This window comes from Ostrinia nubilalis, chromosome 8 (assembly GCF_963855985.1).
Source record: "Ostrinia nubilalis chromosome 8, ilOstNubi1.1, whole genome shotgun sequence".
NCBI lineage: Eukaryota > Metazoa > Arthropoda > Insecta > Lepidoptera > Crambidae > Ostrinia > Ostrinia nubilalis.
The window spans coordinates 10,446,592-10,590,770 of record NC_087095.1 but is presented as its reverse complement, the minus strand read 5'-3'; the positions used below and the strand labels follow the sequence as shown (position 1 = coordinate 10,590,770).

The window sequence follows — 144,179 nt, the reverse complement described above, 5'->3', positions numbered from 1 at the left end:
GGAATACATCTGATGAAGAAGGAAGTGTTATACTACCTTCAAGGCAAGAAGGCGTACGACATGCTACTTGTAAGGGGAGAACAAACCGATCTTCACGACCAGTATTGCGGAGACGGCGCTATACTACTTCGTCGGAAACTGAAGGAGAGCCACTCTCTCCGCCACCAAGGGAGAAAAGAAGCTCTAGGAAGAGGCGCGGAACTGGTGACTCAAGGAAAAGGGCACGGGTCATTTATTCATCTTCAGAATCAAGAAATCAGTCGCCATCTCCGAAAAGAAAAAGACCATCGGAGAACAGAGAAGAGGAACGGGATACCAAGTTAGTAGATAAATTTCTGTCTATTTTAGAAAAAGTTAAGATTTCGGATAAGCCGAAAATTACTTTTAATTCGAGTGTGATACCGGAGTTCGACCCTTTATCTAGAGATCAAACTGTCTCGACATGGATCACTAAAGTAGAGGAATGTGCCGAGGTTTATGGATGGGAAGAAAGGGAGATTATCCACTATTCCCTACCAAAATTAAGCGGCGTTGCTAGAACATGGTATCAGGGTCTAACTTCGATATTACATACGTGGTCAGAATGGAAAAGGAAACTAATTGAATCCTTTCCATGTAGAGAAGATTATGCCGAACTCTTAACCGAAATGTTATCTAAGAAGGCTAAATATGGTGTGATTCTTTAGAGCATTACTATTATGCAAAAATTAATTTGATAAATAGATGTAAAATCACCGGCAAACAAGCAGTAGATTGTCTTTTGTACAGTATAGAGGATCGGGCAGTAAAAGTTGGTGCCCAGGCAGCTCAATTTCGAGAGCCAGAACAGGTGCTTAAATATTTCAAAACAGTTAAAATAGGGCAGAGCAGAGACAACCAAGATACGATGAGGAGACGTTCTGAAAACAACGTGGATTGCGCAGATTCTTCGAAATCAGGTAACACCAACCCCATGATTAGGTGCTTCAACTGCAACGAGATCGGGCATCCAAGTTTCAAGTGTGAAAAGACGGCATCTTCCGTGAAATGTCACAACTGTAATGAGGTGGGTCACCGTAGTTATAAGTGCGATAAAGCTCCTTCTAAATGCATGACATGTGATCGGGTTGGTCATCTTACTTCCAACTGTTATAAAAACATAGGAAAGTCAGTTTCTAATGAGTCCGAAAATAATTCAAAGCAGAAACTTGTATCTTAAGTAATGACAGAGGTTACTGGTATCAAAAAAATGTGTGTTACGGCATGTAATGGATTTAAAAGTAAATGGGTCTATAATTTCTTGTCGCATCGATCTAGGGAGTAAATGCTCTTTAATTCAGATTCCAATTCTCTGAACCTAAAAATGGTTTATCGAAATGATGACGCAATCTTGCCAACCCTCAGTGGTGTAGGAGCTAATATGGTCATTACGCTTGGAGTAGTAGTTGCCACGGTACCTAGAAGATCAATATATATCAGATAATATCATCTCGTACTTAGTGGAAGACGTTCTGGCGCGTCCTGTCTTGTAAGGTCTTCTTCCTTCTTCTTCTTTTATTAATGGCGATGAACTTGACATGATGAACTGAAAAACTAGACATCCTTATAATTCCCTAACGATATTAAGTTTGACTCTTGACGTTCTCATGTATGTATACAATGCGCGCAATCCAAGTTTCTGCTGATTGCGAATTGCTAGATTTTAAAATTGATGTAAAGGTCACGTTACGTGGTTTGAGAGGTCAGGAATATTATCTTACAATTATAAAAATATTATAGATGTCTCACAGAAACCGATATGTATTATAAAGTATTTCAAGACTTTGTCGTGTCCTACGATATAAAGCATATTCAAAAGACCCAGGACTAGTGGGCAGGTTAAATATTTTAGATTATCGCACTATTTTAGATGCATTATCCACATTCATCCATGGCGGCGACGACAAATGATAGGACGAGCACCTACAAACATACAGGTTGGTATTAACATTACTAACATAAAACGATACCGAAGAGCCCTTCAGAATTGTAAAAGTGGAACAGAAGGTAAAGTATGCCATTAATTTTTAAGCACTGGCCACACAGTACCTCACGATGGTAAATAAAAAGATGGAAACCTGTAGTAAAGTATCAAGATCCCTACCGCATAGTCCTCGATACTGACAGGTTTGTTATTAAGGACACACCTTTTACTCGAAAAAGTGGGTAGATTTGGATGAATTTCAATAAAAATTTTGAGTCTGAATCATCTGAAAATGACATTGCAAAAGATGAGTAAATAGTAAATTTAAATTGGGTAATGTCCTCTCTCAGAAACACTTGTAACATGTTGATTGTCTGTTGTAATAATAAATAGTATGATGTCGGTGACTTTATATCCACTTTATTATATGCTTTTAATATATCTAAATGAAATAGGTAATTATAATTTACACCAACTCTTTATGATTAGTTTTGTAGATAAAACCAATTTGAATTAGTTCTAATATTTATTTTAAGTCTATTAGGATGTTTTTTTTCCATGAAATGTCAATTATGTTATATTGCATGTTATATTTTTTGTTTAAATGAAATAATAAGCGATGGGACTCGCTTTAAGTAGGATGGCCGAGCTGTTAGCGTCATATTTATATTTATACAATAACTATTGTTATTTTAGTAATTTTTAAATTGATTGTAACAATGAAGTAATAATTAACCTATTTTATTTAATGTATTTTATTTGATTTCCGTTTATGTTGGTTCAATTAACTAGGATTGCAACAAATATTATTTTAATAACTACTGGTAATTTTATTAATATTTATTGTCGATTATAATGGTAAAATATAAAACTATTTTTAGAAATATTTTATTATTATACACTTTCTTTAGTTTTCAATCAATTTCTGTTACGAGTTGTTAATTTGACTACAATTACAAAAGCCAATCAGAGACGTCAGCCAATCGGAAGCGTCGACCAATCACAGCACACCGACTTGTGGTGGGGGTGATTGAGCGGGGCATTCGATAGCAGAGCGAGAGTCAGTCTTGATCGAGCGCTGAGCGGAGTAACAGTTAAGGACGAAATATTAATATTGTAAAAGTGTTGTGTGAAATATACTGTGAAAGTGCTGAAAAGTTATACGGAGTTTAATTTCCACTGACCTGACCCAATAGGTCAGAAGTGGGATTACCAAGAAAATTTTGCATTTTCTTACGCCCACGAGCCAGAAAACAAACGTAAGTACGTTAGTAAATTTGTAATGGTTAACCTAATGTACGAGTATTTTTTTTTTCTTCTTTCACTCCCTTCTTGTTCTTTTATTATTTGACTTGATCAACAAATATGAAAAGGTTTTTCACTTATTTTTAAGCTATTTATGGGCAAACTTTTTTTTAATTCCTCTGATAAATTGTGAAGTGATAGAGAAGTAAAAAAAAAATATATATTGTCTTGCAATTGGGAAATATTTGACTTATTACGCCGCTAGGTGATTAAATTTATCCTGGCATTTGCTAATTTTATGAAGGTTACATTGCTCTAATTACTATGAGGTTTAAATGTAATTTTAAAATACAATATTCGATTTATAATACGCATAGATGTTCCTATTAGGCAGTGGTATCTACTTTAAAGTATAAAATTGAGATGGTACTGATGTGACATATATTAAGCTGGTCTCTGTAAGTTTCAGATAATTGAAAAATGATGGAGGATAGCGATGATGCCCTAGGTGGAGGGTTTGATAGAAGGGATGCCCTAGGTGGAGGGTTTGAAAGGAGGGATGCCCTAGGTGGAGGGTTTGAAAGGAGGGATGCCCTAGGTGGAGGGTTTGAAAGGAGGGATGCCCTAGGTGGAGGGTTTGAAAGGAGGGATGCCCTAGGTGGAGGGTTTGAAAGGAGGGATGCCCTAGGTGGAGGGTCTAAAAGGAGGACAGCCCTAGGTGGAGGGTTGAGGATGAGGTACAAAGGGGTACCTGAGGAAAGGGATAAGGAAGGGAATACATCTGATGAAGAAGGAAGTGTTATACTACCTTCAAGGCAAGAAGGCGTACGACATGCTACTTGTAAGGGGAGAACAAACCGATCTTCACGACCAGTATTGCGGAGACGGCGCTATACTACTTCGTCGTCGGAAACTGAAGGAGAGCCACTCTCTCCACCACCAAGGGAGAAAAGAAGCTCTAGGAAGAGGCGCGGAACTGGTGACTCAAGGAAAAGGGCACGGGTCATTTATTCATCTTCAGAATCAAGAAATCAGTCGCCATCTCCGAAAAGAAAAAGACCATTGGAGAACAGAGAAGAGGAACGGGATACCAAGTTAGTAGATAAATTTCTGTGTATTTTAGAAAAAGTTAAGAGTTCGGATAAGCCGAAAATTACTTTTAATTCGAGTGTGATACCGGAGTTCGACCCTTTATCTAGAGATCAAACTGTCTCGACATGGATCACTAAAGTAGAGGAATGTGCCGAGGTTTATCATATGGATGGGAAGAAAGGGAGATTATCCACTATTCCCTACCAAAATTAAGCGGCGTTGCTAGAACATGGTATCAGGGTCTAACTTCGATATTACATACGTGGTCAGAATGGAAAAGGAAACTAATTGAATCCTTTCCATGTAGAGAAGATTATGCCGAACTCTTAACCGAAATGTTATCTAAGAAGGCTAAATATGGTGATTCTTTAGAGCATTACTATTATGCAAAAATTAATTTGATAAATAGATGTAAAATCACCGGCAAACAAGCAGTAGATTGTCTTTTGTACAGTATAGAGGATCGGGCAGTAAAAGTTGGTGCCCAGGCAGCACAATTTCGAGAGCCAGAACAGGTGCTTAAATATTTCAAAACAGTTAAAATAGGGCAGAGCAGAGACAACCAAGATACGATGAGGAGACGTTCTGAAAACAACGTGGATTGCGCAGATTCTTCGAAATCAGGTAACACCAACCCCATAATTAGGTGCTTCAACTGCAACGAGATCGGGCATCCAAGTTTCAAGTGTGAAAAGACGGCATCTTCCGTGAAATGTCACAACTGTAATGAGGTGGGTCACCGTAGTTATAAGTGCGATAAAGCTCCTTCTAAATGCATGACATGTGATCGGGTTGGTCATCTTACTTCCAACTGTTATAAAAACATAGGAAAGTCAGTTTCTAATGAGTCCGAAAATACTTCAAAACAGAAACTTGTATCTTAAGTAATGACAGAGGTTACTGGTATCAAAAAAATGTGTGTAACGGTATGTAATGGATTTAAAAGTAAATGGGTCTATAATTTCTTGTCGCATCAATCTAGGGAGTAAATGCTCTTTAATTCAGATTCCAATTCTCTGAACCTAAAAATGGTTTATCTAAATGATGACGCAACCTTGCCAACCCTCAGTGGTGTAGGAGCTAATATGGTCATTACGCTTGGAGTAGTAGTTGCCACGGTACCTAGAAGATCAATATAATATCAGATAATATCATCTCGTACTTAGTGGAAGACGTTCTGGCGCGTCCTGTCTTGTAAGGTCTTCCTTCTTCTTCTTCTCTTATTAATGGCGATGAACTTGTGTTCTTTTTCGCCACGTCTTGTAAGGTCATCCCTTTACTGAAAAACTAGACATCCTTATAATTCCCTAACGATATTAAGTTTGACTCTTGAGGTTCTCATGTATGTATACAATGCGCGCAATCCAAGTTTCTGCTGATTGCGAATTGCTAGATTTTAAAATTGATGTAAAGGTCACGTTACGTGGTTTGAGAGGTCAGGAATATTATCTTACAATTATAAAAATACTAGCTGACCCGGCGAACTTTGTTCCGCCTTAATGGCAATAAATAAGCAGACTTTTTTTTATTTCGAACGGGATAAAAAGTATCCTATGTCCTTCTCCTGGCTCTAAACTACCTCCCTGACAATTTTCAGCTAAATCGGTTCAGCCGTTCTTGAGTTATAAGTGGAGTAATTAACACGACTTTCTTTTATATATATAGATTATAGATGTCTCACAGAAACCGATATGTACCTATTATAAAGTATTTCAAGACTTTGTCGTGTCCTACGATATAAAGCATATTCAAAAGGCCCAGGACTAGTGGGCAGGTTAAATATTTTAGATTATCGCACTATTTTAGATGCATTATCCACATCCATCCATCCATGGCGGCGACGACAAATGATAGGATAAGCACCTACAAACATACAGGTTGGTATTGGTACATTACTAACATAAGACGACACCGAAGAGCCCTTCAGAATTGTAAAAGTGGAACAGAAGGTAAAGTATGAAATTAATTTTTAAGCACTGGCCACACAGTACAATGATAGAGACCTGGTACGCGTGGAGAGGCAAGTACCTACCTCACGATGGTAAATAAAAAGATGGAAACCTGTAGTAAACTATCAAGATCCCTACCGTATAGTCCTCGATACTGACAGGTTTGTTATTAAGGACACACCTTTTACTCGAAAAAGTGGGTAGATTTGGATGAATTTCAATAAAAATTTTGAGTCTGAATCATCTGAAAATGACATTGCAAAAGATGAGTAAATAGTAAATTTAAATTGGGTAATGTCCTCTCTCAGAAACACTTGTAACATGTTGATTGTCTGTTGTAATAATAAATAGTATGATGTCGGTGACTTTATATCCACTTTATTATATGCTTTTAATATATCTAAATGAAATAGGTAATTATAATTTACACCAACTCTTTATGATTAGTTTTGTAGATAAAACCAATTTGAATTAGTTCTAATATTTATTTTAAGTCTATTAGGATGTTTTTTTTCCATGAAATGTCAATTATGTTATATTGCATGTTATATTTTTTGTTTAAATGAAATAATAAGCGATGGGACTCGCTTTAAGTAGGATGGCCGAGCTGTTAGCGTCATATTTATATTTATACAATAACTATTGTTATTTTAGTAATTTTTAAATTGATTGTAACAATGAAGTAATAATTAACCTATTTTATTTAATGTATTTTATTTGATTTCCGTTTATGTTGGTTCAATTAACTAGGATTGCAACAAATATTATTTTAATAACTACTGGTAATTTTATTAATATTTATTGTCGATTATAATGGTAAAATATAAAACTATTTTTAGAAATATTTTATTATTATACACTTTCTTTAGTTTTCAATCAATTTCTGTTACGAGTTGTTAATTTGACTACAATTACAAAAGCCAATCAGAGACGTCAGCCAATCGGAAGCGTCGACCAATCACAGCACACCGACTTGTGGTGGGGGTGATTGAGCGGGGCATTCGATAGCAGAGCGAGAGTCAGTCTTGATCGAGCGCTGAGCGGAGTAACAGTTAAGGACGAAATATTAATATTGTAAAAGTGTTGTGTGAAATATACTGTGAAAGTGCTGAAAAGTTATACGGAGTTTAATTTCCACTGACCTGACCCAATAGGTCAGAAGTGGGATTACCAAGAAAATTTTGCATTTTCTTACGCCCACGAGCCAGAAAACAAACGTAAGTACGTTAGTAAATTTGTAATGGTTAACCTAATGTACGAGTATTTTTTTTTTCTTCTTTCACTCCCTTCTTGTTCTTTTATTATTTGACTTGATCAACAAATATGAAAAGGTTTTTCACTTATTTTTAAGCTATTTATGGGCAAACTTTTTTTTAATTCCTCTGATAAATTGTGAAGTGATAGAGAAGTAAAAAAAAAATATATATTGTCTTGCAATTGGGAAATATTTGACTTATTACGCCGCTAGGTGATTAAATTTATCCTGGCATTTGCTAATTTTATGAAGGTTACATTGCTCTAATTACTATGAGGTTTAAATGTAATTTTAAAATACAATATTCGATTTATAATACGCATAGATGTTCCTATTAGGCAGTGGTATCTACTTTAAAGTATAAAATTGAGATGGTACTGATGTGACATATATTAAGCTGGTCTCTGTAAGTTTCAGATAATTGAAAAATGATGGAGGATAGCGATGATGCCCCAGGTGGAGGGTTTGATAGAAGGGATGCCCTAGGTGGAGGGTTTGAAAGGAGGGATGCCCTAGGTGGAGGGTTTGAAAGGAGGGATGCCCTAGGTGGAGGGTTTGAAAGGAGGGATGCCCTAGGTGGAGGGTTTGAAAGGAGGGATGCCCTAGGTGGAGGGTTTGAAAGGAGGGATGCCCTAGGTGGAGGGTCTAAAAGGAGGACAGCCCTAGGTGGAGGGTTGAGGATGAGGTACAAAGGGGTACCTGAGGAAAGGGATAAGGAAGGGAATACATCTGATGAAGAAGGAAGTGTTATACTACCTTCAAGGCAAGAAGGCGTACGACATGCTACTTGTAAGGGGAGAACAAACCGATCTTCACGACCAGTATTGCGGAGACGGCGCTATACTACTTCGTCGTCGGAAACTGAAGGAGAGCCACTCTCTCCACCACCAAGGGAGAAAAGAAGCTCTAGGAAGAGGCGCGGAACTGGTGACTCAAGGAAAAGGGCACGGGTCATTTATTCATCTTCAGAATCAAGAAATCAGTCGCCATCTCCGAAAAGAAAAAGACCATTGGAGAACAGAGAAGAGGAACGGGATACCAAGTTAGTAGATAAATTTCTGTGTATTTTAGAAAAAGTTAAGAGTTCGGATAAGCCGAAAATTACTTTTAATTCGAGTGTGATACCGGAGTTCGACCCTTTATCTAGAGATCAAACTGTCTCGACATGGATCACTAAAGTAGAGGAATGTGCCGAGGTTTATCATATGGATGGGAAGAAAGGGAGATTATCCACTATTCCCTACCAAAATTAAGCGGCGTTGCTAGAACATGGTATCAGGGTCTAACTTCGATATTACATACGTGGTCAGAATGGAAAAGGAAACTAATTGAATCCTTTCCATGTAGAGAAGATTATGCCGAACTCTTAACCGAAATGTTATCTAAGAAGGCTAAATATGGTGATTCTTTAGAGCATTACTATTATGCAAAAATTAATTTGATAAATAGATGTAAAATCACCGGCAAACAAGCAGTAGATTGTCTTTTGTACAGTATAGAGGATCGGGCAGTAAAAGTTGGTGCCCAGGCAGCACAATTTCGAGAGCCAGAACAGGTGCTTAAATATTTCAAAACAGTTAAAATAGGGCAGAGCAGAGACAACCAAGATACGATGAGGAGACGTTCTGAAAACAACGTGGATTGCGCAGATTCTTCGAAATCAGGTAACACCAACCCCATAATTAGGTGCTTCAACTGCAACGAGATCGGGCATCCAAGTTTCAAGTGTGAAAAGACGGCATCTTCCGTGAAATGTCACAACTGTAATGAGGTGGGTCACCGTAGTTATAAGTGCGATAAAGCTCCTTCTAAATGCATGACATGTGATCGGGTTGGTCATCTTACTTCCAACTGTTATAAAAACATAGGAAAGTCAGTTTCTAATGAGTCCGAAAATACTTCAAAACAGAAACTTGTATCTTAAGTAATGACAGAGGTTACTGGTATCAAAAAAATGTGTGTAACGGTATGTAATGGATTTAAAAGTAAATGGGTCTATAATTTCTTGTCGCATCAATCTAGGGAGTAAATGCTCTTTAATTCAGATTCCAATTCTCTGAACCTAAAAATGGTTTATCTAAATGATGACGCAACCTTGCCAACCCTCAGTGGTGTAGGAGCTAATATGGTCATTACGCTTGGAGTAGTAGTTGCCACGGTACCTAGAAGATCAATATAATATCAGATAATATCATCTCGTACTTAGTGGAAGACGTTCTGGCGCGTCCTGTCTTGTAAGGTCTTCCTTCTTCTTCTTCTCTTATTAATGGCGATGAACTTGTGTTCTTTTTCGCCACGTCTTGTAAGGTCATCCCTTTACTGAAAAACTAGACATCCTTATAATTCCCTAACGATATTAAGTTTGACTCTTGAGGTTCTCATGTATGTATACAATGCGCGCAATCCAAGTTTCTGCTGATTGCGAATTGCTAGATTTTAAAATTGATGTAAAGGTCACGTTACGTGGTTTGAGAGGTCAGGAATATTATCTTACAATTATAAAAATATTATAGATGTCTCACAGAAACCGATATGTACCTATTATAAAGTATTTCAAGACTTTGTCGTGTCCTACGATATAAAGCATATTCAAAAGGCCCAGGACTAGTGGGCAGGTTAAATATTTTAGATTATCGCACTATTCTAGATGCATTATCCACATCCATCCATCCATGGCGGCGACGACAAATGATAGGATAAGCACCTACAAACATACAGGTTGGTATTGGTACATTACTAACATAAGACGACACCGAAGAGCCCTTCAGAATTGTAAAAGTGGAACAGAAGGTAAAGTATGCCATTAATTTTTAAGCACTGGCCACACAGTACAATGATAGAGACCTGGTACGTGTGGAGAGGCAAGTACCTACCTCACGATGGTAAATAAAAAGATGGAAACCTGTAGTAAACTATCAAGATCCCTACCGTATAGTCCTCGATACTGACAGGTTTGTTATTAAGGACACACCTTTTACTCGAAAAAGTGGGTAGATTTGGATGAATTTCAATAAAAATTTTGAGTCTGAATCATCTGAAAATGACATTGCAAAAGATGAGTAAATAGTAAATTTAAATTGGGTAATGTCCTCTCTCAGAAACACTTGTAACATGTTGATTGTCTGTTGTAATAATAAATAGTATGATGTCGGTGACTTTATATCCACTTTATTATATGCTTTTAATATATCTAAATGAAATAGGTAATTATAATTTACACCAACTCTTTATGATTAGTTTTGTAGATAAAACCAATTTGAATTAGTTCTAATATTTATTTTAAGTCTATTAGGATGTTTTTTTCCATGAAATGTCAATTACAACTGTCTACAGCATTTTTGCGCACGGGATATGCATAGCTTATTTTTATTGCTTTAATACCTAGAAATAAGAATAACAACAAAAAATTGTTCTGAATTTGCTTTTATGTGTAAAAAATAGAAAAATTCATATCAATGAATGTATGAAACATGAACATTGAACATAGAGATGATTTAATTTGTTGCCAAATATTTTTTTTTCTTTCTTTCTTTCATTCTTTCTCATTATTAAAACATACCAAACATCCATTTAAGATTCATTCTCACAGTAGAAAATTTAAAATAGAGTCCAAATATTTATTAAAAATGAAAAGTTCTAATTTCCTGTCATGTTCCATAGAAGATTTTTCTCATAAAAATCTAACCCTATCATGCTTTCACTTTACTGGCCTTGGTAACGTCGTCTCTCAAATCCCACTATATTTTGATGAAAGCGTGCCCCTTGTTCTTGCGAATAAGCCCCCATAATTATCTATAAATATATCCCAATGAGAATGTGACGTGCATCTTTAGAGACATTCTACTATGAAGATGGAAAATTCAAATCGCTATAACTCTTTAAAAAGCAAATATTTTCGATTTGTAATCACACTTTTTTTATATAAATTTGCTTATATAATCAGAATATAATAAGTAAAATCCACGCGCAAAAAAAAAAATTTTTTTTTGTCGACCGGTGTTATGTTATATTGCATGTTATATTTTTTCTTTAAATGAAATAATAAGCGATGGGACTCGCTTTAAGTAGGATCACAGAATAAGTAATAGTACAGGTACAGAAGGATTACTCCGCAAAACGATTTAAATAAATGCGAGTCTTGCTACGACGCGATACAGTGGAATTCAGCTCGCACAGCACTACGTACCTACAATTTTATTCACCTACAAGTTTTGTCTCTTTCTATCGCGTGCCTCTGAACTCTTCTTACGCTGTTAGGGTTGCTGTCTAGTGAAAAAATAATTAATCTACTTATTTGTAATGAGGTACGTATGTAGGTAAGTATGCATTCATTATGGAAAACCTTGGGACAGGCTTTTGTCCAGCAGTGGACGTCATTTGGCTGAAACGAACGAACGAATTCTGAGCAGTAGTCATGGTAGGTTAGGTTCCTATACTATCCTAAGAATTATTGATTACCTACATGGCCAACATAATTTTGAATCTTTGGGAAGCGAATTTATATTTTTTGTTTAGCATGTTATATTTTTTGTTTAAATGAAATAATAAGCGATGGGACTCGCTTTAAGTAGGATGGCCGAGCTGTTAGCGTCATATTTATATTTATACAATAACTATTGTTATTTTAGTAATTTTTAAATTGATTGTAACAATGAAGTAATAATTAACCTATTTTATTTAATGTATTTTATTTGATTTCCGTTTATGTTGGTTCAATTAACTAGGATTGCAACAAATATTATTTTAATAACTACTGGTAATTTTATTAATATTTATTGTCGATTATAATGGTAAAATATAAAACTATTTTTAGAAATATTTTATTATTATACACTTTCTTTAGTTTTCAATCAATTTCTGTTACGAGTTGTTAATTTGACTACAATTACAAAAGCCAATCAGAGACGTCAGCCAATCGGAAGCGTCGACCAATCACAGCACACCGACTTGTGGTGGGGGTGATTGAGCGGGGCATTCGATAGCAGAGCGAGAGTCAGTCTTGATCGAGCGCTGAGCGGAGTAACAGTTAAGGACGAAATATTAATATTGTAAAAGTGTTGTGTGAAATATACTGTGAAAGTGCTGAAAAGTTATACGGAGTTTAATTTCCACTGACCTGACCCAATAGGTGTTAGCGTCATATTTATATTTATACAATAACTATTGTTATTTTAGTAATTTTTAAATTGATTGTAACAATGAAGTAATAATTAACCTATTTTATTTAATGTATTTTATTTGATTTCCGTTTATGTTGGTTCAATTAACTAGGATTGCAACAAATATTATTTTAATAACTACTGGTAATTTTATTAATATTTATTGTCGATTATAATGGTAAAATATAAAACTATTTTTAGAAATATTTTATTATTATACACTTTCTTTAGTTTTCAATCAATTTCTGTTACGAGTTGTTAATTTGACTACAATTACAAAAGCCAATCAGAGACGTCAGCCAATCGGAAGCGTCGACCAATCACAGCACACCGACTTGTGGTGGGGGTGATTGAGCGGGGCATTCGATAGCAGAGCGAGAGTCAGTCTTGATCGAGCGCTGAGCGGAGTAACAGTTAAGGACGAAATATTAATATTGTAAAAGTGTTGTGTGAAATATACTGTGAAAGTGCTGAAAAGTTATACGGAGTTTAATTTCCACTGACCTGACCCAATAGGTCAGAAGTGGGATTACCAAGAAAATTTTGCATTTTCTTACGCCCACGAGCCAGAAAACAAACGTAAGTACGTTAGTAAATTTGTAATGGTTAACCTAATGTACGAGTATTTTTTTTTTCTTCTTTCACTCCCTTCTTGTTCTTTTATTATTTGACTTGATCAACAAATATGAAAAGGTTTTTCACTTATTTTTAAGCTATTTATGGGCAAACTTTTTTTTAATTCCTCTGATAAATTGTGAAGTGATAGAGAAGTAAAAAAAAAATATATATTGTCTTGCAATTGGGAAATATTTGACTTATTACGCCGCTAGGTGATTAAATTTATCCTGGCATTTGCTAATTTTATGAAGGTTACATTGCTCTAATTACTATGAGGTTTAAATGTAATTTTAAAATACAATATTCGATTTATAATACGCATAGATGTTCCTATTAGGCAGTGGTATCTACTTTAAAGTATAAAATTGAGATGGTACTGATGTGACATATATTAAGCTGGTCTCTGTAAGTTTCAGATAATTGAAAAATGATGGAGGATAGCGATGATGCCCTAGGTGGAGGGTTTGATAGAAGGGATGCCCTAGGTGGAGGGTTTGAAAGGAGGGATGCCCTAGGTGGAGGGTTTGAAAGGAGGGATGCCCTAGGTGGAGGGTTTGAAAGGAGGGATGCCCTAGGTGGAGGGTTTGAAAGGAGGGATGCCCTAGGTGGAGGGTTTGAAAGGAGGGATGCCCTAGGTGGAGGGTCTAAAAGGAGGACAGCCCTAGGTGGAGGGTTGAGGATGAGGTACAAAGGGGTACCTGAGGAAAGGGATAAGGAAGGGAATACATCTGATGAAGAAGGAAGTGTTATACTACCTTCAAGGCAAGAAGGCGTACGACATGCTACTTGTAAGGGGAGAACAAACCGATCTTCACGACCAGTATTGCGGAGACGGCGCTATACTACTTCGTCGTCGGAAACTGAAGGAGAGCCACTCTCTCCACCACCAAGGGAGAAAAGAAGCTCTAGGAAGAGGCGCGGAACTGGTGACTCAAGGAAAAGGGCACGGGTCATTTATTCATCTTCAGAATCAAGAAATCAGTCGCCATCTCCGAAAAGAAAAAGACCATTGGAGAACAGAGAAGAGGAACGGGATACCAAGTTAGTAGATAAATTTCTGTGTATTTTAGAAAAAGTTAAGAGTTCGGATAAGCCGAAAATTACTTTTAATTCGAGTGTGATACCGGAGTTCGACCCTTTATCTAGAGATCAAACTGTCTCGACATGGATCACTAAAGTAGAGGAATGTGCCGAGGTTTATCATATGGATGGGAAGAAAGGGAGATTATCCACTATTCCCTACCAAAATTAAGCGGCGTTGCTAGAACATGGTATCAGGGTCTAACTTCGATATTACATACGTGGTCAGAATGGAAAAGGAAACTAATTGAATCCTTTCCATGTAGAGAAGATTATGCCGAACTCTTAACCGAAATGTTATCTAAGAAGGCTAAATATGGTGATTCTTTAGAGCATTACTATTATGCAAAAATTAATTTGATAAATAGATGTAAAATCACCGGCAAACAAGCAGTAGATTGTCTTTTGTACAGTATAGAGGATCGGGCAGTAAAAGTTGGTGCCCAGGCAGCACAATTTCGAGAGCCAGAACAGGTGCTTAAATATTTCAAAACAGTTAAAATAGGGCAGAGCAGAGACAACCAAGATACGATGAGGAGACGTTCTGAAAACAACGTGGATTGCGCAGATTCTTCGAAATCAGGTAACACCAACCCCATAATTAGGTGCTTCAACTGCAACGAGATCGGGCATCCAAGTTTCAAGTGTGAAAAGACGGCATCTTCCGTGAAATGTCACAACTGTAATGAGGTGGGTCACCGTAGTTATAAGTGCGATAAAGCTCCTTCTAAATGCATGACATGTGATCGGGTTGGTCATCTTACTTCCAACTGTTATAAAAACATAGGAAAGTCAGTTTCTAATGAGTCCGAAAATACTTCAAAACAGAAACTTGTATCTTAAGTAATGACAGAGGTTACTGGTATCAAAAAAATGTGTGTAACGGTATGTAATGGATTTAAAAGTAAATGGGTCTATAATTTCTTGTCGCATCAATCTAGGGAGTAAATGCTCTTTAATTCAGATTCCAATTCTCTGAACCTAAAAATGGTTTATCTAAATGATGACGCAACCTTGCCAACCCTCAGTGGTGTAGGAGCTAATATGGTCATTACGCTTGGAGTAGTAGTTGCCACGGTACCTAGAAGATCAATATAATATCAGATAATATCATCTCGTACTTAGTGGAAGACGTTCTGGCGCGTCCTGTCTTGTAAGGTCTTCCTTCTTCTTCTTCTCTTATTAATGGCGATGAACTTGTGTTCTTTTTCGCCACGTCTTGTAAGGTCATCCCTTTACTGAAAAACTAGACATCCTTATAATTCCCTAACGATATTAAGTTTGACTCTTGAGGTTCTCATGTATGTATACAATGCGCGCAATCCAAGTTTCTGCTGATTGCGAATTGCTAGATTTTAAAATTGATGTAAAGGTCACGTTACGTGGTTTGAGAGGTCAGGAATATTATCTTACAATTATAAAAATACTAGCTGACCCGGCGAACTTTGTTCCGCCTTAATGGCAATAAATAAGCAGACTTTTTTTTATTTCGAACGGGATAAAAAGTATCCTATGTCCTTCTCCTGGCTCTAAACTACCTCCCTGACAATTTTCAGCTAAATCGGTTCAGCCGTTCTTGAGTTATAAGTGGAGTAATTAACACGACTTTCTTTTATATATATAGATTATAGATGTCTCACAGAAACCGATATGTACCTATTATAAAGTATTTCAAGACTTTGTCGTGTCCTACGATATAAAGCATATTCAAAAGGCCCAGGACTAGTGGGCAGGTTAAATATTTTAGATTATCGCACTATTTTAGATGCATTATCCACATCCATCCATCCATGGCGGCGACGACAAATGATAGGATAAGCACCTACAAACATACAGGTTGGTATTGGTACATTACTAACATAAGACGACACCGAAGAGCCCTTCAGAATTGTAAAAGTGGAACAGAAGGTAAAGTATGAAATTAATTTTTAAGCACTGGCCACACAGTACAATGATAGAGACCTGGTACGCGTGGAGAGGCAAGTACCTACCTCACGATGGTAAATAAAAAGATGGAAACCTGTAGTAAACTATCAAGATCCCTACCGTATAGTCCTCGATACTGACAGGTTTGTTATTAAGGACACACCTTTTACTCGAAAAAGTGGGTAGATTTGGATGAATTTCAATAAAAATTTTGAGTCTGAATCATCTGAAAATGACATTGCAAAAGATGAGTAAATAGTAAATTTAAATTGGGTAATGTCCTCTCTCAGAAACACTTGTAACATGTTGATTGTCTGTTGTAATAATAAATAGTATGATGTCGGTGACTTTATATCCACTTTATTATATGCTTTTAATATATCTAAATGAAATAGGTAATTATAATTTACACCAACTCTTTATGATTAGTTTTGTAGATAAAACCAATTTGAATTAGTTCTAATATTTATTTTAAGTCTATTAGGATGTTTTTTTTCCATGAAATGTCAATTATGTTATATTGCATGTTATATTTTTTGTTTAAATGAAATAATAAGCGATGGGACTCGCTTTAAGTAGGATGGCCGAGCTGTTAGCGTCATATTTATATTTATACAATAACTATTGTTATTTTAGTAATTTTTAAATTGATTGTAACAATGAAGTAATAATTAACCTATTTTATTTAATGTATTTTATTTGATTTCCGTTTATGTTGGTTCAATTAACTAGGATTGCAACAAATATTATTTTAATAACTACTGGTAATTTTATTAATATTTATTGTCGATTATAATGGTAAAATATAAAACTATTTTTAGAAATATTTTATTATTATACACTTTCTTTAGTTTTCAATCAATTTCTGTTACGAGTTGTTAATTTGACTACAATTACAAAAGCCAATCAGAGACGTCAGCCAATCGGAAGCGTCGACCAATCACAGCACACCGACTTGTGGTGGGGGTGATTGAGCGGGGCATTCGATAGCAGAGCGAGAGTCAGTCTTGATCGAGCGCTGAGCGGAGTAACAGTTAAGGACGAAATATTAATATTGTAAAAGTGTTGTGTGAAATATACTGTGAAAGTGCTGAAAAGTTATACGGAGTTTAATTTCCACTGACCTGACCCAATATAAATAAGTAAGATTAGGTACTCGTAGGTGTGACAAATCATAATTTAAATCTCCGATCTCTATTTTTGTATAGTAGTGTCAGTCAAGTAAGCAAAAGCGAAAAGCTAAATAAATGTGGATCGATATCATATTTAATTTTCAGCCACAGACCGCCATTTGTTTTACATTTAAAATATAAAGATACCTACCTAATAAAATATTGGTTAGTAGACTAGACATACGTATATACATCCTCCTCTTAAATATATCATAGCAATTAACATTGTCAGAGAATAATGTTACCTATTGCGTAGTCATTTTCTTTAAAAAAATCTTGCTTCCCCTTTACGGCTTTATTGGTCCGTTCCCTTTTACGGGGCCCCAGTTATCTAAATAATTCACCAGGTTGGGGTTAAGAATTAATCCCTAGAAGTCCTTCAGGGACTCTCCATTGTGATGCGAGACACGCGAACTTTCCGCAGAGTTCATTATCTGTCGCTGACTTATATTTCAAAGAAAAAACTGGACAGACAGGTTACTTTAATTTTGGTCTCGACGAATTAATTTTCCAATCCCTTAACGCAGGTTAGCTTGTCTCTGCGGACTCCTTATAATGACATTCTTAAATACAACTTTACTTACAATAAAATAAATAAGTTTTCCTGATTTGTCAGTCAAGCGTTCTAATCAGCTTTTAGTTAATGAGATAATTAGGTAATTATCCGCCTAAAGTAGGTCACCGTGCAAATAAGGAAAAAACAGGAGCAAACAATTTTGTTCCGGCGTTGCTTCTCAGCACTTGCTGTGTGTTTGTCTTAAAGCACTGGTATGACCATAAAGAAACATTTCTTCTTTTTCCATATCTTGGTTAATGTGAATTAATAAAAAATATTTTTTTATTAATTTAAAAAGAATAGGTTATAGAATGTATGGAATAGCTACATTTGTTTTCTCATCGTCATTGTTGAATGTAATTGATTTGAAGTGCAAAAATTAATTTACTGTTTATACGGAACTCCGTGGATAGCTTCCATAGAGCATACTTTTCTTCTTTATGTTTTGATGACCGTCATCTTATTGTCAACTGATTCTATAGACGGGCGTAATAGCTTCTAGTGTTATAATTGATGAAATATAATTCAGTTTAAAAAGGAAGAAATATATTTTATTACTATATTATACTAAGCACATAGTAAAATATAATCGTGACTTATTAAGGTAATAACATGTTCCAACTTTACGAAAAAGTCGATTTCGGCAATCTTTGTACAGTAATTACAGTAATTAAGCTAATAAAACCGAATTAGATTGGCAATCGCACGGTGACTCTAAATTGGCAGTATCGGAGTAATAGGATCAAATGCGGTAATCAATTGGGGGAATAATTTATTATTAGTGCGGCCGATAATTTGTAGGTACCTTACCTACCGCATGTTGCAAATCAGGATGCGTGTTCTGTTTGCTTGTCTATAATTAATGCATATGCTGCGTTAACACTGGTTAATAACTTGTGATATACGGATACTGGATTAAAACAAGTCCGAACATCTTTTTGAACTTCAGTATCATTCTTAATCTTCCTGTCACTACAATCCTTTCCTAATTATAAATACTATGAGCTAGTAGTTAGGTTCTTCATAACTCTGATTTTTCAAAGAATAATTAATTAGTATACATTCTTAATTCCCTTGACTTTATAGAATCTTGACTTGCTATTAGGGAAGTAACATCTATTTGAAGACTCCTAAAAGCTTCTGTAGACAATTAATCAAGGGCTTTCGAAATATTTGAGAGTTTATCTCATAAAAGACACCTTTTAAGAGGTAACCCCTCACTATAAGACGCGACTTCGTTTGAAGATACGGCGTCATACATTATTAATCAGGTAGCCGAACAGGTAATATTTTATTTTAGGACATATTCAAAGAAGTAAAGATTGCGAAAATCCCAAGTTATACAGAAATGGATCTGTAAATTGAAAATAATTAGAATTTCATCTGTCCCTTGTGGAAATTGTAGAAAGCATAAATATTAGAGCTACTTATGTATATCATTTGAATTACCAAGCAATCCCAAGATGCTACTAGACTCTGAGCTATTTTTATTTTTTTGGAAATATTAAAACAGGTAACGGCTTTTAGTAACTTTACCTAAATACATATAAGGACCTACGGTAAATTACAATTGTCAATCAGCCTCCCAGTCAAATTGACGGAGATCGAACCAGCAACCTCACCAATCGCCAGTCCCATGCCCAAATCTATGGCCGCCTGGAATACTATTATATTACCTGTGATATTACTAAATAAATACTTTTAAAACTGAGAACTGACTGAGTTTCTTGCGCTGCTTCTTCTCAGCACTGGCCTATTTATTGTCCCGAAGCAGTGATAGGGTTAAACGCAAAAAATTTTAAAAAGCCCATTTGTAAAAAATAAATGACTTTTCACGACTTAAAAGGTGCTTCGCAACTTCCTACTCGTCTTTGCCTCTATCTAGAGCACCCATTACGCTTAAAATTATATTGCACCTATAAGTATGTACCTATTCATGTTACCATAGCTCTCTGTAGCTCAATGGCCACCTTATGTTAATGAAGAAAAATATTATTGCCAGCTTTCTTTTTCTCATGTAAAGTAGCCGTGGACATTTGCATTGCATAACAACATTACTTCACCGAGTAGGAAACAATTCACTGTTGGCAGAAGATAAGTACCGGCAAAATTCCCAGTAGGTAAACAACAAAGCAAACTGTAGTAGGTATTATTTGCCAATATTGAATTACCAACATAAATTTTCGAGGTCTCATAATCAATCTAATAAGATTTAGATTACCCTGAAGGTAACTCATATACCTAATCAATTTTAATCTACTTAAGTATGAAATTCAAAGAGGTCCCCAGGGGCAGCGCCGTTTAGGTCCAATGATTCGAAGTCACTCACGGGCCGAATACACCTTATAAAACATTCTCAGAATTCTTGCGGATAGCACGTTGATCGCTGTAGCAAAATAAAATTATATTACTTACCTTTTCCTAACATGAACGTTATTTTGTTTATAAGCCTGTCCTTTGCTGTCGTCTTAAGCATTTTATGCAGCAATGAATTCAAAGATCATCTCGAAGGAAAACCGGGCAAAAGGAACGAAGGAACAAGAAACAATTTGATAAGCGACTTAAGAGACATGTGGATACGTGAATCCTATTATCGAATAAGAATAAAAAGAAACAGTGAAGAAATAAACGTTACATCCTCCGCTGAAATGGATTCAGCAGGGTCGGATGAAATGAAGAATTCGTCAGAGTTTACCAACAGTTCGGGTGTCGACAAGCACGCTTTATTAGTTGCGAACTTCAAGCGGTTATGGCCCGTGGGGAGATGGCGAGAAAACGGATTTTTTTCCGATGATTACTTGGATCTGATCAACGAGCACTGGCTAAAGTTCCCTCCGCCCTCCGAGTCATTGCAGAAGTTTTTGGGCGGCTTGTATTTAGTGTTCGCGACTGTCGGTTGTTGGGGAAACATCACGGTTCTCTTCATGTATTTCAAGTGAGTTTATTTTTTGTTACAAATAAATAAATATTATCGAGAATAAAACGCTTAAATAATTTAATTAATAGAACAATCTCAGCTTGTAGTAGTCGTTGTTAACAGGTCATCAATGCTTCAAATAATTGTAACTACTCGTATTACTCATTCTTCAATTTTCCTGCCAAACATTAAAGTAGGTAAGTTTCTTGTAAATATCTACCTTGGTGTGATTAGTAACATCTGTGTTCTCTCAAACATTTGTTGTGGCTTAAAATAAGACGTGAAGAAGGAGTGAACATATAAAATATTTTGGCTTCAAGATACACGTGTAACCATTACATTGAATTTCTGACCTATTTCCCAAGAATCACTTCACTTATAGGTTTTTTTAACTATATAGGTCAACTTTGTAGGTCAAAGTTAAATTCCTATTTTTGTAAAAGTACCAACTAAGCGTCTTACTGGTAGCTACCTAAGTAGAGCTAGATTCCATTTTACATTTCCTACTAAGTGTATTTTAAACGAGAGTCGAGAATGCTTAGGTCGTGTCTTAAGTTAATTTAAAACTTAAGTAAAAGGAAAGTAGTTTAAATAAGGCTGGCAGAAGAGCATAAAATAAAACAACGTTTGCTTTGTACATTTAGATAGCGATTATACTATGTCTCTTTTTACAGATGGTTGTATTGCGATTATAATAATAGATAATATATTTTGTATTTCTTATTCCTACGAAAAAGGGTGAGAATTTGTGCAATGATGCCACAAATTCTCACGCTTTTTTCAGATAAAATTAAAATGTCTGATTTTAGAAAAAGATAGTAGATAGAAGGTCTTCTAAGTTAAAGTATTACTTTAATGCCGTCCGTATTTTGGAATTCAACTAATTAAATGTTTGAATTGAGTTTTGAGCTTCGTTTCACGGTCACGGTTTCATATAAAGACCACACGAAACCATTGTTATGCGAGAAATTGAACAAATATTTTGTACGTACGAGTAAATCACTGCCTCAAGTGTTATTCTGTTTCTTCAAGCACGGATTTTGTTTAATTACAACTAATTATTTACTGCAAATAATGAAGTCATTTTTATTTCTTAACCAATAATGATCGGTAATTAACTTTTTTAATTATTGTTTTAGATTAAATTATTTAAAATAACTGTACTTATTTATTAATCAAGACTACCTAAGTATGATAATTATAATCACTTTATCTTTAATTGGTTTAAAGAAAATTACTTAATAATCTACTAACTAGCTCATTAATATCTACGATTAGTAGTCGCTCTTAACAATAAACCCGTCATTTAGGGTGGGTAGTCGAACAGTGAACCAACCAGATACGCTGAACCACGGCCATATTTCAAAAAGTATGACGCACTATGGAGCGAAATTGAGATTTATGGACATAGCGATTTTTTTCACAATTTCTATTTGAAAAAAATACCTATCGATAGGTTACGTTATTCTGATGAATAAATGCTGCACAAGTTTTTCTCTAAAACCAATAGTTTGACTGGAAAAAAATATTTTCCATTTTCGTTGTATGGAATGAAACATAAAGTGGTCGATTTCGACTAAGCCTTGACAGATCTTGCTTTGAAACTACTTGAGCCTTGTTCTATGGCTTGTTGACTGTAATCCTACGCTATCAGCGCGCATCCAAAGTTGCCCGTTCACAAGTTATGAGGTTCTGAAAAATTAAAAAAAAGTAAGTAAAAGTGACTTTTTTTTGGAATATCTTTAAAGATTTAACAAAAATATAAAGATTTTATACGTTAATAATGTAAATTAACCTTAAATTACTGCTAAAAACACATTTTAATAAACTTAAAAGGAATTAAATCAGCGATTTTTTTTCACAATTTCTGTTTAAAAAAAGTACCTGTCGATAGGGTATGTTATTCTGATGAATAAATATTATGAACGTTTTTCTCTAAAACCAATAGTTTGGCTGGAAAAAAATATTTTCCATTTTCGTTGTATGGAATGAAACATAAAGTGGTCGATTTCGACTAAGCCTTGACAGATTTTGCTTTGAAACTACTTGAGCCTTATTCTATGGCTTGTTGACTATAATCCTAGACTAACAACGCGCGCACAAAGTTGCCCGTTCAGAAGTTATGAGGTTCCGAAAAATGAAAAGTAAAGTAAGTAAAATTGACTTTTCTTTAGATAAGACGACAAAAGAAAGGTTAATTACATTACTAAAGTATATAATTTTCATGTTTTAGTTGAATCTTTAGAGATTTATACCCAAAAAAAGATACTTTTACTTACTTTAATTTTCATTTTTTGGAACCTCATAACTTCTGAACGGGCAACTTTGGGCGCGCGCTGTTTTTGCAGGATTATAGTCAACAAGCCATAGAACAAGGCTCAAGTAGTTTCAAAGCAAAATCTGTTAAGGCTTAGTCGAAATCGACCACTTTATGTTTCATTCCATACAACGAAAATGGAAAATATTTTTTTCCAGCCAAACTATTGGTTTTAGAGAAAAAAAAAACGTTCGTAATATTTATTCATCAGAATAACATACCCTATCGATAGGTATTTTTTTTAAACAGAAATTGTGAAAAAAAAATCGCTGATTTAATTCCTTTTAAGTTTATTAAAATGTGTTTTTAGCAGTAATTTAAGGTTAATTTACATTATTAACGTATAAAATCTTTATATTTTTGTTAAATCTTTAAAGATATTCCAAAAAAAAAGTAACTTTTACTTACTTTTTTTTAATTTTTCAGAACCTCATAACTTGTGAACGGGCAACTTTGGATACGCGCTGATAGCGTAGGATTACAGTCAACAAGCCATAAAACAAGGCTCAAGTAGTTTCAAAGCAAGATCTGTCAAGGCTTAGTCGAAATCGACCACTTTATGTTTCATTCCATACAGCGAAAATGGAAAATATTTTTTTCCAGTCAAACTATTGGTTTTAGAGAAAAACTTGTGCAGCATTTATTCATCAGAATAACGTAACCTATCGATAGGTATTTTTTTCAAATAGAAATTGTGAAAAAAATCGCTATGTCCATAAATCGCAATTTCGCTCCATAGTGTGACGTTGCCAGTTCCACCGAACGAGTCACTACGTGTCTCGTGGATGCCCTTACCCTCTCCCGTAGTGCGCCGGCGACTGTGGCTAAGGTGTGAAGTATGGCTGCGAATTCTTTGTTTCTCGACGACAAAAGATAGTTTTTTTAGTTATGCTTTACGATTTTTGTATATTTTACTATTTATATTAAGTACGAAATCTATTTGGTATCAACATTATTGTAGTTTTATCTGTATAATGAGCACATTCCGTGATGACCATTCCGCGTACTTCTTATTGTTTGTGAACTCATAAGTTGAATAGTGTATGTTTTGAACAGTGAACCAGGTTTTCAAAGTACACAGTGAACCGGTTGACTGTTTTTTTATTTAACCACCAAACGGTTGATTAATTACCTAAAGGCTTTAAGTGGCAATTTTCAGTTATTTTTGTTTAAAGAAGGATTTTTCTTTTCAATTGTGTCTTGTGTTATTTTTGTTTTCTGTGATTTTTTAAATGAAGACTGTTTGTTTACCACCAAAAAGGTTGATTATTGATTACTTGAAGGCTTTACTAGACAATGTTTAGTTATTTTTGTTAAAAGAAGCATTTTTCTTTTCATTTGGGTTTTGTGTGAGTTTCGTTGTTATTTTTGGATTCTGTGATTTTTTATGAAGACTGTTTGTTGAAATAATCATTTTTATTTCCATTTGATTTTTGTGTTGTAAAAATAAAAGCTGATTCTCTAAAATGATGTTGTTTATTTTCCAAAATCATAATTTTTACTCGTAATGAACTTCATGGTTCACTGTTGAAATATGGGTGGTTCAGTGAAAACTACCCGTAGTACACAGTGAGCCAAATTTCATTTTTTTTAAAAACCTAATTTAAGTTACCTTTTTATTGCTGAGGCTAATTTTAAGCCTAAATATTAGAAACCTTATTAAATTACCTGACTGATAAGACCATAATGACATTTCTAGCTTCATTTTCCAGCTAATTAGAGCATTTAGAAAAAAGGCCGGTTCACTGTTCAACGATGCACCCTACATGCAGGTTCTTAATGTGTGTAATGTGTATGTAACATGCATGGGTCATAATTAAACTGTCACTGTGCCGCATTTAATAGTCATAATGGAAAAGCTTGTTATCTTCTACTAAATCACTTATCTCCAAATGCAACATCTCTATAGTATGCTACTAAGTATTGTGTATTCTGTAGTTATACTGTAATAATGCCTACATTAAATCAACATCATCATAATTTTATGGAGATGTGAAATAGATACTTTAAGATTTTTCAAGAAATATAAAACTTGGTCATTCTTCCGACCAAAGTCCATTTTAAATCTGAGTAAAAGCAGCAGGACAGGGTGGCGATGTAGACGACATAGAACAGAAATAAAGCATTAGCAATAATGTCTAGATTGCCGTAATGCACTTTTGTGGACACACGGAACTTTTTATTTAGTGGGTATCTAGACACAGTAGGCGGGTAAAACAGATATTTATCACAACGCTCATAGATACGTTGTTTTCCGCTCGCACTGTTTGTTTTCAGACGAATTTTTGCATTTTTATAGCATGTGGGTACTTAGTTCCCGCTGATCCCGCAGTGCGGACCGGAATTTGCGCCGGGATATACGCCATCATCATCATCATCAACAGCCCTTTACAGTCCACTGCTGGACTATGAGCCTCCTCCACTATAGTGGAGGGTTTTGCCATAATCTCCACGCTTGGCAGGCGGGTTGGATATACGCCATATTAGATTAGATTTAACTTAATTTGTCATTTCTCCATACTTTTGACATTTTGGCGCCATATCCGACCCGGATTACGCTTTGTCTTTATATGAATGCGTGCGGAAACCGGACTACGTCTCATTCTTATTCAGCTCTTTTGCTTGTGTTCATGACTTAATGATAACTCAGCTTAGGATAGTTATGTGAATAACTGTTTGTTTTTTCATCAACTTGCCCTTTACCTACACCTAGGGTTACCAGATGAAAAAATCGAAAGTCCGGAGAAAAACCCGATTTTCATGGAAAAATCCTGAGATTTAGTTGCAATTTGAGAATTTTCTCTGAAACGTACTGAGCCATTTCAAAAAGTTACATTTTTATTGTTTTACACACTGTGGATTACAGGGGATAAATAAGTGAAAATCAACACTTATTTATCCTCAGTAATCCGCAGATAAAAACAATAAAAATGTGACTTGTTGTGCAAAATTACTTCAAGTAGAGAGATATTCAATATTGATGAGATTTATTTACTTTGTTTAACTTTTATTTATTTATTTATTTCCACACACATTTACACTATCTTCACAGATTTTTCTTTTTAATTAAAGAAATCTTAAAAATGTAGGCAATGTCACCTATTTCTTAGCAATTCCAAAAAATCCTGAGATTCATAAAATCCGGCCGCAATCCTGAGAAGAGTCCGAAAATCCTGAAATCCCAGGACAAATCCTGAGATATGGTAACCCTACCTACACCGGTTTTTTCTTGACCAAATGCTGATTAAATTATTGTTTTTGAAATTGCTGTGAATGTCTTTTCTAGATAAAAGTGTTCAATAGCTTTTTCGGTATCAAAACTATCAAACGAAACTGCCAAAAAGCTATCCCGGTAGGTGCAGATCAACAAATATAGCCGTAGTAAGCTATGTATAAGTAACCGTACAAATTAATTTTTAAAAATTTAATTTACAAAGTACCGTCTAATGCAGAGGTATTTTAATGATTATTATCTATTGAACCAACCCAGAAAAAATCCCAAAACTATAATTAATAAGTTATTTGAAATCAATTTGTACTAAGTTAATAAAACATTACTACTGGGCGGAATTTTGATTGTGCCCTGCATAGTTAATTAATTAGTTAATAGTTTGTTGTTTTTACTAGTTGGTATATTAAAAAGTAGCAGAGGTCCTCAAATCGCTCGTAAATTGCTTCACGCCGGCGTCATATTATTCTGGAGTAACATTTCGTCTGCGAGACCGTCGCGAGCGGTTGTGCTTCAGGGAATCATTATTTTCGACACATATCCCTGTCATGGACTTATACAAAGCAATCAAACTTATTTTTATAGTTTTGTCTACAGTTATGCAGTGCGTCAATTTGAACACCGTTTCGATAAAAGATAACCGGCTATCGATGAAAGTGTGTTATTGTAATAATAAAAGTGATCAAAACGCTCAATTAGTGATGTTGAAACCATTTAAGTGTTATTACCGTTACATGTCGTGCCGCTCGAGTAACTTGCTCCTGTGGAAAAGGCGGAGAAGGGTGTTAAGTGATATGATTAAGTTGCCGGAGAAGACTGATAAGATAAGGCATAGGAGAGAAGTGGAGAGAGTTAATAGTTATATGTTGAACGTGCGGGATAATGATAGTGTCCCAAGGAAGGGGTTGAGATATTCTCCGGTAGGTGTGTCTTTGGTGGCGCGTTTCAAGCAACAGTGGCCCGTGCATCTGTGGCGGCGGTATGCATATACGGACGATTATCTGATGTTGATCAACTCGCACTGGCTCCGGTTCCCGCCACCAGACCCTGCCATCAACTACGCGCTTGGAGCGCTGTACGTGCTCATGATGGTCGTGGGATGCACTGGAAACGCGCTCGTACTCTTCATGTATATCAAGTTAGTACTTTGTTTATATCTACATTCGGTTTTATACACACATCCATTACATACTCGTATACATCAATAAGAGAATAGGCTAATCCTAATAATATTACTTCGAATACACAAACATGTAAGTAATCCAATAAAATTCTTTCAACACAATGTTTTAAGAAATTCACCTTCAAACGAAAATGAAGTAAATTGGTTGATACAAAAGGTCATAACATAACCCATTCGTTTAGAAAAGGTACAATATCAATCAAGCGTAACAACCCGAGTAAACAAACAGTTAGACAAATTACTGTTTTGACGGTAACCGAAGAAAATAATACCTACTTCTGAGAAACTCCACTCACAAACATCTGATGTTTGCCAAGATATTAGGACTTTTTAGGGCTATTTTTATCAACACAATACTTAATGATAAGGCAGGAAAATATTTACTATCACTTAACTACAACAATGATTCTGCTTTTCCTTCTATTTGTTTGGTAGCATAATCCTCCGGATCCGGACATAGGTTAGGTACCTAAGTTAGCCAATTGTGTTAAGTGTTTGTGTCTCAGTAGGTACAATACGAGTAAATAAGTACCTACCTATCTGACATGTTGTACATAACATGTCTTATTTTGATTATTATAATTTACCTATACCTATGTTCTTACAAGTATTACTAATACTATTCAGTTTAATGATACATAGCCTAGGTTTAAAGAACTTTTATATCGTAAAAAAATTACATTTCACTTAAAATAAAGAATAATAGTAGGTAAATTACAAATTAAGCACTGGTTCCAGCTGCTGCTCGCCTGCTTTATTTTTAAAATACCTACCCAATTTAAACGGTATTTTCAGTACTTTTTTATGTAGGTAAATGTCTTTTGTTGCCATTTCAGATGTCTTATACTCGTACATATGAAATATCATCAGTGTTAATACGAGTAATTAAACATGCTTTGATTTTGTAACTTCACTAATCCCGAGATCCTATCTTAAATTCGGAGCAAGAGCGAAATAGACAGAGCCGAAAATATTATGTAAATCGCGTTGAGTTGGAGAGTTAGGCTGCGTTTCCACTATGGTGTGCGACAGTGCGAGGATGCGTAGCTAGGGATGTGTTTGTAAAGAACTAATACTATAGAATCGCTTCATTTACCTCACCTCGGTTAGCACTTATAATGGACAGGGCTTACTTAGTGAAGCGAGATTTTTATTTATAAGCTAAGCCACGATAGCCGAACGGTGACGGGGTCGGACTGGCCGAATCGTGATCCGGGGAACAAGTGTTGGTCCCCGCCGCCGCTCGACTATTGTGGTGAGCTCACTCGTGATACAAGCATATTTAGCTTAGTACGAGGAGGGGCTAACGGGAGTATTAGTAATTTCTTAATATCTTTTAAAAAAATTAAAAAATAAATAAATACAAAACAAAAGAGAAACAAGAGAGGGATATGTGCGAGGAATGTGTGTGAGAGATGCGGGCGAAGGTTGTGTCCTATGGATGACGGCGACCAACGTATTCAGTTGCCTGGTTATATTCAAACAGTGATGATAGTTTCTAGCATCTGAAAAGAGCCCGCTACACATCCTCACACCATTCATCACAGCTTCGCTACACATTTTCGCGCCGCTAATCTTCCTAACATATCTTTCGTAGAAACACGCACAACGTTTCACCATAGCTTCGCTACAGATCCTCACTCCACTCATCTTCGTAGCACATCTTTGGTGGAAGCGCAGCCTTAAGCTGGTATGGCAAGGCGTGTAAAGCAACAAAGCTCGCTCGTCCACTAACTGTGTTGACTCAGAGACATTACACGCTACTGTATTACACCTGCAGTGAAGGTTTTAGATACGAAATACAGCGACTTTAATTGTTACTACTTGATCTCGGTTCAGTAAACGATAGTAAAGTATCAATTACTTACTGTCAATCAATCAGCTAAGTAGTTAGTTGAGGTGCGACGTGATGTATAACGAAGTAAGATTTCCGAGAACTTATTCTCGTAGCTTGGAAGAATTCTGAGTAAATAAATAAATAAATCTTTGGACAATTTCACACAGCGCCAGCTAGCCCCAAAGTAAGCAACTTAATGCTTGTGTTATGGGTGCTAGCTTAACGGATATACTACTTATATACTTTTTTTTTTTTTAAATACATACATATTATACATAGTAACACCCAGACCCGTCACAGAAATTAAAATTCATCATTTCAATTTCTGCCCAGCCGGGAATCGAACCCGGGACCTCTCGGCATAGTAGTCCGCTCTGAACCACTACACCAAACGGCCGACGAAATAATAACAGAAACGAATTCGGTAAACAGACGCGGGAACTAAAAATATGACACAAAAAGTGATAGGCGTGCAACTGACATACAATCACCATTTGAGGGCGGTATCCTACCTAATATTGGTCTTATTTTTATCAATAAGCGCTAAAGAGTTTTCCTGCATCTTGTGTTCTGACAAGTCATCCAGGGTGTCAGACATAGAGCCGCCATCAAAGTATTTCGCTGGATTGCCTCAATTTTTGGCAGTGGCGTAGCGGCAAGGGCGGCCCGCCCCAGGCGGCACTTTCAGACAGTCGGAAAATTTCACATTAAGTTAATAACATTTTCTGAAAATTTGAACCATTTCATTTCATATTTTTGTCGCACTTATGGGTCGGAACGATTGAAATGAGCACGGAATTTTTATTACTTTTTCCATGAATTTGGGGAATCCCCTTCTTTTATGAATGTAACATTAAGGATTTTCTCTCTTGATTTATATTTTTATTGCTAAAATTGGTCGAGAAGAACTTCATCATAGGTATAAAGGTCTTATAATTTTATTATAACTAATTTATTAAGTTCAGCCCTTTCAGGAAATAATTTAACTTTGAAAATACCTACAAGTTCAAATTCAAATTGTTATTGTGGATCGTCATCATTTCTCCTATTTTTAAATTAAAGCACTTAAATAATGTGCCACGTTGGCGAAATTTTTCTCCGCCTCAGGCTACTGAAATTTTTACTACGCTACGCCACTGCCACTTGGTTGGACTGGCAACGAGGTCTTATCCTCAGGAGCACGGGAACAGTTTCTTAACGAACAATCGTTTTGATTTATGCGTGCACTTTTGTTACCAAACCGCTAACATAAAATTACTGAGTACAGAATAACAGAGCCATTCATTTTATTCAGACAGCTTTGACAAATAATGTTATTCAAAAGTTTTAGTCTTCTTTATTAAATTTTCTAAAATTATGTGTGTCGTGTGACTTTCTAAAATTATGTATGTATGCTATTCATGAAGTGTAAATTACGATTAAGTATGACTAAACTATTATTTAGTTTAACAAACTTTACATATTCATGTTGAAAAGGTATTGTCACGGTCCCTAAAACTTCCTAAACTTCTGAAACTATGCTTATGAATATAGTTTACATATAAAGCCATATACATATACAATTAACATACATTTTATACATTTAAAGTAGTAAAACATACGGGTTATACCTACTTACTATAAGTATAGATTTTCTGTAGGTTTTGTGTAACACCTAAGTACGTTATACTCGCAATAAGATGACTCATTAGTAGCAATAGAAGAATTATCTCACCTGTTATTTTTTGCCTGTTTATATAATACGTATTAACATAAACACATCACACATGATTAATTTTAAATTGCAAGAGTGTAATTAGGTAAAACATAAATAACGAAGTTATTATGAAGTAGCGAAGTTATCTCATTAAGGAGAGTATAAATCCTTCTTCGAGACTCCACTACGTGGCCGGCCCGCGCAGCGCCTTTGAACTCCGAACTAATATCCAAAGCTATCTTAATATCTAGCTCCCGATGAAGTAAGATAAGACGTGTTCTGATTAGCAACTCTATGTAGGGGAGAGTTCGGTATATTGTACCGCCGGGTAAATTGTACCACCCTCATATTTCGTAAAGTATTTATTGAACGTCTGCAATTGCAACACTCAGCGATACACAACTAAATTCAATTAATATCGGCCATGTGGTTTTTGCCGTGACAACGAACACGAGTGTTTTATTTTGAAAAGTATTTTTTCATTGTTTTCAAGTAATTTTTGACAATGCATGTTTAGTTTGTAATTTTGTTAAATTTAATCACAGGGTGTTTCTAATATATTATTTATAAGCGTAAATTAGTGTTGATTACAATTATTTGAAACATTTTTCGGTATTTATAAGCTATATTTTTTACCGATTTTTTAAAAGCACTATCACCTAGTCGGCTAAATTGTACCACATCAAGTTAGTTATGCATCCGTCAGCTCCCTCTGCTCTAGACTAAACAAGATAAGTCATCACTTTCCACTCTACAGTGTAAGCATTCGTAGAATTGTTATTCACATAAGAGATGTGTCAGCAGAACTAAATTGTAAACACCGTACTGGACGACTGCGATCGGCCACAATATTAAATCATTATTAAATCGCCTCCAACTCGGCGAGGACGTGATCACTTAGTTTAATTAAATATAATCCTTTTTAAAAAGCTTCCACCCCGCTCCCGAAATCTGACTGGCGCAGCCGTTCGGATTTATTGCTGCAAGTTTTCCTAAAGTTTACGCGATTGGTGTCAAAATCCGCCGTTTAAATTCGTGATACTACGGGAAACTAATAAATCCGCCGAACCAAATAAATTTGTCATCGAAGTACGGGTGGAACGAGTATGCAGAGAACGGTCGGTTGGTGAGTAGAACTTTTCGCCAATCCTTCCACTCCTTATCCTCTGTGTATTTTTCATGCTTTTTAAATCGTAGGGAAATATTGCTACTCCGGGATAGAACTTCTCCCAGGGTATCGCATTTTGTGTTTTCGTCATAAAACTTTATCGTTAACACTTTTCGTTTAGATTTAAGTGAATTAAATATTGAAACAAAGTAAAGAAAATAAATTGAAATAAAGTAAATAAATTGAAATAAAGTAAATAAAGTGAAATAAAGTGAAATAAAGTGAAATAAGGTAAATAAATTGAATATTGAATTAAATTAAATAAGTTTATTGTGTAAAGTAAAAATTATTAAAGTTGTTAAGTTAATTGTCTCTCGAAATTGAACAATTAAATTAAGAACCACTCTTATTTTTACTGTGTATTTTTATTGTGTATTTTATTGTGTGTTTTATTGTGATTACTGTATTTTAATTGTGAATATTGTGTAAAGTACTGTTACAAATTCTGACTGGCGCATATTAATTAATAAATTTAAATTCAGTAAAATGGCTTCACCACAAATCGAATCCGTACAAATCACGCCAATACCCAACGAGATGCTCAGATTAATTCCATTTTTTAATGGTGACAAAAAACATCTAAATTTGTTCCTTAAAAAATGTGAGTATGTTATATCGAGATATAGAGGTGGGGTTGAGCAAGATTTATACGTGTACCACGCTATCACTAGCCGCCTTACAGAAAATGCAGCAGCACTGTTATCAGAACAAGAAAATTTAACAAACTGGTCGGAACTTAAGGAAATTCTGACACAACATTTTGGAGACCCGCGTAGTGAGGCATGCATTAATATCGAATTAGAATCATTAAAAATCAGATCGAATGAATCATACACAGACTTTTGCAACCGCGTGCAATCAACCAGGTCAATGCTTATATCCAAAGTAAACACCATAGCAGACGAGTCAATCCGTCACGCCAAAATCACCATATACAACAACACCGCGTTAAACGTGTTTCTCTATAATTTACCAGAAAACCTTGTGCGCATTGTGAGACTAAAGGCACCGTCCACTTTGGAAGCCGCCCTCTCGATTGTGCTCGAGGAAGTAAACTTTATGGACCAATATAACATGCGAAGCAAAATGCATTCGCAACCCAAACCTAACAATTCGTTTACGCCAACTCAACAGAAATTTTCTGGCAATCAGCCTCATTTTGTCAGCTCTAATGCTTTCAAACCGATAATTCCTCCACAATTTAAATTTGGCCTTCCGCCTAATCAAGGCTACAAACCCTTCCAGCAATATGGAAATAAACCTTTACAACAATTCGGCTATTTCAAGCCTCCGCATCAACCAGGTTTCAGGCCGCCGCAGCAGTTCGGCTACAGGCCTCCACAGCAGTTCGGATATAGACCGCCCCAGCAATTTGGCTATAGACATCCTCCTCAGCAATTCGGTTACAAACCGCCTCAATTCGGCTATAAGCCACAGTTCGGTGCTCAGCAAGCCCAACAAGTCCAGCCGCCACGTATGCAGCTGACCGACGTGTCTATGCGTACGGCTACAAAACCAAACAACGTAAATGAAACAAACTTAAATGATCTGAACTACGACGAAGCAGAACAGTCGTATTACGATCAATATTATTGTGAATACCCTATAGACGAATATAATAACATGTACAGCAAACAGTATTACCCTGATTTCGAGGAAACTCCCGAGGAAACCCAGGAAACTGAATTCCAACAGGATTTTCACGAAACAGCCTCCATCAAAGAACCGAACAGATAAACATTAATTGCGATCCGGAATTAACATTACCATATATTTACCTACCGGAACTGGATGCTCGCATGATGATCGACACTGGCAGCATGCGTTCGTTCTTCAGTCCGCGTATTGGCTATCAGTATTTCAGTGAATTCATAAAAAATGAACCATTCCAAGTTGTGAGTACACACTCGTCAAGTATTCACGATGAAACTATGGAAATCCCCCTTTTACCAACATTTAACAGTGACAAACACCACAAATTTTATTTGTATGATGTAGACAAAAGATACGATGGTCTTATTGGAAATGATTTGTTAGAACAATTAGAAGCATTAATTGATTTGAAAAACAGGGTCCTTAGGACTAAAACAGCATGTATTCCGATAATTAATAACAACCTTAATTACGTTATTAATTTACCTCCACGTTCAGAAAAACGCGTAAAGTTACCTGTTGACCAATATTCAGGTGACGCTATTCTAAATTACAGAGAATTTACAGACGGCGTTAGAATGCCTAGTGCAATCGTTAACTGTCGCAACGGATACGCATCCACGATTATTCAAAACACTTTAGACAGACCAATCAGTTATAAAATCACTTGCCCATTTAAAGTTAATAAATTCGAATTGACTGACATTCAAGTTAACACGACACAAAACATGAATGACATCGAAATTGACAATTTGCTTGAAGAGAATTTGGTAAAGTTACGATTAGACCACACAAACGACGAAGAGCGTGAAAAAATTTACAGCCTTTGTCATAAATATAAAGACATATTTTATTGCGATCAACTTCCATTAACATTCACAAACAAAATTAAACATCAGATAAGGACAAAAAATGAGGATCCAATCCACGTAAAGCCATACAGACAGGCCCCAGCTCAGCAAGCTGAAATTACTAAACAAGTAGAAAAAATGTTAAAAGATAATGTAATCCAGGAATCCCACTCTCCTTGGAGTGCACCAGTTCACCTAGTGCCAAAAAAAATGGACGCATCTGGTGAAACAAAATACAGAATGGTTATCGACTACAGACGTTTGAACGACATAACGATCGACGACAAATACCCATTACCAAACATTAATGACTTATTTGATAAATTAGGAAAAAGCGTTTACTTCAGTACGATTGATTTAGCTAGCGGATATCATCAGATTGAGGTAGAAAAATCCGACAGACAAAAAACTGCCTTCAGCACACAAAACGGTCATTATGAGTTTCTCAGAATGCCCTTTGGCCTTAAAACAGCTCCGGCAACATTCCAAAGAACTATGGATAATATACTTAGAGGTCTACAAGGACTCCATTGCATGGTTTACCTTGATGACATAATTGTGTATTCCAGCAGCTTAGATCAACACCTGGAACATCTAAAATCAATTTTCGACAGACTTAGAGCCACTAACCTTAAAATTCAACTTGATAAATCCGAGTTCCTTCGTAAGGAAGTGCTTTACCTAGGACACACCATCACGAAAAACGGTCTTAAACCTAATGATGATAAAATTGACGCTGTATTAAATTACCCAATTCCGAAAACGACCACAGAAATAAAGAGCTTTTTAGGACTTGTAGGATATTACAGGCGCTTTATTAAAGACTTTGCTAAAGTTACAAAACCATTAACGTCATGTTTAAAGAAACGAAATAAAATCGTAATAAATCAGGAATATACAGACGCATTTAACAAATGTAAGGAATTACTTACACATGCCCCATTATTACAATACCCAGACTATGACAAGCAATTCATATTAACAACAGACGCATCGAATGTAGCATTGGGCGCAGTACTCTCACAAGGACAAGTAGGCAAAGATAAACCCATAGCGTATGCTAGCCGCACACTCAGTGATACTGAAGCTCGATACAGTACAATCGAACGCGAATTACTTGCTATTGTATGGGCTGTAAAACACTTCAGACCTTATCTCTATGGTCGTAAATTTGTCATTTACACAGATCACAGACCTTTGGCATGGCTTAACTCGCTAAAGGATCCAAACAGCAAATTAACTCGATGGCGTTTACGCTTACAAGATTACGATTTCGATATCGTGTACAAAAACGGGAAACAAAACACAAACGCAGACGCGTTATCCCGCATAAAAGTAAATGCTCTCGATTCAGATAATCAGTCCATGAAAGTAAATGTTAGCAAAAAGGAAAAACGTATTCAAAAACATGTTGATAAAGTAGTAAAGAAAATAGAAAAATTATCATCAGGAAGTACAATAGTAATTTCCGACTCTACATCCTCAGAAGGAAGTAGACAATTAGGTTCAGAATATCCGATTCCGTCGTCAAATAATTCAGACTGTGTCGATGAACAATCAAATAACTCACAAACTATTCATTCCGCAAAGGATACCGAATCACAAGGCATCCCAATCTTAAACGAAGCAATCGATAACAAACCTAATCAAATATTAGTCTTTGAACGATTCGATAATGAACTTTCAGTCAAAAACCTTTCGCGCGATAAACAAAAGGTTCTTGAAGTACATTTACCTGATAATAATGCAGAATTAGTAAAACAGTTTTTAAAAGAATATATCAAACCTAAAACAAAGTATTTCATTTATTTTGAATCAGATCAACTTAGACGAATTTTCACAGACGTAATTATTAAACTTTTTAAGAAAGATGTAGTTCAGTTCTACGAGTGTACAGAACGGGTAAATTACATAGAAGACGAGGGTGAACAAAAAGCAATAGTTATCCAATACCATGAAGGAAAAACATGCCACCGTGGTATTAAGGAAACATTGATTAGAATTCGTAGAAATCATTTTTGGCCTAACATGCAACAAACAGTTTCCGCAATCATTAACGCTTGCGAAGCCTGCCGTAAAATGAAATACGATAGGAAACCCATAAAACCATTTTTGCAATTAACTAAAACTCAAGATTCGCCATTTCAGGAAATTTTCATTGATCTCTTCAGTATTGAAGGAATCACATATTTAACCCTAATTGACGCCTTCAGCAAATTAGGACAAGCAATAGAGATACCTAGCAAATCAACATCAGACGTTACTAGAGCACTTATGAAATATTTCTCATTCTACGGAATTCCAAAACGTATAAGCTCAGATCCAGGAACCGAATTTAATAACGAACTCATGAAAGAATTTCTAAATTTACATAAAGTTGAACTTCACATCGGAACCCCAAATAACCCTAATTCTATGGGACTTATCGAACGCTTTCACTCGACAATTATAGAGATCTATAGATTGGCTAAATATGAAAGACGATGTACAGATGCCGCATCAGTTATGACATATTCAGTAATGGCATATAACCACACCATCCACTCTGTAACTGAGTTAACACCATTTGAGGTAGTTTTTGGTCATACAGATTCAGATAGTCCATTTAGAATCAATTTCGAAAAGCAATATTATCAGCAATTAGTTCAAGATCATGCGAAACGTACAAAGCACTTATATAAATACATAGCTCAGAAAACGACAGCCAAAAAGGAAACCATTAGGGAAAAGAAAGGTGGTGAAACAGATATAGAGTTTTCCGAAGGAAACATAATATTTGCAAAAGACGTAAATAAGCGTAAAAGCAAAGACAAACCACGTTATGTAAAAGCAAAGGTTTTAGGCAAAGCCAAGCGAAACATCTTACCAATTAAAGTAGGTGATAGGACTACCAAAGTGCCTATTAAAAACATAAAACGCCCTCCGCAGGTGGTGCCTTCTGCTAATGATAGGGACGCAGGCGCTGGCCCTTCAACTAAAGATAATATCTAAGAAAATTACCCTGGTCTCAAAAATGTTCGACAGTTTCATAAATATTTCAGAGCAAATAAATAACAACTCTATTATTATTGATGAACGCTTGAAACGAGTTGAAAGCCTATTGCAAAACATAACGTCCACACAAAACGATTGGACTTTTTCTACATACATACTAGGAGTGTATAACATATTCATAAGTAGTTTCCGTACAATATTTATAAGATTAAGTGAAATAGAAACAGCATTAGCATTAAGTAGAGTATCCATTTTACACCAAGCAATTGTAAACTCTACAGAATTATTGTATCATTTAAAGTTAATTTCAAACTCTGCCAATTTAGTTTACCAGCCTACGGAAAGTAATTTGTTAAATTTAGAAGAAACTATTTGTGTAAAATCTTATATGAAACAGGATCAGATAACATTTATTTTAGAAATACCATTGATAGATAATTATACTTACAATTATTATAAGATATACTCACTTCCTATATTCCAAGAATCCCAAAACGTTACGCTTTCCATTTTCCCCAAATTTCCTTACCTTTTGGCGAAGGGTTTGAAATACTTACCGATCGTAACACCGTGTCGCCCGCTTGCCGCCGGCGATCGCTTCCTGTGCTCTACGGACAACCAGGCTCTACATAACGAGCCTACCTGCGTGGAACAGCTGATGAGGTTCAGTAAGGACCTTACCTCCTGCAAGCAGCACCAGATCCAGCTGGAAGAAGTAAAACTCCAGCAGCTCAACGCGAACAACTGGATTCTGTACAGCAGACTGAAAGGCACGCTGACCAAACACTGCGACAGCGAAGTCAGTAAGCAGTCAGTCTTCGGCACGTACATCATCACCATCGATGAGCCTTGTGACCTGGAAATCCATGGCCTGCAGATCCACCATCGACTCTACATTTCATCAGACATCGTAGAACACATACCGGTGATTCACCTACCCGAGCTACCTGTAAACGCAACGCTATCCGGTGCACGCGCACTCAATATGCATGGAATCAATTTGGATGAAATCAAATACATGTCGTACGCCCTGAAACACAGTGCAGCAATCAGTGCTAGTGAAAATGAAACAGACACTTCTTATTTTACATACTTTACATTTGTATTAGTTTTGATTCTTTTTATGTTAATTGTGTTAATTGCCTTCCGCAAACATGTAAAAATTTTATGTAAACGAAATTATCGGAATACTCATAAAAATGAAACTTCCGATAATTTCTCACTTAGGGAGGGAGGAGTTATGCATCCGTCAGCTCCCTCTGCTCTAGACTAAACAAGATAAGTCATCACTTTCCACTCTACAGTGTAAGCATTCGTAGAATTGTTATTCACATAAGAGATGTGTCAGCAGAACTAAATTGTAAACACCGTACTGGACGACTGCGATCGGCCACAATATTAAATCATTATTAAATCGCCTCCAACTCGGCGAGGACGTGATCACTTAGTTTAATTAAATATAATCCTTTTTAAAAAGCTTCCACCCCGCTCCCGAAATCTGACTAGTTGTATGGAACTTTACCAAAGGATTTTGAATTTTTTTTTAGTAAATCATATTTTGAAGTTATAATAGCGTAGTTATGTTTGACTAACAATAAATGAAAGCAAAAGGCTGGCAAAGTAGATTAGGTACAAGTGTGCGTTACGATAATTGTTATTACAAAACTTTTACTCAAAATCGTGATAACGTGTAAAACAATATCGATTATCTATGTTATTAACTACTGTTCCTTTTCGTTACCTAATTTGTTAAGAATGTATCGCATAATATTTTGCCATAGTTTTTTTATAGGCTTGAAATTTATTTAAATCCAATTTAGTAACCCTGTGGTACAAATTATCGAACCGGTTGGCTAAATTGGACCGAAGCTCTGAACTCGTATTTTGTTGATTTGTGCTAAATATACAACAATTGTGTTGATTAATACCTATGAAATAGTAAGTTGAATAATTTCTCTTTAATTATATACCATGAACATTAGCAAAAACAAAAGAAAACTATGTGTAAAATGGGATTGAAAAAATCTGGTCCAAATTACCGGACTCTCCCTTATTCTGTTAACAAAGATTAGGCAGACGTTTGCTCATTTTTTTCGTCAAGAATTTTCATATCAAGTAGGTTACTAAAATTGGCATATTAAGGTACTATGACTAATTTAGGGAAACAACAACCATAAGTGTAAATTATTTATTTTTATTAAAAATGCACATAATTTATGATAATAATAATATAGTGTTAGTACCTAAGTAGGTAAAAAATCTAGGATAGGCAAACGCTTTTCAGGATATTATAATAAAATCGAATGACATAAACGTTTATACTTTCAGTAGCTTCGTTACGTAAGTACCTACTTTTAGTAAGTGAATAAACTGTCTATGTCTGTTTGATTCTCTATTCCAATTTTTTTGTTGTTAATAATTTCTTTAGCTTTGGAGACCAAGTTTTTCAAGTCGGCAAACCATTTTTCCAAATCACTTGTAATTTTCTGTGACCATTTGCCATTACTGAATTCATTGTCGACGTCAGATGGCGGCTCCGTAGGGATTTCCACTTGACTGGTCTTCTCTTTCCACGAACACAGGCTTTTAAGAGCTTTCACACTAGTCACACACCCGATTAAATTTCCGGAGGACGTGGTGCAATTGTAATGTTTAACCCAGTCACGCCATTTCTTATCGGCTTCTGAATAAATAAATAATTCTTATTAACGTCTTTTGCAAATACAATACTTAAAGGGTCTAGAAAAAATTGCGTATGTACTTACTTACTTCAGTTTTTAGATATATTATACTTCAAATAAGATTATACTTCATACACATTCATTATACGAGTAGATAAGTAGGTACCTAGGTAGTGTAAAATCAAAGATTTGCTTAAATATTGTTAGAACGTTAACAAACTTATTTCGATTGATTCTAACGTTACCGTATGGTAAAAACCTATAAACCAATTAAAACATACCATTTACAATATTCATGAAGGCCTCGCTTGCCTTCTTTATCCCCTGTATCAACGTTTCATCGACGATTGGGGATACGTTATTTCCAGAAGCAATATCGCCGCTATCCACTTCATTCAAAATATCTGGTACAGCTTCTTTCTTGGAGTCCACATTCAAGATTGATTCCAAGAACGCATTGCTCTCTTCCGCTTTCGCACAACTAATAATTACAATAATAGCAACTATTTTAATTAACATTTTAACAGTTAAACAACACTCTAGCTAGACTGACTTCTTTTTCAATAATGACGTATCAACGAATAACAATGAAAATTAATATGCAGTCAATATCATTGACGAGACACCTGTACCAATAATTACCGCTAAAATATCTATTAAGTATCGCAAATGGAATGTTTCCCGAATATTCCAGTAGTTACAAAGTGAAATATCAAGTTTAAATTGCAAACGTCTGAGTCGTTCCAAATTGAATCAAAGTGTGAGATGAATGTTTGTGTTTCAGGTGCCGCAGCCTGCGTACAGCGGGGAACATCCTAGTAGCCAACCTGGCGCTCAGCGACTTCCTGATGCTTGCCAAGACGCCTGTCTTCATCTTTAATTCTTTTAACCTGGGACCTGCTTTGGGAAAACCTGGTAAGAAAAGTGGATTTTAAGTTTATTTAGTTTAGTTAATTTATAACATTAATTTTCGTACCATAGCATAAAGTTCTTTCAAACTACGAAAATACGAATACATAAAGCTGTCGCAGACAAACCTTCAAAACTCTGTTGGTCGAAAGAAATTCGGAATTTAAAGTACCTACAAATATTTAAATGTCATTTGCAGGCTGTATCATATACGGATTTCTTGGCGGTCTGACTGGTGCTACATCAATCGCCACGCTGTCAGCCATAGCCCTGGACCGGTACTGGGCGGTGGTGCGGCCGCTGGAGCCGCTGCGCGCGCTCACGGCCATCCGCGCGCGCCTGCTGGCCGTGGCCGCCTGGCTCTACGCAGCCCTCTTCGCCTCCATCCCCGCCTTCGACTTCGGCTACGGACACTACGTCCCCGAGGCGTACCTCACCAGCTGCAGCTTCGACTACCTCACTGAGGAACAAGCGCCGCGCTACTTCATCTTCGTTTTCTTCTGCGCGGCGTGGGTCGCACCTTTCTGCACCATCTCCTTCTGCTACCTGAGCATTTTCCGCGTCGTCGTTTGCAACAGAAACATCTCAACCACAAACCAAGAACAAAGGCTCTCCACCCGGCACGTCAAAGAAAGAGCGAAACGAAAAGCTGAAATAAAACTCGCGTTTTTAGTTATGGCCGTCATAGCCTTATTTTTTATATCGTGGACGCCCTACGCTGTAGTAGCTCTGCTGGGGATTGCCGGTAAAAAGGACCTTATTACTCCCATAACTTCTATGGTACCCGCATTGTTTTGTAAGACAGCCGCTTGCATAAACCCTTTCATTTACATTATAACTCATCCAAAGTTCCGGAATGAATTCAAGAAACTGTTGTACAGGGATAAATCTAAGCGTATGGGTGGTACTATGAAGACCACCGGTTACTATACTGACACGACTAAAGTTCATAGGCCAAGTAAAGATTTAAGTGACACAGAATCTCAGATTATAGAAATGAGAGACATACCATATCAAGATGAAGTGGTACCAAGTACGGGTACTAAACTTAAAACTATATCATCCAAAGTATGCGAGCGTGAGGATTCTTTGAAAAGCGTCAGTATGAAAAGTTTCGAAGAAAGTGTTGTGAGCCCTCCGTCATGGTACGCCAAACCTAAGTTTGCAAAAAAGAAGAGCTTTCACCGACGATCAACCAGAAGTATAATATCGTTGAAAACAGATCCTTCGATTTCAACATAAGTAATAAACATCATACGACGTAGACTTAAACCATTGCACCTAACACAAACCACACTTTAGAAGACCACGGTAGTGTCAAGTCACTCTTCAATGTAGTAATCACATTGTAATGAAGTCAACTTTAAGTACCTAGGTAATTAAAATTATAGGTTTAATGAAAATCAGTCGTGGTACCGTTTTCTCTAATACACTTCATAGTTAAATATCGAGCGATTAAAATTTAACTGAAAAAGACGTGCGTTAGCTGAAACGGTACTATAAAGCTGATTTAGAGTAGTTTTTAATTATTTATTTATGACTAAGGGCTGACGGAAAAAGTATCCATAAGTAGATATTATGACATACATCTTCGTCGTAATGAAAAAAGTAGATAAGACGCTTATCGAACTAAGTGTGGTAGAAAAGTGTTAAGACTTTATTTTAACTTTCAAAATGGATTCTACCCTACCTACTTTGTTATCCGGAGTAGTATTTAATCGTATTTGGGTGCCACTTTTGTCTACACTAGGTATAGGCACGAAGGTAGAAGATGCGAGAGAAGAAAAAACTGAAAAAAGACCACCAAACACCAAACTTTCCAATTAGCGTATTTACTGAAGTTACTTTTACATAACAACTTTCTAGCTAGCTATATGTATACTTAAAGTTGTTAAGTACTTATTTACCTACTGTAGATGTAACCAATGTAACCTGCAAATAAATGGGTTAAAGTATGAAATTGCCAAATCTTTTCTTCAATATTCATTAGTACATAACTTCTTTAACTTAATAGCTATTTTCATTATTCTTTTTTATTTTAAACTCCATTTTATGGACTTATATTGACATAGCATAAAATTTTATGTTTATTTTTAATATTTTTTACGGATACCAACTTTCTTTGTGTATTATATGGCTTAATGTTGTCTCAATCTACCCACTTTGTTCCTAAAAAAATATCGCATAGATATTTGTATGGAAAAATGGAATTTAGTTAAATCAAAGTTAAATTCTCCATACAAAACGGCAATTTCATACTTTAACACCTAATACAGGGAGTTTGGTAGAGGGTAACTTGGTGTATGTAAGGACATTTTGAGAATATAAATTCGCCCATTTGACCCTAAGTGAGCAAAGTACTTTTTTAATTGTTTTTTTCTTTGTATTTAATTAAATTTGACCAAAAAACTGCTTTAATATTTTTTCTCACGTGTTATAAAAGAAGCTCACTTTTGGGTTAAATGGTCAAATTTGTATTCTCAAAATGACCTTACTTATATCCACGAAGTTTGGCTAACCTTCTACCAAACACCCTGTAAGTATGCCTGTATATGCCTGTTTGTGTTAGGTAGGGCTTCTTTTCATAATGAATTCTGTTTGATGTTCTCAGAGATCATAAAACATACCTCAAAATAACCATCATACTTGCCTTGTATGAATCGTAGATTTTTTATTAATCTAATGTCTGTGTTACTTACATTCCTGTAAAGTTTCTTCAATATCCGTAGCTTCATTTTGTAGTTTGCTCGTAAGAAGGAAAACTATCGCGTTATGTACCAAACTAAATCTATTGAATAACAATAGAGTTCAATATTAGCAAATAATAAACTCAAACGTTTAAATAAAAAAAACCTAAGTATTGAACAAACATTACTTAGTATAAGAAAATCTATTTTTTCTACATTTTTTATTTAATAAGATCAAATAATAACTTATTTTAAATTATTATGTACGGTACCTTCTAATAGGTACAAACACCGAAAATGTTAAGTAGGTACCTACCTAGTAGTACTACTAGTGTTAGCTAGGTACTAACTAGGCTAGTAGTACCTAGGCAACACAAAATTTTTAATAGTCCCATAATTATGTTTCATAAAATACGTTTTTTTATAAATAAATGACCTATAATGTTGTATGGAAGATATTTTTATCTGTTTCAATGTGCTGTTGACATTATTTGATAGTACTAGATGATTCAATTTCAAATAAATGATCATGAAAACGGTAACGGTCTTCTTTTACTTTTCCTCAGCTGTTCCTTGACCTCCGTTTTGAAAATAGAGCGCTGCACTTTAGAAAGGTCTCCTTGTGAGTTGATATTTTTCGGACTGATAGCTTGTCGTGTTTGATAGAGATAAACTACCAATAGCCAAAATTTCCACACAATTTTGTTAAATACTTACCTCATGCATCGTTAGTTTAGCTGAGCCTTTTCTTCACAAGACAGACATGCTCTTGATTGGGACATTTACTACACGTAATCAAACACGTAATAAGACTTCCTACACCATTTAACTAAAGCTTATTCTTCATTTTCTTCAAGTTCAAGTTAAATTAAAATAAAAAAAAGTACGATATTTTATAGAATTCACGCGAGCATTTGTCTTTAGTGGCGGGAAAGTGAAGCGGTTTTTTTTTCTTTGATGGCATGAACCACATGCACGGCTTGTGCGTCAGCCAACTCAGCCACGACGAGGTAAGGTAGGGAAACATTAGGGAAACGTATCTTCAGCAGCTTTGTTTTATTTTTAAGGCAAATGATACGAAAAAATGCTATATTCTGCAACATCACTTTCAAGAAGTCAGTCAGTGTGAGGTGTGGATTCCAGTGGGGTCTCAGTAAAGCGTCACATCTTTACTCAAGGTCGAAGGATAGAACTCAAGGGAAGAAACACAGGGATTCTGATTTATTATTATACTCGTATTATTCATTGACCATTAAATGAGAAAAAAACTAAGACTTGGCTGTACACACTGTGCATAATGCCTTTGCCTACAAAAGGAAAGAACAGAATAAAAAAATGATTTGTCAATTTTGACATTGACAATTCTGCCCACCACATCTGTCACAATGACATATACCGCTCCTAACCTATTTCCTCGATTATTTAGACGATTTTCTAAGAAAAATCTAATAATTACTAGTCAATTTAGTACCAATAAGTCTTACAAAGTCCTTTTTTTTGGTTCGGATTCTATAGCTTTGCGCAGTTTGAGAAAAATCAATGAATTCAGGTATTTATCATCTTAATACTTCTCCTATTTTTTAACTATATGATCACCACGTTTGTAAAGAAAATAATATGTTAACAGCGTCACCTTTACACGAATATTACCTAATATAATGCTATTGTTCAATATTTTATACAGGAAAACGGAAAAAATCATAAAACAGCTGGACCTTGTTACGTCAAATCAGTCGAAAAACAGAACAGAAATAGAGAAGTACGCCGCTTCAGAAAGCCTAAAAATCATAACATGGCCTCTCCACCAGTTAAATACTCTCCAATACGATATCGGCCTCATTGTCGCCTTTGGACATTTAATCAAAGATGACGTCTTAAATAAGTTTCCTTTGTAAGTAATGCCTATTTAACTTCTGACTTACGGTATGATTCATATAATAAATAATCATTAGGTTTCAGTTTAAATCTAGTGTACTTACTTTCTTCCAGAGGTATGGTGAATGTCCATCCAAGTCTCCTGCCGCGCTGGCGTGGTGCTGCCCCTATCATTCATACACTTATGCACGGTGATGAAGAAACAGGAGTCACATTGATGAAGATAAAACCAAACGTGTTTGATGTAGGTATGTCCTAGATTATTTACTAAACATGGGATGAGACATTAATTTGCAAATACTAAACCAATTTTTCAACTTGATTGCCCTTTGTTAATGTCAGTTAGGCAGCCCTTTTATAAGGCATCAACTAAAAGATAACAGTCGAAATTTAGGGGCAAAATTAGACAGGGGAATCTATATATATAAAAGAAAGTCGTGTTAGTTACTCCACTTATAACTCAAGAACGGCTGAACCGATTTAGCTGAAAATTGTCAGGGAGGTAGTTTAGAGCCAGGAGAAGGACATAGGATACTTTTTATCCCGTTCGAAATAAAAAAAAGTCTGCTTATTTATTGCCATTAAGGCGGAACAAAGTTCGCCGGGTCAGCTAGTTTCTCATAAAAAGAGGAAGTGATTACTAGGCTAGGTACTTACTTTAGTATATTGTTACTCTTTTTGTTTATTTATTAAAGATAAATGCTCTAACATTTCAGGTGAAATAATCAGCCAAAGAAGAGTCCAAGTGCCCAAGGACATTAAATTACCAGAATTAACAGAACAGCTGTCAGACCTTGGCGCTGACATGTTAGTGGAGTGTATGAGAGAATTACCTCACAGCCTAACCAATGCTCAACCTCAAAGTAGAGATGGTGTTACATATGGTAAGATTATTAACTTATAAAGAAATAAAATGTATATTTCCTGTTTTTCTTGATAGAGATTTCCTTAATACTAATAACTGTCTTTTTTTTTCAGCAAAGAAAATCAACAAATCAATTAGTGAAGTTAGATGGTCAGATATGGAGGTGGTTCAAGTTTATAATCTTTATAGAGCAATTTATGGACTGTACCCACTCACCACCACATTTAAAAATAGGCAAATGAAACTATTTGATGCATTTTTGCATGATATGGCTGAAGAAATAGAAAACATCGTACCAGGTACTCTTCAATATTGTACAAGGACAAATGCCATAAAAGTTTTGTGTAAAGACAAAAGATACATTTATTTTAAATCTCTAAGAATTGTAGGAAAAAGAGAAATTACTGCATTAGATTTCTATAATGGCTATATAAAAAATACTTCATTAGAAAAACGATGTTGTTTAGTTTGTTAAATATTTAATAAAAGTTCTAAAACACATACAATAAATAATAGAAATACATAGATAAGTATTTATAATGTAAATATAATGTTATTGTTTAATAAAGTATACATTAAAAATAAATAAATATTTTTATATTGAAAATAGAATAGATACCTATAACACAATCAGCCCTAACTCAAAATCAACCATCTAAAAAACTTAAAAAGGTACTCTTTCATTAAATTAATTAATTACTAAATCTCACTTTCACCAAAATTGGTTCAAAAAACATTAATATTTTAAAAAAGTTTGAAGTCTATGATAAAATCATTATGTAAAAACGAATTATCAATTTGAGCAAGGATTGAAAAGTCGCCAAGGTAAAGCGCCTCTCACTCTCATTCACAACATTCCATCATTTATCAGATTCTTATAATTATTTTTTTGGTTCTATAGCACAATAATTTGCTCAATTTTCTCGACTTTAGCACAATGAAAATAATTATGTTTTCAACATTGTACTTTACATATTAAGACCTTATTGAATTACTATAATAACTTTCTTTAATTTGCAATCTCGTAAGTTATATGTTTACGATTCTGCATGCTGTGTTCATTGCAGTCTATAGTAGATTTCAGAAAAGATAGGAGACTAAACCTTCACCCTGGAAAAAAATAAATGTTCTTTAATATAGAAATCAGAAAGGAGGCTGCAGAAGAAGTGCTTAAATAGTCATAATGATTAGTAAGCTGCTCAAATAATAATATACAATAGAAGTCAAATATAAATTAAATAAATAGTTTTAAATACATAGATAGATAGATAATCACTTGTACGGACGAAAGCACATCAAGCTACAGATTTTTGTTGCAAAATAGTCCCTATCACAACTAAATAAGATGTGCTGTTGTCTATAATATAATAATATAATATAGTGCTGTTGTCTATACACCTACACAAAAAGAAAGAAAGGTATACTGTACCTCTAGCATGAACAACTTTCGTCTTCGAATCGTTTGCGTACTCGATAAAATTCGATACTCAATCTTCGAATTAAACGATAACGTGACAATTTTGATTCTCAAAATAAGTTTCGTGCAACCACATCTCATACTAAGTTCACTTTACGACACGTTCACAAGGGCGCTGTTGTAGTTTTCTTACTAAATCTTTTGATGGCGATTCGAGTACGCAAACGATTTGAACTCGAAAGTTTTTCGTGCTAGCCGTACTGGCATAAGAGACGGCACAATTTAGGCGGGCTTATCGCTATGACGCGATCTCTTCCAGACAACCTATGGAGGGGACAATTGTTTTAAATGAGTAAAAGGGGATAAATAAATAAGTCAAAGTAAATAAAGTTTTACTTACCCTTAGATATGAAATGTTTGCCCCTCAAAATGCGAAATGTCAACAAACATAACATAACATAATGTTTATGTATTAAATACTGTAATAGTGCTAATGCAATGTTGTGTTAATTTTATGAACGCATTGTGGATATTAAACGCCCATTTGCTGAACCCAAGCATAATTTAGCTTTTACATAATATTTTTATCCTGAAATATACATACAATAGGCAATAAAATCTATAAATAGATAAATACGCCTTATCATTATTTACAACGTAGTTGTTGATCTATAAACGTAATTAACACTGGATATTCAGATACTTGCTCTTTTGGAAAGATTTTGCTGCTCACGCTCATTCACAGGGATGACCTCGTTTAAATAATAAAACAATATTTATACAAACTTTATGTATTCAAATTGATGCAGTACATACATGAAAGCAAAATAAAATTTGCAATGGTTACAATAAAAACAGAAGCCTTTACTTAATACCTACACCTTACCTCATCCTAATTTTAGCTTATACAGCAATGCGATTTTCTAACTACCCGTAGCCTGAAAAAAATAAACTTGATATACCGACAACCAGCAGGTCCGATGGACACTGAAATATTGCAATTTTGTTCATCAAGGCTTCTGTTTTCTTTAATGGTGCACTCAAACTGTGGCTGAATATTATTATGAGAGGTATAATTACCAAATGATATTATGTCACAGGCACTCATTATGGATGATAACTCTGGCGAATCAAGCTAAACTAGGAAAAAATCGCATAATTAAAAAAAAATCACAATCACCACTAAGTACCAAAACCTTTTAATCTTAACGATTTTTCCTACTAAATACTAATCTTAATGATTTTTCCCAGCTCCGCTTTACTCGTCTTCTATCCGATGAATTTAATATAGGATGATGAATTATTCGTACCACATCGCAAAGTTCTCGACTTAATTATCGCCAGTTAAAATATAAATTCTATCGGATAGAATGTAACATTTAGATTTAGAGACAGGACGAGTACAATGGTAAACTTTTAAATTATGATCATAACATACTATGTTATTTGCTCAACAGTCTGAAAATTGCACCTATATTATTATGTGGTACTTTTTCTTATACCTATTCCTATAACAATCAAGGCGATGATTTTTCGTAAATGCATTTAAAATTAAACTTAATTTCATAATCGCGTATAACATTCATATAACGTGATTTTAAATAGAAGTTACGGAGCTAGTTTTAAATAATATAATATGGCAACTAAGAACAATACCAATCTACTCGTGTAAGAGTTCGCCAGTTCCATGACGATATCTTTATGACAATAATTTATTGGATAAAAAAATGTAAATAATTGTTAGACTTGATAATCTAACAATCGTAATACTATTTTTTTAAGTAATCATACACTATAAAAACAAATGATTAACCAATTGATAAGCCATTCAATATATTTGTTCATATTTGTTTTAAATGCTTTATGCAAGCCAAGCAAACTGAAAACTTACACGGATTTTCCCGGTAAATGTTTAGGAGTTTTGACATTAGACTAGAATAAAAAAAGCATTTCCTCTAAATGTCTAACACACAGGTCTAACAGTATTATATCATGAACACACATTTTACCTACCAACTATGATCATTGATCACACATAAAATGGAATTCGTGCCAATGGCTTCAATAAATCTAACACACATAACGTTCTATATCTACTACTACATTGAATATTTCAAATATTTAAGTAGGTAAATCTTAAATATCCACTCTCTGAACTCATTGTGTATGTTAGATTTTATTCTACTGTACAAAGTTAGTTTTTGTCTAAAACATGTTTAATGTTTGCCAATGTCTAATTTAAAATAGCTAATTTTATCTATGAATGTTCTAGACAAAAACTGAATCCGAACAGCGTACAAGAGAAGAGTAGCGTCATAAGGTGCAAGTGCAGACAGGAATGCGAGTCTCAAGTGGATGCGAACTGGTGGCCATTCACTCGGGTCACAGAGAACATTTGGGCGCCGGCTGTTTCCTAGAATATTAGTGAAAAACATTACTAGCAGTTATTTTGTTAGTCATCGTTACTCTAACACTCATATGAGCTTGCATGATTTGTGACCGAAACACCGACCGTGATATGAACTTGTAGACCCATTTCTTAATCAGCGTCAAATGAGAAGTAAATGCAAATGACGCTTGTGTAACGATAACTATGATAAGATATAGAAATACAAAGACAGCCGTTCCCGTGAAAATGAACTTTATTAACAACATAGAAAAGAAGTACAATACCGCACAACAAATGGATTCAAAAAAACATGCATATAAAATAATACAACAGACAACCACAATAAAATAACAACATATAACAATATAGCACGTTAGTAAAACTTTGTACAAAGCACTGTTGCGATCATTAATAAATGCTAATATTCTTGGGAGCGAATCTGCAAAATGTATATTAAAATATGTTAATGTATTAAAAATATTAAAAAACTCAAAGGGTTCTAACTAAAGCACTTGCAACTTGTAATAAAACACCGGTAACAAATATTTCACTATATTTTAATTATCGACGAAGTAACTCAATTTTTAACACGACTGAATACAAGTTTCCCCTTTATTTCGGATAGATAGTTACGTCGTGAACAAAATGGGGAAGATAACACTTACAATATGATAAAAAGATATTTATGTTATCCTACTCTTATATTAAATAATATGATTTAGTATGTTTTTTGTACTTATCGGCTAGTTTGGACTGGACAACATCAATAAAAGTTATCTCAACAGCCGCCACTCGAATATGTTCATTTATACGAAGCTACTAGTGGCCGGAGATAACAACTCATACAGGTGAAATTTGTTAGCTTATATGACAGTTAATTCATCAACAAAGATAAAGCTACTATCGCCTACACAATATTAGCAACAACATTAATATATTTCAACAGCTGGTGAAAGTTAGTTGTATAACAATATTTTTTTTACATGCCTTACTACATACACTATGATCAACATGACTGCAATTTTCGATAACGCATCATTAAAACATTACTTTTGTCTTTTACGTACACAGCCTTGGAGATTATGCTAAATTGACAAATATGTAGTTAAATTACTATCATCAGTTATTATTATACCTAAACATATAGGCAGTAATAATAGCCAAAATTTCAAATGACTGCTAATGATTTTACAGTGATTAGCACTACTCTAGGATGATTCTATATTTTTACTACTTGAATAAATGTGCACAATGTAAACCTTTGTGTACTTTATCAGTTTTTTTTTTCAATGGGTTAAACACTTTTAATCATAAATTACGTGTATACTTACTCGAATATAAATAAATAATTTAATATTAAGTTAAAATGTATATCATATTCAAAAATGATCTATTTATATTAGTATAAAAAATATGTAAATGGAAAGTTTTGTACAACATAATCTTGCTTATAATAAACCATCAACATTAAACAGAGCTCCACAGTAAGCTAGGTGTTTACAGGGAAACAAGTAATCAATATGCCGACGTATTAAAATCTGTTATCGAACGAGTGCAGTCATGTTTTCATACTCATCGAGATACGTATAGATAAATCATTATCTAAGTACTAGCACCCTGTAAAATAAACATACATATAAATGTTATGTACATGACTAAGTTATGGCGTCTATTCTACGTATGTAAATAGGCTCTATGTCTAGAATAAAAGCTAGTCAGAAGGGAAGCGGATGCAAGGAATGTCTTACATGTGCTCCGGATGGCTGCGAATGCAGTCGATGAAGTCGCTGGGCTTGAGCTCGCCTCGGCAGATGCGGAACACGGCGGTGAACAGAGGGAACCTGGAAGAATACGTTGGAAGCTTAATTGCACATCTTTAACGCATTTACTTGACGACCAATCCTTTGATAGCATTCCCGGGCATGCGATTCGCACTTTGGACGACAAAGTTGGTAGCTACGGATTCGAAATTTTACATAACGAAAGACAAGGTATACCTACCTATACTAATACAAGCAATAGCTGAAAGAATTACGTGATAGGGGAAAGGAAGGCAAAACGGACCCTGTGGGCAAAACGGTCCACCTTGATTATTATGAAACATGTAAAGCCATCTATCTGATTGTTACGTCAAAATATTGGAAGCCATGTTGCCGCTTTAGGTCAGTGTACTCAGTTCCATCGGCCGCACGTGCACCGATTTAGCAAGGTAAGTTAATTTTTTTTAGATTTTGATAAAAACATTGCATTTTTCAATTAGCCTACAGTTTGATTAGGTTTGTAATATGGTGCTCTGATGATAACCACATGTAAACTGATATATGATTAAACGAATAACGAAGTAAGCATACTGTATCTCAATTTATAAACTCTAAATTATTCGATTTCCTTGCAAATACCAAAAAGGCAAAATGGCTGGTCCGTTTTGCCTCATACATGAAGGTAAAACGGACATATTGAAGGTATTAGAAATCAACTAATATCTTCATTGTCTGATTTTATCAAAGTCTGATTCGTACCTAATGTAGAGTAAAGAATGTTGATTAATATTACTTTCAAAAAGTTTAATAAAACCGAATAGTTTCTTTATAGTTTTATAGTTGTTTTCAACCGACTTCAAAAAAGGAGGAGGTTCTCAATTCGACCCGTATGTTTTTTTTTTTTTTTTTTTTCTATGTTTGTTACGCGATAACTCCGCCAATTATGAACCGATTTGAACAAATCTTTTTTCGGCGTATAGGTAATACCTCAAGGGTGGTCCCATTTAAATTTAATAATAAAAAAAACAACTCCCAAGGGTGGAAAATTGGGGATGAACTTTTTTATACGCAATATCTCCGCCGATTATAAACCAATTTGAACGATTATTTTTTTGTTGAATAGTATTATCAAAAGGGTGGTTTCATGCGAATTTGAAGAAAATATTTCACCCCCAAGGGTGGAAAATTGGGGATGAACTTTTTTATACGCAATATCTCCGCCGATTATGAACCAATTTTTTTTGGTCTCAGTGTACTGCCTACCTTCAGTGGTAACATCAAGGTAATAATTAGTTAACTAAAAAGCAAGAAATAAGTAAAATTTTATTAAAAAAAATAAAACCGACTCCAAAAAACCTACACTAAAACGTAGAAAAATAATTACTAATTACCTACTTATTTATTAGGACGAATTATTAATATTTATGTAGGTATACCATGATTGATACTTTTGGAGTCGGTGCAGGCAAACTTTACATGTTTCATAATCTTGGCACCGACTCCAGAAGTATCAATCATGGTATACCTACATAAATATTAATAATTCGTCCTAATAAATAAGTAGGTAATTAGTAATTATTTTTCTACGTTTTAGTGTAGGTTTTTTGGAGTCGGTTTTTTTTTTTTTTTGTTAAGTGGTCCGCTTTGTCTTCCTCTCCCCTGTCTACATGTTTGTTGCCGTTTTGTCTAATAGATGTTGTGCACTGTTTAATTATTGTTGTGGCTAGAACTGATATCGCTTGAAAATAATATGATATTGAAATACAGTGATCTGAGCAAACATACTCTTAGAGCGGCCTTGCTAAAATGCATCAAGAGCGTAAGACAATTTTTATTACGTTTACCACGTAATCGCAATAAAACACGGTATTTAGTGTAGCGTGTAGCTATCGAGCTCTGAGATTACATGGATTGTAGCCAAGATTCTATTTCAGAGCAGCTTTAAGTAAGTGTCGTCGAAATAATATCACAAGTTAAATGTAACTGTGAATAAATACTCAATTTAACTAACAGCCATCAGCTTTGTAGGTATACCTAATAATAAATGCCGTGTGCTGTGACGTACACGCTTTTATTAACCAGTTATCATAGTGAGTGATGATAGGTCTGTGAAATACAAGATTATCTCTTGTGAGTATCATTACCTCCAAATTTAGATTCTAATCATAAGTAGGTCGATACGCTAAGATATGTATTGTGATAATGATGAAGTACGTCTCAGTAGTATTGGTTTACAAATCAACCACTTGGTGACGTAGTACTACAATGATTAATTGTGTTTTCTTCCCAAAATGACGTGGAATATTTGTGATTTGTGCGTCATAACTTACTTATTCTCCATATTCTTGTTGGCCAGCATATGGTTGACTTCCTCAGCGGTGATGGGTCCCTGCAGCTTCTGTCCGTTGAGCATCTCGTCTTCCAGCTCCTTGATGGAGCGGCCAGTCTTCACAAAGGCTTCCGCCACTCTCCTGTTCCTACCACCTGAAACATCATGCTTCTATGTACGCACGGTCGAATCGTACTGAAATGTTGCAGTCGTGGCAACAAACTTTTAAATGATACATCTGACAAAAAGGTAAATCTAAAATATGTTCTTCCCTTTTTAGTAGGAAATACTGAATTTGGGAAGTCGAAACTCGTAAATTCCAATCAAGGGCTGCTTTCGATTTAGACTGCAAACGAAAGGTGAAGTAAGAAGCAATAAAGTCCGGCTTATAGAAAGCGTTTTTGGGTTAATGATACGATACTCCTTATCTAAGGTTCAATAGTCCAGATACTCGTATTTAGTGTGTACGAGTTATGTCGTGCTTGATTTGAGTTTCCTCAGTACCCTGAGGACAAGATAACCCAAAAGTCTCTAAAACATTTCATTTAGCCTTGAAAACCCAATAAGTTTTTGATTAAATAACAGTACCTACATATTTGTAGCTTTGAAATCGATAATAAGCTAAGCTGGCAAACAAGTGATGTCATATCTATTCCTGAACAGAATCTATCGGGGAATCGCGTTTCCACAGTTCATTAAAAGTAGTGTGTTAATTGATTAAAGCTGTCGACTGCTACTCAAAGAGCATTTGGCACTGTATAATCGATTTTAATTAAGTAATGGTTTGTCAAATTTTGAACTTTACCCAGTTTGTTTTAGATACTAATCATCTTTATGCAGCAACGTAAGCGTATTAACGTCTTGCTTACGCGTGATAATTACGTAAATACAGTTATCTAACATGTGGCAAGCAAAGAATGTAATCCTTACGTTAGTTTTCACAGATAGCGTACATTATTTTTTTCGTAATACATATAGTACGATATTTGTAGTTATCTAATCTTTATGATACCATAGTAAGCAAGAGTCGAAGTGCACTCAACTCCGCGGAATTTATCAAAAGGTAGACCGTCGCACTTGAAAAATATCGTTGAAAAAGTGTCGGTTGCAAATGGCAAGTATAGGTACTACATTTTATTCAAGGTTAAATATTGCGCAGTTAAGTATACTATTTCACTCGTGCAGAAATAATCAAATTGCATCCAAATCCAATAAGACACATTTCTGATATTTCTTGATGAATGTGAGAGGCGTGGACAAATCTATTGATCAATAAAAAATATTTATAACTATGACTGTTGTTTGTTGCCACAGTGCACACAAATATTTTGACCAAGTTGTTTATCTGGGCAATATAAGTATGTAGTAGATAATGCTCATCACAACAAACCAACTTTATTATTGCGAATAAGTTTTTTTCTTCTACGCGAATCAGCATTTTAACTCTACGATAATACTCGTCGACATACCACATATAAAATTATGTTAATATGTAATTCAGGTTATTTCGCCATTTTATACTTTAGTAAAATATCTTCGTTTTGACAACCACACCAACGCGTTCAGATCGCCATCGCCGGCGCGATCATAGGGAAATGACAGGTCGCGTGAACTGTCATGGGTCGATCGCGCCGGCTGAAGATTAACGGAATTGCCACCCTGTATAAATTCATTACTCACCGTAGCAAGTGGTGACGAGGTCGGCCACGCCGCACGACTCGAAGAAGGTGCTAAGCTTGCTCCCTGGATAGAACACGTCCACGAACTTGATCATCTCCATCAGGCCCAGCCGGATCACGGCGGCCTTGGTGTTGTCGCCGAAGCCCAGGCCGTCCACGAAACCCGCGCCCACGGCCACGATATTCTACACAAACAGTTGTTTGTTTTTAAAAGAATATCAGTAATGTGTTACTAATTAATTAGTCCCAGTAACCCGTTGTGGTATGCTAAATATAATCACCACAATCGTCCAGCCGGGCTAGGATGCACGCAAAATCGATAAAATGGCGTGATAACCGCTTATCGCGGCGCTCATCCTAGGCCTACAGGTTCGAACTCGGATCTCTAAACGACCAAACAAAATAACGGTCCAAAACAGATTGGCGGCTATTGTCTCTCTTTAGTGACTTAAGTCTTAACTATACAAACAGCGACAATAAATCTTTTGAAAACATTTTGGCGTTTATACTGGTGATTTGAAAACGGAGTCTTGAACCTACGTAGCGTTGCGCTTGCGTACCTATACTCAAAGGCTGGAGAAACTTTTACTGTGATAGCAATATTGAAATCATGATGGATAATTAACGCCGCGGCGCCGCTGCAGGTAATGCCTTGTCACTGTTTTATTTCAGGTTAACAATATGATAAGTCAGCATAACGACATTGGTTCATTTCTCTAATATATTATTTAATTACTAATATGATATGAAAAACAAACAGAGACTAAACAACAAATATTGATGATACATTAAACTTATGCAGTACCTACTGATAATGATTCAAAGTTGGCGAAAACAAGTTTCATTATGAAAGACAGGCTAGACAAGATACGATAAAGGTCTTAATTACAATAATTAGTACAAACTGCAAAGTACACAGAGTAAAGCAAGATCAATTAAAGCTTTAAATCCATATCTACTAAACAACAAGGTTCGAATTGCTTTGGTCAATTTGTTTCTCGGAGTTGAACATTGCCCTGCTAAGTCACGTTGTTTGTGCATTCAATCCAAGGAACCTTTTATGTATTGATGTTTACGTGTTATTTTTCATAATCGAAGTCTTTCAAAGGTCGGGCATTGTTGACAATAACTCACCTTGAGGGCTCCACAGATCTCGACGGCGTCTTCGTCGTCGACCACGACGACTCTGAAGTACTCTGTTTGAATGATATCACGCATCATCGGTGCAAGCATCACATCTCGGCAACCGATTGTGGTCTCGCAGAACTTCTCTTCTGCGACCTAGGGTTGAATAAAGACAAAATTAAATGGTAATCGTGTAGTGTTGATTGTCTGAATTGCATTTGCTAATTAGTAGCTTACACAAAGAATTAAGATTTTTAGACTGGTTACTTAAATACATACATGACTTTTGCTACCTGTAAAAACGTCATGCGAGCTACAATTGATCGAATGCTAACTAGATTAGTTAGATTTCCCTAAGTCTATAATTCGTTACTAGGACCATTGCTATTTGCCATGCACGTTGAAGTACGATTAGTCAGACCAATTAGTTTCTACGTGGCTCTGTGATCGTCTTGCAATTGTATCGTTTACATCGGCCAAGGTCTCGCGAATGTTATTATTAATCTTGTAACCATAGCTATAAGTAAGAAGTAACTGCGTAGGAAGGTACATTATCTTTAGTTATCTTTATCATTAACAAAATTGCACCGGCGGAGCTAGACTAAACCCCGATGTAATACACAGAAGACTATAAATAGTGCAGAGGAGACAGACAAACACCATACTGCCATTACTAATCGCTTAACTACTTTTAGGTAGGTAGGAGGAATGCATGCATTGTTTAATACGAACTGTGCCCGCGACTTGAAAAGCGTGGAAAACTTTTTTCAGAGCCTGTGTTGAGCTGTAGGATTGAGTCACATATTAGCGACTTCATCGCGTAAAAACTAAATTATGTTTTACTTACTTTTATGAGATTTTAAGCTATAATCGTTAAAATTCAGTAGGTATGTACTTTTTGAGTTCATCATAACAGACATTACTTCGCTAAAGATAAAAATACGGTGAACAACTATGTTTTTGGAATCCACTGGTCGTAAATAAGAGAGTTGTTTACACACACATTTTTCATTTGTTTGGATCGATACCGGTTTTACCTATATGTTTACAATTACATCATTGACGAATCTAGATTTTAGCTTCCTCAAGGTAGATAAAGATATAATAATTTACTCTTAATTTCGCATCAAAAAACGTCAGAACAGCGACTGCAGGAACTGAAAGTGTAAATGACTAGTTTGCCTTCACAATACCTAGTCGGGATTCGTTTCCTGAATATCGGCAGTCCCAATCACTCACCTCTGACGCAATGTTAGCCCCCATAAGCACCGCGCACGGGATCTTCAGACACCTCGTGATGATGTGAGAGATCAAGTCAATGCCGCCACCTTCGGCGATGTCGAAGCCCTGCCAAAAGTTCACAATTATTTCACATGTCCATTGCATTATTTTCATGCCGCCACGGTAATGACATTGAGATTGCGATTCTCGCGCGCTAAAACAGACTGGGCGTATAAATAGCACAATGGTATCGGATTGTCTACTACAATGTTCATCGCGTAAGATAAAACAACGGAATGTAGTTTGCTGTAGTTTTCAGAAACTTGTAATAGAAATATCTATAGATTATTTATAACTTTTTATCTATATTAAACATTATTTAGCTGGCAAAGTGATTACCTTTATCAGGGAAAGTGCCGCCGCTGTGGGCTTTATCTTTCCGAGGAGTGTGGAACATATTGTTCTGACGAACTGATGTGGCACAACGAAAATGAGCAGGTCCGCGTCCTTTGCCGCCTCTACCACGTCGGGGACCGCTACCTGTCATAAAACATAAAAAAATATGTGAAAACTTAAAGTCATGTAGAGAATTAGATAATTTTGAAAAGCAGCCAAAAGAGCTCAATGCCCTTTCAGTAATTACCTAATAAATATAAATAATGTTCGTAAATTATAAATAGTTGAATGCATGCCTACTAGCCAATGGAATAACCCAGATATGGCATTTCAATAACAAGGGCATATTGAGTCTGCCTCTAGGCAAAAAAAATAACTGGAATTCAAGGCTGGCCAACCACAATGTAACTTTATAAAGCTGTTTTTATCTCAAACATAATAAAATAGAGTAAGATAGATTTTAATCAAATAACATGTTGTATTGGTAGTTGACTGGCAGTGAATAGGTAGTGTTTAGATTTATTATCTACCATTTTTATTATTTTAAATTATTACAAATTAAATTACAATATACAAAATTATTACAAACAATATAAAAGAATTTGACATAGAAAAATATTAAAAAATGTGTCTAACAAAAATATTAAAGTGAAATTAACAAAATGCTGTCTCTGTGTAAATAAACTCGACACATCTGTTCTGTTATATAACAAGAGACATGTTGGGTAACAATGACATTGGCAGTGAACACCTCCAATATGGAAGTAGAACTAAAATAGACACACATGCGGTACATGTGCGGTGCCAATGCCACAACTATGTATCTTGAACTTGAGATGGTTATATTCACATCTTCTATTTGAATAATGGTTTATTTTCTTTTCTTTTCTCTTAATAAGTAAAAAATAATTTATTATTTTCATTTCTTTCTCATTTCCAAATGAGTCAATTAATAGGATGATTTTAGATAACAGACATTCATTCCAGTAACATAATGTTAAGTAATTAAATTGAAAAATCAAAGTAAGACACCACACTCATGTTACTCTCTCAAACAAAAACATCTGATAGTGAGTGAAATAGGTAGGTACATAAAAATGTAACAAATTTTTATTTTGTTGTATACCTACCTAATTTAAAAAAAATGCAAATTACAGTTGAAAATTGTTTGTAATATTAATTAATACTTACAACATTGGGGGGCAGTTTGTGACCAGGCAAATATTTAACATTTTCATGTGTTTCATTGATAATTTCTGTCAACTTCTTCCCTTCAATCATTTCTTCATATACCCACATTGTGACCCGGTCTTCAAAGTTTGCCAATCTTGCTGCATTTTTGCCAACAATCTTTGCTATGGCTGATCCCCTAAAATATTCCCCAAAACAGAATTATAGCCAAAGATAACTTAAAAACTTGGAAGCCACATCACACAATATGCCTATAGGATATTGTTATGATGGTATACTGACGAATATTAATATTTATTAAATAATAGGCAACAATATCATTATAAGTTATGAAATCTACAGAAATTGATAACTGTTATGTCATCGCCTCATAAGGTCATCATAACTTAACCACATTAAATGCTCATAAAATGCAAGTTAATATCAGTATTATATAAAGCTAAAACTTACCAATTGCCCGATCCAATTATGCAAACTCTGTTTTTTAATTGTTTCTCAGCCATCGCAAAAACCTTACACGAACGTAGATACGAAAATTAAAACAGAAGGCGACAGCCCGCGTTAGGTTAGAGATCACGAATGATTGCAAATCAATGGACGCATGGGCATCCGAGAACAAGCTCAGTCAGAGTGGAACCCAACGCAGTGTGTTATCAAATTATCGCTTTTATCACACACAGTAAAATAAATAAATTTAATCCATTATCACCTGTCAAAAGATGACAGTGACATGTAATGACAGTTTGACAGAAACGAAGACATAGTATTACATAGATGGATTCATTCGTTTATAAAATGTGTCTTCATGGGAAGTGTAGGCAAGGGAACCATATTTATATCACCTTCCATTAACATGGATGGGAAAAACAGATAAAAATACTCGAGGAATACGATATAGCCCTTTAACCCCTACATTAGTTATTCGGTAATTGAAAAAAATATTTATAAATAAATTGTCTGATTTCGTTCAGTAAGTTCTTTTTTATCATGCGGCAACATGCCTTTGGAAGCTTTGGATCATCTTTGGATATTTCTAGGGAGGCTTTGCCACAGAAAAAAGGAATAATTACGAATAATTATAGTCTATCCAATATAGCTTGATTAGAATGACAGCTTTGGAGGCCTTTGTCCAGCAGTGGACGTCATTTGGCTGAAAAGAAGAAGAAGAAGAAGAATGACAGCTGTCATCAAAAGTAACGACATAACTTTGTAGTATAGATGACCCACGCTGAACTGTCCCACCAAACTCAATGACAGGGGGGCGCTACCATCGTTCAACTATATGGTTTCCAACATGGCAAAAATCTGAACCAGCGATCCGGTATTGACGGTGGCGCCCCACTGTCAATGTCATCGACAGGACAGTCCAGTATTTTGGAACTATAGCGATCAATGAGAGCTAAATATTGGCGGACAAGAAATAATTCACGTCTGACCTACAAACAATATTTTCGACGACAGTGCTTCCAATAAAAATGATAATTTCGTGTAAATGCAGCGTTAAATTACACCAATAAGTAGTAATTCGAAATTATAAAAATCAAGCTAAACTCTGATTTTTAATTCGACGGAATTTTGACATTTCAGAAGTGTTGTCAACATTGAAACATTCCCACTAAGAATGGAGAGCATTTTCATAAATTAAAAAATAATCCTTTCTTGAATTTAAGGTTTTACTTGAAAAACTAAGGCTTAAAAATGTACCGATCATTTCAAAATGGTTATTTGAATTTTTATTATCATACTTTTGAAGTTACAAAAAAAATTGGGAAATTATTTTTCTATTACTGGACTCCCTGGCCAATAATCCATGGGTTACAAACCTTTTTTATGAAAATCCTTTTGTTAATAAAATCTTAGCTTCATAAAATAATCAATTTAACAAGATGCCAATTTTATAATCCAAGTTGATTATGATGACGATAATGATGATTGATGATCAATACATATTTTCGTTTATGATAATATGTTGTTTTACCGTGTTAAAAACACGTTTTTTTCTATTTAATCTTTAAAATGTACATAATAATTAGGGTACATTAAATTCACAAAACAAACAATAGTTCATTCTTGTAAGTTGTACTTGATGAAATTTCATTTCATATTATTTATTAATAATTCAAAGCAAAAAAGGCTTATTACATCTGAATTGTCAAAAAATGACAGCTGTCAGAATTCCGTCGAATTAAAAATCGGACTATAGAGTATTAACGACGTCTCTACAAGGTTATCTCGAGTTACAAAAATGTTAATGTTGGGACATATCGACAAATGTCATATTAAATTAAAACCATGGGGTCCAAGCGCTCGTTCCTTTTATAAGGAACTGGCAAAGAGGCTCACCGAGGTGACCGGTGATCAAAAGGCTGGCAGCTATTTCGGCCAGAGAATTAGCCTGGCCATTCAACGTGGCAATGCTGCCAGCCTTTTGGGCACCATTCCTGACTGCGGCGCTGGGGGTGAAGTATTTTTTATTTTGTAAATAGTTTTTATCATTAGTAATTTTAAAATTTTAGTTTTTAAGTCATTTTAAATTAAAACTATTTTTTTTAACATATTTAACAAATTTTTTTTCTAACTAATTTTTTAACATATTTAAGTCAAGTTATACGTTTTTCTAAATGTTCACTATTAAAAACCAAAAAACATTTCATTCTTAAATAATCAAACATCGGAAATCAATCACCGGTAATTTTTTGAGTATTCATAGCACCGTTGCTCTAGAAGAGATGCCCACCGCCCTCTAGCGAGAAGAAAAAACCACTGAAGAACACTGATGATAATGACTACGACTTAGGTTGTACACCCTTGACATGAATTTTAAATTTTACTGTCTTTAAATTTAAATCATAATTGTCATTTTTATGAATAAAGATATATGAAGAAAAATTGGGTGCATTTTTTCATATCATTTTTTCGAAAACTTATCGATACATCTATGTGAACCGTACGAAACATACCCATCACTAGTCACATTCGTTTGACAGCCGTCATTCTAATAAAGCTATATTGGATAGACTATAGCTCACTTCTTAGCTCACGTAGTACTCTATGCTCAGTGTAATGCTCAATCTATTTTATTTTATCTTCGGTAAATAAACGAAGAGCTATTATATTGTTCTGTGGCGCTATCTAATTGGTTAAAATTAACAACTTTGGTATTGCTATTGGTCAGTAGATGTTATTTTTAAAAAATCCGCAAGCAAAATTCTATTCAATGTTTGGTCCACTTGCACTAATAACACTGTTGTTTTCTACTATCCTTTCAAATTTAGTTGACCTAGCAAATTTGAGCAAACTCATGATACTTCTTACATCTTAAATTTGGTAGTTTATACAATTGACGTCGAAGTTTCTGGAAAATGTGCGTTTTGCAATCGACTTTTCTACAAAGTTCGTAATCATTTTCAATCAGACATTCGTCAAACGTCATTCATAGTTTTTTCGTGTGCTGCTGAGATCGCTCGCAACTGCTCGCAACGCGTGTTACAAGAATCGAAACCTCGGAGTGCTTTTTGCAATCATCTGAAGTATTTAGAAAATTTTTGGATTCAGACTCGGAAATAAGGTAAAATCAATAATTTCTTCGAAAGCTTTTGTCACTGTAAAACTCTCATCATGTCGTAGAAACCAGTGCTAGAACTTTACTCCTGTAGTAATTTGAACGGACAAATGCATTCATAAAACTCTAGACTTTTCGATACACAATCATCAGATTTTTCAGCGCTTAGTAACGATTATTGGTAGGCCTTTGTTAGTAGGTAATCATAGTAAAAAAATCCAAACTAATGGCCTAACCTGAATTCACCACATTTTTATAGCTTTTGTCTGGTTGGTGTCCTATTAATTAAATGAATCTAGATAGTGATTAAGTTACATGGTGTTCATTCTGCTTCTATTGCATAAAGTCATAATGTTACTCTTGTTTTAATTTTTTGAACTCAATTTGAAAGCAAATCAAATTCATAGTTGCTTATTTATTTCTAGTTATATTAAGTATATGGTTAGACTAATTTAATCAAATGAATAAAACAACTACTCTGCTTCTGCAAATAATATTTTAACTTTATCAAAAAAAATACCCAATAATAACCTAACATTCACAGAAACATACAGACTAATGGTAAGCTCCAAATCAAAATTTACAATCAATAGATCAACACATTTCAACTCTTGGTTAACCCTTTGGTCAGAGGGTAGCCCTTTAGTTAATTCAAGCTTTAAATCATTAAATTAAGTCTACCAACTTAGTTTAATGCATAACCTATCTATCTTATTGAAAAGTTGTCTGTTCACACAGAATTCAAGATGGTCAAGGAGACGACATACTATGATATCTTAGGTGTGAAAACCAACTGCACTAATGATGAACTAAAGAAAGCATACAGAAAGTTGGCCTTAAAATACCACCCAGACAAGAATCCCAATGAAGGCGAAAGGTTCAAACAGATCTCCCAAGCATATGAAGTACTATCTAATCCGGAGAAGAGAAGAATTTATGACCAAGGTTTGTATCTAAGTGCACCTTACAGTTTATAATTTTTTATTTAAAATACAAAAAGGAGCATATTAGTTTGAAGTACATATTCTTTCTAACTTGAGATTAATTGGAATTCGTTTTTAGGGGGTGAGCAAGCACTAAAAGAAGGTGGGGTTGGTGCCAGCGGGTACTCGTCTCCTATGGACTTGTTTGACATGTTCTTTGGAGGAGGCTTTAGTGGCGGTCGCCGACGGGGACGTGAACGCAAGGGGAAGGACGTTATCCATCAACTGTCCGTCACTCTTGAGGAATTGTACAGAGGGGCTGTCCGTAAACTTGCTTTGCAGAAGAATGTAATTTGTGAGAAATGTGAAGGGCGTGGTGGTAAGAAGGTTGGTACACTGAATTATGCTGATAATTTAAAACCTCTTTTTATTTCAAGTTAATAAAATTACTTGTACTACTCAATATTTTTTTGATCTTTAGGGAGCGGTCCAAACATGCCCAACCTGCCGGGGCACAGGAATGCAAGTCCAAATCCAGCAATTGGCTCCTGGCATGATCCAGCAGATTCAAACTGTGTGCAGCGAATGTAGAGGACAGCGTGAGATCATTGACCCAAAGGACCGCTGCAAAGTTTGCCAGGTAGGTGATTGGAAAAAAAAACAGTACTTCTATTTTATTTAGCTAGTTTCATTGTTTATAATATTGAAAATAATGTCGAAGTTCACCTGATAATATTTTCAATATTGTGTATTACAGGGACGCAAGACAGTCCGTGACCGCAAGATACTGGAAGTGCATGTTGACAAAGGAATGACTGATGGCCAAAAAATTGTGTTCAGCAGTGAGGGTGACCAGGAGCCAGAATTGGAGCCTGGTGATCTCATTATCGTTCTTGATGAAAAAGAACATGAGGTAAGTTGCAGTAAATTAAGCATAACTTTCTATAATAATAATTTATAATCAAAAACATTATCATTTACTTATGCATAGTATTTTTTATCCTAGGTGTTCAAGCGTTCCGGCAATGACCTAATTATTCGGTTAAATATCGAACTTGTGGAAGCACTTTGCGGCTTCCAAAAAGTGATAAGAACTTTAGATGACAGAGATATTGTTATAACTGTTATGCCTGGTGAGGTCACAAAACACGGTGAAGTCAAATGTGTACTCAATGAAGGTATGTATTTTAAGTCCATTTGGAAGCACTGTATCATTTTATTCATTGTGAATGGGTGGTATTTAACTATAATCTTCTTTTATTTTCAGGCATGCCCATGTACAAAAATCCATTTGAAAAAGGTCAACTTATTATACAATTTTTAGTTAATTTCCCTAATCGCATTCCACCTGAAGTCATTCCTGCATTGGAGAACTGCCTACCGCCGCGTCCTAGGGTATGTAAACATGCATAAATAATTAATTTTATAATGTTTCGTATTTGATGATAAAGGTTCATTCTTACACAACTATTGAGCCTAAATTAAAGAGTTCTAATAAAAAGCGCATCAGACATGTATTTGCTTACGTATTTTATATCCGATAATTATAGCTAAACTAAGCATGACCTTGCCTTATGTAAATTAACTAGTCATACTTACATGCACTGTCCAGTGCAGATATTAAAGTGAATCCATTTACAAATAAAGTACCTACTCCCAAATCAAGCAGTGCTTGTAGTTCTATTAGCTAAATAAAGCTATTGAATTAAGCTTACAATACATTGACACAAGCATGAAACCTATTTTTGCATAATTTTTTAACAACCTTAGGGAAAATAGTTGGTATAATGCCCTAGACTCTAGGGCCTAGAGTCTTGGAGCAAGATATTGTAATAACTTAAAAAAAAATATTGTAATAAGTTCCGCGTCATACGCGTCGCGTGCGTGTATTACCTCTGGGGTGTCGTTTACAATTTTTATTTAGTAACCAACCGTAATGACGATTTACGAAACTAATTGTCACTATCAATTCACGATACGATCACGACATGATGACATCATCATCACACGATGGTAAACAATGATGCAGTAAAAAAATAAGTAATAGAATAATTGTCGGATTGAGTTTTAAATGTTTATTCATGTTAATTTTTCTTGTAAAGGATAGAATTTAATTGATGTTGTTTGATTCCCTCAAATACTGCAATTTCTGTTCTAAAACTTAATTTGTATAGTATGTAAGTAATACATCACATGCCTAATGTGATGTTGTTACTAAGAAAACCTAAACGATACCCCACTGGCGCCATTGGCAATACACGGTCGCGTGTCACCGGAGTAATATCCCCCGCGAGGCATTCGCATTAAGGCACACATGCCTGTTTTCACCATCAATCCCTAATTTTTAAGTAACCCCTATGGTAACACATAAAAGGAATTTTGTTTTCATAAGGGTCACTTAAAAATTAGGGATTGATGGTGAAAACGAGCAACAGTCCCTTAATACCAACCTATTTCAATTCAGGTGGAGATCCCCGAACTGGCCGAAGAGTGCACGCTGATGGACCTCGACCCGGAGCAGGAGAACCGGCGGCGGCGCGCGCACCACGGCCCGGCCTACGAGGAGGACGACGAGCACCCCGGCATGAACCGCGTGCAGTGCGCCACCAGCTAGGTCGACCCGGCGACCGTTGTGCCGGGGACCACACCGCATCCGTACTGGACGTCTTTCTTGCAAATGGCAATGCCAGATTTTGTATGGAAAGTGGCGTCTTTTTTTTTTCGCGTGGCCATCGACCAAACTTTGTTTTTTGATTACAAAATAGTGTAATAAACCAAACTTACTATGGCATGTATACCTCTAAACTCAGTCTGAACTGAGTTACGAGCATTAGAAGTTTGATGATTTTCATACTAGATTTGCTTTTTGTGCGCAAGTTTTGTAAGAAATTGCAACAAATTATTGCGCTATTTTTTTATTGCGCTGATTCTGCTCCATACTGATGTCTCTCCAGACATCAGTATGTAGCCTTTAATGGATGGTGTTGTTTGTTTACACATACAATGTCACTATTTTGTTGCAATTTCTTACAAAACTTCGCGCAAAAAGCAAATCTAGTATGAAAATCATCAAACTTCTAATGCTCGTAACTCAGTTCAGACTGAGTTTAGAGGTATACATGTCATAGTAAGTTTGGTTTATTACACTATTTTGTAATCAAAAAACAAAGTTTGGTCGATGGCCGCGCGAAAAAAAAAAGACGCCAATTTCCGGCATTGTCTTTTATCCCATTGGCGTACAATGTTAATCTGCTAGGCAACAGTCTGTGTCCTTTGCCTTCATTACTCAAAAATATTTAAGGTTCGACTCCTCGCTAGGTTCTATCCTACCAAGGGCTGACTTTTAAATCGTCAGATATCTCTTATCTGAAGAATAAACTTTTCATTTTGACATATAGGGTAAACCACCCAATTATTGGCACTTTAAGCAGCTACTTCACAAAACCGGTAAAATTTACATGTAAAAATATGTTTTATCAAAGATAAAAACGTTTATATTGGTCTTTTAATCTTTGCAGAATATGATAAAGTACTTATCATTAATACATTAAATCATTTATTCAATATAGTGTACCTTTTAAAAAAATACCTCAAAATACCAGTTGTTGGCATAGCCAAACCTTTTATTGGCAGTGATAATTACCTATTATTGGCACTGTTCTCGCAAGACTGAATAATAGCTGCTAGGTCTTATGTAGAGGTTTTGAAGAGATTCATGATAGAAATAAACAAAATAAAATCCTTTGTTAAAAGAAAAGTAACATTTTTTTTGTATAGGAACATACCATATCAGTTCAAACGCTTATATTTAAATATGGTTTTAAACTTTCCATAAACACTTTTATCAAATCTTTTCTCTTCAGAAATCCTTTTTTGCTCCTGATTTTTATTTTATCCAGTCAACAAAAAGCTGTTCTTCCTCGTCAGTTAAAACTGTGAACGGACCGGGCTTAGAGCGATGATCAGGATGTTTCAATCTGAATGGTATAGTAGACCGTGGCACCACTTTCAAAGCTTTTCACAGGCTTATTCCACTTTTTATTCATTAATCCCCGCTAACGTCAATGGAGCTTATAATGGGGATTAATGAACTAAAAAGTTCATTAATCCCCATTACTTTATTTTATTTTCCTTTATTCAGAAAACTGTTAAAAATAAAATACTAATGTATGAATCATGTACCTTCTATTTATTATTGGACAAGAACTCACTTATTGATTATTTTTATAATCAAATTAAATTAAATTTAATCCTGATTACAAAGCTATTAATTTACACCATTTTTATCTTGTTACATCTTGGCCCAAATTTGTATGTAATCGTTTCCATCTTCTTTTAAATGATGAATGGGGAATAACGATTCAATATCCATAGTGCTTTTGGTTAATCAGGTAAGTGTTAATTTTTTTAAGTATTGTAATCAGTCTTAAATTTAATTTAATTTGATAATAAAAATAATAAGTGAGTTCTTATCCAGTAATAAATAGAAGGTACCTGATTCTTACATGAGTATTTTATTTTTAACGTACTGGGGATTAATTAACTTTTTAGTTCATTAATCCCCATCGTAAACTCCATTGGCGTTAATGGGAATTAATAAACCAAAAGTTCACTAATACCCGTTGACGGGGATTGTCAACGGGGATTAGTGGAATAAGACTTTGAAAGGCTTTGAAAGTGGCTGAAAAGATAATATTTTTTATTGGCACCTTTTTAACCAATGTTTGACACCCGTGCCAATAAATGGATTTTATATAATTGGCAGTGGGCCAACATTTGGATTGGTGTATCCAAAACGTTAAAAAATATTTTAAATGCAATTTAAACTCAATTTTGAGACAAACAAGCTATAATTTTTAATAAACTCAAATTATTTTAAATACCCTTTTATTGGCATGTGTGCCAATAAAATGGATAAACAGATTTTACGCATACCAAATGTTGGCACACCACAAATAATTAAAAGTTGGCGGTTAAATTATAAAATAATGTTTTAAAAAGGCAGTTAATATATTCAATAATAAGACAAAATGATTATGTATAGGGACAACAAAATAGATTTGCATTTTTTTAAAAGATTATGATAGCTCTTACCTTAGTAAAAAACGAATATTTCGATTGTTTTTTTCGCACAGGTCGCGGTTTGTCAAACAAATGGTTGATTCGCCGCGATGTTTGAAAAAATAAAAAACTTGTGTAGCCAGTTGAGTAATAAATGATATTATTGTACAATTTCTACTAAAAAATATAAGGTTTGGCTACAAAAAACCTTAATTTTCTTAAAAAACTGGAGCATGCCAATAAATTGGTAGAGTGCCAATGATTGGGTGGTTTACCCTATTTCCCATACTGAAACTGTCAATGTGCCTAAGTTATTCTTCAGAAAAGTTGTCTGACGATTGTAAATCTGCCCTAAAATTCCTATAACTCACAATTCCTATCCGCTAAACGCATAACTAGCGCGTTACGTGTGCAGAATTATTTGGCGAGCGAAAAGGCAGGCTATAGTTAGATCATAATGTGTCAAGTTGGACCGAATCCCGCGAGCAAAGATTTCTACGACGCTATTTCTAGGCGGGACTTAATTTGGTACTTAATAAAGATGTCCAGTAGTTTGATGCAGTGTTTGTCCTTGGGTGAAGTCACTGGCGACCGCGTGCTCGTCCCGGACTCGCGACCGCGGGTCGACCGGACCACCACACGCCGATGGACCTCGCATTTCATCTATCGCGACACGAATCTAGTATTACTTATAATAATCGAGAGTGTTAAAGTGATTATTTAGGATAGTTTGCCTTATGTTCTTACGTATGTTTTAGATAAATATATCTGACAGTTCTTTAGACCTACCAGAATGATAAAATGAATTTGTAGTGTATTCACAGTGTATGAGTAACTTGTGTATTTATAGGGCATGCAATATTTAACTTCACAAATTAATGTTGCTATTGTAGTTTTTGTTTTAGTATTGGCATTTATTTTATGCTCTCGTGTTTGTATTAGGTATCATGTATAGTTCAAAATTTTACAGCATTTGAATAATAATGTTTTTCTTAGCAGAATGCATTGCGCGTGGGCAGGGTTGAATATTTTATTGATTAGGCTACATGTATTTAGATAAGTTAGTCTATAAAATAAATGTTATGTATATGTATGCATAAGAGAAAATCGTAATGGTAATAGGTGCAATACCTAATTAACCTAAATTAGTAATACTGCTTTAGACGAACTTCTTGTTCAACACTAAGGTCCATCGGCGTGCCGTTAGACAACATAAAGTAATAATCGTTTCTGTGATTTTTAACTATTTTATTTAGTTGAATTTGCGCTTTTAAATTATCTTAAATCTCATACTTCCTAATAATATAACCTAGTTACAAATTTAGCTTGACCAAATTCATTTGAATAGTAGAAACCTTGTTCAACTATCTGTAAATTATGCATCATCAACAGAAGTCATGTGTGATTATACCGTTTGTCATGTTAAAATGGTTAGTACATTCCTCTTTCAATCTGTGGTTTGGCTGACCATATTAAAGGCAAAGGTTTTGATTGATTTTACATTTTTATATATTTTTGTAATTTAATACATATTTCCATAATTCCATATATCCTGTGATGGTTGTCTGTGTATTAGGTACCTGTGTTTTTCTATTTATTCTATTCTTACCACCATCACGCAAGCCAAACCCATTTTGATGGAGGGAACTGACAACAATGGTTCATCTTGAATCTGTACATCCTTCATTATTTCATTATTTCAATAAATAAAACCTTTTCTCATGTAAACTTGCTTTTTCATTTGCTAAACCTTTTACGAAATTTATGAATGGAGAAGGAACAACTCTATAGAAGTAGGTACATAACATTTTTAGCGTTTACTAGGTAGGTCACCCACACTGATTACACGCTTTTATAAGTCCCGCATCTAAACTACTGAACGCATTTGTTTTTTTTTACAATGTAACTTCATCAAAACAGTGTAGTTTCATCAAAATCCGTTGAGTAAACAATAATACTAAAAATGTATAGTATTATGTATTATTGTTTATTATAATAATAATGCTATAGCACAGAAAATATTATACTACCAGTATAATCGGGAATTTCTGTCTTGCTTGGGTTTCAATGAAGATTTAGATAACCTACTCATTTGTATTTACTCTGGTATAGGGGTATCTACATTTAACACCCACAAGACCAAACGTTGTTGCCAAAATGCAACATACAAATTCGCTATATTTTGTTGTTTTTGTAATTAAAATTAAACGGTAGTAACACGAGCAATATTTTATTGCTGTTCTAACAACTTTCAACTACAGTAGTAAGACGGGTAATCACTTTACCGGTATTACTACTGGTAGTAAGAATGGTAGTAACACGGGCAATAAAGGGACAGGTGTATAGCCAATTTTAGAACATCCTCTATTGTGGGTCTTTTCTAGATTTACTTAACAAAACAGATTTGCAGTGGGTATTACCTACATTATTAGGTTAAATGAGGACCATATTGGTGTCAGGTTAGGTACATTAAATTAAAAGACAGGAGTTAATACAATATTTTAATAGTTTTTGTAATATTTCAATCTATACAGATTGGCATAGCCCTTGTTATTTCCTAGAGCCATATAACCACTATTAGGAGAGAAGTTTATAGTTTGTACTTTGGATAAGACTTTTGTATGTGGAGGAAAGTTGACAAACACATGGTAAGAAGGAATATGGATCAATTTTACAGCATCTGGAATTACATTTGAAGATGCAGAAAGAATTTCTGTTGTTGCATTAAATTTAAGACAAGATATCTTGGTTGTCAAGTTGCTAATTGTTTTTAAAGGCAATGGTTCATAGGTTTCCAGTTTTGTTGTGTCATAAATGTTAACAATCCCTTCTTGACTGCCCGTTGCCAACAACTTTCCACAAGGACTGACAGCTAGACAAGAAGCATTTACACACCCATTGTCATAGAATTTTTTCAAAGCTCTGAATGTAGACAAATCCCAGATAGTGATTTCGCCTTGTTTGCAGTAACAATACAGCTGTTCACTGTCATGACTGAAAGTTAAAGATTCAACATTGGAGTTATGCTTCAGAGTTCTTAAAAGTTCTTTTGATGATGTACTAATCAAGTATATTTCGTCAAATCCAGTAGAAGTTGCAATGTACTTTCCATCAGGTGATAGCTTGAACAATTTTGGCCGCTTAACAATACGGGGAAGTTGTACCAATTTGGGCTCAGCTTTCACAAGGTCATAAACACAGTAACTATGGTTAAGTTCTGTAGCCAAGAATGCTTCTGACCCACTGGGATTAAATTGCGCTGACATTGTTTTCCAGTTTTTGAGTTGAAAACTATGCAATTTCTCATTGACATCTCCACCAACTGATAACAGAGACACTATACCAGCATTTCCTGATACAAGTGCAACACTTAGTTTGGGGTGGAAATCAATACAAGATATAATTCTTCCCTCATTCCTGGTTTCTGAATTAATTTTAGGGAATAATTTCATATCTAACATTTTATTTGGGAGATTAAATGTTTTACTTTTTCTCATGTGACCAACAGTTCTCAGAATTCCATCATCATCATCATTACCTTCTTCTAATTTCGGTTCTGTTAGCTTTGCCCAATTTGGTGTTCCCATTAAACTTTCGTATTTTTGCTTGAGATTTTCAGTCTTTGTTTTAGCGGTTTTAGCGCTGAATTGATGGTCATCCTCATCTATCCACACAGGTTTCCGGTCCACATCAGGTTTTCGTTCATCGGATGGTGTAGTTTTCAACTTATCCACCAAATCTTTTGACTTGTTGAACAACAGCTTTGATAACCTAAAAAAATAACAGAATAATTATGGCAGTTGTAGTGAATTGTTATTTTATGATGAAATTGGACAATTATGTATCTTTTTGAATAAGCTCCAGAAAGTAATAATCGGTAAGAATTTTGGATAGTCATAAAATAACCTAAAAGTATGTCATCTAAAACATTAATGTACCTTGATTCTTCATCGTTGATGCTGGATAATTTTCTTTTCATTTTATCTAGACGAATATGGCTTCGATAATAGATAAAGCCAACTTTAATTTCCAATCTTGAAATCACCACACCACCATGCGTATTTCTTGCCCACAAGCCACAACAACAACAACTTTTTTTTCTCGAAACTGTCAAAAAAGTGTCAATCATTGACAGATAGTGCCTCTAGGGATGTGAATTACTGAAAAGTTTCGATAGGAATAATTTTTTCTTTATGTTATAATCGATATAATCTTTAAAAAAAATAATTAAATCTTTATTCACATACCCCCAGCATGCTCCATGCATCCCCTAGACAAATTGCACTTTTTGGTCGCTCCAAAAATCGAATCCCTTCACGGAGAGAAGAGCTTGCCAACTGTTGTTTTGCTACTGCTATTAGGGGCTAGTGTTCGATCATCATCATTATCTTGTTTTTTATTTGACAGGAGGCCATCGATCAGACGGATCACCTGTGATAGTAAGTGATTACCGTCGCCCATAGACACTCGTAGTCCCAGTATTTCAGCCATAGGACGTCTACTGCTGAACATTAGGCCTCCCCCAATGATTTCCATATTGGTCGATTGATAGCGGCCTGGGTTGGGTCTAACGCCTTCCTGCTACCTTTATGATGTCGTCGGTCCACCTTGTGGGTGGACGTCTCACGCTGCATTTTCCAGTACGAGGCCGCCGCCACTCCAGAACCTTGCTGCCCCATCGGCCGTCAGTACTGCGTACTATGTGCCCTGCCGATTTACCACTTCAGCTTGCTAATCCGTCGGTGTTGAATATGTTCGATGTTTTTAGAATAATGTCTACATAAGTGCCGGTAAAGATTCTGAGTTATCTGAGTCTTAGATTTTTAAAAGTGAATGTTGAATTTTATTTTAGATTCTAAGATATTCAACGTTCAAGCACAGAATAATAATAAGTACTACGTACAGAAGTTTTACTTCGCGAAGGTATTTAAAAAAATGTATGCTCAATGTCATTAACAATATTATTATGGTGTAATTTAGCCTGTCTCAAGAATCAAGCACCATTTTGTTGACAAACGTCAGTGATCGGCACTGCGCCGAGGCTATAGGGCTGACTTCGGTAAAATGATGTGACGTGAGGTGCCAAACTGCGGAAAATGGCGGAGGAAATACATGATTTAGCATGAATTATCATGAATAAATAATATTAATTTATTTATTTATTTATTTACACTTTTGCACATACAATTGTACAGTGGCGGACTTAATGCCAGGTGGCATTATCTGCCAGTCAACCACAGGTCGAGTAGAGAGACTAAGGCGGTGCAATAAATATGACGTTTAATTAATATACTTACATAGCATTAGATAAAATAAATAACATAAGAATACATATTAATATAATAGACATACATCTAAATACATAAACATAATAATAATATTGGCGTACACAAAACACATGTCAGAGATAATAAAAAAAAGTTTTAGTCTTTAAAATAATTGCGCAGAGCCTTTTTAAATGTAAATTTGGAGGTATTAACTACTTATTTACCTCTCAGTGTCTTGAGGCAACTTAAAAAAGTACATTCTGTGTTGTTATTATTATTTAGGCAGTTAAATACTGCACAGTATTTTTTAGTACACCATTTTCTTTATTTTCTTCCATCATACACAAGAATACGCGTGCGTGAGTCAATGTTCGCTCGTATGTGAGGCCTTGTCGAATAGTATCCTGTAGGTGGGCCATCGTGCGTGTTTTGTTTTCGATGTAAACTCGCGGAGATGAACAGGCCTGGTTCAAGTATTAAAACATTTGAAACTGAGAACATGATATTAGTGGTTACTTTAATTTAAAGGTTCGGTCAAACCAACGCGATCACACGCGATCAGCCGGCGTACAGCGATGGCGACCAATGAATTTAAGTCTGATCCATGTCTGATCGCCATCGCTGCACGCTGGCTGATCGCGTTGGTTTGGCTGAACCTTTATAAGAGTGAGAAAGTGTTCTCATTAATTCTTAGATTTTGACATAATAATATCTGTCAATGTCATGTCAAAAATAACCAATCATGCAGCATTTGGACCTCGCGTCTACGTATTGCCATCTGGCGGATTTTTCAATCGCGAAAACCCTCATTATAAAATAGCATCTCAGCATCAACCTCATTAATCAATGTAAATGCTGCTATTGACACTGACCAATAATTTTTTTAACTTTATCCAAGGTTTAAAATTTAGCCAAAGTTAGAATTATATGTTATACGTATCTTGATGTTTATTTTAATATATAAATAAATACGATTTTTTTGGAAATTAGTTATAATTACTTTAATTAAGAACTTTTTTATACCAACATTGGAGCAATAAAGAATTTGAATTTGAAATTTGAATTAATTATTTTTTAAGTATAAGTATACTTTTAAAATAGAAATATTTGAAAGTAAATTGTAAAAAGTTGTGTTAATTTATAAGCAAATGATATAACTGAAGTTATAAAACATGTGATTTATACAAAATGAAAAAGGTTAATAGTGTTACTTAATATTTGGCTTCTTACCCTTATTAACACTTGTATAATATGTAGGTATGTAATATTGTAATCAAACAAGAATATACTTATCGATGTTTTGTAACATCCTTAAGGACACCATTGTCACTGGACATCTGGCCAAAGGAAGGAGAGTTCGGAAAAGGTTCTTCCAAAAAGATTTTCCAACTCCGAGTCCAACCATAGATAATTATTTACTCTCTATTTTTATAAATGGCAACAAAAAAGTCGGTAAAACAGTTCGTGTCAAACATTTACACCAATGTAAACTAGATAGCGCTAGTATCGATAGTGCATCTCTGTCACTCTTTTCGATACGGTGTGTAGGTTTTTGAAGAATTCAATCTACTTCTCGTCGTGTAATAAGCCTCAATTTCTTCTTTCATTTGATAATCGCAGTGTTTCACATTGTAAGCATCATCTTCGGAATTGTGCAAAACATTTTATAAGTAAAAGTGGGATTTATATTTTTAATGAACTTCGGTAATCAGTGATTGAATCAAAACAATGTTTTTGTGTGAAATAAGCAAGTGAAGAAAGATGAAGCGAACATTATTCATACTGTGACCTTTTCACACCGTCAGGAGCATTTTATATCATGATGGGCCCTATAAGAATAATTAAATTCCAATAGTAAGAAACAAATCGTGCGCTACCAGTTTTATTGCCAGGTACTAAAGCTTTACAATGGGTCCGAAAAGGGCTCCGCCATAAAATTATCACTGTCAGGCTTCGAGGGTCATCGTAAAACTAATAGACAGTTGATGACTTCGATTCCTAAAAACTCAGCAGAGAATGTCGCAACGGCCCCGGAGCGCCGGGTGGACGACAAGCGATGATCGGAGGGTCGAAAGCGATGCCAGGTGTAGTCCCGTACGGTCCGGCACAGGATCGCGTCTCGGTGCGTTCAGCTAGTGAGCAGCCGGCTTACTCGGCGTGTGATGTGTCTGCGCGATGTCAGGCAAGCCCGCCAGTGTGGGCGCGTCGCGAGCAGGCGTGCCCGGCGCCCCGGCGCGCGTGCTGGTGTACGTGGCGGACCCGCGCCAGCTAGAGCCCGGCGCCGCGGCGTCTGAGCCGCCCGCCGCGCCGCCGCCCTCGCCCCTCGACGCGCTCTACCTGCCCGACCCGCACCAGCTCGCCGTGCCTCGGAACGCCCTCTACAGGACCCAGGTCGACTGCAGTGAGCAGAGGAACCGATCCAACGCTGTCTTCTACAAATCTGCCAATGATGTCGATGGGAAACTCGGTGTGTTCGGTTCCCCTGACAACGTTCCCCATCGTCCTGACTTCTTGCAGATACCGCAATTTCTAAAAGACCAAAATTTAAAAGTTGACGATGTTAAAGTGAATGAACACACGGGAAATCTAAACATTAAAACTGACTGTGTAAATTCAGTGAGTGCGGTTGAATCGTTTCAATCTAGGGTGACTTTGGAAGGAGGTGATTTGGCTACATATCAAAGATGTGCTGGCCAGTTAGGTCCCGATAGTGCTATGCCCTCTATGCATCAAGTGGCGCTGCAGCACGGCCACAACCAGTTCAGTGAAAGTGTCACGGTGCAGGCCAGTGGTGACGGTTCAAACTCTGGTGACCGAGAGTTGTCGAGAAGTTATGTGAACTATCAAGTTTTAGAACAAAGTGTATCTCACCAGTCAATAGTGAATCAAAGTATAAGTATATTGAATCAGCAAGTGGGAGTGAGTAGAGGAATTGCTAGTGAAGGTGACAGTGGGCCCACTCCTCAGCTGGTTCGGACTGCAGACGGAGTAGTGTTGGCAGTATTACCATCGTCTGTCCTACCTCAAGCTGTCGACAGCACTGATCTCAACACCAGGACTGTGCCCTCTGATTCTCCACAGACTATTATTGTGCCTTTGGGTTGGAGGAGAATCATAAATGGAACATCAGTACTCTACATCAGGTAATTAAAATTTATCTTTTTTGATTTTTTCTTATTTATTTTAATTAAATTTTTATTATCTTCAAATTCAATCATGTATATTTCCTGATGTTTAGTATGGAAAATTAATATGCAGACTAATTTTTCTACAAACTGCAGAAATAATACATAGAAACATATTGTTCTTTTAACACAGGATACCTAAACCACAAACAGTTTTCATTATTGCATTATCATCAAATTACACACAGGATACTATGTTTTTCATCCAATTATTGTTAGAATAGGCCGAATACTATGTTTTTTTTTATACAGTATGTCCATTAAATGTGATCCTAGCTAAATCTCTTTTGAAAGAAAAATTGTAAATTATAATTGAAATAATGAGTGCTAGTATTTCTTAAATTGCTGGCTTTTTTGGAGCAATATCGCATCGTTAAACATACCTACCATTGTAATTTGTAGCATACAAATACTAACAATAACTTGGAGGCCCTGTAATTATCGTATTAACATTTTTACTGGGTTAATTTAAGAATCATCATCATACGTCGCTAAAAGTTTACCCCTAGGCAAGGGGTATAGATTACCCTAGGTCACGAAACCGGCATGCGATATAATATAGGTACTACAATAATTATTCTCTCTTATAGTCACTGAAAACCGTTTTCCCCACGCGTCATAACTAAATAGGCCTGCCAAACTTTAATGCAAAGTGATACACTGTACCGTTACTCTTTAAAAAATCATGATGCGTACGCAATACGACAATATTCACGCAATTCCCGATTAAAATTGTGACCATCAAAGTTTTAAATTCTATTTGGAATCCAATTAAAAGTTAAGACTTGATAAAAGCGGTTATAAAAAGTATATATTTTATGTCTTAACAATCAATGCTCAGATAGTTAAGCAGTAATGAAGTACCCGGAGGAACACGGCGGTGAACGAGTGCGCAGATCGTGCGTTAACGTTAAATCAATCCGGCGCAAGTGGACAAACCAGTCGGGCAGCTGTGCAGACGCAGCCCGATGCAAGTGACGAAAGACAAAAACTACGCGATACCTACCAAACACACTTGCTTACTACTTTTACATTTTGAAATATTATTGTAAATAACGATTACTTGCATAAACTCATTTTACGGCGATTTTTAAAAATTTATTATTATTATTCTTTTAAAATAAAAACTAAAAATTTGATAACGAAACATACCAATTCATTTGGGCACATTTTAACCAAGACGAACCAAATACATATTTCTAAAAAAAGGATTTATTTAAAACTGGCTCTATTCATAGTCCAGTCAATAAAGCATTATAGATGGAAATCCGTGGAACACAATTTCTGACCTCGGGACTTTATTTAGACTAGTTAGGAGGTGAACATAGCAAAAGTCCCCGCCCTTAGCCCTTGAGCCAGCGGGGTGAGGGGGGTTTAAAGGTACCACTTTTCGGTTTTTCGCTTAACTCTCGGAAACTATGCGTCCTAGTGACATGACTACTATGAACCAAAAAAAGCTTATTCAATTTGCTACAGGTGAGATAGTCAAGTTTTTCTATATCTTGTATGGTTTTTGCGGAATCTGTTCTAGAAGGTCTGTAATATTGGAAATTTTATTTTTGACTTACATGTTCCCATCAAGAGAAAATCGACTAAATCAATATTGAGCAAATATTTTAGACATGCGGAAGCACGTTAAGCCTAGTTCCAGGGAGAGGACTGCACTGTGCGTATATTTAGACGAATCAATTGGAGCCACTTTTGACTCCTCATCACTCAAAAACTACTGTGCATTAACACTTCAAATTTGGCTCATGTGTTGAGACTTGCAAGATAAACATCAGCTTCAAATTTCATAAATATACCTCAAACGGTTCTTTAGGTATTGACGTCCAAAAATCTACATATCTGACCTATAGACCTAATTCTAACCACTTCCAGATGACCTTGAAGGTTCAAATTTGGCATCCAGATAGATAGATGTGTAAATACAAAGGAACAAATAAAAAACCAGTAAATTTTAACATTTCACATGTGATAGATAGATTTTAGTGTTCTAAATGTCGATTTTTGAACGTCAATACCTAAATAACCGTTTGAGGTATATTTATGAAATTTGAAGCTGATGTTTATTTTGCAAGTCTCAACACATGAGCCAAATTTGAAGTGTTAATGCACAGTAGTTTTTGAGTGATGAGGAGTCAAAAGTGGCTCCAATTGGGTCGTCTAAATATACGCACGGTGCAGTCCCCTCCCTGGAACTAGGCTTAACGTGCTCCCGCATGTCTAAAATGTTTGCTTAATGTTGATTTAGTCGATTTTCTCCTGATGGGAACATGTAAGACAAAAATAAAATTTCCAACATTACAGACCTTCTAGAGCAGATGCCGTGAAAACTATAAAAGATACAGAAAAACTTGACTGTCTCACCTGTAGCAAATTGAATAAGCTTTTTTTGGTTCATAGTAGTCATGTCACTAGGACGCATAGTTTCCGAGGATTAAGCGAAAAACCGAAAAGTAGTACCTTTAAACCCCCCTCTCCCCGGCGGCTCAAGGGCTAAGGGCGGGGACTTTTGCTATGTTCACCTCCTAACTAGTCTTAAAGTCCCGAGGTCAGAAATTGTGTTCCACGGATTTCTCTCTACACCGTCGTTAAAGCATTCATTGACTGGACTATCAATGTATTAGCGCAGTTTCAATTGATGCAATGTTGCAAAATGTGAATTTTTACATTGAACTTTTAAGTCTTGCAGTTTGTTTTAATCTCGTTAGAATGTTTTACGTTTTATCGCGTCATTTAAATAACCCTAGCGGTGTAGGGCGAGGCGAAGCGATTCCATTGTTGTGGGTCGCTTGTACTCATTACGCGGTTCCTTCTTATCTGTCATTGGCAGTACAATGCCGAAGCCGTACTATATTGCAGCTCACGCACCTTGGGCGGCCGAGCCAGACTTCGTTATTATAATTATGATACTCAACAATCTTATTTACTGTTTCCCTTTTACAGGTGACTAAACAGTCAAATACAATGAAACGAGATTACTCATCAAGCTCTAGATTTTTTCGACACGATTGATTGGGTGAAAGAAACCCCATAAAGGGTTAAATAAAATCATCCTGATTTTTATTATTTGCTTATTTAATATGAATTTACGTAAGACAGTCTTACCAATCTGTTGAATCTGGTGTTAGGATGCATAGCATACTTGCAATACCGGGTTGATAAAGTTTGAGGGTTTTAAGCTCAGCAGCTGATCTAACAATTGAAACCAGTTGAATGTCACCCTGTCACCTGCTCATGTCATTGCGCTAACTAAAAGCTGCTGTACTGATTTATGGCTCAGCCTTGTACAAATGCAGATGATACAGTGAACAAAGTAAGCTTGTTTTCTTTCGAAAGTCTCATAAACACTTGGATTTCTCTGGCCTCCTTTGTGATGAGTTGCACAATGTTGGGATCGTCCGTCTTTAAAAGCGTACGGGCCGTCTCAATTGTTTCGACAGATTCGATGGGCGTCACCCATACGCTCTGATCCGATTTACAATTCGTTCCGACTTTCTTTACAAGGCAGACAATGGCTTTCAACCATAGTTTTCAATGCCCTAAGTAGCCACCCGTGGTGTAAAATTCTTTATTTAGCTTTAGGGTCCGTCATAAATTTTAACCTCGGTGACATCTATACAGTGACGTAACTTACCTACACTACATCTTATTTATGTGCTTTTTTATGGATGTCGACATCCCCATCTGCCAACGCCGCCGCTGAAGAAATCACGGAAGTGCTGCGTAAGAGTATAACTAAACTAGATTTGTTCATAAAACTGAGACGAACCTGGTACCGTCAAAAACTACGATTTTCACACGACCCCTTTCTACCTAAGAATATCCAGAATTTTATGGTTTTGTGCGGGTGCCGGCATTGTATTCCAAAGCGAAATTTATGGACTTTACTTAGGTCGATGGCAGTCAGTAAAACTTTACAATGTCCCTAATTTGAGATTTACAGTCCCATTCAATGATGAATGGCTATTGTGAAATGTAATATGGAGCCCGCTATAAAACAAAGTTGGAAAATATAATATTAACACAATATGTTTTAAGATTATGATATATTTTTGTCGTGGAGCATGAATGTATTAAATATTTAGACAAGTAACATAAAAAGCCACAAGAAACAAAGCTGACTTGCGAGTTTTTACGTAATTTTATTTTACTGACTTTGAATCTTATCTTGATTGTAATTAATCATAATTTCTTTAGAAATTCTTTCTACGAAATAATAACATATTATCACCAGACTGGCTTTCTCACTTTTCATTAAACAAATCAAACAGTGGTGTGGTGTATCAGAAAGACAACAATCAGCCAAGAAGGCGATTTGGTAGATAAATCAATCGGAAAGCAATAGAAAAAATGTCATTAAATAAATTAAATTAAAGTAAGTGGGATACTGTTGTGTCCTGTTGCTGTTTTGTTGTTCAATACGATCGCATCGTTATTTCAATGAGATTTAAGATAGCATGTAATGATGTAGAATTGTAGAGCATTACAACGAATATCTTAAGAAGAACCTAAGCAGAAAATAATTGACAATCATATTAGCTAATATCAGTAATTATTTAAAAAACCTAATATTACTGAAAAAATTGAGAAATGAAGTCCAATCTTCGGTTCCGTAAATCAACTAAAACATCTAGATGTTTTAGTTGATTTACGGATTTAAAGGATTATCCTAGGATAATCCTTTAATACCTAAGAACCTCGCACTATTAGTCTAATCTCTTGACTATAATCTGGTAAGTCACTTTCAGGAAAACGTAAAATTAAGGATTTAACTTCAGTCAATATGCCATTTAGTTCATTTAGGTAGGTTACTTCGAACACGCGTTGACCTCTGTAGAGCTCCGATGCGGAAATAATACGGATTACGTAAGTCGTGTCGAACATTTTTTATTGCTCTATTAAATGAGGCACACCGTCGGGTGGAGAGCGTCTCAACAACAAACAAATTTAATATCCATGATACGACCATTAGAACTACTGTTAATTGCGAATGTTCATTCCGGAACGTTTGAACGTAGCCTATCGTCGATGTAAAGTAATTGGTCAAGGTGCCATCACGTATTTGTAATTACAGTAAAGCAGTGCTTTTAGTGTAGTTTAGATAAATAATTGAAAACAAATTACTCCCATAGAATTTATTTATATTGATTTAAATAATTTTTACTCTTGAAAGTTTGTAAATTGCCAGTTTTTAAGTCTGGTAAAAGCCTGGTAGAGTTTACCGGATGCGCTTGCTCATATGGGCTCCAGACGGCCGAAGCAAAACGAAACGTGTGCTCTCAATCGTTCCCACAGAAAACTTAACCAAGGGGATCGAGTCAAGGTTACCATGCGAATCTAACAAAAACACTTTGAATTATGCTTTACAAAAACTAGGCGTTGTTACACGTTCTGCAGTATTCAAGGGAATTTATTTGCTTTGCGATGTAGCGCTTGGCATGTGGCAGGTGTTGCCGCGGACCTGAACTTGACTAGACAACATTTTATGCGCCTTTCAACCGATACTTACTGTCAAGTCGTTTTGTTGATCGGGACTCGCTTAATGACTCGAGACAACTCTGTGTAAGTCGTGAAGTGACTTTTCGTTTCGTAAACTAACCATTTGTCCACTAACTTTCTGATGATAGAAACGATAGATTTCAATCTGAATTAATTGTTAACGTCATTGTAAACGACAAGTTGTTTAAACACCGCGTTTCTATCTACCGTAGCATACTTACAGAATAATGTAAACGATAAGAAAGCATGCGCTTAGCATACTAAGCAAGTTGCTTAACTGCACAGAGCTGCAGAGATAAGCTAATGAAATGTATCGTGCTCTCTGTATGTATGTTGTAAGTAGGTACAAACATATTTTAATGTACCTTCGTCCTTTCTTATCGTAAGATACAGTAAGGTGATCAAGTTTTCAAAGAATATTCGGTTACACAGATACTAAAATTCTAAAATGGATATTGGCGTAAAAATAAACTCATCAACTGAAAACAACTAAGCAAGCTGAAAAAAACCTTAATTGCCTACACACCTGATTGGTGTTACAATATTATTATATTAAACTGAAGTCAGTGTTAATTGATGTAACGTTCTAATAAATAAATTAATAATACCATGCTGCAGCTCAAAACCTATAGAATGTTCGCAAATCGGTGAAGGTAACGCTCTGATCGCGTGCCGCACCGTGGCGGCCATTCACCTGCCCCTGATTTTAGCGAAGCCAATAAGCAACTAGGGTGCCTAAATATGGTAATATCCTTAAAATATTACGAACTTCTCGTACCTTAAACAGGAAATAATGATGATAAAAGATAAAGTAGGTTTCTGTTTTCATATAGACCAGTCCTCTAAAAAAAAAAAATTTTGCTTTCGAAAATGTTTCCAAACGAAATAAATTACTTATCTCTACTCCGAAAAAAGAACGTACCTAATCACCTATCATAAGAGTATTTTTGAAAGTTTTCGAGAGAGATCTCTTCATAATCATTAATACCTTTTGAGTAAGGTTTTGTTGCGATGTCCGAGAGCGAACATGAGGTCATGCGATACATTTGCCATTTCTTCTTGCCGTACTAATTATGCGATGAACCGATTTATTCTAAGATCAATGAAATTGTATAACTCCAAATACTGTCACTTGGATATTTTCAGCCTAAAACCAAACAAATTTAGGTCGTTGTTAAAACAGTAATTACCTAACTATTTATTGTTTTAACAACGATGCGATATTTCGAGTTTAAATTAATTAATTGCCAAGTCATAGTATATTTAACATAGAATCTAAAAAATTTGTTTTCTTTTTCTGTTTCTGTTTACTCAATTTTTAAAAACGATACCTATGTATAAACTATTTGTGAAAACTATTTTGGCAAATGTGAAGTTTAATTGGTAACTCTGTATGTGTTATAGAATGCTCTTTGTTTTCCTAACAATAAAATAAAATAAAAAAAAATTAACAATGCTGCTAAGTGCCCTGGTTCGTGCGGTCTGCGGAATGTCCGCATAGGTCTTAGAACGAGATTGAGATTGAATTGCTTATTTTTACAGTGACTTTCGGCACACTTTCGGTGTGTCATCCATGTTTGGTAGATTATCTCCTTTTTTCGTAACGTAAATATAATATCAAATAGCTCGCGCTCAAGGCCTTTTTCTAAAATTATATTAATATCACACAATAAATCGTTCTTACTAAAAAAAATATTTAGAATGGCACATGTGAGGTACATGTGTACACCAAATGTACCTTTATTTTGTCAATGAATTGTATTTATGTAATAAATAGAAAGAGTAGACTAATAATAGAACGCTGTTTTCTATTTTTCTGCCTTTATTTAACAGTTGATAGAAGTTAACAAAACAAGTGACGGCGCTTGTTACTCTTGTTAGTAATGTAATAAAATATATTTTATATTATAATAACCTGCTTAAGCATTATTTTATTCGAAGTCACTAGACATGGCAAAATATTATTAGCTAAATAATAAAAACAAAATCAAACAAATTGTAGCAAATCAACAAAGAGCGCCATTGTGCTTCGTCGTGTTTGCATAGATAAAATCCACTCTCTAAACATCTGGTGATAGGATACATTAAAAAATGAGTCGTATTCATTCGGAAACCTTTGACGGCCGCCGAGCTAAGAGTGTCCTTTATCGAGCGACCCCGACCCATATCAACCTCGTTCCCCTCACATGAATAAATAAAAGCTCAATTTGTAGCTCGGGCGTTTAACCGACGCATCGATAGAGGTAAGCGCCTCCGGTATAAAAAGGGGTCTTCTTTCACTGGGCTTGCATGCCAACTAAACTGAATCAAAAAGAGGTTTAATAGGGTCCGAAGAAGTCATGTCTCAAACTGAAGGTTGGGCTATCTTTAGACGACAATTGAAAATTCATTTATCATCTGATCTGTTTGTCTTAAACATCTAGCCATCATGTTTCATGGAAAGTATACGTGAATTAATGCAATTGTTAGTTTAAACAGCGACAATCTAATCGATCGCACAATTTTCGAAATATTGTTTAAAGTTGTATCGAAAGTAATATTATTTGTCATGGCAAGTCTAAACCATTAATGGTGCGTGCAGTGCAATGCACGCACACAACGATCACTTGTACATCATTAACTTTCACTCATAAAGCTAATAGGAATCAAAAATACTAGACAGTAAATTAACCATTCATAATATCTTTAGTAATAATTAATGATATTAAATATTTTGTAGATTACTATAATACATAAATTCGGGATGTCTGAACTTTTGCAGTAAAAATGATAACAAAATAAGTATATACAATGTACAAGATATTTTTTCAAAAAGCAAGCACCTCTGATGACATAATACAGTGTGAGTCACGTTAAAGTGTACATATGAAAATAAATGAAACTAGACCTATTTTTATCGACAAAAAAGAGGTCAAAAAATTTTTGCGTTTTTTTTTAAATTTTTTACAGATTTTTTTTTTCTTCCAATTACTTATTGTAAAGAAAACCTAATAACTTTTAAACTAAGAGGTATATCCTGATAAAATAAAAACAGTAATAATGCTAAATAACAGGCGATACTATAAAAATACATAAAATACACAAAAAATGCCAACAAATAATAAAAAATGATACTTTTTGAAAAAAATTTGCTTTTAAATTCGTGTTTTTTTTGGTTATTTGATAAATTTCTCCAAAAAATGCCCCTATAACCGGTGGTTTTTATTACTTTGTATTATTCTCTATCGTATTACCTTTGTAAAACCAACAATCGCATGTCTGTATCCCTATCACAACGTTTGCAATGATCGTTTGAAATAAGCCTTTCCGGGCGCGCCATTCAACGCTTCGTTAACAACGAAACTGAAAATGGCTCCAGATTTGTAATTTTGATAAAGATAAGTTAGATTTCAAATAAAAACAAAAGATTTTGAAGTAAAATAAGCATTTTAGTTAAAATTAAAATTGTCTCTACCTGTAGCGGAGAATAATGTTGTGGCAGGCCTTTGTTCAAACGATCATAGCAAATGTTGTGATAGGGATAGAGACATGCAATTTTTGGTTTTACAAAGATAATACGATAGAGAATAATACAAAGTAATAAAAACCACCTATTATAGGGGCATTTTTTGGAGAAATTTGTCAAATAACCAAAAAAACACGAATTTAAAAGCAGATTTTTTTCAAAAAGTATCATTTTTTATTATTTGTTGGCAGTTTTTGTGTATTTTATGTATTTTTTTAGTATCGCCTGTTATTTAGCATTATTACTGCTTTTATTTTATCAGGATATACCGCTTAGTTTTAAAGTTATTACGTTTTCTTTACAATAAGTAATTGGAAGAAAAAAAATCTACAAAAAATTAAAAAAAAATCTCAAAAAAATTTTGACCTCTTTTTTGTCGATAAAAAATGGTCTAGTTTCATCTATTTCCATATGTACACTTTAACGTGACTCACACTGTATAATCAGGTAGAAGAAAGAAACTGGCAATAAAACGAGTCACACACATTTTGCACGTTAAACTTGTCGGTTAAAGTAATTACCAGGTGAAATAACCATCAATTATATTTTCGTTTTCACTGTTACCTCGTAGTCAAAGTAAAGTTCATTATTTATTTATACAAAGGGTTCAATGTAGGTTCAATTATGTTGTGACGTGAGCTGTCAACGTTAAACAAATATTATGTTTTCGAAAAAGGGAAACACTTAAATAGGTTCATTTGTTATTTTTACACAAAGTAAAGGTTGAAAATGAGATCCAAATATTATACATTGTAAAGTACTACATAAAAATAAAAAATGTTCATGCTATACTTAGGCATTCTATTAAAAATTAGACTGAATTCTCAAAAAGATGGAAAACTAAAGTAGGCACACGGCACATCAAGCTAAACTGTGGCATCATGTAAGTGTATGCGATTTTGCATCAAAATGTAGATTGTTGCTTACTAACGTATAAGTGAATTGTGGCCAATCTATTGTCGATGGATATTGTATTCTTGAGAGAAGATCGCGTCTTCTCAAGCTGTAAGCGTTATTTAACTATTCTATCAGGTGCGTCTTTGACAAAAGCTCCAAGTTTGCTGGCATTAGATACATCATATAAATCAATAGTCGAGAATATCGCTCCAATATACCCGGAGACATCGGACTTCCAGCAGCTGTGTAGGTACTGAAAGTTGACCAATGGAAACCGCCTTATAAAATAAAGATTATCAAATGAAAACTGTAAAATTATTCGGAAAAAAGGAGATGTGGTTAATCGGCCAATGATTCTAGTTTTCGATGTTCTATTTTAACAGGGCTGTCCAAACCATGGCCCGCGGCGGGCCGCGTGCGCCCTGTTATTGCGGCTCGGATTATTGCGGCCCGTAGAATCTTTTTTGGATCACATGGACGAAATAATCGTCGAATTTGAACGGCGTTTTGCAGATTTAAAAAAAATTGAGAGTGATACAGCACTCTTCACTCATCCATTAACGATCGCAGTTGAGAGTGTGAAGATTGGTTAACAACTGGAACTGTGTGATCTGCAATTAGACCCCTTTTACAGGGGCAGAACTGGAACAGGACTTGATTTTTTTAAGCTCCTCGCTGAACGTTTCCCGAAACTGACGAATTTCGGGAAAAAAATGGAAATCTTCATTGACAGATACTTCACTTAAACATGCACTGCGCCTAGCTACTACTAATATTGAGGTTGATATTGACAGAATTGTAAAAGATAAATAATAAATAATGATATTATTATTACCAGTATTTTATTTTTATAAATATTTTGCGGCCCACCAATATTTATTGGCCCTGGGTCCCATCTAGTTTGGACACCCCTGTTCTATAATGACAATTCGCATTATTCAATTTCATCGATCAAAGAATATATTTCACATCTTGTCACTTAAAAATAGAAAAACGGAGATAAGAAAAATCAATAATTATAATAATAGGTCGTGGTCATGCATGTGTAAAATGTCATTCACAAGAAATGCCAACGCAAGCTAGTAAGCTACTAATTAAACTTAACTGAGTAGATTATTATTATGTTAAAGGGGACTATTAAATTGCGACTAGCCACGCTCGGCGTTCCCTACATCGCCCCAGAAAAAGGGCTGCACTAGCCAAGTTAGTAAGCCGTGACTCATGCAGGGAAACCCTTCCGTGACTCAACTGGTTATCGGATTGCTGACGCTCACCCTGCTGGTATTGATAACGTTGTGTCGCATGTAGAGCCATTATTGTCTTAGAATTTATAATTAATTTAGGTGCCTTCAGTCTTGTTTTCAACCGACTTCAAAAAAAGGAGGAGGTTCTCAATTCGACCCGTATGTTTTTTTTTTTTTTTTTTTTTTTTTTTTTTTTTTCTCTATGTTTGTTACGCGATAACTCCGCCAATTATGAACCGATTTGAACAAATCTTTTTTCAGCGTATAGGTAATACCTCAAGGGTGGTCCCATTTAAATTTAATAATAAAAAAAACAACCCCCAAGGGTAGAAAATTGGGGATGAACTTTTTTATACGCAATATCTCCGCCGATTATGAACCAATTTGAACGATTATTTTTTTGTTGAATAGGTATTATCAAAAGGGTGGTTTCATGCGAATTTGAAGAAAATATTTCACCCCCAAGGGTGGAAAATTGGGGATGAACTTTTTTATAATATACATTAAGAATATGGTCTCAATGTACTGCCTACCTTCAGTGGTAACATCAAGGTAATAATTAGTTAACTAAAAAGCAAGAAATAAGTAAAATTTTATAAAAAAAAATAAAACCGACTCCAAAAAACCTACACTAAAACGTAGAAAAATAATTACTAATTACCTACTTATTTATTAGGACGAATTATTAATATTTATGTAGGTATACCATTATTGATACTTTTGGAGTCGGTGCAGGCAAACTTTACATGTTTCATAATCTTGGCACCGACTCCAGAAGTATCAATCATGGTATACCTACATAAATATTAATAATTCGTCCTAATAAATAAGTAGGTAATTAGTAATTATTTTTCTACGTTTTAGTGTAGGTTTTTTGGAGTCGGTTTTATTTTTTTTTTATAAATAAGTACCTATAAAGACATGAAAATAGATGAGGCAATTGTTAAAAACCTGTCAGATGACAGGTAACAACTATTATGACCTTGTAGTTTAGACTTACATTAAGTCGCTAACAAGTAAATTGTCTCCTTGGCTTCTTATTTTGTTTGTGTCAATGTTCTTATCAGATAACTTCGGTACAAACTACTAAACTATCGACAATTGGGTCGTATTTTTCTCATTAATTAATGAGAAAAATACATCCACCTATTCTTGACTACAGGCATGACAATGCATGCTTGCACGGTGACAATTTAAGTGAATAGACAAGAACTATTTGTATAGGCGCAAGCATTTACGTGCAACATATTTCTCAATCGAACTGTCGCTGTGTTTGTATGGCGGTACATGTTGGCTCCCCGCCAGAATATTTCACCCATTATATGATGCGCCGCCTGCGTTCACAAAGGGAATGAGATCAATCACTGCACGCTAGAGACGATTACTGTTGTGCAGATTAAAGGATATTACGTATTTTACAACTTAACTGGTACTTTTTCTTTGATTTGCTGACTCGACACTTCTATTTCGCCGTTAAGGATTTGGTATGTCATGTTTTCTGCATCTATACAGTTACTAACTCGTCAAACATGAGCTCTTTAATTTTTCTTATAGGTACATATTATTAGGTTCCAAGCGGTTTGTATTCTCTGACCATCTTCGAATCCGGTTTATGTTAGTTTAAGTGCCCTTTCGATAAAGAAGTCATCCAGATATCAACTGTACCTAATTTTGTGGTCAAGGTTTCTATTAGGAAGAAGATAGTATAGTATCTAAAGTATTCGCTGGTGTTCTTAATAAAATAGGTTTTCCCAATAATAACCAAAAGATTAAATGGATAATTACTTATTAGTAAAAAATGGATAAAAACAGCATAGTTGATGACGTCTATTTAAATAGACGACTATTGATATGGGCTGTAGAAAAAGAAAGATTATAGCAATTATTTGAATATGTAGGTAGAGGCTCAAAGTCTAGTTTCATCAACAAACAATTGCCTTATTAAGATAAAATATTACCCAGGTTGGATTGATAATTTTTATTTAACTGCGTCGTGTGCTAGTTGCGATTGTATCGTCTCAACAGTTGTTTGTTCACGAGGATAAAATAGTCTGAGTCGATTAGTCATATTCGTCAAGGCCATTAGAGGCAGATTGTTCACTTAACAACTCAGGCATATCTTGTGCGGTTTGTTTTCGCGGAATTATTGATTCAGTGCGAATTAGATGTGCAATATTTTAAGATATTCTTGTCAACTCTTAATGATTTGTTGAAGAATGCTTAAAGAAGTTATGACTAAATATCAGGCGGAACATGCCGATATTCCCGGAAGCTTAATTACTAATAATTGTTAATAAATTAAAGGTTATTGTTAATTAATTGGGCTAGCAGATATTTTCCTGCCTGAATGTTACGTTCCTTCTCTTCTGATTGAGAACTGCGTTCCACAAAAAGGTTGTTGGCACAGGAACAATAAGTTTTAATTGTCTCACGACAATGCTTGAAATAATTCCGCGTAAGACAGGTTGACGGGATACATCAACGTTTCGCCGAAACACGTGACGAAGGGCCTGTCATCCCCAATCTACCCTTCCGGCGACGTTTCTCGCGTCCTTGCGGCTTAATTGGGATTTTAGCTGATGTAAAATTAACAACTTTCGGCTCATATTCGAGTAACAAAATTGTTGGTAGTTATCACAAAAAATTGTGTCCATTATTTAAAAGCAGCGATAATGTTTTTCGTTTCGTTTCTATTACTTTTCTTGATATGATCTATCTCCGCAAGTAGGTATATTTTTGTCGCGTATCATTTTATGCCCACCAATGTGAATAAAATAAAGTCAATTAATTACATACCTAACCTAACTAATGTGTTATAATAATTTCTAAGTGAATACGTATGACTTTTAAAAGTTTGTATTATTCAATAGGATTATAATTATTATTACCCCTAATAAGCTCTGTATGTAATTAAATCCATTACGCATTCATACTGTTTGACTTTAATAAATAACTGGTGCAGTTAGTTGATTCAGTATGTGTGGTAAGTGGGATAGTAGCGTGAGCAAGGTGCGAAAGGGTTTGCGTGCTAAGTAATTATAGGCAGCTGTCTACGTAGGTACACGTTCCCGGACCCCAAACACTGCATGCGATTGCAAAAAAGTGAATTTCACCGCATACTCGCGCGACCACGAACGCCCCGTATAGTGGCCAAAGCCGCAGACTCCGCGCATGAATAAAAAGCGGGTAAACAAAAATCTTTTTTGTGGTCGCGGTTTACCTTTACCGTGTGTACCAGACCGTGAACAATCGCCGTGAATTATCATGTGGAGCGTTTATAAAAGAGCCTGTTTGTAAAACGAATCGAGGTGTATAATGCCAGCATTACCAGCAGTCCATGCCGCACTGTCAACGTTTACCAATTAAGCTATTTACAAAATATTTAGTTTGTCATAACACTTAAAAGTGACTATACCAAGTGTGTCAGGTAGAGCCGTGCGAAGCTATCACGCTAAGCTAATAATTTCACTTGAACATCTAACTTACCTTATTAATGACATAGTCATCAGCCCGCATTTTTCAACCGACTTCAAAAAAAAGGAGGAGGTTCTCAATTCGACCCGTATGTTTTTTTTTTTTTTTTTTTTCTATGTTTGTTACGCGATAACTCCGCCAATTATGAACCGATTTGAACAAATCTTTTTTCGGCGTATAGGTAATACCTCAAGGGTGGTCCCATTTAAATTTAATAATAGAAAAAACAACCCCCAATGGTGGAAAATTGGGGATGAACTTTTTTATACGCAATATCTCCGCCGATTATAAATCAATTTGAACGATTATTTTTTTGTTGAATAGGTATTATCAAAAGGGTGGTTTCATGCGAATTTGAAGAAAATATTTCACCCCCAAGGGTGGAAAATTGGGGATGAACTTTTTTATACGCAATATTTTTAATTTTTAGTTTTTTTTTGTGTTCACGCATTTGAAGTCGGTTTTATTTTTTTTAAAAGTTAATTATTCACGACAGGCTAGTGGCTGGCTACTGTTGCCAATGCAGGTCATAATCCTCACCCGACCGACTAAGCTTGGTTTTCAAATTCATAAATTATGTAGTAGTTAGTAGCCAAAGAATACTTACTGATAAGTCTCCTCCATACTATGCTTTAAATCAGTTGATTTTCGAATGCTATTTAATCGTATTGACTTTACCCTATTTGGCTTTGAATAGCGTTATTGAGATGCAACGACGTGTATAATAGGGTAGGGTTTACAAATTAAATATCGATTGACCGCGGTGCAGTCAGTTACTCAGTTAGGCGGGTGATTAGTGCTCTGGGGCGCACACGCTTGACTAGGGAGCTTTTGCATCATTCGCTTTTCAGTTAATTCACCCCTAGTCCTTTACACGAATCACTGCCTTGCAGTAGCATCAACTCTATTAGTGTTTAACGCTAGCAATTATTTACTAGATTCAAAATTATCTGTTCATAACATGCGCTCATTCATCTCGCGAACAAACAGGTTTTAGTGTTTTGACGACACTATCCTTGCTATGTCGATATAAAATATGCTGAACTTATTAGAGTTTGTATAAATTAAAAGTCGATATTGCATGTTTGTGACTTGTTCAATAACATGCTGGCGTTAATTACCCGTTAAGAGTGCACATAGCTTGATTTTGTTGTCTTTATTTATGAACCAGTCCTCTACCTAACCAGTGTGTTTGTTGTAACTTTGATGATAAACATACCTACAAATAGTTTGGATGTTTTCTGATGGGTTTTTATGTATTGTTTCAGCCCAAGCGGGACGGCGTTGAGTACTCTTCCACAGTTGCGGGACTACCTTCAGACAACTGGTACCTGCAAATGTGGGTTGCCCTGTCCTTTAAGACCAGAGACTGCATTCAGTTTTGATCCTAAGGTAAAGTTTATTAATCTCTCTCTCTACATACTAGCTTGTTCCAATAAGGTATTTACGTCCATAACTTAATATGGAGGAAATGATCTATCGAAAAGAAAAATAATATTGCAGGCGAGTTAAATAATTATAAGTAATGTTTTAAATTCCGGTCAGTGCATTCTTTGTAGCAATTCATCGACAGCAGGAATGAGCCGTTCCACTTTTTCTGCGCCGGGGCCTGGAAATGATCCGATCGCGGCCGGTTGCGCAGCTACAACTTAAAACTTTTTACGTCTCGTTGACGATCTCTCCATGCGCAAATGTGTCATTTATATCCATTTATGAATGTTTATGGCACCATTCCAACAAAAGGGGAGACCATTTTGGTTGTAATAATCCAATATTTACTGAAATGTATTTCGTGGCTATCAACATACTGTAGTTATCATAGCTCTATCACGTGGATGCCGCAAGCTGTGGGGATTTAACTTTATTGTGCTTTAAGTTTTATTCTAAACGAGGTGATTTCTATCGTCAATGTGTTTTGTTTGTAGTATTTCACGTTGAAAGACGTCCACTGCTGGACAAAGCCTAGGCCTCCCCCAAGGATTTCCACAAAGACCGGTCCTGCGCCGCTTGCATCCAGGTACCTCCCGCGACCTTCACCAGATCGTGGATAGCAGTGGACGTCTTTCGGCTGAAACGAACGAACGAACGATTTCATGTTGAATGTGATTTGTCAGTACATTTAAAAAAATGCGTAATATAATTGTTACACCATTAACATTAACCACGATTAAATATTGCAAAATTATATCTAGTGAAGGGTTTTCTGAGCACAGAAGGCGAATCGAGACATTAATAATTAGGGCAATTACCATGTCAATGTCACCTTGACACATCGCGTGGACGATAAAATACGAGCAATAGCCGCCGATTCATCTGTATAACTTGAGTTATGAACAAGTTGCGACGACACGTAGCTGCGTAGGAAGGCTGACCACCTACATAAATTAATAAAATTAGTTTACACATGGGGAAAAAAGTACTGTGAACTTATTGGGTTAACCTTGTATATTTTTAGCTTTTCTAATACTCTAACTAAATGTGGTAAAGTTCGTCCTCGCGTATAATTTTTCAGAAATATTTCTCGGCAGCATTCTGATATTTTGTATTCCCCCAATAATCTTACGGCCATTACGTGTATTTTGCCGCAACATGATCGATCATTCTTGTTGCCTTATAAATGATGGCCGAGATGGCCGTTTACAAGAACGTTAAGTAATGCATAAAGGGTCTTAAATAATTCAAGTTGTTTATCTGTGGATTCAACGAGAAACCAAAAACTGCGGAGGCGAAAGGGAATTCGTGAAGTTTCGAGTTCGAGAAGGGAACTATAGTCTGTCGCTATCACTTGAACTTGGGTCTACGCGTTAGTTTATCAAATGATCTGAATGGAATAATACTAATTTCATAGATACCTAATTATATTAGAAACCGTCAATTCGAAGCTTAACAGTTATAGTTATCTCTGTTAGTTTGGTAAAGCCGTATTCTTTCACCAGATTTTTGCGTACTATATTAGGTAGCAATTCTTTAGAGTAAACGCTTGTTTAGTACCAGTGCCTACTTTTTTGCCTAATAACCATGTCCATATTGTCCATCCATGTCTGTACAGTTATCTGCGAAAATATGAAGCCACATAAAACGTTCATAATAAGAGTCGTCAGAAGACTTATTCATGGGATGTTAGATTCTATGAATTTGACGACACTGGCAATAACTTAGTATTATTGCTGTCCCAGCAGTGTTTACGTTTTATATTTCATTTTGTTTGTATGTATTGTATACCCAGCAGTATTTTTGTTTTGTATAAAGTATACAATTTTGTTGTATCGACCATCAGAATCAGAAATAAAAATTCCTACGTCTTAATAATATGCATGCTTTTAACTGTACCGACCCTGTTTTCTGAATGTCGAGAACGAGACGAGCGAGGTTAGTATTAATTAAACGTTCGTTCGATGTCAGGTCCATGCACGCCGGTGATTCTCATATTGATTGTTTTGTACCACACGACTGGTGTAGGTAATTACTATTTCCTTTTTCAAGATATGAATGTACCTATATTGTTTGTTTTTATATTCATTTGTATTTGTATAAGCACACAACAAACCAAATAAACTTACAGAACAGTTATCTATAAGTGGATGCTAATAATAAGTGCACACCAGTAACTTGGATCATAAGGAGTTAAAATAAGAATGTTAATCGAAAAATCATTCACGCTCATGTATTTACGAGCTATTTCATGAGTTATCAAACTGTAAATGGTTATTCACTGCCTGCCATACCTATAGGCGCAGAAATTTCTACCAATTGCAAATGGAAGTTTCTTTTCCGTAACAAAATAAATGTCTCTTTGGTAGACAAACTAGACAACGTCAAAATGCTCATGTATGATTATGTTATTACTACTACACCACTGATGTTTGTGGTAGTATGGGCACTTACTGTGTTAGTAAGCATGTAGCGTGCAAGCCACGTGTCTTCGATAACAAGACCAGCATTATCCAGGGTTGAGCGAACATTGCTATATTTATTCAGAGCATACTGCCATTGCTTAACAAGTGACTTGTTATTTGTGGTTTGTCCCACTTATGTTTACAATGTTCACATTGTTTTTTTATTTTTGTACTTATTTATAATTCACATCACAATTAGTTTATATTTAGACGTTTTCATTTCGTATTAGAGCTTACTTAGAGTTGACTTTTTCGTTGCTTATTAATAGCTTTCTTACGGCCGAATACTGAAACGCTACTCAAATCTTTCACTCAGCTGACGGGCTCCTAAATTTAAGTATCCTTCAATTTTAAATGGTATTCTCAAACGCCACTCAACGGATTTGAAGCCGTGATCAGCTAAGCAGCTCTCAAATGTTTACATAATGGCAACATTTACCAAAAAAAGTATGTTTTCATTTACACAAATGATAACTTTGCGTTTTTTATCCATTACACGCAGCATCGTTTGTTTATGTATTGTCTTTTATGGAAATATACTCAATCAACTTAACATAAAACAGTTTATTTTTAGTTTCTATTATATATAAATCTCGTTTTGTCATATAAAAAAATTAAGCTTGCATTTTTATTTAATTAAAAAAATAATTTTAAACGTGATACTTTTTATTGTTGAAATCTATTAAGTGGCGATCGTGGACCGAAACGTAACCACAATTGACATTTATCATTGTTGACAGCAGAGCATCAAATTGACAAATCAACAACTCTTGGAAATGCTGCTATGCGATGTCCCCTTATTCCTCAGAAATAGGCATGTTTATGTATTGCGATTTCATAGCAGCTATTTTGGTTGTTACTTCGTGCACTATACGATGCACAGTTGGCTGTTAGATGTGGAAGATATCACCTAGTACACGTTCTTAACTTCCCGTTGCGTAGAACAGTAGGGTTATAATAAGTATTTGGTCCAGTGTGCGTCAGAACCGCGGGTGGGGTATCATGAAATCGAATGAAACATATTCTGGTATTTAGTAGTGTTTTACTATTATTTGATAGCGAAGATAAAAATTTTAGTACTTATCTATAAACAAAATTAAACGAAAAACAAAGTTCCACCGCCAACCTGACGTCAGGATGGCGGGTGGGTAGTTGAACGGTGTACAATACTTAGAAACTGTAAATGCCAATTTTTAGTATCTCTTCATTAAATAAATAAAATAATGTTAATTCTTATCTACGCCTTTTTATTTACTTGTGAAATATATTTTTTTCAATGTCGGAAGCCATACAAATTTTTTTTTTGTTTAGATTCAAAAGTTCTCTGATTAAAACATCATTAAACGATAAATGAGGTGCACTGATATTTAATACATATCTACAAGTATTGCATAGAAGAGTAAAAAGATTTAGTAGTTCTACTAAATACAAGATGAAACGATTAACAAAGTCCGCCGCCGTCCATTCTGACATCAAGTTGGCGGGTGGAAATAAAACGGTGTATAGCCCGACCAGGAACATAAAAACCCTCGCCATGTTGCGGAAAACTAATGGTACTAATTTCTTTTAATGGCAACAGTAACTGAAAACTTCATTGAAATGTCATCTTGCATGTCAGTCTATTGCTGTCAAAGTGTAAACAAACTTTAGTTTAAATGTGCGCAATTGATTTTGTGAATTAAATTGCTAAAATCTTTTTATAGTCGTGAAAGAAAAGTGGTTCACAAGGTGTTAAAGTATTTGTCGAAGAGAAATACTAAGGGTTCGGACAATATTTTCATTGAATAATGTTTCCGACAAAGGTTGTCAAATTGACTGACATGTTTATCGTATTGTGCCGGACGGTATGGGGTAGCCTTGGACGACGCGCCCCCGGGGCCACACGTTGCGTGGCAGGTTGGAGTCTGCGATGAGCACGAGGTCGCCGATGTTGAGCGGTGCTCCGCTCCCGTGCGGCTCCCGCCGGTGTTGGAGCTCCGGCAGGTACTCTCGGACCCAGCGGTCCCAGAACTCGTCGGCTAGCCGCTGAGCTCGCCTCCAGTGGTGGCGGCTGGCGACGTCTGCTTCGGTGAACGTCCCCGGCTGTTGGATGCGGCCCGACCCCCCGAGTAGGAAGTGGTTGGGGGTCAAGGCTTCGGCGTCGTCGGGATCCACTGACACGTGGGTCAGTGGTCTGCTGTTGACTGTGTATTCTGCCTCGCAAAGCAGAGTGGCGAGCGTCTCTTCGTGGGGGTGACGCTCGCGCAGGACGGTACTGAGGGCGTCCTTGACGGACCGGACGAGGCGTTCCCACGCCCCGCCCATGAACGGTGCGCTCGGCGGTATGTAGCGCCATCTGATGAGGTGGTTGGCGGCCTCCTGCCGGCTCGCCTGGAGGGCGGCCCGCTGGAGCTCGACGTCGGCACCACGCAGGTTGGTGCCGTTGTCCGACCAGATCTCTGATGGTTGCCCTCGGCGCGCCATCATGCGGCGCAGCGCGAGGACGGCGGAGTCGGTGGAGAGTGAGGCCGCGACCTCCAGGTGCACGGCCCGGGTGGTGAGGCATGTGAACAGCGCCACATACCGCTTCTGGTGTTGTCGGCCCACGGTGACTGAGAGCGGCCCGAAATAATCGAGGCCGGTGTAGGTGAAGGGCCGCTGATGGTGAGCGAGGCGTCCCGTCGGGTGGTCGCCTGTCGGTGGTACTGCGGCCACCGCGCGCCGAATTCTGCACTGCTGACAACTTTTGATCACGCTGCGCACGATGGGACGAGCTCGGATCACCCAGAAGCGTTGTCGGATCTCGTTCAGGACTGTCTCCACGCCGCCATGGTGTAATTTCTGGTGCGTCCATGCCACGTAGAGTTTGGTGTACTGGTGGTTTCCATCCAGCACAATCGGATGCTTCTGTTCTTCTGCGATGTTTTCTGCGGCCGTGATTCTTGATTTCAGCTTAATCACCGGCTCGCACGGATCGAAGGCCAGCGCGAGTTCCCAATTGTCCTGCCCGATCAGGATATAGGGACAACCCACCACCACCCATGGCCATACCAACCTTGCGGTTATACTGGCCGAATCGCGGGAGGTGTGCGCGGAATTGCGGCTGCCTAGGGCAGATTGCACTCCACCGCGCCACACTTCTTGACTCCCTACAAGTTATTTATCTACGTCCTTGTCCCTATGAAACAGTTCTCCCCCTTCTGGGGCCTGACGATCACTCCACGGATGACACCATCTGGTGCCGTGCAGCGCTAGCGGTCCTCCTCCTATGCCAGCCGTACGCAAATTCGCGCAGCCGGGCGAAGTTCGCCTCCGAAGAGACGAGATCGGAGTACCAGGCAGGTCCGGGTCTCTCGAGCACGATTCCTTGAAGCAGAGCTTGGCGTAAGTCTTCGTACAAAGGGCAGGACCACAGAACGTGGTGCCTGTCCTCTTCACGTTCCCCACATTCGCATTCCGCGGCGGTCCGGAGACGCATATCGCACAGGCGCTTGTTAAAGCACCCATGCCCCGTAAGTATCTGGGAAGTAACATAATCTGGTACGACCCAGCGCATGCCGAGTCTCCCAGCCACGTCGGGGAAGAATTGGAAGAGCTCACGACCCTTCGTCTCCCCCTCCCATCTGGTCTGCCAAGTATCCAGCACCGACTCCAAAATTTCTCGTTTCCGTCTGCCCATCGCGTCCCTGGGCGTGTCCCTGCGGGCCACGTCCGTCATGCCAGCGCGGGAAACCTCCAAGTCCGCGGGTAATACGCCAGCAAGCACCGGGAGCGCGGCTGTGCTGACCGACCGATAAGCCTTGGTCAGTAGCACCAGTGCAGGCCGCTGCCCCCGGAGAATAGTGGTGCGCATGGACTGCACCGAGAGGCGCTCGTACCAGCATGCCGCTGCATACGCAAGGGTTGCAACAAAAGTGCCCTGGTACAAAATGCGAAGGCCTGGGTAACGAATGCCCCAGGAAGACGCCGACACACGCGACATCTTCCCGAAGCATTACCCGATCAGGATAGTGGGCCGCGCCTCCGCATACCGCACTCGCGTTTCGATATCTTGAAGGTGTTGATATTTTGACAAGTCTCGGTCAATGTGCTGGGCCGCCAGTCGTAAGTTCTTGATAGTGCGGCCTCGCAGGGAGTGCTCTTCATCCTGCCCTCGTAGCACAAGTTTCACTCGTCGCGAGTCGGTACGCGTGACGCGGGCCCCCGCTATAGCTTCTATGCTCAATGGGTCTATGGGTCCTGTAGCGCCCGCGCGCTTAGCCAGGTCTTCGTCTACGAGTGTGACTGTAGAGCCGTCGTCTAAGAGTGCGAATGTGTCTATATTGGCCTTGGGGCCCACCACTGTCACTGGTAGAATTTTGAGGAAACTTACGGTTGACTTTCCAGATGAGTTTGCTGCTGTCACTGTTTCACTCCGGTTGGCTGGCACTTCGGGTCTCTTGAAGTGCAGTAATGGGTGGTGGGTCCTCTCACAGCCGTCCTCTCCACACTGACGGTCTTCACACTTATGCCCCCCTCTCCTGGGGTTTAGGCAACGGAAACATAGTCGATCCGCTTTCGCTATGCTCCATCGTTCACTGTTGTTCGCACGCACAAATTTTCTACACTTGTCGGCGCTATGGTTCGGTAAACTGCACACTGGACACTTTTCGCTTCTGTTGTCGCACTTTTCGCTGTCACTCCGACTGTTGTAGGCGCGCTGCGGCCGGTTGCGTGGCGCCGCGCGCTGCTGCTGCTCCTCGGCGCCGCCGACGAGCTCGGGGTCTGCGTACTTCCCGCACGCCTCCGCCTCCCTGGTCACGAAGCGGTGAAGGCGCACGAGGTCCGGCTCCTCTGGCGGCTGGTCCCGGCTGAAGTCGAACCACCGGTACCGCAGCGACGGCGTCAGCTTCTCTGTCACTTGCTTGACCACTTCCGGATTGTACATGTACTGCGGCTGCTGGAGTGCGCGGAGTGTAGCGACGCTGTTTTTTATTCGACTCGCGAACTGTATTATGTCCCGTGGCGCATCTGTAGGCTTCTGTACGTTGCGAAGTCGTTCGATCTCGGCGAGCGCAATCGTCTCCGGTCTGCCGAATCTTGTCTCGAGTTCGCCGATTATTTCCGCCGGGCTAGTGTTTACTATGAGTAAACTGCTAACCGCTTCCTTGGCTTTTCCTTTCAAAGCCCGTCGCAGGCGGGCTGTATTCTCGATTTCTGTGAAGTATCTCTCTGTTTCTTGATAGCCCGCTCTGAAGGCGAGCCAGTCGAGATGCGAGCCCCCGAAGGGCATCAGTTCTCCGATGAATCGCGGCGTGGCCCCATGTGGGCGCGCGGCCTGCGCGATGGCGGCCGCCAGCTCGTTAAGGTCGAATTGTCCCTCGGACCGATGATACCCCGTTGCTGCTGGCGGCGGCTTCGATGACGACGATTGCTTCAACTGTACGCTGTGCGGCGGCGCCACGCCCGATAGCGGCGCGGCGAGCTGCTGTGCGATCGATACGCCGGTCGGCAGCGCGTGTGGCGCGCCGGGTGGCGGCGGTGGTGCGTGTGACACGCCGGGCGGCGGTGCATGTGGCACGCCGGGCGGCGGTGCTACGCCTGTAGACTGTTGCGGTGCACTGAGCGGCGCGGCGGGCGGTGGCGGCGGCACTGTATTCAGCCACTCGGCCACTCGCGCCTGGCCCAGCGATTCACCCGATGCGACCGACTCGCCGTCCTGGCTGTCCTCCTCCAGGACGGCAAGCCTGGCCTCTTCCAGCTCCAGCTTGAGTCTGGCTATCTTCTGTTTAGCGCGCGCGATCCTTCGCGCACGGTCGGATTTCGTCGACGACGCTCTTGCTGCGTCGTCGTGCTGCTGTTGCGACGACGGTGGTGGCGGTGGTGGTGGCGCCTCCGACGGGGAGCCGGGCGGCTCGATATGCCGCACCGGTTCCGGCGCTGACGGCCTCGGGGCCGCCACTGACTGTGACGCGGTCGCGGGAGCGCTCTCCTCAGGGCGCTCCTGTGCCTCGATCGGCTCCGCGGGTCTGCCTCTACTCCGAGTCACCGGCATTTTGCTACGCTCCCCTTGCTTCCGGTTATGAAGCCGATGAAATTTCCCACTCGCTTTTGCTGCCGAAGTGTCCAATCCGGCTCCGAATGGACCAATGTGCCGGACGGTATGGGGTAGCAACCCTGTGCGGACCCTGAATACCGTACGCCGACACGGCGCGATGCGGGGTGCAGCGCGAGCGGGAGAGCGAGACGAAGGGGGCGGGGAGCGCAGAAATAATAACTCGGTTGTGGTTGAGACTGTGACCGGTTCCGCGTTTTCTCCTCAACAAGCTACAACACCAAGCTCTCGCCACTGCTCCGAGGAACCGGTCACAGTCTCAACCACAACCGAGTTATTATTTCTGCGCTCCCCGCCCCCTTCGTCTCGCTCTCCCGCTCGCGCTGCACCCCGCATCGCGCCGTGTCGGCGTACGGTATTCAGGGTCCGCACAGGGTTGCTACCCCATACCGTCCGGCACAGACATGTTTATCGTATAGTACAGTCCACTATGAAAATTAGCTGTGGTTTGTTTCAACTACCTATTTTAAAGTTTTTTGTCACTTTCTAAGTATTGAATTTTATGGAATTGGGAAAGAAGTACCGAGTTTGAAGCGTTCATGAGCAGACATTGCAGTTGAATAATTCAAGTTCAGAATTTGATTATTGATGAATAATAAAATAAATCCTACTAGCTCGATTGATGGTTTCATTTAATTTATTTAAACTAGGTTACCTATAATAATATTTTTTTCGTTAATTTATGAAAATATCAAATTAGCCCGTAATCCTGAATCCTGATACATAAAGTTAGCCTATTAATTTAACACAGGTACGACTGTACTCAGTGTTGCACTATCAAATGCAATTGACGCGCCTCTATGCCAGGGTTTTTATGTTCCTGGTCAGGCTATAAAATGCATAAAGACTATAGATGTTAACTTATTATAATAGTCCTTTGGTAAAGAACTACTTACATTTATTTTAAAATTATAACTTTTAACATCTTTAAATATTACTAGCTGACCCGGCGAACTTTGTTCCGCCTTAATGGCAATAAATAAGCACACTTTTTTTTTAATTTCGAACGGGATAAAAAGTATCCTATGTCCTTCTCCTGGCTCTAAACTACCTCCCTGACAATTTTCAGCTAAATCGGTTCAGCCGTTCTTGAGTTATAAGTGGAGTAACTAACACGACTTTCTTTTATATATATAGATATTTATTTCATTATTTTTAATAACCATTCTGTGCGCCCACATGTTAAGAGTCGCGGCTTAGATTAAATTATGGATTGTAATTTGTACTTAAATATGACTAACTTGTTTTGTGAGCCTTAAATAAATAAATAATAAACCCTTGTTCCACATACTTTATGGAATGAGATCTAGTTGAGGACGTCTATACTTATATTTAGTGCCGTGCCACTGTCTAAGTTGATTGTTAATTGTTATGTTAAAAAATTTAAGGTAGATATATCTTGTCTTGACCAGTCCCCGAAGGCAGCGCCTGTTCACAGACATGACGTGTGAACCAGCCATCTGTAAATTATAGTTAGGAATATTGGCGGATATAATAATATTACAGTTAATTTAGAGATGATTATGAATAAATTATGTAAACAGTAGTTGTTTTATTTAAATATTTATAAATTGAGGAACTTCTATGTAAATGTTTACTAGTAAGTAGGTAAGTACCTAAATAATAGCTTAAAAAGATGAAACGCAGTAATTTAAAATATTTTCTCATTCTCATTGCTCTTACTCTGTCGAGAGAAATGTTCCATGGCTAATAAAGAATGTGATCCCGATCATCCCTCCCGTCAACTAGATCTCATTCCATAAAGTATGTGGAACAAGGGTTTATTATTTATTTATTTAAGGCTCACAAAACAAGTTAGTCATATTTAAGTACAAATTACAATCCATAATTTAATCTAAGCCGCGACTCTTAAAACATGTGGGCGCACAGAATGGTTATTAAAAATAATGAAATAAATAATATTTAAAGATGTTAAAAGTTATAATTTTAAAATTAATGTAAGTAGTTCTTTACCAAAGGACTATTATAATAAGTTAACATCTATAGTCTTTATGCATTTTACACCGTTTTATTTCCACCCGCCAACTTGATGTCAGAATGGACGGCGGCGGACTTTGTTAATCGTTTCATCTTGTATTTAGTAGAACTACTAAATCTTTTTACTCTACTATGCAATACTTGTAGATATGTATTAAATATCAGTGCACCTCATTTATCGTTTAATGATGTTTTAATCAGAGAACTTTTGAATCTAAACAAAAAAAAAAATTTGTATGGCTTCCGACATTGAAAAAAATATTTTTCACAAGTAAATAAAAAGGCGTAGATAAGAATTAACATTATTTTATTTATTTAATGAAGAGATACTAAAAATTGGCATTCACAGTTTCTAAGTATTGTACACCGTTCAACTACCCACCCGCCATCCTGACGTCAGGTTGGCGGTGGAACTTTGTTTTTCGTTTAATTTTGTTTATAGATAAGTACTAAAATTTTTATCTTCGCTATCAAATAATAGTAAAACACTACTAAATACCAGAATATGTTTCATTCGATTTCATGATACCCCACCCGCGGTTCTGACGCACACTTTGGTCCACTGGTTGTATGGCGTTTGGTGAGGGGTTTCAAAGAGCTTCCAAATTATGAACCCAGAAACAACACCGTTTCTTTAGAGATGCGGAACCTCGCTCGGAATTGCATGTCATTATAATAATATTTTTCAATAGCGTTCAGCCTTATTGCGTTCCTGCGATTACTTAGATCTAGGTATTTCCTCAAGGCTCGAAAGAAATGATAACGATGACACACATTATTTACCACTATTTAGGTCGATTTAGGTATAAGAATAGGATTTAAGATACCGGGCAAGCACTCTCAAATTTAACAGCTGCTTAGGACGATTTGACAGTTGTTTGAGTAATGCTTAGGGTTGAATGGCGTTTCAGTATGCGAAAATTCATTTGAGTGGCGTTTAAGTGCAACTTAATTTGAGAGGTGCTTACAAATTGAGAACTGCTCAGATATTGTTTTGAGTATGCGAAATGTAAGTTTAGGAGCTGCTTAACTATTTGAGAAGCCGTCAAATATTTAAATGGCGTTTCAGTATTCGGCCGTTAGAGCTATATTTAGACTTTTTCCTTTCTTATTAATAGCTTTCTTCGAGTTATATTTAGACTTTTTCGTTTCGTATTAGAGCTTTCTTAGAGCCTTTTTTTTTCTTAGAGAGTTCTTAGAGCTTGTAAATAATAATGTTATCGAGCAACTTGAAAGGTAAAATGTCTCAAAATATTCAAGCTGAACGAAGTTCCTAGCACCATAGCAAGATTACAATGTTCGTGGTCACAATTTCGCATTACGGATGGCACACTTGAAAATTGTAAATGCATCTAAAATTCCGTTTCGCTTGTCCTTTTCAATAAAGGTGAGCCTTAGTTGCAGTCGTGCGACGGACAAGTTAATTCTGTCAAAGCTTGCTGCGACCTCCTCGCCTCGCCTTTGTGTGCACTTGAAATGTACAAATTGCACCACGGCCCGCAGGGGGGAGGTCGCTGCACTTGCCTCCTATCCCCACACTCCCGCTCTCTCATCGATTCCTCTTTGTTCCGAGCATTCGTCTTGAGATGCACTCGGCGATATCTCGATTTCACATTCAGCCGGAGCAGTGAATTGATCCACTCGTATCTTTACGTGCTGTCGGCGATGGATGAGATTCCATAGACGTAACTAGTTCTTGAGCGTCGTTGTGATTCGCATCGAGACTCGACTCTGGAATGCTACTCTAGGCTGTCGTTTTAATTCCAAAGTCAACGGGAGACAAAGGGCACATTTAATGCGGGATGCACTAGACGTTTGAACGACGGAGTCTATAAATTGCACTACTGAACGCACAATATGTTTTTCTAATTTTATTATCATCCATCATTATTAAAGTTTACTTCATATTACTAATGTTTATTTTTTACTTGGTAAAACATAACACTTGGTATCAAGTGACTAATGAACAGAGTGCGGTAGAGACTTTTGAACGTGCTCGTTTGGTATTCATTCTGTGAGTTTCCGTCTATTAGGGGAGAGTTCGGTATATTGTACCGCCGGGTAAATTGTACCACCCTCATATTTCGTAAAGTATTTATTGAATGTCTGTAATTGCAACACTCAGCGATACACAACTAAAATCAATTAATATCGGCCATGTGGTTTTTGCCGTAACAACAAACACGTGTGTTTTATTTTGAAAAGTATTTTTTCATTGTTTTCAAGTAACTTTTGACAATACATGTTTAGTTTGTAATTTTTTTTAATTTAATCACAAGGTGTTTCTAATATATTATTTAGAAGCGTAAATTAGTGTGGATTACAATTATTTGAACCATTTTTCGGTATTTATAAGCTATATTTTTTACCGATTTTTTAAAAGCACTATCACCTAGTCGGCTAAATTGTACCACATCAAGTTGTATGGAACTTTACCAAAGGATTTTGAAATTTTTTTTAGTACTTAAATAATATTTTGAAGTTATAATAGCGTAGTTATTAGTTATGTTTGACTAACAATAAATGAAGGCAAAAGACTGGCAAAGTAGATTAGGTACAAGTGTGCGTTACGATAATTGGAATTACAAAACTTGTAATCAAAATCGTGATAACGTGTAAAACAATATCGATTGTCTATTTTTATTTTTATTTTATTTTATTTGTTTAACAATGTTTCAACAGCATTAAATTGTACATAAATGTGCAGGAAGATACAACTTGAACATAAGCCAATTAAAGAAACACATTCTATTACTAAAACATTTTTAAATAAGTTAACGTGGGTAGGTAGGTGAACACTAAAACAATTCAAAACTAAGTAAGCAAATTACATGTGAACTGGGTGTGAAATTCCGAGTCACTAATCAAATAATAATTATGTATTTACATAAACTTTATAAATGTGAAAATAAATATTATACATTAAATTAGACTAAATTAGATTAAAGTAAAATAAACAAGCATTATCGCATGGTCAGTGTATTGCAAGTGTGTAGTGTATGGTAAAGTGTCATAGTGTGTGTGATGAGGTGTTACGGTTGGTTCACATGGACGCTCGTAATGGTGGTAAAAAGATGTTAAGTTTAACACGATAAGTTTTATGACTTTTTTATTATTTATTTATTACTATCGGCATTTTAGAGCTTGTTCGTAAGCTGCTTATGAACTGCAGTTTTGAACTTAGCTTTAGATGTATTGAATATGTCGATGTCGAAGAAAAAAATATTGTATGATCTAGGCAGTCTAATAGACATATCGTTGACCTCGTAGTTAGTGCGCACTAACGGTGTGTGAAAGAGTTGCGTGTGGCGAGTTCTTTTAGAAGGCGCGTTTAAATTGAGTATTTTATTGGACAATTCAATACAATCCAGCTTTCCAGAGCATATATCATGCATGACAGCCATGTCCTGCATCAGACGCCTATTACCTAGCGTAACGAGGCCGTGTTTGTGGCATAATTCATTGTAATTAGGGTAATCATCAATTTTAAGTTTGCTACGGTAACTCAAGTATTTAACGAATTTAATTTGAAGGCGTTCTAGTGAATGTTGATGAGTTATGTATTGCGGATTCCAAACAGTGCTGCAATACTCAAGAATACTCCTGATATAAGCGTAGTAAAGAATTTTTATACAAGAAATATCAGTGAAATCGCGTGTAACCCTTATAATAAAACCTAAGTTCTTGTATGCCTTATTTATTATATATTCCAAGTGACAATTAAATGTTAGCTTGCAGTCCAAATAAATCCCTAAATCTTTCACAGATTCAACCCCGTTGAGACATACATTATTTAGTCTATAACCATATTCAATGGGAGTTTTACGCCTGGTAAACTTAATATGTACGCATTTAGAGACATTGACTGTGATTCGGTTAGCTATGTAATATGCAGAAAGTCTATCCAGATCTTCTTGAAGTCTCAAGCAATCCTCAATTGTGTTGACCTTCATATAGATTTTACTATCATCGGCATAGAGTAAGACCTTCGCATGTTTGAAACACAGGCCAATGTCGCTTATATAAGCTATATAGAATAAAGGCCCGAGGAGGGAACCCTGTGGTACACCAGAAGGGACAGTGATAAAATCAGAGCGATTGCCACCAATAACTACGGCCTGCCTACTGTTATATATGTACGATTTTACCCATCTGTATAAATCCCCATGTATACCGAGCTGGTGAAGTTTCTGCAACAGTATGACGTGATCTACGCGATCGAAAGCTTTCTCGAAATCAGTGTATATCACGTCAACCTGAGACTGAAAGCCCATGCCCCCATGCACATCACTAACAAACAGGCTCAAATTTGATACTGTTGATCTGTCCTTTACAAAACCATGTTGTTCCTTAGGTATCCCCTGTTTTATGATCGGATAAATTTCATTATAGACAAATCTCTCTAAGCATTTGGCAAAAACATTTAGAATCGATATTGGCCTATAGTTCTCAACAATGCATTTAGAACCTTTTTTATGTAGTGGAACTATATTGGCTTCTTTCCACTTCGTTGGGAAAACTCCTTCGGAGATAGATCGATTAAAAAGTATAGTCAAAGGGATAGATAATGCCTCAGCGCATCTCTGTGCAAATATTGGTGGAATGAGATCGCTGCCAGCACCTTTTCTAATGTCTAGTTTATTTAGAATCGTAAAAACTGTCTTTTGCGCGACCGAGAAAGTGTGAATATGATCCTTCGAGTCAATCTCAAAATGTGTGCCTGCAACAGAATCAGTCGGCTGAGCAAACATCAGCTTAAAGTAATTGTTAAAAGCTGCGCAAATTTCGTTGCTACCCGTTAGCTGTTTGTCACCATGCGTCATTGTACCTGGATATCCTGTGTTATTTTTACGTTTAGAGTTTACATATGACCATAACAGTTTAGGGTTAGATTTTATGCTTTTTTGAGAACGTGTTAAATATTCTTGATGACAGCTACTTTGCATATCTTTCATTCTCCTTCTGAGCATAGAGAACGCATCATAATCCAATGGATTCTTGAACCTTTTCCAACGCCGATGAGCTTTTTGTTTTTCCCTAAGCAAGTTAATGAGAGCTCGACTATACCATACCGGATACGCGTCTGAAAATCTGGTGTCTACAACTGGCACGAATTGGTCAATTATTTGATACAAAATCGAGTAAAAATTATCAACAGCTTCATCGACTGTGCCAGATGATACAACGCTCGCCCAGTCGACGGCTCGAAGCTCTTTTGTAATGACCTCGTAATCTGCCTTCCTAAACAATTGTTTTTTTCTAGAGAGTCTCTGCAATGGTTTCGCATAAACATCAATTGCTTTAATGTCTAGAGTAGTGTGTTGGATGTCTTCCTCCACTAACGGAGATGACGAGCAAGAGACTTCTACGTTAAAATTACAAAAAAAGAGATCTAATGTATTACCAGCATTATTACGATAATTGTTGTTTTGTTGCAGACCAAAAAAGTATGACTGGTTAACTAAGTTAATTCCTGCATTTTGTAACTCAATGGTACCTTTCCTCAAATACGTTGGGCCAGAAGGACCCCATAAAATATTAGGCAGGTTGAAATCACCGGCTAGTACAAATAAATCATCTCCGAACGACTCAGCAACGCTAGAAACCAATTGCATGCAATCATTTATACGAGAAGGCAACGCGCGATCCGGCGCCATGTAAGCCAGCGCTATGTGCAAGTTATTTAGCAATTTATGTTATTAACTACTGTTCCTTTTCGTTTCCTAATTCGTTAAGAATGTATCGTATAATATTTTGCCATAGTTTTTTTTATAGGCTTGAAATTTATTGAAATCCAATTTAGTAACCCTGTGGTACAAATTATCGAACCGGTTGGCTAAATTGGACCGAAGCTCTGAACTCGTACTTTGTTGATTTATGCTAAATTTACAACAATCATGTTAATTAATACTTATGAAATAGCAAGTTGAATAATGTATCTTTTATTATATACCATGGACATTAGCAAAAACAAAAGAAAACTATGTGTAAAATGGGATTGAAAAAAACTGGTCCAAATTAGCGGACTCTCCCTTAACTCTTGCTGTAGGTTTGCGCTGGTTTTATTTTTTGAATTGTTGTTTTTTGCGGGACTTTTACATGTAAATTAATCCTGAAAAGCGTGGAAAAGCGCTTGTGAAATATTAACTTTGAATTAATTTAGCGTTTAGCATAGCGTTGTGTGTTTGGGAGTGTTGCATGCAAGTGAATGTAGTTGCCTAGTAAAAACATATTTTATACTAACTAAACATTGGCGCAGTGGCGGAGCCGAGTCTGATGGTGTGTAACGAAGCATATCCTTTCTACGCATTGTTGAGCTACGGGCTGTTTATGATTATCTCGTCGCAATTTGCATTATGTTTTACACTTAGATTAATAAAACCTAGATGGATAGTCTTCATACAAACGCTTCGTCAAGAGTGAGGCAAAAACCTTATGTCATTAGTGTCAATTTTGTTGGGGAGTGTAGACAGTGAAGGCGATTTTCCCGAAAGTAGGGAAATTTTTAATACGTTTTTAATAATTTTATAATTAACAAAAACAAAACGCATCATGTACTTACTTATTTATTGAATTCAAAGTACCTACCTAATAACAATAAGATAAATCGACTTAAAAGTCTCGATTTCATAAAAAAGGAAGTGTATTTGTACGGCGAACAATTGGGAAATAAATTTTCTTGTTACTGGTATCATTCCCGTATTTAATTTTTGAAAGCCAAATTCAAGCAAAATACGCGTCGAATCGTAGTACTTACTTATGAAATGTAACACTGGTCACTTTCTTTTGTTTTTCTGATGTATTTTAGACACCCTTTCACAGCATAAACCGTTTTAATAATTAAAATTCGTCGGACGTGTTTAGCAATTTTTCAGTTTGACAGTTCATGTGACGTTTACGGGTAAGCCGTGCCGGCTCCCTAAAAACTGCCTCACCTTTCGTGCACTGACTATCTATCTAGGTTTTATTAATCTAAGGTTTTACATAAATCTGCACGTTGCACAGATACCATGCTACCGTGATTTCAATAAAATATCTTGATTTATGTCTCGAATATATTATAAGTTATAAATATCACATTAATTACTTGTAAAATTAATAAAAATCAAGCGAAGTTTCTACTATGCTCATGTTCATTCATCACATTTGCCTCCCATGGAATTCCACTAAAGTAGCCATTGTTAAAGTTCAGCATGTGAATATTATATGGTCGAGTCTACATACACAAAATCTTTTAAAATAACAATTAAGCAATTTCCTAGAACCCTTTAAAAATCAATTCAATTAAAGTAGAGAGAGAGAGGTAGTCGTGGTATCAACAGTAGCATTAATTGTATCGAGTGACTATCTACAGTGTACAATAATTGCAATACCGTCAATGCCGTTTACAAACATAATCAGTATCTGATTCTGTGCTCACTTCTTATTTGAACAAGTTTTCCTCCAAGGCCGTTGCTTTACTCGTTGTGTTCGCTTTATATTTAATGTGCCTAAGTACCGATGTTGTTTTTTGTTGGTACCAGATTGTATCCACGCTTGTTGATCGTGCTGTAATAAAAAACACAGGTGCTTTAACGTGTATCATGTAGTATACAGTGTGTCCGGGCATGTAGTGATCAAACTTTAAGGGCGTAATCTATGGACAATTTTATCGATGAAAATACCTCAAATTTGGGGCCTGACCCACTTCTCGAAAAATTACATCGATTTAAGTTTTTAATTTTTAGTTTACACCTCTTCTTTAAAAAACAAGTGAAAGCGTGGGTAGCTTAACATTAATAGGCAAATATTTTATATCATGCGATAGCCAATAAAATTATCTATTAGTAAAAGAAGAAAGCAGACACAAGTTTCATACATTGTATGGGAGTAAGAATGGATTTAATTAGAAAAATACATTACTTTTTTCACTTCTTATTCAGTTATTTTCCAACACAAGAAAAACCAGGTCGTTAAGGTATGTTTTATTTGCATTGTATTATTAGTATTTGAGCTATTCTACAAAACGAATGTAAATTTATTAGTCTACGTCTATTAGTTTCGACGTAATGGTTGAACAAATATACCCCTTCCCAGCGGTTTCCATAGCGCACGCGACATGCGAAAATGCACTGCCTGAAAGAATCACACAACGTATTCCGATTACTATGGAAACCGCTGGGAAGGGGTATCTTTCTTCAACAATTACGTCGAAACTAATAGACGTAGACTAATAAATTTACATTAGTTTTGTAGAATAGCTCAAATACTAAAAATACAATGCAAATAAAACATACCTTAATGACCTGGTTTTTCTTGTGTTGGAAAATAACTGAAAAAGAAGTGAGAAAACTAATGTATTTTTCTAATTAAATCCATTCTTACTCCCATAAAATGTATGAAACTTGTGTCTGCTTTCTTCTTCTACTAATAGATAATTTTATTGGCTATCGCATGATATAAAATATTTGCCTATTAATGTTAAGCTACCCACGCTTTCACTTGTTTTTTAAAGAAGAGGTGTAAACTAAAAATTAAAAACTTAAATCGATATAATTTTTCGAGAAATGGGTCAGGCCCCAAATTTGAAGTATTTTCATCGATAAAATTGTCCATAGATTACGCCCTTAAAGTTTGATCACTACATGCCCGGACACACTGTATACCTATTAAATGTTATGTTATGTAAAAATAAAATATTATGAGCGTTCAAATCATTTACATGTACATTGTACAGTCGCCAGCAAATATCAATCATTTCAGTCGTGGTTCAGATTCAAATTAAATTGAACTTAAGCAATGGTCAATAGAAGGTTTGTCTTTAGTACTAATGCCGCTTGGCACAAATCTAACCCATCTAATGTTTTAGTAAATTATCGCTGAGCACAGAAACAGGCTGTTTCGTCTCAGTTTCAATACTAATAATTAATGAGCGTCAAGCGCGAAAAACAACTTTTTCTGAGAGTTCAAACTCTAACAATGTCGTCATTATTACCTATACCTACTGTATCTTAATGCAATTAGTAGTTTTTCTAGTTATTTTAATTTACTTTAGTTGAATATTCGCTTACATTTTGTGACTATTTTGAGACCACGGAAATAACAACTAGGTAGATAATATTTATTTTACTCTTGATCTTTTTATAAAATAGACAATATTTGTAGTACGGTTAAGATTAATACATAGCAAGGAATAATAACACTGGGGAACAGTCATTTTGCGGCATGGTAGTTTAGAGTCAATTCTGTATGCGACTAGTGTGCTGAATACTAGAAAAATATTAGATTTGTCAAATTGACTCTAGATTTTGAGATAAATACTATTAACTATTTATATGAAAAAAACCAAAATAAAAATACCAATCTGTATAAAAAAAATATTTACACTAAGATCCTATTTAAGAACGATATAAAAATTAAAAATGTATTTGCTTTTCATCAAATAATAGAAAAAAAAACTACAAAAAGCTTTTTCTTTAAGCTTTTATGTTCTGGTTTTGGTCAGGAAAATTCCATAATTATGGCAACAGTAATCAGCCATCATCTGGCGGTCCCATTGACCGTGAATATCATTCTTCCACTGTCCTGATGTTCCGGTAGAACCGTTCTGCTTATTCCTCACTGTAATCACCCAGATTATGGGAGAACCTGTCCAAATGGTTATTGTAAAGAAAATAATTTAATACTCAAATTAGCTCCTTATGTGTAAAATTTTTAAAACAATTTAGCAACCAATTCTGAAAAGTCTGGTGCTCTATGACTCCCCAAATATTGTTTGACTACTAAAACAAAGCTTAGCCATGCTTCATATTCAATTTTTGTTATGTGGTTTATAAAATATAAGAGTACGGATTTGCGGTCAATCGAATTTATTTTTTCCGTGTTCAAACGGACGTTTCAGGACGTAAAGGACTTTAATTTGGCTGACTTTTGATCATTTTAGTGATTAGAAAGCTCAGTTCATATCTTTGGCCTTCCAAATTGAAGTCCTTTACGTCCAGCTTAACTCCAGTATGGTAAAGAGTCTACACAAGGCTTGCAGACGATATTGGACCTCCAATATGTATTCTTTTATGGAAGTTTTATACCAAAGTATGCTTGGTAGGTTTTTATCACTACCTCCGTGATCTTATTTCTTTGCTTTTGTAAGTTTAGAAGCCAAATATTAACAAAAACTGTTGGGGTTGTAACGCAAGGTTTTCATAATGAATTCATATTTTTTGAGACAAAAAGCTCTTTAAAAATTAATTTAAAAGACACAAACTGATAATTTTAAGGTCTAGTAGCTGATTACTAAATTGTTGTAACTACAACTACACTAATACATGAGTAGAAAATAAAACTTTGTGGGTATAATCAAATTAATATACGTTTAGGGAGGGTCGTTAAATTTTTTTCATTGATTTTTTGCGTCGCGTTTATCTCAAGAACCAGAGTCAATCCAAAGAAAGTAAATACACACCATTTATGTCTAATACAAGTGTTTACAAAATCCATTAACAAAATAGATGCCGCAGATTTTTTTATTTTTTTTGTTCCGCAGTGTAATAAGTTACACAGTTCACTGAAGTTAATCACTCAGTAATATGACAGAAAAACCTAACAAAGTCATCCATAGGTGTCGCAGAAATATTTTCATCTAAGAATCGCACCCATTATCTAGCTCTAGATTAAACAGGGTATGTAGTTATTGTTTTTGTTGTAGCTTTGTAACTAGATGATGGATAAACATAATAAACAGTTAAAATTACGCTCATTACACCAATAGTCGTTCCCAACGGGATTTTGAACCCGTAAACCACAGCTGGTGCTGGTAGTCCGGCACCATCGGGTCATGTAGTTCAAGTGACAGATCAGATATCATTTCTGACTTGAATGTTAAACGTGTTTGCTTTGCACTCAGCGGTACCAACACGAACTCGCCTCCGGAATCATCGCCAGGAGAGTTTATACAAGATTTACGATGGTTTTGTATTATGTCCCGTGGGGGCTGGGGTCATACTCCGTGTCATAGTGGCCGTCGTGACTCGCGCAGCACCCCCGGCAGTGACGCGGCCGATACCATCGCGACTACACTTTCAGCGGCTGCCGAGACTTTTATAGGCCATTACTTGCCTATTTACGGCCTCAGCGATTCTGCCTATAAATTCGCGGCTAGTCTACATAATTGTCTTGCCGGTATTCAAGAAGAAATTGTATACTCCTACTTATGTACTCTACCAAAATATTTTTTTTTGCAACGTAGATTCGGAATTTATTTTAGAAAACGATCTGAATAGTATAGTAGAGCAGTGGAATAAGGTACAGACTGTATCTTATAATCATGAAGACTACAGATTTCAAAAGTTCATGAAATCTTTAGAGTTCTTCATTTCATATTATTGACACACCTAAATTATTTATTACAAGCTTTTATTTACTTTTTTATCCAGTAACAATACCATTTCACCTTGTATTGAAGCTCATGACATTAAAAGTTAACAATATCAACCTCGATCAACAAGTAAACGTTCGCTCAATCTTTCCGAAAGGTCCAACTGAATCACATTGTGTTGTCTCGGAGAACAAAGAAATAGCTCTTCCGCGTGGCAACATAGAGCAAGTGACATTTAAGCGATCGATCGAGGTCGTGATCCTTATGTTTAATAGGTATTCATGATTGATTTCCATCACGCTTTAATATTTTCATGTTGATAGCGAGTGATGTTTATATGTTTCTCTTTCATTACATTTAATGGAATGGTTTTTTTTCACATGTTATTTGAGTTTTTACTTTAAGTAATACATAATACTAGTAAACACGAAAACTGGCTGTAATTCATAATAAGGTTTAATTAAAATAAAATAGTTTTTCCATTGGTAATGCGGAAAAAGTTATCGTTAATTACAACTACTACTACCTTATTAACTATTCCTATTAGTATCGGTTTATCATTTGCGCAGAAAATATATGCCCAGCTATTAGTGTAAAATAAACGTTGAGTTAGTTTCTAAATGCCTCCGACTTTCCCACAGAGCGAGGTGAAAGTGCCGGCCCGTGCGCGAGCGCAGGGCAATACGTAACATTCCGAAGTACGAACAATCCTTGTTTCAAACTTTAATCAAACAAATGGAGACTTATTTTCAATTAGATGTTTAGGTATCTAAATTATGTACGTTAAATCTAACTCGATACCACTAAATTGTCCAGCGAATTTCCTATTGATATGAGAGGTAAGAGTCACAGAGTAAAAGTATTTAATTGATAATAAATAATTACATACCACGATTATTTTCTTTTTATTGTTATTAGTTAACGTTTAAATTGAAAGAGAAAGCATTAACACAGAATAAATACAATTAATGAAAATAACCAACAAGTGGCTTCAATTAAATTGCTTCAACTATTAATGCAACTAATGCAACGATCAATCTGTCAGGTGGACTTACAATAAGACAAATTGACACACAGCTAGTAAGTATTCGCTGCACTTTTGTAGTGTGAGAAGAGTATAGCCTAATAGACAAAGTACCTATAAGAACGTCAACCGGTTGTTCAGCCATTGTATCGCATCAACGTAGCCATAAAATGGCTCTCAGTTCCTGATCCCATCTGGCAGACACTATAGGAATAACTTATTGGTAATTCCTATGGAACAATGTTTCCTTATGTAAGAAAAATCGTATTGTTTCGTTTATCAACAAGCGCGTTATATTGTTATTTGGAAACGTTATACCGTAGTTCCCACATTCTAGCTAGCGTATGTTAGTTAACGTGCGTGCATATGGCACAATAAAATGTATTTACCGACAGTTGTAAGCGACACGCTTCGCCGCTGCCGCTCCGATGGAGAGATATGTGTAGCTAGCAACTGCCCGTCGGCTTTGTCTACAATCTAGGAGCTTTGTTTATTGGCCATTGTAAGCCGAGAGATCAGCTTCCGATGTAGAATGGAGCCGTATTCAATAATAGTCTTAGAGGTGTTGCCTGGACTGGACTCCGTTAGTCACTTTGACAGGTATATTGTGCCTTTCAGTAACCTATTGTCTTCGATATTGTATGTTAGGTTCCATCTTATCGTCTCTATTTTATTCGATACTTTACCTCTGTAGAGTTACGGGTAAAAGGGTAATTTGATATTACAACTAGTTGGTTACTTTAGTTTTAAGTGGGTAATTTGACGGCTTTATCCATTTGTTCATCGGGCGAGAAATGAGGGGTTTGTGTCGCAATGTACTTATTTGTGACGTATGTTTAGCCACATCGCACATCCCCTCATGGTGTATCGAGGTCAAGGCCGTCGATATTCAATAGGACAAACAGAAATACGACCCTCACCCCAACCCATCATGACACGAGTAGTATTCAATATTTACTATTAGGTGTACTGTACAAACCTCAAAGAAGATTACATCAACCTAACATACGAGGATCTATTATACCTCTATTGATTTGAGTGTATCTGAATTGATCCATTCTTTACATTTAATAGAAGACTAACGTCTTTTTCTTCTGAAATTGATAATGGCAATTTGTAGAGATAGTTATATTGAGCATATGTTTTCCTTCATGATTCTAAATTGTTGTGGTTTTCTACAGTAAAGAATACAATATTACTGATAAATACTTAAAAGAAAAGATATCGAGCACTAAGTAACCATTTTACTGTTGTTAGTATCGAGCCGATCTGCCCCAGTGCGCATAAGTCCACAAAACAGACTGATTTGCCGGTAGTTTTCCTATAAAAGTTCTTGTGCTCTAATATTTTTTTTCAATATTAAATGTATCCAAAACTTTATCCTCTAAATGAAACAGTAACTCTACACAGCACGTCCTTCTTTGAATCATCAAAATACATCTCTATACCAAATGTATAGTATATCTAATAGACGAATTAATTCTGGATAACCAATCGAGTGGAACTCAACGAGCGTAATCTCATTCGACTGACCTCGCTTATTAGGATGCTGCTGTATTTATACTTGTTTCTTTTCATGAGCTCGACCTAAATAAAGATTAAAGAGGGGACCTCAATCTCTCCTTTAACTGCCGCTAACCTTTCAACGAGGGATAATTGCACTTCAAGTTGGATGAGTTTGTGTTTAGATTTGCTTAGGGAATAAAAAGCGTCTTTTTGCATTTAAATTGTGCTGGATTTAGGAAACTATTTTCAAAAGTAACTGGTTGTTATCTTTATGCAAGGAGATAATCCGTTAATCTAAGGCGTGATTATGCACGTGCTATGTTCATATGTGTAAATTGCGGTAGATTATTTAAGTAAATGTTTGGTATTGAACGCCTAAATGAAATAGTGTGAATGCACAATGTAGCGGCAGTGCAGGCAGGGTGGCGGCGACAAAGGGGAGTGGGCAGGTTGTACAGACACAGGCAAGTTTGGCAGTCGTAAATGTCCCCGTTAATTAGTGGCGGGCTCCCGACGATACGGCGACAAATTACGCGACATTCAGTTGCCGCACGCAAATAAAACGATCGCGGTGTTCTGCCTGCCTATAGGGATCGATCGACCCTCCTTTAGCCTCATTTAGTAATATCGCAACCGTGTTACCTCGGATAATGATTAATGATACGTTCAATATTATTTTAACGAATGTATTGGGCACTTATGGCTCTACATTTTTTACTTATTATATTGGGAGAGGTTAAGGTGCACGAGTCCTCTAGCCTTATATATTTATTCATATTATACAGCTACATTTTGCAGCGATACTAACGCGATTCAGACTCTTTAGATATTTGATCGTCTAACTTACCAACATTTTTAAGAATTTTAATGATAATGGAATATGTAAGCTACAGCGACATCTATTTTGTTTATACTGACTTTTTTTTTAAATTTTAATCGTGATTACTCTTCAAGGTAAAATTATCGCAATTCGAAACATCTTCAATTTGTCTATCTACGGCATTTTACAAAACAGGGAGCGCTTGAAAACTGATGACGCCATTTGTAAAATGACGCGTCTTGCCAATTTGCAAACGACATAGTGTTTAATGTATGGTGAAGAGCCAGAACAATCCATTTGAATCAATAATTTGCTATCATTGGAAGTATACCAAGAAAGCTATTACTTTCACATTGTAAGTAGCTCAGTCGAGAATCATCTCTTTCCCTTTTAGATGATATAGGATTTCCACGAACAATTTCATCGTGTTCGTGGAAATCCCCTACATAGTCTAAAAGACATTTTCAATCTAAACAACATACCTACTTAACACGTTCATATAGGTCCGCTCTTCAAAATATTACATACTAGCTTTCCGCCCGCGGCTTCGCCCGCGTGGAATTTTGTCTGTCACAGAAAAACTTTATCGCGCGCGTCCCTGTTTCAAAAACCGGGATAAAAACTATCCTATGTTCTTTCCCGGGACTCAAACTATCTCTATGCCAAATTTCATCAAAATCGGTTGCGAGGTTTAAGCGGGAAAGCGTAACAGACAGACAGACAGACAGAGTTACTTTCGCATTTATAATATTAGTTGGGATTGGCCTTTCTCAGTGGCTAAATTATCTCATCTTTGTAATAAAGTACTCAGTCTTCCCTGTCTTCTATTTTTCCTATTGGAATTATCTGACTGGTGGCATTTTAATTATTAAATATAAACTCCATATTTAACTATGATAACTCAATACAAGTGTTGCTTTACTTCATAATTTATTTATGCGATAAAATATTTGATTTACACGCAACCCTAGGAAGATCAGACAAATGTATTCACGACACAACTGAATTATTCAGCAGCGAAATGTATCTATTAATTAGAGCGCAGTCATTACTTAGCATGACATGTTCGATGCAGCGGGGATGTCCGACGCAGCGAGCAGGCGCGTCCATCAGGCTGATTGGTTTCATATTGAAATGACCTGCAGGGAACATTGTGGTGCAGCTTATCTATCTGCCCAGACATGCTTCCCATTAAACTAGCGCTGTTAGCCCTAGCTACGACAAAGACCGTCGTATTGTGATTGTTGACTTACGGTTATGGTCCATGGACGATCGAGAGTTGCACTGCCCTGGAAAATAGCATCGACAATGACGGTTATAAATCACTTTGAAACATTAGTCGTTGTTCTGTCCTTTTGAAATCTTTAATTATAATTGAGAGTGCAACTGCAATGAATCTATAGTACACGTTTTATTACGTATCACATTCGTATGTAAGCATTAATTCGACGTTTAGTTGCGAATGTGATTGTCCGGTAAGTGGTACAAGGACAGACACGCGGCCTCTTGTATGCTGTATGAAGGCACTTTGTTCTGTTGTGTCGATGTTTCGTTACTATGAAGAAATAAAAATAAAGACTTTTCTTACGCAACGCTTTTAGCGTAAACATATTAAGTGGCTTATTCGTATACTAATCTCTGTTTAATTCGAAACCTGATTACGATAAAAACATCCAAAGTATACCATGTAAAATTTAGATATATTGTTCAAACCACCTAGCAGCAAAGTAAGACCATGTACTACTTTCATTCTAAAAACCTATTCAAGCGGAAAATGAACACGTAACTTTTTGTTCTTGATTGCCGTTTGAGAGGTGTTCAATAATGACGTTTTTGGCACTTGCTAACTGTTTAATACTGTTGTTTTGTGCAAACAGTGAGTATGTGCAGCTGTGTCAGCGGGAGCGTGGAGCAATTTGCGTGTGCAGCGGCGCACAGTGGGCGTCCAGCCATAATGAATGGCCGACGTATTCGCAGATTGGGCACAACACTATCGCGACCACTTGCCCTGCTGCATAACAATCCACTGCACACTCCGCTTAACTTAATGCATATCCATCCACATTGCTTGCGCACACGCCCAATTCATCTCAATGTTCGAACTTGGCTTTTGGCCGTGTTTATTTATTTCTACTTGACTTTGAGTGGAATATGCGAGTTCCTGAAGTTTCCTCCCCTTGTGCCTTAGAACAGGATTCTTCTGGATTCTAATATTCTTACAGTATTTTAGCATATTTTCATAAAATCTATCTCAGTCGTCCGTTGCTCGGAAATCTTTTCCTAGATGGACGTTGCATTTACATTTGCAGATCCAACATGCTCCGCTGCATAACAATTCTGAGCATTTTTTGCTTGTTGCAATTTACTTACACTACTTACTGGTTTAAACGACCAATTCATTTGGAAAACATAGCGAAACGTAGCCAACATAATAATATAGCCAGATAGTAAATAAAACTGAAATGGACCGTTTGTGATTGAAACTTGAACACTTGTGTTATCGAGAATGGTGCTCCCGTTACAAAACAGTTTACCGTTTCACGTCGTATTAGATCTATAGGTTAACTCATAACTACCGGTCGTGGCTGCGAAATCAGGAAATGCAACGCTTGATGATTGGTTTAGCTCGTAATCGGAAGTGCTGGTATAAGGTAGCTGGCGTGCAGGTATCGATCAAAGCTTGTTACATAACAATAAACCGCTTGTCACCGACCTGATTTTATTCACCGTGAAACTTGTACTCATTAACCTGATCAAGATACATACATACGGGATACCATCGTAAACGTGTCTAATCCATTATGTATTGGCAACCTGATTAAGTCGTTCATGAATTATGTAAAATGTCATCAGACTGTCTGTCCTCCAAATTCAAAGGTCTTATAATTATTTTGAAACATGATATTGATGCTTTGGCGTTTTTGACAAAAATAAACTCATAACTTAAGTACCTTTATACATGTACAAGTAACATCAACGTACGTTGATTATTATAGATTATTTCTCATCCCAACTAATATTATAAATGCGAAAGTAACTCTGTCTGTCTGTCTGTCTGTTACGCTTTCCCGCTTAAACCTCGCAACCGATTTTGATGAAATTTGGCATAGAGATAGTTTGAGTCCCGGGAAAGAACATAGGATAGTTTTTATCCCGGTTTTTGAAACAGGGACGCGCGCGATAAAGTTTTTCTGTGACAGACAAAATTCCACGCGGGCGAAGCCGCGGGCGGAAAGCTAGTCCTAAATAAACCAACTACCTTTTTTTCTTTTCGGCTCGTACAGTCTGATGAAGGTTCTGCTGCCTCTTTTTGGTCAAAATTATGCTTAAAGAGAAATTCCTTTTCCAGGTGGTTAGTAAGGCGTATCAAGGGAGTTCTGGCACGGAGCTGACGAAGCTGTGCAACCACAAGCGGAAACTGCTGGCGACGCTGCAAGCGCGCGCCAACTCGCCCGCCACCCCGCCGCCGCAGCAGCACATAGAACAGAAGAAAGGTATGCCGATCATTATCATTATCATCATCATTATTTCATTTGGCCCCCACTGCAGAAGGACAATCCTCTCTAATTTATGAGAGACCACAAGCGAAAACTGTTGGCAACGCTGCAGGCGCGCGCAAACTTGCCTGCCACCCCGCCACCGCAGCAATTCATAGAACAGATGAAAGGTATACCTATGACCATTATTATCACTGTCATTTAGTCTCCACTGTAGTCTGTAACAGGACTACCCTCTAATTTATGAGACCACAAGTAGAAACTGCACAGCACATAGAACAGAAGAAAGGTATACCGATCATCATCATCATCAGGTCTAAATCCTCTACTGCAGGAGGACGTCCCTCTCTAATTTATGAGATACCACAAACGGAAACTGCTAGCAACGCTGCAACGCGCGGGAAATCTCCCGCCCGCAAACCGATGAAAGATCATCATCGTTTTCATCATTATGTCATTTAGTCTGTGGAGACTAAATGACATAATGATGACAACGATGATGATCTTTCATCGGTTTGCGGGTCTTGCAGTGGTGCAACAGGTCGAACTTCTCTGATTTATGAGAAACCACGCTGCAGCACATAAAACAGAAGAAAGGTATACCGATCATCTAATTCTAATTCATCAGGTCATTTAGCCGTCACTGTAGGTTCTTCTTTAATTTGCTAATGGTCAATGGAGCATTTGGCCGGTACTCGCCTCTAACCATTTCTATCTAAGCTACCTAATTCAAATGGAGAATTTGGCCAGATGGGTTAGGGAGGAATACTGACCATAATAGCTAACGTTTTTAGTATAAAGCTGATTTCGGCATAGACCTGATCTGTGCCACCACAAAGCTATTGCGGAAATGTGTGCGCAAAAGCAAAACTATCATGATCTTTATAATCTCTATCTTTTACCTCATAGTATACTATTTTAAAGGCTGTTCGTTAACCGGGTACGCTGATGACGGTCTCCTTTTAATAGAGGCTGACACTAGATCAAAGCTTGAAAATCTAGCGGATACATGCTTGAATTTAATATCTCAATGGGGAGACAGGAATCGTTTGCAGTTTGCCCCTCACAAAACTTATCAGCTTCTATTAAAAGGTAATCTTAAAGTTTTGCCTCGCATTAAATTCAATGAAATAACTGTTAAAAAACGGGAATCTGTTTGCTATCTCGGACTAATTTTAGAGAAAAACTTTAGTTTTGTCGAGCACATTAAACAGATCGGTGAAAAAGCTAAAAAGAACTTTTATGCCTTAAGTCACATTTCAACCTCGACGTGGGGTCTAACGTTTAAAATCCTCCGAGTAATATATTCGGCCACTTATTTAAGCTCCATTTGCTATGGTGCACCAGTTTGGGCTGACAGAGCTACTATAGGAGCCGCTCGACGGAAACTACTCCAAAGTCAACGCCTTGCATTGATTTTTCTTTGCAAAGCTTACAGAACTGTGAGCACGGAGGCTCTGCCAGTCCTGGCTGGTGTACTGCCGGTCGACTTAGAGGTACAAAAGCGTGCGGCTATGTACTTCGCATCAAGGGAAAATATAACCTCCGATTTCTTAAATAGCCGCGATCGTTCTAAAATAAGTCGATTATTTGATTCCCGAGAAGTCGTTGAAGAAGATTTACTTAATGAATGGCAAAAAAGATGGGATACGTCAGTCAAAGGACGTCACTTATATAAATTCTTCCCGAATGTACGCGAACGTCTAACTAGGCGATGGTTAGAAATCGACCATTGCTCGTCGCAGTTCCTCACGGGACATGGCAACTTTAAACATAAACTTCACGAATTCAAACTAGTTCCGTCTCCTTTTTGCGAGTGTTCCACTGATGATGTCAGTCATGAGCAGTCTGCCCATCATATCTTGTGGGAGTGTGATCTTTGGAAACATGAACGTGATATAATGCTTAATTCAATACAACATACATCTGTTTCCGCAATTTATTACACCGATCTTGTCGCGACAAGGAAAAATTTCCGTGCTTTTAAGCGATTTTGTGAAAAATATTATTGGCAGGTAGTTGCTAATTGCTCATAAGATAGGCCCCCTTAATTTAATTTATTGTCCGTGGTGCATAATCTTTTTCTTAAAGGTTTTAAACCTTTGTTTGTCACCTGTCATCCGCTTTGCAATGGAGGGAAGTCGAACCTTAATTTCGAACTCCTCCTATGTTCTTCTGATTAATTTCGTTGCGGGTCCAATGACAGTTTAACTTTCCCCCGGGACAAACTTGACCTTCATTGGTTGGGTTTTTGTGGCGGTCAAGCTGTAGATCCTGGCTACACAGGAGTTGCAGTGGTGGGAACGAGAGGTGGGAATAGTCCCGTATTTCAAAAAGTTTACATAATGTTATTTCATTGCTGATATTGTAATCTCCTAAATAAATCATCACATCATTCAGTCAATAGAATCAATCAAGGTCGGGAACGACAAAGTTTACGAAATTGTGTTTTACATGCTGAATATTTCATGAAAGTCTCACAAATCAATGAGACACTTGTAGGTAGACGTCTACAATAACATAACAAACATGATAATAGAATCCCAGTCTCAGCAGTATGAAGAACATTAGAATGGCATACAAACGTTTAATTTACAGTATGTATTGACCGACCTCATTACTAGATCTTGTAGTTAGCAAACGTCTGATCTAGACAATAGGCCATTAGTTACGACTTTCTATTTGCAAATAATAATATCCTAGCACCGCAGTAAAAGAAAGCTCGACGAAACATTAGGTAAATTGTACTAAATGAAACGGGACTCTTTCTTAATGTTTCAATTTTCTAAAATACGTCTTTGCGGTAAACAAATTACTGTGTAACTCAATCTTTAATTTCAGAAGTAAACAAGGAGAAATGAGATAACAATAAACAAATTATTATTCATGTCATAAGGAAGGGGAGAAACGTGAACTGAGAAAATTGTTGGCGAAATAACAGGGGTAGATTGCGTTTAGTACGCCGAGAAACGACATCGGTGGCATTCTTGCTCCAGCCTTTGTCGTGCCAGGATGCGAATTGCGAATGAATCTTATTTCACAAACAAGTGCTATTTCTCAGGTAGCATGTATTTGTTATTACAATAATTCCATTTGACAAGATACTTTATTATTCAATTGATTTCTATCGCATAATTGCGTATCGAGTATACCAATATAAGTATTGTAATTGTAAATAAATGGTCTATTGTCTAGATGATGCGATGCAATACTTTAATGACGATGAAAACTATTGTGGTTTAGGTATAAACAAGTCAATTTATAGTTTATTTGTACTGTGTAATAACACATGTGCGTGAAACTTTATAGTTGGGTGAATGAATAATTGTGTAGAATTATTATTTATCCAAAGTTTCGCATACCTAATTGCACGACGTAGTTGCGGTTCCGTTGCACTACTTGGAAATCATTAACGGCTGAATGAACTGCCATAATCACGCCTGAAGTTTATGGCTGTCGTTTGCGCGCCGCTTTTGTTTAGACGTTTTTTTAACGGTCGCGTGAAACGAGCACGTCGTCACTACGTAAATGTCCCACCCCTACGCGCATTTACCTTTAAATTAAAAGCTTTTGTGTTGCACTCGGGCTTACTAACTTTGCGATGAACTAAGTTTCCCAGTCAAGTGGTTTTGAAGCTGCTTTTGTTCGTGGAACTTCAGTCAACTGTTTTACAATTTGAATAGCCTTTGACGATTTTGAAGAATGGTTTTAGTGGAGTTTCATCAGAGGAGGCCCGCGTTATTATGCGATTAACTGGCGGGCTTTCCGGGCGCAATCTCCGCGCTGGTCCCTCCTTCATCCAATTACACGAGTGTGAACCGAATGGAATTAGCCGGGAAACCGGCCCGGCCCGCGGTACCGCCCGTCTGCGATGAGAGCTCGTTGATTCCCACTACATTGTTAATATCTATTAACACTCGACTGCTGCTCTTTTATTGCAACTCTATCATGGCTTTTATAGTTTTTAACAGTCAATTTAAAAGGTATGCAACTAGATTAAGGCCGCTGAATAGATTCAGTAGTTAGAAAACCAATTTAGGTCAATCGATTCTTGGTATTGACGATTTAACGAGGACGGTAGCTGGAAATAATTACGCTCGGAAGGATATTCGCTCGAATCAATAATGAAACGAAAATCTCGCCATTTAACGGTTCAGAATGAGAAATTCTGCTATCAATTTCTAAAGCGACTAAAGTAACACTGAAAAGTGGCCGCTACGAGGACTGAGTTGTTTCTTGTAACAAAGAGGGTAGAGCGGTCTCTTTGTTGTTAAGTGGCAGCGCAAGGGGCGCGGGGAGCGGGTGCGGGGTGCATTTAGTGCGGCATGAATAGCGGGTAACTGCACTTCGTCAGCCGTCCGTCCGGGAGTAACAACCTGCAATGCACCCAACACCCCCTAGCCGCGCAGTCTTGTCTCCACCCGAGCTATTAACACCTCACATCATCTCCACGACACCCAGATTTGTTATTGTACCATAATTACACTGCACAGCAAGTAATTAGCTTATCACAAATATGTACCTTCACATAGCAGTCAATTAGTAATTGTACCTAAATACACAGGCTTACTTCATCTTCTATTGATTTATTTAGCCAACCCTTTCTCATAAAATTATATCAATGGTCCCTAGGGGTCCCGTTTGCGCACCACTAATTTGCCGCACTCTCTTCATTGCTGTTCAATTAATGAGTTAGTATTTTACATAGCCACGAGAGGTTTACTAATTGCTCAATAAATTAATGTTAAATAGAAATACCTAATGACGATTGGATAGGCATAACGATCGATAAATTAGAAGTAACTACATAGTATTAGCAAGGCTGATACTGAAACGGAGGAGAGATAATGTCCGTAAACAAGATTAATCGCCGAGAGCGGCCGGCGAATCGGGAAGTCTATACTGCGAACCGCAGAATTGCGTAATTACCGTAAAGGAAGTCGGCCGTTTAGAGCAAACAAAAACGCAGGCGACTCGATCAGTGGCGGGAACAAAGGCGGGTGTAATTTGAAACAATCGGCGGTGGTGCAGAGCGGCCGGTGGCGTGGGCGCGCGCCCCGCCGACTATTGATCTGACGAGTCGCGGCCGCGCCACCCGCCACCCGCCTCCCAGCACCCTGGCGCCTCGGAGACCACCCCAGCCTCGCCCGCCTCGTTTCGCACACAACCCGTATTTTAATTGCAAATCTGCCAGATAATGTGCAAATAGATAACGGTATTATACTCGGCTCGCTAACTAATTATGAAGCGTTATCGAATTACAAGCTCGACATACTTTAGCGCTATAAACAGAAAGATGATGTTTTTTTAATCAATTAACTTACAAGGCGAGACATTAACAAGTAAGTAATAAAAACAGGGCATGTAACTAACTGCGCGTTAATTGTATTAGGTTTTAATAAGAACTCGGCTCGAGAGTCGAGCTCCATTAGACGTACTCGATGTGTCGCGGAGATATTCTTTTCGTTTTGCATATAAATGGGTCGATCATCAGTCCTCCCCCGTTCCGATTTGTTGTGGAACCGCTTATTTTCCATTTCCCTCGCCCACAATCTGGGTCGTTCGCAGTTTCCTTCGGAAATGATCGCGATAAGAGGAAATGTTTTAATAGATTTTATTATCGTTTAGAACTCCAGTTCACTGTATTATATTATACCTTTTGAGGTATTCTTAGACGAGAATTCTTTGTTATAACTTAATTATTCACAGTCCGCAAGATGTTTATCGTTTATGATGAATCTGATTTGAAATTAAATTGTATTTTTATTTGCGCGTAAATATAGGTTTAGGTACAATTCAAGTACGATACGTTAATATAAAAAAGGGTTTTATTGTACAATGACATTGCGGAGTCTTTATATTCTTAAAATTATTAGGTCGTCTGGAGAACAGCTGAAAGTCACTCGGTCGGTCTCCTCGCGACTTTCAATGACGTTGCGTACATTGTGGGCTGCTCATTCGGGCGGTTATCTTAATAGACTGACCTCTCTATTGTTTTAGGCTTAACATTAGGGGCCAAGAGCTTGTGTGAAGTTATGCAGTATTCAAAAACGACATTTTTAGTAAACACATACTAACAGATGAACGTTTTTGTGTTGTTAGTTATGTTATTCTTAAAATATATTGTTTTGTAATAGGTATCTAACTGATAGGATATTTGTTTTTTTAGTTATTCAAGCGAGCTTGTGAACACATGAAAGGTTTTATGGGTCGTTCATGGAGATATTAACGCCGTGGCGATGTTGCTATAACAATAACCTCATTAGACACTATTAAATCGTTGCTATGAATGTGGAGGGAGTCTAGCTACTATAACAGTATGTAGGTAATTTGTTCTGCTAACGATATTAAGATGGATTTTATACATTCAATATTAAATAATATGTAATGTAAATTGTTATTCATATACAAGATAGGTACGCCGTAATTTATGGATAATGTTTTACCTGTTGATGGTTGGTGTTAAGATCATGTTTTTATTATGTCCTTTTGTGATTTAAACTAATATGAATTTGTATTAAATTAGTGGAAATTGCGTCATTTATGACTTCGGTAAGCAGGAAAAAAAACGGCTGTGTGACTGTGTGACATTAAAAATTAAAATGTCCTAAAGCTCTTCTTTGTTTTTGAAAGTTGAAAGGTATAAAAAGCTTTTTCATCGCTCCTAAGAGTCTATGATGTTTCATCCAAGATACACTCGCAATAACGTAGTGTCGTATTAAATTGACTTTCGTCTTTCGTACGTCAATCCTTTGGCGATCAATACAACAAAGCCACCGGCCCGTCCGCACGTATCGGAGGCTTGGTTACAGCGAATTAATTTCCAATAAATTGAAGTGACATGCCTTGGCGCTTAGATGTCGGCGATTGGGTGACATTCTTACAAATACGCCGACACTAATTTGTAAGCTTCGAAGGTAAAATTACTGCGTCATAATGGAAATTCACGACATTATTAATTATGCCCATGAAACGTCCTGTGCCACTTGTTCATGCTATCAACAGCATATTGATGGATAATAATGTGTGATTAATAATGAATCATATTTTGCCTTTTCAGTAGCCACCGCCGAAGTAGCGGTTTTGAAGAAGAAAATGAAGAAAAGACAAAACTTTCCGCCTAACATGACCGTGTCCCAGATGATGGTGCAGAGAGAACGACCACTTAACGACTTCAAGGTATTATTATTTCAATTCATTGACTAGTAGTGACTCATGAAGTTAAAATTATGCCGGATAATTAATTTACTTGCATTATTTACAGTCAATACTTAATCGTAGTTATTGCATCTTTTATAAACGTGCATTATTGTTTTCAGCCGCAGGAGAACGAACACAATCGGACGGTTTCGCCCGGTGTAGGGCCCCAGCGGCCGAACAACGGTCAGTCTTGTCTACCCACATTTGCACCCGTGCAACAAAACTTACTGAACGCCTTCCCGCAAGACAATGAGCCCAAACAAGACACGCACATACAAAGGAGCTCCCACTACCTCACTGTCAGCAGCGGCTGGATCACACAACAGCAACAAGAGACCGGTGAAGGACAAAAGCCTTCCCAGCCCAATACACCCTCGGCTAACGCGCCGCCAAATGTCAACATGCCAGTATTAGGTACCAATGGACAGGTTATCGGAGTCAACACCACCTACACTAAACAAACTAATTATAAAAACATCATGGGCGTCGTAGCACAAAATATGATCGAACAAGAAGTTAAAGATGAAAAGAAAGACATTCCAGTACAGCAAAACGTTCAACCCTTAAAGAATTCGGTTAAAGAAGAAGAATCCCAAATTTTTTGTGGTCTGAACCAAGCACTGACTCCCGAAGTGATGCAAAAAATCAACGAACAGCAGCAGATCTTCATACAACAAAATCAAAAACAAATAGAAATAGCTATGAAAGGTTTTAAAACGCAGTTGGCGGAAAACGTTAGTCAATGTAAACTCCAAAATCAAAATCAGTATGTGCCACAAGGACAGTTAGTGATACAAAACGGGGCTGTCGTCAAAACCAACCTTGCCAAAACTCCACCGTGGCAAGTTAAGAGGAACGATGCAAACAATTCTAACCAAATGACGAGCCCTAACATGAAATCGCAAAAAATAGAGAATTTGGACTTTGAAGAGTCCAATGCAAGCATATCAGATGATCCTGTAAATTCATATAACTCATTCCCTAACAACGAGCATCACATGAGCCAAGCGATGTGTTCTCGGGTGCCGCCTTTACCCCAGCATTACAACATGCTAAATCAACAATGGCCTAATATGGAAATGAATAAGAAAAAGGTAAAAAATAACAGTAAGGGATCTAAAAAGAAAGCTAGTCCAACTGAAAACAAGTTGGTATCGTTTGGTGGTAATGGCATGCGGCATATGCCAGATAATAAAAATGAAATGCCTCATAATAACGTGCCGTCATTCATGGATGACCCAAGTGGTTATCTAGCACAACAAACAGTGTTATTGAATAACACGATATCTAGACAAGGTATTAACTCATCGTATGATGCAAATCATTACGATAATCCTAATTGTTACGGCGGGCAAAATCAGGTTGAGAGGTCGTGCAAATCTAATAATAAACCTTTCGACGTAGCCAATACCTACAGGGGTAATCTGGTGCCAAACCCTTCGCCATCGCCCAACAACACCCCAGATAGCAGCGTAGTGTCGGACAAAAGTATGGATAATCAAGTTCCCCAGTGCTGCAAAGGTTGCAATGTCTCCATCAAAGGCTGCGGAACAGAATTTTCTGAACATCAAATGAGATTTAAATATATGAAGCAGTGTTCATTCAAAATGGAAACTGACGGAAATCTCGCTACTTGCAGTCCAAAGCACAGCTTTGATGATAACCCAGTAACGTCATCAACATTCATCGACCGAAGTCCCTTGATCAATGATAATTGCGGGCCAATTCAAGCCGGGACGGTCAGTACCAGCAATGTGTCTCCGACTGAGACGTTACAACCTCCCGAACCCTCACCTACTTTGTCCAATAGTTCGAGGAATACAGATACGCCACACAGCAGTGGCAGCAGCGGTACGCAAATGCAGTCCAATTGCTCGTACCCAATTCCTAGTCCCGCATACTCTAATCCAGGATCTTGTAAAGAGAACTTCAATAGTAATCCGCCTACTCCCGGAGGAGGACATGTTTATTCCTTCAACTCACCAGGACCTCCTAACAACCAATCTATCAGTGGAACACAAATGATGCACTTCATATCAAACCATAACGTCAATAAGAATCTAATGGAAGTTGACAACATATCAATGGTGGGAGTCAAACCTGGAATAAAACCTATTCAGGATACATTTAGAGTGGAACCTAGGAGACGAGTAGAAAATTCCATGCCAGGTTACTGCCCGCCTCCACATTTAGGCGGCGGCCCAGCACATTCCCTGATACAAACATGTTACGTTCAGACGTTCGTTACAACAATGGCGAGTGGATTTTCCGTCACTCGCGATACGGTAACATCAGTTTTAGCCGGAAAAGCCAACACCGCCACAACATCCATTAACGCGTCTCAAGCTAACTTCATTAGACCGCCACCGCCTCCGAGCGTCAATCTAGCGACCAGTTATGCCATTCCTAATAATCAACCCGATCCATTTATAAACTCGGTCAATTTACCTACAAGCTATCCGCTTCACATCGCTGGCACGACAGCTCAGAATATGATATCGAAATCGCCATTCGAAATGGTACAAAATGTTATCGGCAGTTTACCTTCCAAGCCCGAACCAAGTAACGCGCAAACTACGAGCTTGTCGCAAATGTCGAGGAGGCCGGGGCACACCACACCCGGTCAAATTTTAATATCTTCCACTGGTCAAATAATAGTATCGACTAACCAAATGCCTCCACCACCCCCGAAGACAACGACAGCTGTGTCGCCTATACAAGGCTCAAACGCCGTGACCAACGTCACCACGTCAGTAACGCAAGTCCTCCCCGCAGTGGGAGGGGTCCAGCAAATGGTCAACCAACCCACCGTGGTCGTGAACACTTTACCTGCACCTTTCGTTATACAACCGCCTATGATGGCCGTCGACGGCCAAGTCGTCCAGCAAAACACTGTTATGCCCCAAATCGGCATCGTGTCTGGGCAGTCTCCGAACGAAAGCCCTCGTCAGATAGATATGAAAAACGGACAGAGTTTCGTCCAAGGGGTGGCTATGCTTTCGCCCGAGAGCATGAAAAAGAGGAGCAAGAAGAAGAAAACTACGAGCATCACAAACGTCCTGCAAATAGCTGCACCCCAACAGAACCCGAACAATCTCATGGTTCACCACACGTCGCCGCAACACAGTTCTAGTCCACAGTTTTCGCCGCGCGGCTTCCAGCTATCGCCCAACAATAACATTTCTCCGACGCCGATGCTGCAAGCGTTGACGATCGTCCCCGGAAAGTCCGGCACCCCCGCACACATAGTGATGAACGGCCAGGGGAGCACGAACAGTTTCGGATCTCAGCAGATCATCACGAACACGTCGCCCTCGCAACAAATAAATCTGCTGCAACCCGTGAATCTGATCAACAACGCGAGCGGCGTGATGCCGAACTTCCCGGCTTTCCAGCAATTCATAGTGCCGAACCTCGGCGGCATGGTGATGACCACCGACGGGACGGCCATCATCCAGGACGGCTCGACCGGCATGCCCGTGCAGCTGCAGCTGCAGACCGTCAACGGGCAGAACGTGCTCACGCCCGTGCAGAACCCGGGCGTGTTCGCCGGCGCCAACGGCGGCGTCGTCATCCGCGCGCAGGGCCAGCAGGGCAAGATGATCCAGTCGCAGCACAGCCCCGGCGCGCAGTTCCTGTCGCCGGGCGGCCAGGTCGTCGTCAACGGGCCCGGCTTCAACGGCCAGCTGAGCCCGCTGCTCGCCAACCTGAGCCCCACGGGCGTGCAGTTCAACGCCGGCCCGCAGCCGCGCGGCGCCGCCGTGCAGCAGGACTTCGCGCAGAACCAGCTCGGGCAGGCGACGGTGCCGCTGTCGCCGAAGCGCGCGGGCGGCCGCGGCAACTCGACCTTCGTGCAGCAGAACACGACCATAGTGCAGCAGCAGACGACGCTCGTGGCGAACTCGCACTCGCAGCTGGGCGGCGGGCGGTCGCGGCTGAGCATCGACCCGTCGGTGCTGCTGGTGCCGAAGCCGAAGGCCGCGGGGGAGGCGGAGGCGAAGGGCGAGGAGCTGGCGCGCGGCGGGGACTTCGTGCGCCACTCGGTGTCCACGCAGACGCTGGCGGGCGCGGCGGCGGCGGCGGGCGGGCGCGGCAAGTCCCCGGGCGCGCCCGACACCACGACGCACAGCCCGCTGGGCGCGCTGGAGCCGGCGGCGTCCCCGCGGCGCCGCGCGCGCCCCGACACAACCACCAAGTCGCCGGAGCCCGCTGACGCCTCCTCATCGGTGAGTTAAACGTTGATGATTAATATCTGCATCCGTGTGTGTTAGTTTTGTCTCTGTTTTAGTTTGTATTTAAGACCCTGACACACGTTTTGGCCAATTTTTTTGTGGCACAGGCGTTGCTTTTTTGCCGCTCTGCATCGCACTTAACTATTGCGACATATTCTCATAAAAAGATGTTTGAACATCAGAAGCCTTTAACGGTCATAACCGAGTCCAAATTTTTCATCGTTTTTAAATCTTAACACAAGGGAATAAAGTTTAAAATATCGTGGAAAATATATTTCCATTGCCGTATAAAGGGTCAAAATCAAAAATAAAGCGACACTCGGGTGTGACAGAAATTAACTACTGTGCCTGCCAAAATTCATGCTATGATTAAAGTAACCTCACTTGATGGCTTTAGCCACGCCCCTTTTTATACGTTGTTTTGATCATTTTTTGTCAAAAATATGATGACTGCAAACCTGACACCAAATAAACAATGATGCATTTTTAAAATCGTGTGTATCGTGACCATAAATAAGCGCTAGTGCGCTCAAAGCATGCATCAATAATGCTAATAAATTAAAACGCAAAAACTATGTAAAAGTCTACGTACATGACATTTTAAATGATCTGCAAATACCTAGCATGAGTTGCGAATGTTTAATGTGTTAATTAGTAAGTGACATCGGAATTTTGATAAACGTTAGAAATTAGGCAATAATTCAAGTCGAAGTCTTTACATATTATTATTTGTAGTGCGTTTTTTGTGCTTTTCAATTTTAACATGTCCTTGTTGCATTTCGTTTAAAAGAATGCGCTTATTATGCGGCTAGATTTGTTTATTTTTTTATTTCAATATCGAAGTTATATTAGGTAAGAAAGAAAGCAGTTCGCATATTAATCGCCCCACTATAAATGTACGGCGCGTGGTCGGCGCCGAAATAAGATCAATGACCAGAAGTGATTACTTTTTATTGATTTACTTCTCCGGCCGTCACGCCTCCCACGCGCCAAGGGTGTGTTTATTTTTACATGGTTTGCTTATCATTTGAATATATCTATTTGGATCTTAGGTGCCTCAGATTATAATAAAAAAAAGTATTTAACTAGTTTAAGCAATATTTTCAAAAAATCAAATGATTAGTTTTTAAAGGGTCTTTGTGGCTTATGCAAGACTTGTGGTTCCAAAATGGTTTTTAACTAATACCTCAGGCTCAGCTACACTACTCGCGACGTTAATCGAAATAAATAGTATGGGCACACAATATTTAACAAAATCGCCTCTATTACAACGACGTAAGTTGCCACAGTGTTCAAACTGATATGCCATCATCCGTCTATACATTTCTGTTGAAAAATCGCCCCTATTCCGCCCATAAGGTGCCACAGTGTTTAACTTGTAGCGTTGCCTGTGCCAAGTAGAGTAATACCATAGAGATTAGATGCCAACTAATGCGCTGAGTTCGAAACTCAGTGTCGCATTAAAAATTCACACACACACAAAGTAATCAAAATAAAAACAATAGGTCGCGAAGAGTGTGTGTCATGCACACATCGCATTCAGAGCTACTATTCGTCCGCATACCAGGTTGCAAGTACGTACGTACAGCACCACTACATACGTAGCGATGTGCGATTGAATGCATTCTATTAGTTTCAATGTGCTCATTATCCACCGCGGTATCAGTACTCATTCTTCGAATAATCTTTAGTACTACGCAAGCAATGTAAACTGTTTACATATATGACGTCGCTGCTGTCATAATTCCTATCACGAGCAATGTGTTGTCTGTTTTTGGGCATATTGCTGCGACACTAGCCCCGCCCTCTTGTCACATCTCCCTTTAGTTGCTGTGATCGAGTGAGTGATATCGAGTTAACAATGGTGATGTGTATTGCAGGCCATGGTGCAGTGCGTGTCGAGTAGTGAACAGGACATGGCCGAGTCCCGCGAGCACGCCTGGCCCGCGCCGCGCCCCGACTTCGGCAGCGATAGCGAGAACCAAAGTGAGTCGTTACGTTGACCCCTTTACATCAGGGAGTCGAGTAGTGTTTGTTGCAATATAGCATTTATTACCACTACATTAAGCACCACAGTGCTTGATGTTCTATATCTATAGCCTGAACCCGTACTATTCGCTTTCAAAAAAGCTTACGTAAAAAATCTATGATGAACAATATTGTTATATTGGGAATGATTGTTTGTATGTACTCACTCTTATTAAATCTTCTAGTCAGATTTTGATAAATCTTGACAATGTTACAGATATTATGCAACTTTTATCTATTAGTTAAGCTTGTTTCTATCGAAATCTACGCGGGTGAAGTTGCAGGAAATAGCTAGTAACTACATAACAGTAAAGATAGTTTTACCATCGTTACAAACTCCCACAAATAATATTTTCAAAGTATGTAGATTAATAAAATAATTTACACACTCAATTTTGTACGTCTCCGTTCCAGATATGATGTCAAATGTGCAACTGATGCGTCAAAATCGCGTTCACAATTCAGTGGAATCATCTGAACTGCACTATAACCAAAATATGAACGCGCCAGCGGTGAATAACAACCAACACAACGCTATGCCTATGTCATCGAATTACTATGAGCGAACCTACTCTAATAAGCAGACGTACAAAAGGAAGAATGATTTTGGCCCCACATTCCGGACTGAGAAAATTATGAGGACCAACTACAACATGGTCCATGGACTTCCCAAGGAATCAGAATTCGAAAACATGGGGATTGCTTCGCCGGAGAAAGTGCCGACGAGGCAATTCCCTCCCACTGGGAGCAGCTCGGACGCTTCTGCTATCCAGAAAGTGTTTGACAGGCATAATTTAGGTTCCGGCGACGGTAAGTGATGTTTCCATGTTTTGTATGAACCTTCTACTTGCTATGCTTTAACTCTTTGCTACTTAAACTTTTCAATGGGAACTGTATTCATCGCCTTGATTGTATCGACAGCACTATAAATTATAAATGGATTGGAATTTTTCTAGCAATGAACACTTTAAATTCTTGCACAAACGGTGGTCCTATTTTTATTGTGTAATGATGTTTAAAATTTTCTTATTGAACTAAGACATGTTCTATTAAAAATCTTTTTGAAATTAATTTCTTTTTCCAAATTGGCACTGAAATTTTTCAACTACTGACTAAAGAGATCACATCCAAACTGATCCAAACTTTACTGTTCTCAATGAAATTTTGTACAAGTACTGCCACAGTTTACTAATTATCCAGAACCATTTCACGCTTTAGTCACAGCTAACAAAATTCAAAATTACTAGTAATGTTGTGTCTTGTATTGGTTTTGGATTGATTGTCATGCCGGCGAATTTACTAAATTGCAAACGATATTAGTTACGTTTTATGAAAAATACATAATGATGTGTATTGTGGTATATTTCAGCTTCTACATAATGCGATACTATTGGTCATTGGTTTTCTTTTGGTTGGGTTAATACAAGATACAGCTGTTAATAAAGGGTGTACTGGAAACTAATCAGAATAAAGTGATGTGCAGCGTTCAAACGTTCTCACCCGGCTTTCTGTCGCTTCCATTGCACCACACTCGAAGTAACAAAATTGGCTCACAAATTGGGATTCCATTACTAACGCATCATTGTCATCATTTCATCTGTTCATCGTTGTAAGTAAAGCACATTTTTCGTATTAATGTAATATTCTTCTGGCTTAAGGGAGAATACATTCTCATCTCTATATGTACCTATTTACTATGTAATCATTACTATATGTGCTTTTTGTAAATAACGTATTAATAAGATGGTTCTGAGATTGTATTTTTCCATGAATTGGAACCAGTTACTAATATTGTTAATGAATTAACAGCAATTTTCCTCAATAATGTTTGATGTACGTACATACATAATAATGTATTGTTTAACTTCAAGATTGCGCTGTAGAAGTTCGATCCCAAGTTACTGTAAAATCTGACGATTTTTAAAAGATAAAGACGTGTCGTCCATGTATCAAGATCATTGTGACCTATGCCTAAAAATGGCGGACAAAGATGAAACATACCGTAGTTCAGTTTTAAATGTTTGCTACTAAAAGCACATACAAGAAAAGAAAGACACAATCATGATGTACCGCGATTTTGATCCATACAATTTGTCTCCCAATCTTGAGTCTACTAGGAGATACAATGACGATATGTCGTGGCGTCGCTTTCGTCTCCTTCTGGACTCAGATTATAGTGAGATTGTATTTTCAAGTTTTCATTTTTGTTCGCCATTTTTTGTAAACGTCAGGGTCTCAGTGTCTTTTCTGTTTATTTGAAGTCGGCCAGGAGGAACGATTAGGGCACATAGGCGGTTATCACACTGCGCCGCGCTCCGCCGCGGAGCGCGGGACGACAGATTTAATCATTGTATGCAAGTATTGTAAAAGTGCTTTTTTAAAGCCTGCTTACAGAAATAAATGAGTTTTACTGAGTTTTTTACTGAGTACTCAGTTTGTATAGAAAACACGCGCGGCACTTCACACTGACAACGCGTCCGCGCGCGTGATTATTTATATGAAAATCACGCGCTCCGAGGCGGAGCGCGGCGCAGTGTGATAACCGCCATACTGACGAGTTTATATAAATGTAAAAAAAGAATTTTCAAAATTTCGTCACTGGGAATTTTATTGTGTCACGCGGCGTCGGATCGAGCTTCTACGCTTGCACGGAGCGGTGCAGTGACGGGCGGATGATCGGTAGATGGCAAGCCGGCGGAGGCGGGGCCGGCGGCGGGCTTCGCGGCGGGCGACGTGGTGTGGGGCCCGGTGCGCGGGCACGCCATGTGGCCCGGCTCGCTGCGGTCGCGCGCGGCGGACGGGCGCTGGGCCGTGCGCTGGTTCGGCGCCGCGCCCGCGCCCGCGCCCGCGCTCGTGCCCGCGCGCCGCCTGCTCACGCTGTCCGAGGGGCTCGAGGCGCACCACGCCGCGCGCACCAACCATCGGAAGTGAGTCTCCGCTCCGTACACCGCCGCGCGTCGAGCCAGGGACCACGCCCGGACTTTACGACCGTTGAGCCGCTAGCCCACGTTCCGGAATAAGAATTTGTTAATAACTTTCATCGTGGTTGTTTTTGTTTCTGATGGCTCTGACTAGTTAAATGGATTTACACGATCTATTAGCCTCAATCATGCATGATAGATGAGATATCAAATAATTGGGAGTTAATCTCCGATAGCGAAGAAAAATAAATGTTATATCCTATTTCTATATTCTTCAATGAATCCCGTAGAAAAAATACAAAGAACCCGGATCGAACGTCTCACAATGATGTACGCGATTGCCCTGTGTATGTCAGCGTACAAGATCTCAGTTCTATACTTGTTCATAGGGTAACGCAAGAAAAAACTATAAAAACAAATTAACAATATCATGGGCTAGCGACTCAACATATAAAAATAAAATATATTATGTAAATCTTAATTTTATGACCGAAGTGCGGTCGCTCCTGTACTTATTGTTTCCTTTTTTTCAATTATGAACTATGTATTTTATTTTTACTAGAAAATTTACTTACCTATGTCACTAAACATAAGATTAACCCAACCCAAAGATTTCTGGTTCAAGTTGGCCATAAGTTAATAACAATTTTGAGCAGCGGAAATGTCCACATACAAAAAATTACTGTCGATCAGTGTTTGTTGTTACCCTTTAATGATTTACTTTTTTTTATTTAAACAGGAGTAGAAAATTAAACACTCTTCTTGAAAACGCGATTCAAGAGGCGATGGCGGAGCTCGATAAAAAAAGCGAAGGCGTTACCGAGAAAACACCTGAGGAAACGGAGGAGGAAGTCAACACAAGTGAAACTATAACCGAGACACCCAAAAAGAGCAAAAAGCAGGAAAAAGTCCGGAACAAAGACAAACATCACAAGAAAAATTCTGCAAAATTAGCACCAAATCTTAGTAAAACGGGTGACACCAGTCGATTGCGTAGTTCGCGATGACATTATAGCGATTCAACGCCCTTACCGGGAATATGCAGAAACTGGACTTACGAGGCCATCGCACTTGACGCGAACGAGCCAGTTTGGAGAGCGAGCGACAGGTGGCGCCACTGGGACACTGGGATTTATTGGGCCGATTGTTCAACGCTACAGGATTATACAGACTCCGCCTTACAAAGATTTTAAGATTATTATTTAGCAATGTTAAATCACAACACGTCTACGTGAAATTCTGAGACTGGGGTGCTACCACAAAACGCTACAAAAATCACACAACATGAACTCTATGAAAGCTTTCTTATCGATTCCTGTAAGATAAATTTTAATATTCAGCGGTGTTTAGTAAACTTAAGAATAAATTAAATGTTATAATAGTTAGACAAATATTGAGATTATATGGTATATATATTTGAATTGCTTATTTTTCGGGTTTATAAAAATTCTGCTATAGCATTCACAAAAATATTATGATGTAAACTTATTTTCAAATAAAATATGTAGTAATTAATAATTGAACAATAGAAATTTCATATTTATCATTTCATTGCAAGTATTTTATTTGCATAGATTCGTTTGGACATATTATGAGGTTCCTAAAAGTATATGTATGTATTACAGTGCAAAATTATTAGAATTTCTTAACAATTGACGTTATCAGTGGTTAAGTGGTTAATTACTGTTTTTAATATTAAATGTAATTTTAAGGGATAACAGTGGTTTAAAATCATTGTTGTATTGCGTTACTCTTTAGAATAGGTAGCGTATTCATTGTGTAGATGTCTTTTAAATATCGAAGTTAATTCCAACACCTGTCATCGATGTATTGTACAATTATAGAAAACTGTAAATTGATAAGAAATTATGCTATATATCGTGTAAATTTATGTGTTTTGTTAGAGAGTAATAAGTATAACATGATTTCTAGTCAAAATATTGAGCATATTGAAATGTAGATATTAAATATGAAGGTAATTGACAATAAAACTGGCCTGGCGTTTGTTGACGTTGCGCATTACCTGTCAGCATTGTTTCGTTTACATAATAAATTAAGTACAGAAGCATTATTGATTTCTATCGTCGTCGATATGTACTTGTTTGCATTGAATAATTTTATACTTTTGTTATAATTGTAATGCTAGACATAATAGTTGAAATATCATATTGTATTTACAGATATGTATTCGGACATAGAGTATGGACTCTTTCAAACTAGTTATAGCAGAGTCCTATTTCTAATTTTATACGTTTTTTACATAATTATTACAGTTATTATGATGTTTCATGGACATTATTAGGCCTACTGCTTAGTTTATATTCTACAGTTTTGACCTTGGACAAGTATTTCGAACAAAGTTTCACAAAAGCATTACGTCGACATCACATTAGCAGGCCGTTTGGACATTTATGATGAAATTAAAATTTCACTAAATGTCAGTTATTGGGTAAGTGTTTGGTTTGTGGTACAAGGGAGATTATTTTAAAACATTTCAAAAATGCTTTTTAAAAAACAATATTTCAATTAAATTATAGGTAAATGATAAAGAGTTTTAAAAATCTAGGTAGAGTGTTAACTGTAGTATGTCATACCATGAGTACATTTGATAGGTAATTTGTTATCAACGGTAATTGTTAGATTTATCTATGTGCAAAATTAATTTATGTGATCTTTGGATTGTCCGGTAAATATAATATCAAGAAATTATCATAGCTTACTGTTTTTAATATCGTATTTTAACCTTAGAGATTCCATTTAAAATTTCCTAAATAATAAATGTGACTCCAGATATCGACATAGTATTTAATGTTAAATGGATATTGTTTATTATATTATAGTCGGATAGCACTTCCCTGTGAGATGGTATTATGTACATAATCTTAATGTAGTTATGTATAGTATTTTATTTCAATGAAATTAATGTTTTATAGACTAATATACAATATAAGATTATTTATTTGTTTTGCTGTGTACATATTTTTTTCAATAAAATGTACCTGTTTTATTTAAATATTTCTTATTCATTTAAACCTTCCTTTAACGACTACAGTACTTTTAAATACTTTCAAGTAGGTAACGCGCGAAGCTAAAATCAAACCTTTAAAAATAGTTCTTGTCTATTACAAGAACTATTTTTAAAGGTTTGATTTTATTATTTGCGCAAGTGAGCAACTAACAAAATGTAGGAGTATTATGTATAGCTCATAGAAATCACAAAAATAATAAAGTACTTATGCCTATAAGTCGCTAAAATGCTTCATAGTTTTGGTGAGCATGCTACAGTTAGATGTTAGATACATTCTTATTTGTGTTAGTTCGCCTTCTTTGAAATTGAATTGAATTACGTCATGACATCACGATAAAATGCATGGTACACCATCGGAAAAGTTACAGTCGATGACCGTGCAGCTTGACGGAAGTTTGAAAAATCCTTCACTTCCGATCAAAATTTCACTGACTGTAAATAATTAGGCACATGAGATTTTTATGTATAGTAGGTACCTACGGCGTATTATTGGTTTTCTCGTTAATAGAAACAAAATAATTTCACTTACTTATCGCACACAAATACATTGAATGAATACTCTTCTTATAAGGAAGATACCTACCTACGATTTGCAAAAAAAATGTATTACAATAAATTATTTACTAATATGTATAGTACTTTAGTCTCATTACTTTACCTATTCTATTGAGAGTTGAGACGAGTAATATACATATACCTAACTTTACCTAAACCAGAGTTTTTTCATTCGTCTTTAGTAAGTTTCAGTCATTTCAGTTCAGATTTACACTATTTTTTTTACTTTCCTACGTACTACTACCTAAGTACTTTACATTTTATCCATGTCAGAACAGTTTTAAATAAATTTTTTAATTGCTTCGAAGAAATTAGAATTAAGTCTTCGATTCCTTTAATTGCCCTTTAGCCGACGGCGCTATCCTTGCTAGAATTAGTCTGTACCTACGTTAAGCAATGTAATCCGATAAATGGGACTTGTAAGTAGTTCAGAGCTATTATTACGGGTATTAAAATAAGAGCCTCTATTTAGTGCAAATATGTAGGCAGTTTATATAATTACGCAATGCTATCTTCGGGATAATGTCAATAAATAAACGGTAATGTGTTTGTTTTGATGTGCCCACTTCCACATTTGGCGCTTGGAAGCATGTCGAACATCGGAGAGACATTTTAGTGCAACACGACCAACGTAACGAGACCCATCGTCGAGACTACAAATATTGTAAACGTTCGTCTATTTAATATGGGATGTGGGTTTCTTTTTATAGTGGTTGTACTTACAGTAAACAAATTCCGGTTGGCAAGTTTAAACATTTCCTCGGCCGTTACTCGCGAACGGCGTGTCCTATGGTCCGTGAAGTTATTGCCTTCACGACTTATTGACGCACTGAAAGTTTTTCTCACTATTAAATTGTTTGAGAGGTAGATAATATTATTAGTAAAGAATAAAAAAAAATACTTATATTATCGTAGAAGCCTAGGAAGTTCAAGTTACCTAACTTGCCGCAGCTTTATGCTGTTATTTCAAATTATTCTGCACAGCAGTGCTATTAGTGTTTATCGGGAACTGAATACTTATATCCTCAGACCTCTATCATACTGAATAAGCTACTTAGATAA

At 37.0% G+C, this 144,179-nt stretch overlaps 6 protein-coding genes and 1 long non-coding RNA gene across 12 annotated transcripts; 4 read left to right on the top strand and 3 right to left on the bottom strand.

Moving 5' to 3' along the window:
- Positions 1-26,958: 26,958 nt before the first annotated feature.
- On the top strand, positions 26,959-44,658 carry LOC135073915 (opsin, ultraviolet-sensitive-like). The gene is made up of 3 exons (XM_063968166.1): positions 26,959-27,595; positions 41,305-41,435; positions 41,629-44,658. Exons 1-3 carry the CDS (start codon positions 27,006-27,008, stop codon positions 42,669-42,671), a joined length of 1,764 nt encoding a protein of 587 aa, XP_063824236.1. The 5' UTR covers positions 26,959-27,005; the 3' UTR covers positions 42,672-44,658.
- On the bottom strand, positions 40,013-41,086 carry LOC135073916 (uncharacterized). The gene is made up of 2 exons (XR_010257723.1): positions 40,802-41,086; positions 40,013-40,522 (listed from the first exon to the last, which is right to left on the bottom strand). It is a non-coding gene; the product is annotated as an uncharacterized LOC135073916 (long non-coding RNA).
- An 843-nt stretch (positions 44,659-45,501) lies between the features above and the next one.
- On the top strand, positions 45,502-47,336 carry LOC135073914 (methionyl-tRNA formyltransferase, mitochondrial). 2 transcript variants are annotated; one of them, XM_063968164.1, is made up of 5 exons: positions 45,502-45,665; positions 45,801-46,007; positions 46,106-46,239; positions 46,708-46,875; positions 46,970-47,336. In XM_063968164.1, the coding sequence occupies exons 1-5, from the start codon at positions 45,502-45,504 to the stop codon at positions 47,329-47,331; spliced, it is 1,035 nt and encodes a 344-aa protein (XP_063824234.1). In that variant the 3' UTR covers positions 47,332-47,336. The 2 variants fall into 2 exon arrangements, with proteins under 2 accessions (XP_063824234.1, XP_063824235.1); XM_063968165.1 differs by lacking the exon at positions 45,502-45,665 and having other exon boundaries at positions 45,918-46,007; positions 46,087-46,239.
- LOC135073912 (glycerol-3-phosphate dehydrogenase [NAD(+)], cytoplasmic) lies at positions 47,316-61,082 on the bottom strand. 3 transcript variants are annotated; one of them, XM_063968162.1, is made up of 9 exons: positions 60,814-61,082; positions 60,364-60,541; positions 59,176-59,316; positions 58,795-58,902; positions 57,565-57,711; positions 56,432-56,615; positions 54,753-54,906; positions 52,411-52,503; positions 47,316-47,966 (listed from the first exon to the last, which is right to left on the bottom strand). In XM_063968162.1, the coding sequence occupies exons 1-9, from the start codon at positions 60,864-60,866 to the stop codon at positions 47,954-47,956; spliced, it is 1,071 nt and encodes a 356-aa protein (XP_063824232.1). In that variant the 5' UTR covers positions 60,867-61,082; the 3' UTR covers positions 47,316-47,953. The 3 variants fall into 3 exon arrangements, with proteins under 3 accessions (XP_063824232.1, XP_063824231.1, XP_063824233.1); XM_063968161.1 differs by lacking the exon at positions 47,316-47,966 and adding an exon at positions 49,049-50,686; XM_063968163.1 differs by lacking the exon at positions 47,316-47,966 and having other exon boundaries at positions 50,898-52,503.
- Positions 61,083-63,713: 2,631 nt separating this feature from the next.
- On the top strand, positions 63,714-67,533 carry LOC135073911 (dnaJ homolog subfamily A member 1). Its single transcript, XM_063968160.1, has 8 exons — positions 63,714-63,931; positions 64,664-64,870; positions 64,988-65,235; positions 65,330-65,488; positions 65,606-65,761; positions 65,855-66,026; positions 66,116-66,243; positions 67,313-67,533. Exons 2-8 carry the CDS (start codon positions 64,672-64,674, stop codon positions 67,460-67,462), a joined length of 1,212 nt encoding a protein of 403 aa, XP_063824230.1. The 5' UTR covers positions 63,714-63,931; positions 64,664-64,671; the 3' UTR covers positions 67,463-67,533.
- A 4,864-nt stretch (positions 67,534-72,397) lies between these two features.
- On the bottom strand, positions 72,398-74,016 carry LOC135074200 (U3 small nucleolar RNA-associated protein 18 homolog). Its single transcript, XM_063968500.1, has 2 exons — positions 73,848-74,016; positions 72,398-73,680 (listed from the first exon to the last, which is right to left on the bottom strand). Exons 1-2 carry the CDS (start codon positions 73,886-73,888, stop codon positions 72,411-72,413), a joined length of 1,311 nt encoding a protein of 436 aa, XP_063824570.1. The 5' UTR covers positions 73,889-74,016; the 3' UTR covers positions 72,398-72,410.
- A 2,694-nt stretch (positions 74,017-76,710) lies between these two features.
- On the top strand, positions 76,711-142,547 carry LOC135073938 (nuclear receptor coactivator 6-like). 3 transcript variants are annotated; one of them, XR_010257730.1, is made up of 9 exons: positions 76,711-78,319; positions 94,255-94,378; positions 123,006-123,150; positions 130,214-130,332; positions 130,473-134,579; positions 136,466-136,571; positions 137,028-137,423; positions 137,983-138,222; positions 139,297-139,337. XR_010257730.1 is itself a non-coding variant. In XM_063968196.1 (8 exons), the coding sequence occupies exons 1-8, from the start codon at positions 77,352-77,354 to the stop codon at positions 140,285-140,287; spliced, it is 5,979 nt and encodes a 1,992-aa protein (XP_063824266.1). In that variant the 5' UTR covers positions 76,711-77,351; the 3' UTR covers positions 140,288-142,547. The 3 variants fall into 3 exon arrangements, 2 of the variants coding, with proteins under 2 accessions (XP_063824266.1, XP_063824267.1); XM_063968196.1 differs by lacking the exons at positions 137,983-138,222; positions 139,297-139,337 and adding an exon at positions 140,274-142,547; XM_063968197.1 differs by lacking the exon at positions 139,297-139,337 and having other exon boundaries at positions 137,983-138,917.
- The last annotated feature ends 1,632 nt before the right edge of the window (positions 142,548-144,179 follow it).

Bases quoted from the DNA above. Each gene is read 5' to 3' on its own strand.
- LOC135073915 (XM_063968166.1), top strand. From the start codon at position 27,006: ATGGACTTATACAAAGCAATCAAACTTATTTTTATAGTTTTGTCTACA. The intron at 27,596-41,304 runs GTTAGTACTTTG...TTTGTGTTTCAG, and splicing joins GTACTCTTCATGTATATCAA to GTGCCGCAGCCTGCGTACAG. The intron at 41,436-41,628 runs GTAAGAAAAGTG...TGTCATTTGCAG, and splicing joins ACCTGCTTTGGGAAAACCTG to GCTGTATCATATACGGATTT.
- LOC135073914 (XM_063968164.1), top strand. From the start codon at position 45,502: ATGACATATACCGCTCCTAACCTATTTCCTCGATTATTTAGACGATTT. The intron at 45,666-45,800 runs GTATTTATCATC...TATTTTATACAG, and splicing joins AGAAAAATCAATGAATTCAG to GAAAACGGAAAAAATCATAA. The intron at 46,008-46,105 runs GTAAGTAATGCC...ACTTTCTTCCAG, and splicing joins GTCTTAAATAAGTTTCCTTT to AGGTATGGTGAATGTCCATC.
- LOC135073912 (XM_063968161.1), bottom strand. From the start codon at position 60,866: ATGGCTGAGAAACAATTAAAAAACAGAGTTTGCATAATTGGATCGGGC. The intron at 56,616-57,564 runs GTGAGTTATTGT...CTGTTTGTGTAG, and splicing joins AGATCTGTGGAGCCCTCAAG to AATATCGTGGCCGTGGGCGC. The intron at 54,907-56,431 runs GTGAGTAATGAA...ATGATGTTTCAG, and splicing joins CCTCGTCACCACTTGCTACG to GTGGTAGGAACAGGAGAGTG.
- LOC135073911 (XM_063968160.1), top strand. From the start codon at position 64,672: ATGGTCAAGGAGACGACATACTATGATATCTTAGGTGTGAAAACCAAC. The intron at 64,871-64,987 runs GTTTGTATCTAA...ATTCGTTTTTAG, and splicing joins GAGAAGAATTTATGACCAAG to GGGGTGAGCAAGCACTAAAA. The intron at 66,244-67,312 runs GTATGTAAACAT...ATTTCAATTCAG, and splicing joins GCCTACCGCCGCGTCCTAGG to GTGGAGATCCCCGAACTGGC.
- LOC135074200 (XM_063968500.1), bottom strand. From the start codon at position 73,888: ATGAAAAGAAAATTATCCAGCATCAACGATGAAGAATCAAG. The intron at 73,681-73,847 runs GTACATTAATGT...TTATTTTTTTAG, and splicing joins ATCAACGATGAAGAATCAAG to GTTATCAAAGCTGTTGTTCA.
- LOC135073938 (XM_063968196.1), top strand. From the start codon at position 77,352: ATGTCAGGCAAGCCCGCCAGTGTGGGCGCGTCGCGAGCAGGCGTGCCC. The intron at 94,379-123,005 runs GTAAAGTTTATT...TTCCTTTTCCAG, and splicing joins CATTCAGTTTTGATCCTAAG to GTGGTTAGTAAGGCGTATCA. The intron at 123,151-130,213 runs GTATGCCGATCA...TTGCCTTTTCAG, and splicing joins GCACATAGAACAGAAGAAAG to TAGCCACCGCCGAAGTAGCG.